At 40.6% G+C, this 144,179-nt stretch overlaps 2 protein-coding genes across 3 annotated transcripts; one reads left to right on the forward strand and one right to left on the reverse strand.

Annotated features, from left to right (window-relative positions):
- The first annotated feature begins 687 nt into the window (after nt 1–687).
- Nucleotides 688–116,459, forward strand: RALGPS2 (Ral GEF with PH domain and SH3 binding motif 2). Of its 2 annotated transcripts, XM_084866962.1 has the most exons (20): nt 688–904; nt 34,758–34,905; nt 38,885–38,989; nt 39,848–39,898; nt 51,177–51,260; nt 52,204–52,293; nt 55,376–55,468; nt 57,295–57,421; nt 88,816–88,953; nt 89,971–90,061; nt 93,280–93,347; nt 95,822–95,951; nt 96,695–96,846; nt 97,425–97,479; nt 100,275–100,352; nt 101,885–101,990; nt 103,608–103,700; nt 104,856–104,961; nt 106,742–106,833; nt 110,831–116,459. In XM_084866962.1, exons 2-20 carry the CDS (start codon nt 34,849–34,851, stop codon nt 110,858–110,860), a joined length of 1,746 nt encoding a protein of 581 aa, XP_084723088.1. In that variant the 5' UTR covers nt 688–904; nt 34,758–34,848; the 3' UTR covers nt 110,861–116,459. The 2 variants fall into 2 exon arrangements, with proteins under 2 accessions (XP_084723088.1, XP_084723089.1); XM_084866963.1 differs by lacking the exon at nt 100,275–100,352 and having other exon boundaries at nt 689–904.
- On the reverse strand, nt 68,442–85,606 carry ANGPTL1 (angiopoietin like 1). Its single transcript, XM_084866965.1, has 5 exons — nt 85,040–85,606; nt 79,786–80,631; nt 71,440–71,633; nt 70,399–70,669; nt 68,442–69,229 (listed from the first exon to the last, which is right to left on the reverse strand). Exons 2-5 carry the CDS (start codon nt 80,603–80,605, stop codon nt 69,042–69,044), a joined length of 1,473 nt encoding a protein of 490 aa, XP_084723091.1. The 5' UTR covers nt 80,606–80,631; nt 85,040–85,606; the 3' UTR covers nt 68,442–69,041.
- Nucleotides 116,460–144,179: the final 27,720 nt, after the last annotated feature.

Below are 144,179 nucleotides of genomic sequence, written 5' to 3' on the forward strand. Positions count from 1 at the left end.
TATTTACTGTTTCAGAATCTCCGTGCATTGACGTGTGAAAATACCGTTCACCTGCAACTCATCCATCTGAGACCCAGGGGGTGGGGGGGATGCCAAATGTCTGTCATTTGCTCATTAAGCCAAGGGCAGCAGCCTGCACCACACTTACAGGAAGGCTGCTTCTAACACTTTCCGAACCTCAATGTGAGAGTATCGGCCACCATAATTGAGGACCCTAAGGCCCTGGGGTGGCTCCTCGCTTTCAGAGCCCCCCCCCCCCCCCACACACACACACCAGTCTGCAGCGAATTCTAAAAAAACACTGCGGGCGCGGGCAGGATACGCGATCTGGGGGCCCAGGGCTTCCAGACTTTGTTCTCCGGCCTTGGAGGTGAGGTGCCTGTGCTGAAGCCGGCAGACAGCACCGTGGATGGATTTCTCCGCGGAGGGCCGGTGCGGGGAGGGGGGGGGCCCACCTGCCGGCCTGCCCTCCGCGCCCCCAAGTTTGGCGGGTAGCGGCCCCTCCCTCCCTCCGTCCTTCCCGGGAGCGCGCCGAGGCCCCGGCGGGCGCCGGGCGGCAGTTGGGCTCGGCGGGCGGGGGCGCGCAGGGAGACCCCACCGGCCGCGGCGCGCGCAGGGCCGGCGCGAGCGCGCTCGGTTGGTGCGCGAGCGCGACTCCGCCCCGCCCGCCCGGCGCGCGTCCCCGCGTCCCCGCCAGGCGGCCCTCCTCCCCCAGCCCCGGCGGACGGGGTGGATCCCGCCCGCTCCCCTCCCCCGAGTGCCGCGGCGGCGGCGGCGGGCGCTCAATGAGAGACGCCGAGTGGTCGGGTCGCCGAGCGCTCGCCTAGGCGGCGGCGGCGGTGGCGGCGGAGCGTGAGGCCAGCGGGTCTCCCCATCCCGCGAGGCGGCGGCCGCGGCTGCACAGGTCGGTGCTCCGGCCGCGGGCGGGCTGCGGAGCCGGGGCGGGCGGTGCGGGCGGTGCGGGGGAGGGAGAGGGGTGCGCGGTGCCCCCCGGGCGGCGCGGAGCCGCGGCGGCGGCGGCGCGGGGAATGGCGGCGGCGGCGGCGGCGTGAGCGCCCTCCCGGCTGCCGGCCCGCGCTGCTCGGCCTCGGCGCGGGGAAGGGGCGGTGGAGCCCGGGCGGAGGGAGGAGGGCGCCGGGGCCCGGGGCGCACCTCCCCCGGCGGCTCGGGGTCCCCCCGCCCGGTCTCTGTCTGGGAGCCGGGGGCGAGTAGACCCTCCCCGAGCTCGTCTCGCCGGGTTTCCCTCCGCGGTGGCTGCAGCCCCTGCCTCCGCCCGCGCTGCCCGGCGGCGCCGCAGCCTCCCGCCAGGTGAGCGGCGCGGGCACCGCCGGGCGAGCCACACCCCCTCCCCGGCCCGGCCGCGGCGCCCCCGGAGCCCGATCGCCGTCAGGGTGACCTGTTGCGGAGCGGGCCGCGGCCCCCGTGGCCCAGCAGCCTCGGACCCGGGGCGGCCGGGGCTGCGCTGGCCTCTGGCCCGGCGCGGTGCGCGGTGCGCGGTGCGGGGCCCGGGGCGCTGCCAGCGGTCGGGCGGCTGCACCGCTCGGAGCGGGCGGGTGGAAAGGAGATTTTCCGGACCGCTCAGATCAAACACTTGCAAAGCCCGGCTATCTGTCTGCAAATATCCGGAATTCCACTGCAGTATCGGATTAGCAGGGCTCATAAACACCGCGCCGGGGAGGTGACTTGGGAGCAACCGAGCCCCCCCCCCCCCGAGCGTGCGTGGAGCTCCTCTCTGGGAAAGAGCCGCAAACCTGTGCGGGGCCGCGCGGTCCCCCCCTGCAGCCCCCCGCCACTCCTTCCCTGTGGCCGGGTGTGTGGTGTAGACGCAGGCGAGTTTCAGGGTACGTGGGCGTGTTTGGGAAGAAGCTGCGAGCTGATAGGAGGCACCTTGTGCAAATGTTAATTTGTTTGAACTGGGAGGGGTGAGGGCGGAGGAAGAGAGGGCACCGGTGTTCGCCGTGGAGGAGGGGCAGTGGAAACACTTAAGAATTTCTTGTTTAGGAGAGCGCTACAAAGAAATATATCTTCATACCCAGTGTTTCAGACCACGAAGTGGTTCATTGAGCTTTATCTCCCATAGGCCCTGGGTTTTTTTAAGATGCAACGCGGCAGCTGCTGTAGAGAGAGCCCTTGTTCTCGTACCAGCGTTGATGGGTTGACTTGGGTGTTCTTTTGTGTTCACCCTCAGATTGACTCTTGTTTTCAAGTCTTTTTGAAGAGGACCATCAGAATTTGAAAAAACTTTTTTTGATCCCGTGCACGCATAGTATTGCAGTCACAGATCCTACCTTGTTGTTCATAAAAGCCTGTTGAACCCAGATGATTATGCTCTTTATACAAGTGCTGTAGAATCATACATACAATGTTTATTATAACGTTGTTGCTGACTGTTTTACTGTAGACTTTAGCGTTATGAAGGAGCTTATCCAAAACTATTATTTTAATAAAAATAACCTCTAACTCACTCTTTGCAAGCATAAAGTTTACTAGCTTATAGCTAAAATATAAGGACAGTAAATGTTTTTTTGAATAAATAACTTCGTTGTAATTGCAGCAGTTTATTTTCTCTTTTTAAAAATTCAATATAATAATTTTGAAATGGCAAGATCTTCCTTTTTTCCATTTTATTCCAATTTTCTTTCAATTAGGAATTTGACTTTTAATAAAAATACATTGGTGAGACTCCGGAAATATTGTTCACTTGCCTAAATAATTCAATATTGCAACAGGACTTTAAAGATAGTGCTTGCATTATCAGGATTGCAACATACCTTAATATCAGAAAGAACACCAAAATTTTTTGAGAGAAAATACAACTGAAAAACTGGATTTGTGAATCTTTCATGTACTTCTGTTACACATGTGAGTAGTGTATTTGTGTGTGTTTAAATATCTAGTACATGTCGTCTGATACCTGAGAGAGTAGTTGTTTGTAGTGAATGATGGCTATGGAGGTGAAATTGCTCTGTTGCAACTTCAAACATTGAAGCTTTTGTCCAGATCCTTCATTCCCTCATTCATTCATTCATTCAACACATATTTATTGAGTACTTGCTTCGTACCTAAATGTTGGGGATACAAAGAAAAAGATAGGTCTGTGTCCTGATAGAGCTTAAAGGGTAAGAGGGCAAATAGTCTACTGCTTCATTGTCAAAAAACAGTGTTTAATGTTAGTTTAAGTAAGAACTCTGATGAGTTGTTTTTTTTTTAATTAAGGATATTATTTGTGTGTTTTTTTCCTTCTAAGAATAGTGGGAATTAATACTGAGTGAACAAAAGCAGTAAGACAGTTGTTTTAAAAATATACTAATGTTTATATACATTGGGTGTCTGGATCCCAGCTATACCAAAAATAAACATCCTACCTGAAATTAGATGACACAGAGTTTACATGTGGCTAAACAGCTTCATTCTTTTGGCTTATTTAAATAAAATGTTTGCTAAAAATATTCCCTCTTGGTGCTTGTTTATAATAGGAGAGTCTAATTCTTTTTCAAGTCTAAATTAAAAAGAAAAATCATCTGGCTGGCTGTGTGTGTGTGTGTGTGTGTGTGTGTGTGGATGGACCAATGTCATACTTTTCTTCCATAGAATCTATAACCATTAATAGCTGAAATCAGAAAAGTTTGAAAGTGATTGGTTCCCTTTTTGATTGAAATATGACAACTATTGGTGTCATTCTTTACAGATTTACAAAGTTTTTCTCTATATTGGTACTTTGATACTTCTCATTGACAGGACCCTATGTAGGCATTATCACCTCCATTTTAGATGAGGAAACGGGTTTGGAGATGGTAAGCATACAGGGAAAGCAGAGAATCCCAACCCCCAGGGCTATACTGTGTTGTTCCATCCTGGAGTGTAGAAAGCTGTGGAAAGAGCATCCGCATCTCTTGCTACTACAGTTCAGCATAGAGTATAGCTCCTGGGCTGCTCGTCCAGAAGCCTCTAAACTTTAAACTCAACTAGTTACTGAAATGTAGTTAACTGAATTTTTCTTTTTGTGAGTTAAACTTCCAAACCTATTTATATCTAAAAGTATTGCTTATTTTCCTATCTAAGTGAGATAATTTGGTTTTATTTCTCATGATATAAATATTTATAGAATAAGTTGTGTTAAAATCAACTCTATTTTTTGATTATGTGGTTTTTCTTGTGTAATGGAAGAAAATATGGAGTGAAATTGTTGCTTCAATCTGAACATTTTTTTTTAATTACTCAATTTTCAATGAAAAGATAATTCCAATATCTTGAAACTCTACATCAGCCTGAGTGAGGGTCCTTGGAGAGTAAAGTGAATGATTGCATTATCCCATAAATTGTTTCTTTAAATGTGTGTTATTCCCATCGGTTTAGTGTTTCTTTTTTGTGAGAGAATGAAGATTATATGTGATAAATTTTGGTAACTTGAAATTAATCTGTAATCTTTCTTGATCAATATCTTCAGCCTTTGATTTAGGAATAAAACACTGGAATTTGAAATGGTTGATACCCACCTAATCTATGGGAAGAAACGACTTTGTGTATATAAATGTACCCCATCACATTAATAAGCAGTGGCTGAGGCTGAGGTGCCTGGCAATCTGTAAATTCCACTGCGGAGACCCTTCGGTACTGGCTCTTCAGTGAGCTGTTGCTTTGGAATGTGAGAAGCTTAAAACGTCTATCCTACCTTGAACTTAATTTCATACACTTCTGTTATTTCACTTACATGACCTTTTCTCAAAACAGATTCTCCTTTTTAGGTTGATTTTTCCTTTTGGCTGTGTCTTGGAGAGCCCTTTTCTATTCATTGATTCATTTTATGTATTTTTCCCCCCAAGATTTTTAATTGATTTTTAGAGAAAGGAAGGGAGTGGGGGGGCGGGGGAGGAGAGAATGAATCATTGATTGGCTGTCTCCTATCAGGGAGAGCCCGCAATTGGGATGCTCTGACCAGGAATCAAACCCACAACCTTTGCTGCATGGACAACACCCAATTAACTGAGCCACACTGACCAGGGCCTGAGAGCCCTTTTCTGAAAACTGTACCTAAATAACACCCCTATCACACTTTACCCTTACCTTTATTTTTCTTCACAACATTAATTTATCTGATATTCTAGCATATGTTAATTTCTTTATATTATTGTCTGCTTTCCTCTGGATGTAAGCTTCATGAAGGCAAGGGCTTGTGTTGTATTCACTGTTGTATTCCTAGCATCCAGAAAAGTGCCTGGCACCATAGTCAATCCCAGGTATTATGTGTGGAGTGACTGAATTAATAGGTATTAAGGGTTACAAAAACCATTAATTTTGTTTGTTTTAACTTTTTTTTATGAACTGCCTCATTACATTCAAACACATCAAGTAATAGTTCAAAAAAATTTTTTTAAATATATTTTATTGATTTTTTTACAGAGAGGAAGGGAGAGAGAGAGAGAGCTAGAAACATTGATGAGAGAGAATCATCGACCAGCCGCCTCCTGCACACCCCCCACCGGGGATGTGCCCGAAACCAAGGTACATGCCCCTGACCAGAATCGAACCTGGGACCCTTCAGTCCGCAGATCAACGCTCTACCACTGAGCCAAACCGGTTTCGGCCAAAATTTTTTTTTAATTGGGCAAGTCCAGGGACTCTTACCCTTCTGCTGACATTTGCACTGTGGCTCATTCCTGCAACACATTAGTTTGTGATTGCCCTTCACATAGATTCTGACAATTCTCCCTGCCTTTTCCCTGTGTTGAGCCTGTGATCTCTGGACCCCTGCCTTCCTCTTTCTCAATTTACACCTTTGTTTTGGTAAAATGCCTCCCTCGGTAACTTTCAAGAAAGAAAGTATGAGAAGGTAAAACTTTTGAAATGTTTGTATTGCTTAAAATATCTTCTATCATGACACTTGGGTGATTATTTGGCTGGTCTGAGTATAGAATGCCAAGGAAATATTTTTCCCTCAAAATTCAAGGGCTCCCATTATAATTATCTAGCTTCAGGTGGTTGTTGAAAAGTCTTATGCCTCCCAATCTTCATAGTGCCCTGTTAAGGTCTTTTCTTTGTCTTCAGTATATCTGATATGTCTCTGAAGTTGTACATGTCTTGTGTGGATCGTACTCATTTCTTGTGCATGGCACTCAGTGGGCCCTGTCAATGAACAGTGCCTGTTATATACCTGAGAGGAGAGGTGACCTAGCGTAGAGGTCAGCACATTTTCTCTTTAAATGGCTAGATAGTAGGATATAGTCTCTATGGGCAATACACTACATACAGTTCAGCTTTGCTTCTGTAGCATGAAAGCAGCCTTCGACAGCGTGGGCTGTGGTTTGCTGAGCCCTGATCTGTGCACAGGTGGAGGATAGAGGTAGGGAGAGAAGACAAAATACTATGTTGACAGATGATGGTGATTTGAGGAAGCTCCCATCTGAGGTTTTCTGTTTACCTTAGTGAATGGGGAGCAAGGTCATTGGCCGAGAGAGGAAATAAAGGGAGTGTGTATTTGAGGTTTGAGAAGAGGGAAAAATATATGACATAATCACCTATCCAAGAGTGGAAAAGGGAATAAAATAGAGAAACATAGTGTGATTGCCAGGCAACATTAAGGGCTCACTTGAGATAGATGGTTTAAGTTCCATATTTCTTACTTTAATAGGAATACTGCTAAAATCTCATCATTAAGAAGATCTCACCAGCCGAAGCCGGTTTGGCTCAGTGGTAGAGCGTCGGTCTGGGGACTGAAAGGTCCCGGGTTCGATTCCGGTCAAAGGGCAATGTACATTGGTTGCGGGCACATCCCCGGTAGGGGGTGTGCAAGAGGCAGCTGGTCGATGTTTCTCTCTCATCGATGTTTCTAGCTCTCTATCTCTCTCCCTTCCTCTCTATAAAACATCAATAAAATATATTAAAAAAAAAAAAAAGAATATCTCACCATATTGTATGCATATAAGCCCAACCAGTAGTCACGGACAACAGGGAAGTGAGGAGGGGTTTGGGATGGGAATGGGGGGATGAGGACAAATATGTGATACCTTAATCAATAAAGAAATTTTTTAAAAAATCTCACACATAGGTTATTTACTTAAATTAGGTAGGGTTATTTTTTTAATCTTAGAAATATTTTCATAAGTAATAAACATAAATGTATGTGTATTTTTACATGTACACATTTAGTCTCTATAACTGCTTATTTATACAAGAATGTTAAAAGAAAGTACTATAATTTTTTCTCAAATGTAAATTTTGACTTGGAAATCATTCATTTATTTATTCATTAAAAAACAAACACACTACATCATATAGCACTTTCTATGTGCTAGGAATAGTTCTTGATGCTGGGAATATACCAATAAACAAAAAGACAAAAATACTTGCCTTTATGTACATTTACATTTTAACAGTAAATGATATACACATATACATTAGTAAGAAAGTAACATTGCAGAGAAAAGAGGGAACATAATGTTATTACATTTATTTTTTCAGCTTTATCTACATTAATTTAAAAATGTGTAAGATATTTGAAGTGTTCAGTGAAGTTGAGCTATGTATACACATATTTACCCTTTGTGTGTGTGAGATAACATTTAAGTTCTTTCTTAGCAAATTTCAGTTATATAATAATGTGTTATCCACCGTAATTACCATGTTATACATGAGATCCTCAGACCTTACTTATCTCATAATTGAAAATTTGTACCTTTTTACAAATCTCTCCCCATTTTCCTCAATTTACTATACATTTTTGATAACTAAAAGATTAAGGAATACTTTCTAGTCTTAGTCTTAGCTTTTTAAAAAAATATATGAATAAGTATTGAATTTTATTAAGCGCTTTTCTTATATCGGCAAAGTTGATCATAGGTATTTCCTCCATTAATCTGTTAATAAAATGTATTACATTCTTAGAATATCTCCTGTTTGTATTATTGGATCCTACTTAGCTGTGTTGCATTTGTTTTTTCCCTCTACACTGCTGAACTTATTTACCATTATTTTACAATTTTTTAAAATCCACAATTATCAGTAAATAAATCTTATCAAAGCTTTATGTATGTATTGTAGCTTCAGAAGCCTGCTGGCTATATAAAATGGGTTGTGAAGCTCCCCTTTTTTTCCTGTTTTCTGAAATAGTTAGGTAACACAGGAATTATATGCTTCTGCAGGGAAGTATGGATATAACATGGAAGGTGAAAATTAAAGTTTCTAGAAGAAAACAGAAAAATATCCGCATGATCCTTGGTAGGCAAGGTTTGTTTTCAACAGCACACAAAAATTCTTAACCAGAAAAGATTGATAAGTTGTCCTTCATTATGTTCACCAAAGGATACTCTTTAGGATAGTGAAAAGTCAGTAACACGCTAGAAAAAATGCCTGCAATACTTAAATCTTACAGAGGACTTGTAACCATACCAGGTAAAAATATGTATGTTTCCCTAGCCGGATCCATCAGTTGGTTGGAGCCTCATCCCTCGCACCCAAGAGTTGCGGGTTCTATACCTGGGTTTCAGGCTCCATTCCCTTCGGGTGCCAGGGTGGGTAAGGGAGGCAATGATCAGTGTTGCTCTCTCACTTCATGTTCCCCTTTCCTTCCCTCCCTCTCCTCTCTCTAAACATATCCTTGGATGAGGACACACACACACACACACACACACACAAACACACACAGCCCATTTCAAAACAATTGGGCAAAAGACAGGAATAGCCATTTACCTATATTTATTTACTTCTAGTATTATGGCTTAAAAGTTTTGCATCTTAACTCATCCTATTTTAGTAAGTTCTAATTTTTTATCTTTTTATTCAAATTGTTAGCTAAGTATCAAAGTTAACGGTGTTTTGAACAAGGAGTGGCAGACTCAAATGTGCATGTTTGAGAAACATTAATTTTGGTTTCATCTAGTCTAAAAATTATCAGTTGCATTTTCTATCAAATGTATAAATCCTGTAGTTTAATATATATTGAAAGGAATGTTGCCTTAAATTTCTAAATACATAAAGTTTCTAGAAGAAAACAAAAATATTCACATGACCCTATGGTAGGCAAAGGTGTGTGTTTGTTTTCAACAGTACACAAAAAGTTTAAACCAGAAAAGAGAAGACAGTTAACTAACCATTTGAATAAAAAGATGAAAAATTAGAGTGTTTTTGGAATCCATCGAATTGTTTGCTAAGTTAAATTGCAAGTCAGTTTTTGTGTGTGATATAGAGAGTGGTTTCTCTTAAGCCTGTGCTTAAGATTTGAATGAATCTAGGCAAATTACTTAATTTCTTTATTATTCGGCCTCCCTCGTTTGTAAAGTGGGTGTAAGAGTGTCTTTTCCCAGGATCATTGTAAAGATTAAATGAGAAAGTGTAATAAGCAGAGTGTTCATTTGAACTAGCTCTTCCCTCTTCCTCTTTCAGGACCACGAAGAGCAGGTGTAATCACAGCCTGGCTTATATGTGGGGTTACTCCAGCTCTCTTGGATTACCGGAGCAATTATTCTTTAGACCACTTCCCATCCTGACTTAAATTCACAGGATTTGACAGAATGTCCCTGGCCTTCTGGCATTAGCTTCTATGACAAATTTGTATGTTTTCTTTTGCTGTTTTTAAGCTGCTCTTCTGAATGTCCTGGAATCTTTCTAGATCTTCATACATTTCAGGGTGTTGTAGGTTGGTGGATTAATGGGTATTTTAAGTTTGATATAGTTTTTTATTCTGTAGGTTGTTGCTAAGAAAACCTCTGTTGCTGTTCTTTTAGTTTTGATTTGCAGATATTCTTTTTATAGGCTTGTGTGGTTTAAATCCTACCCCTTAAAGCCGGGGGACAGGAGTAAGTCTACTAAAAGAGAAGCATTTTGAGGGTATCTTATGGATAAGAAACTTCGCTTTCGACTTGCTTCTTTTTGACAGCGGTATTTTTTAATGTTTTCTGTGAGCATAATACTTGTAAATGTTACCATAGAAGTATGATACTTTACATGCATTTACATCTTGGGGAGACACGAAATTTTCTACATAAAATCACAGTAAGTAACGTAAGACCATATGTAGTTATGTGTCACACTGCAGTGCAGTTCACAGGAGAGGCTCAGAGAGAGCACACTGGTCCTCAGGGGACATTTCATTCAGGTGGAAAGTACATGTAGTATTGGAATAAGCATGACTGGAAATGCAGCCACAAGAATTCTGGAATGCTCTGATTGAAGGGTTTATTTGGGATGGGGTGCAAAATACAGTTACATTTGATAAGGTGGGACCAGCTTACTCAGCCCTTAGAAATTAAGCAGGTTAGAATTAAAATGATAGTACTTATTATTACTAACTTTTAGCTTCTCAATATTTCCTTTCTTTTTAAAATTTGTAAATGAAGATTGGAAGAAAAATCCAGTTTAGAACCTGCCTTTTTCTTTTTTAACTTTTTGTGTATTAGGTAATCTTCCCAATAAAAGGGCTTAAAATAACATTGATAGGGAAGTTTTATTAATAAGTATTATGTTTACTTTATCCTTTCTGCCCTTAGCTAATTATGTAGCAGAAAGTTGTAAATTTAAAGCCTTTCTCTGCCATTAAGGAAACCAAAGGTGTAGGATAGAACCCACCTGCAGAAAGGTTTTTAAAGATCCCACTTGGAGGTTTGAACTTCAGGGAACTGGAGGTACTGTTGAAGCCTTTGTGCTGCGGCTGTCTATCTAAACAGTGTGGGAGCTGTGACTGGGCTGTAGAGAAGACAATTGTTAATACATCCAGCTCCCCACCTGCTTCAGGCCAGTGTGGCCCGGCAGATACAGCTGTAGGAGTGGATAGGATCAGTGATGTTTACTGCTTGCTTCTTTCTGAGCAGAATGGAGTGTGATAGGTGACAGTGGGTTTTCCTTCTCTCAGTGGTTATACTGTTGTCATAGTATGGCAGGCAGCCTTTGATTTAACAATAGCTGCACCAATGACTCATGTCATACTTTAGTGACACTGTAAATTTTGTGATCTCCTTAATAACAACCAAAATTCATATTTATAACTGCATAATTATCATAACTAAATAAATGAGTAATGCTGACAAGACTTTGAGCCTCAGATGCGAGCTGACTTAGCTGACTCACTGTCCTAGACATATGTTTTATAATTCTGGTCTGCCCACAGTTCTTTGGAGGAAAATACTTTTTTCTATAGCACATTGCAGAGGAACCCTCAATAAATAGCTCTGGGGCTGTTTTGGGTTTTGTTTTTTACCTTGTAGTACTACAAGTCCTAGTATATTGCAACTGCTTGGCCCAGGAGTGGGCATGTAACTTAAGGGCTACCAATTTGGAAGCCAGTTAACAATCTAGGCTTGTTCTAGTGGGGGAAATTGTAGCCATAATTGGGAGGCATGGAGCTACTTTGCAATTGAGCCATGGGAGCTGAAGCTTGAAGAATGCATTAGTGTACAAGCCTGTAAAACCAAAGTTTAAGAGATTGGAAAGGAAGTACAGTATAAGCAGAAGCTGTGAGTTAAAGAAATGACACCGGAGATGAAGAAGCCAATTAGTAACTAGAAAAGAATAGGGCATCTGTGCCAAGGGAAGCACAAACTTCTAAGAGCAAACTCCTGTGGTGAGAGAGAGACAGGCACAGGGTATGAGAGGGACGGTTCTGGTTTCTGACCTGTAGGTACTCTCCTCTCATTACTCTGGTCTTCTGTGGCTCCTGCTCTTCTGGAGCTCATTTCAGTTTTTTCTCAGGAAAGAGCCAGACTTTTGGCAATGGAATTCTGGCTCTATCTTTTACTAGTTATACCTGTGTAACCATGGGCAGGTTGTTTAACTCTCTGTAACCATTCTTCATCTGTAAAATGAACATCATAATACTTGCCTTCCTCATAGGGTTGACGTGAAGATTAAACAAGATGACACATGCAAATCTTTTAGAACAATTCTGAGCACATAATAAATGCTCAGTAAATCGTATCATATATAATGCTATTTGGGATCATTTGCATTTCTTGCAATTAAAAGTGAATTTCTTGCAAGCTAAGGAGTTAATTTGCTTGCAGATTCTATTAGAGCAGTGCAAACCAATATGTGGGCTGGGTAAGCAAGATTACTTTAAGTAGTGCATAGAGAAATTATTAAAAATACTGTCTTATTCAATGTGAACAATAGGAGTTGCTATTTATAAATAGCATTTAATAGATGCTTGGTTCTATTCTAATAATTTTACCTGTATTAACTCATTGGATAGTCATGATATCCTGGTGAAGTAGGTACTATTGTTATTTTCATCTTAAAGAGGTAAAAACTGAGAAACAGGGAAGCTAATCATCTTGCTTAAGATTAAGCCGAAACTGGTTTGGCTCAGTGGATAGAGCGTCGGCTTGAGGACTGAAAGGTCCCAGGTTCGATTCTGGTCAGGGGCATGTACCTTGGTTGTGGGCACATCCCCAGTAGGGGGTGTGCAAGAGGCAGCTGATTGATTATTCTTTCTCATTGATGTTTCTAACTCTATCCCTTTCTCTTCCTCTCTGTAAAAAATCAATAAAATATATATATTTTTTAAAAAGATTATACAATACATTCATAAAGTGGTATAATGTTATTTGAAGGTAGACCATGGTAAGTTAAAAGGTACATATAATAAATTCTAAAGCAATTATATTTTTTAAAAGGTTACAAGTAATAAACCAACAAAAGAGATAAAATGGATTATACTTATGTAATTCAAAAGAAAGCATAATAAGAAGGAAACAAATAACAAGGTTACAAACTTAAACATAAACAAATCAATAATCATGTCAAATATAAGTGGCCTAAACATACCAGCTAGAAGACAGAGATTGTGAGATTGTATAAAAAAGCAAGACCCAACTATATACTTGCCTATAAGAAACATTCTTTAAAGATACAAATAAGTTAAAAGTAAAGGATGGAAAACACCATATTTATAGTTGTCAGATGACATGGCTATATTAATATCAAAGTGAACTTCATTCATAGCCAAGAATATTTCCAAGGACAAAGGATGTCATAATGATAAAGAGGTTGGTTCATCAAGAGGACAAACAGTTCTAAACATTTGTGCTCTCTTAATAACAGAATTTTAAAAATACATGAAATAAAAACTGATGGATTTCCAAGGAGAAACAGTCAAGTCCTCAGTTTTTGTTGGAGATTTCAGTACTCTTCTTTGAGTATTGAAAACTACAGAGGTATAGTGGACTTGAACAATACTGTCAACCAATTTGACCTACCTAATGTTTATAGAATAATCCACTTACCAGCAGAGAATATTCTTTTTAAGTTCAAAATTTGGACATAAAACATGTCTCAGCAATTTAAAAGGATTTAGATTTCATGTTACCTGATCACGATGGAATTAAATGAAGAATTAACAGAAAATTGGAAATTTTTCTAATAATTGGAAAATAAGTAATACAATTCTAAATAACCTATTGATCAAAGAAAAGATCAAAAGGAAATTAGTAAATATACTGTACTGAATAAAAATGAAAACAATATATCAGACTTTGTAAGATGCCAGTAAAGCAGTACTTCAGGGTCGGTTTATAGTACCAAATACCTATATTAGAAATGAAAAAAGATCTCAAATTAATGACCTCTATTCCACCTTAAAAATGAGGAAAAAAAGGTAAAATAAAGTAATTAGAAGAAGGGAAATGGTAAAGATCAATGTGTAGAAAACAAACACCATAGACAAAATCAAGGAAACCAGAAACTGGTTCTTTGGAAACATCAGTAAAATTGATAACGCTCTAACCAAACTGGTTAGCATCAGAAATGACAGGTGACATAACTACAGATTCTACAGATAATAAAAAATAATAATACTATGAACAACTTTATGCCTGTACATTTTACAACAGAGCTACAATGGACAAAGTCTTCAGAAGGTACACACTTCCAAACTTCACTCAAGAATAGACAACCTGAAGAGTTCTGAATCTATTATAATTAAAATAGTCTCACCAAAGAAAAAAATACTCTAGGCCCAGGTGACTTCACAAGTGAATTCTAAATTTTAAAGATGAGTTGTACTGGTTTTACACAAGCACTTTCAGAAAATTGCAGAGGTTGGACTACTTATTAGCTTTATGAGGCTGGTATTAACCCTTACGTTCAAACTAGACAAAGGCATTATGAAAAAAGAAGACTAGCCAAAACCAGTTTGGCTCAATGGATAGAGCGTCGGCTTGGGGACGGAAAGGTCCCGGGTTCGATTCCGGTCAAGGGCATGTATCTTGGCTGCGGGCATATCCCCAGTAGGGGGTATGCAAGAGGCAGCTGATCAATGACTCTCTCATCGATGTTTCTAACTCTGTATCTCTCTCCCTTCCTCTCTGTACAAAAATCAATAAAATATATATTTTTTAAAAAAAAAAGGAAAGAAAAAAGAGGACTATACAGAAATATTCCACATGAGCATACATACAAAAATTCTACACAAAAGTATAGCAAATTGAATGCAGCAATTTATTTTAAATAATAATACATCATGACCAAGTGGGGTTTATTTTAGGAATGCAAGGCTAGTTTAACATGTACATTCCATGTAATTCACTCTGCCAGCCAACCACATAATCATCTCAATAAATGCAAAAAGAAATAAGTATTTTACAACCTTGCCTTCATTTCAGATAATAACTAAGCAAATTAGGATTGTGAAGGAACATCAACCCAATAAAGCACAAAAAAAAAAAAACAAAAAAAACTACAGATAATGTAGTTTTCATAAAGCATCAAATACTTTTTCCTAAGATCAGGAATAAGACAAGGTCGTCTACTCTCATCACTTCTGTTTCAAAGTTTACTGGAGATTTTAGCCAGTGCAGCCAAGTGAGAAAAAGAAATAAAAGGCATCTAGAATGGAAAGGAAGAAGCAACTTTTAAAGAAGAAAAGTTTTTATTGATTTCAGAGAAAAGAAGGGAGAGAGAGAGAGAGGTAGAAATATCGATGAGAAAGAATCACTGATCGGCTGCCTCCTGCACACCCCACTATGGGGATTGAGTCTGCCTCTCCGGGCGTGTGCCCTGACTGGGAATTGATGTGTGATCTCCTGGTTCATGGGTCAACATTCAGTTACTGAGCCACACCAGTTGGGTAAAAGTACCTTTTTCTGAAAATGACATGACTGTATAGAAAATCTGATGGAACCTATGAAACTACTAGAAGTAATAAGTTATGTGATACATGATCAATATATAAATATCAGTGTATGAACACTCAGAAATTGAAATTTAATAAAACCAGTGCTATTGATAATAGCAACAAGTATGAAATACTAAAAACCACACAGCATTGCTGAACATGATTTAAAGAAGACTTAGATAAATGGAGAGGTATTCCTTAGTCGTGGGTTGGAAGACTCATTGTTGCTAAGATGACAGTTCTTCCAAGATCTGTTGGTTCATTGCAGTCCTAATAAAAAGTTTGACAGGCTTTTTTGAAGAAATTGACAAGCTGATTGTAGAATTCATGTAGAAATTAAAAGGACCTAGAATGGCAAAAACAACTTTGAAAAAGAACAACAGGCCGAAACCGGTTTGGCTCAATGGATAGAGTGTCGGCTTGGGGACTGAAGGGTCCCGGGTTCGATTCCGGTCAAGGGCATGTACCTTAGTTGTGGGCATATCCCCAGTAGGGGGTGTGCAGGAGGCAGCTAGTCGATGTTTCTCTCTCATCGATGTTTCTAACTCTCTATCTCTCTCCCTTCCTATCTGTACAAAATCAATAAAATATATATATATAAAAAGAACAACAGAATTAGAGAGCTAATACTACCTGATACTACAGATTATTATAAAACTTCTCAAAGCAGTGATAGAGAAACAGAGTCCCCAAAATAAGTCAATACATGCCATGCATGGACAGTTGAGTTTTAACAAAGTGCAGAGGCAATTTCAGTGAAGAAAGGTTATTTGTTTAGGATTCTGGCACAGTTGGCTATATACAAGTGTATGAACTTCAATCTATATCTTGCACTGTATACAAAAATCAAAATGAATCATAGACCTAAATGTAAAATCTAAAATTATCAAACTTATTTAGATAAAAACAGAATAAATTTTTGTGATCTTGAGTTAGGCAGATATTTTTTTTAGGAACTAGTATACCACTAAAAGTATGATCCATAAAATAACATGTTAATAAAATGAACTTCATCAAATTAAAAATGTTTGCTCTTTGAAAGATATTAAGAGAATGAAAAGACAAGCTGAAAAAATTTGTCAATCAAATATCTATCTGGTTAAGGATATATATATATATATCCTTAACAATCTAGTTTTTGAGAGTGCCATTTATATATATTGTTTATATAATATTGAATGGCTAAAATAAAAAAGATGGCCTTACCAGCTGTTGGCAAGGGTGTGGAAGAACTGGAACTCGATACAGTACTTTGTAGTTAAGACTGTAAAATAGTTCTTAGGAAATAGTTTGGTGTTTCTTAACATGTTAAATATAGACCTACCAGCTATTCTACACCTAGATATTTATTGGAAAGATTTGTATAGTAATATTCACAGCAGCTTTATTTGTAATAACCACTAAAACCCAAAGGCCCATCAGTAGATGAATGGATAAACAAATTATGATATATCTATACTACTTGGCAATAAAAAAGGCATGAACTATTGATACACACAACTCAATGAATTTCAAAATAAATATGCTGATTGAAAGAAGCCAGGCACTTGGGAGTGACAGGATATGCTCATTATCTATCTTGATGGTGGAGATTTTTTCACGGATATGTACTATATACTTTGAACCTCTGCAGTCCGTTGCATGCCACCTATATGTAAATAAAGCCATTTACAAAAGTGATGTAGTGAAGATCCTAATATAGATAAGATATTGATAAAATATTTATGGAAAACTGTTTATATAACATGTATTACTGCACCTTTCACATAGTTATTTAAATATACACAAAGCTGCCCTGGCTGCTGTGGTTCAGTTGGTTGGGTGTCATCCCTTGCTCCAAGGAGTTGCTGGTTGGATTCCTGATTGGGGTGCATGCCCTAGTTGTGGCTCTATCCTTGGTGAGGAGGGTGCGGGAGGCAGGCTGTTGATGTTTCACTCTCGAATCAATCTCGATGTTTCCCTTTCTCTACTTCCTTCTCCCTTCTCTCTCTGAAGATAGATAGAAAAATATACATATACTAGAGGCCCGGTGTATGAAAATCATGCACTGGAAAGGGGGGGAGCTGTCCCTCAGCCCGTCCTGCACCCTCTCCAATCTGGGACCCCTTGTGGGATGTCTGACTGTTGGTCATCCCTCTCACAATCCAGGACTGCTGGCTCCTAATGGCTCACCTGCCTGCCTGCCTGATTGTCCCTAACTGCTTTGGTCTACCAGCCTGATAGCCCCCAACTGCCCTCCCCTCCTGACCTGATCACTTCCAACTGCACTTCCCTGCTGGCCTGATCTCCCCCAACTGCCTTACCCTGAAGGCCTGATCACCCTCAACTGCCCCTCCTGCTGGCCTGGTCACCCCCAACTGCCCTCCTCTGCAGAATTGATCTCACCCCAACTGTCCTCTTCTGACAGCCTGGTGCCTCCCAACTGCCCTCCCCTGCAGGCCTGGTTGCCCCCAGCTGCCCTCCCCTGCAGGCCTGGTCATCCCCAACTGCCCTCTGTAGAATTGATCTCACCCCCATTTGCCCTCCTCTGCCAGCCTGGTGCCCCCCAACTGCCCTCCCCTGCTGGCCTGATCACCCACAACTGCCCTCCCCTGCCAGCCATCTTGTGGTGAACAACTTGTGGCAGCCATCTTGGGATGATGTCGCATGATACCACCCAGGCTTTTATTATGTAGGATGCACAGAGAAAAGTCTATTGAAATCTTTTTCTTAGAGATACCCAGGCTTTTATTATGTAGGATGCACAGAGAAAAGTCTATTGAAATCTTTTTCTTAGAGATCATTAAGAAATTTAGTTAATTTGGAGCAGCAGTTCTCAATGAGGGGGATTTTGCCCTCCGAGGGATATTTGGCAGCATCCGGAGACTTCTGATTGCCAAACTGTTGATGGCATCTGATGGCTAGAGGCCACAGATACTACCAAACAGCCTGTCATGCACAGCAGTCCTTCTCAACAAAGAATTGTCTGGTCCCAAATAACAATGGTGCCATAGTAGAGAAGCCCTGCTTTCGAGTGTCGAAAGTCGGTTTAGCTCTTACTATTTGAATCCTGTGTTGAACATATTGACAAAAACCTTTGGAGAAAATTGTCTTGGATTTGGGACTGTCTGGATGACGTGTATATGAGACCTTCACTTTTGAAGTAATTATTTTTGTATAGCCACCTGGGGTCAATCTATTTGCAGTATTTGTTTTCATATCATTTGGGGAAAAAACTTAAAATATCACCACCAGTGATGCGTAATTATAATCAATGGATTAAAATTTAGTTTTTATTTGCTTTTGAAATAATTAGTGCTATCTGAAACCGGAAATTCTGGGTTAAGATTCAGTAATTTAAAAGGCCTATTTAGCTGCCTTTTTGCCAGTGTTCCACAAACAGGCCAGGACACTGGTTCTCAGAGCCGATACCTCATTTGGTTTTTCATTTAAAAAGTGGAAGAATGAGGAAAAGGACAAGGATTTGAATTGGGTTGAGAACTTTGTCCCTTAGTATGTTGCTTATGAGGAGCCATGTTTTTTCCAGATAGGATAATACTTTTGTACTGTATTCGATTTGATTAGGAGTAGTTTGCTGCTCCTCAGGCACTGATGTTCCATGGCGAAATCTGGTCCTCATACAGCCTTCCCTGCATATGACTCCCAAATCTTGTCCTTAACACATTAAGCGCCCAGTCAGTCACCGGTGACTGCCACTATACTTTCCGTTTGGAAGTATTTTCTGGGGTATAACCTGCTCTTGTTTTTGTTCTAGACCAGAAGTTGGCAAATTTTGTGGAAAGGCCCAGATAGTAAATACTTGAGTTGTTTTTATTTTTTTCCTCCCCAATCCCTAAAGCCTCTGTGCACCTATACAGGTCTGCCTCTGTGTTGTGAAGATAACCATAAACAATGTAAATGCATGAGTGCATGTCAGTTCACAAAAACAGGGCAGGATTCAGCATAGGGGCCATACTTTGCCACCCCTGTTCTAGACCATCAGCATTCGCTCTGTGAGGCATTTGGCATTTTCTGGTTAGTTTCCCCCTGGTGGCTGTTTGCACGTGGGAGAAAGGGGTTCTCTTCCACCAGGCGTTGCTCCGCTGTATTAACGGCTTTTGCTGATGATGGTGTGGAATAAGTGTATGGCATGAACTTTAAATGGGAAGGAGAATGATAAGGCATGCTTAGTTCCTCTCTTGCTCACAACCCACATGCAGATGGGCAGTACATTATAGCAAGTTTACCTTTGAAAAGTCTCTGGAATCACGTTTTTAAAAATGCACTTATAACCCGGAACCAGCAGGGCACATTCCCGCCAGGGCACATGCCTGGGTTGTGGGCTCCATCTTCAGTGGCAGAGGCACATAGAAGGCAGCCAATCAATGATTCTCTTTCTTCATTGATGTTTTTCTCTCTTTTTCTCTCCCCTTCTCTCCTTCCCTCTTTCCTCCCCTCCCTCCCTCCTTCTCTCTGAAATCAATTAAAGCATATTTTTAAAAATTAAAAGAATGCTTCTTTAAAAAAGTACTTATAATCTTTTGGATAGTATAGGGCAGTGGTCGGCAAACTCATTAGTCAACAGAGCCAAATATCCATGGTACAACGATTGAAATTTCTTTTGAGAGCCAAATTTTTTAAACTTAAACTTCCTCTAACACCACTTCTCCAAAATAGACTTACCCAGGCTTTGGTATTTTGTGGAAGAGCCACACTCAAGGGGCCAAAGAGCCGCATGTGGCTCACGAGCCGCAGTTTGCCGGCCACTGGAATAGGGCAATAACCCTTTTTATTGTTGTATTTGATTTTAAGGTTCCCTTTCTAACTACCAACTGCCATAGGTGTTGCCAGTGATTTTTCTAAAAAGTATTATGGCACATATCCTTGCCTGTAATTAAACTGTGACTCGTAGTCATTCAGAACAGTGGTCCTTAAACATTTTTATTCCTGAGTCCCTTTGAAAATCACTTGATAGTTGTGAATCTAGAAAATTTACTTTTTAAAGAGTTTGTTTGTTGATTTGAGAAAGAGGAAAAAAACATCAACTTGTTGTTTCACTTATTTATGTATTTATTGGTTGATTCCTCTATGTGCCCTGACCAGAGATCAGACTGCAGTCTTGGCATTTTGGGATGATGTGCTAACTGAGCTACCTGGCCAGGACTACAGTCAGTCTTTGTAGTTGATTGTTCTTGTTCACACACACACACACACACACTCACTCACACTTGTGCTTTCTCTACAAAGAATTAACTAACATTCTCCTGTCATAACAATCAATTTCTTCTATTCTTATGTCTTTGTAATTACTATTTCTTCTTCTTGCCAGATATGTCCTTACTATTTCCTCTTCATCTGCCCAGTTTCTACTCATTAAGATGCATCTCAATATGATCTCTCTGAAGATTTTCCCGACATTTCCTCTTTGGCACATAAGTAAATAGGAAGGAATTGTAGCAAATGCAACATGTAGGGAAACCTTCTTTTTGGGGGGTTGGGTGGGGAAGTAGGATGAAGGAGAAAACTTCCGGAAAGATTTTTTTGCTCTTAAGAGATATCCCTCTTCTCAACCTCTTTGGGCCTCATTTTTTAAGTTGCATGTAACAACTTTTATCTTAGGGGGCTGCTAAAATAAAGGAGGAACAGTGTTGTAGCCTCCATAACACTCCAATATTTACACAGGAAATTCTCTTCATCGGGTCATTGGGTAGCCCCAGGACCTGTGGGAGTCAACATCGACACCCGGTACTCTCGGCTCTTACTAAAATGTTACAGTGGAAAGTTAGGTTGTAAATTTACTAAAACACATTATCTCCCCCTGTCCCCCAATCTTAACTGAGGACATGCCCATTGACTTGCGGGGCAGGGAAAGGGGGCGGGGAGAGAGATTGAACTAGGGATCAAACCCACAGCTTAGGTATGTGCCCTGAGTGGGAATCGAACCTGAAACCTTTTGTTTTTCAGAACAACATTCCAACCAATTGAGCCACACCAGCCAGAGCTAAAACAAGATATCTTGAAATCCTTCTGCCGAAATTTGTAAGCTATAAGCTGCTGTGCAAATATTTTTGTTGTTATAGGCATTGTCACTTTTAAAAGACTGCTGGACTCTTTACTATCAGAGTATATGATGCTTTTTTGACTAGTCATTTGCTCTGTGTTTCACAAATTAACACTGTAGTTTTCATTATTCCATGAGTGATTGGGAGGGTTATGACATGTAATAGTTTGTCAGTTTGCTGAGCACACATAGATTTGATCCTAATTCACTACCCAATAGACACACCTCAGTGCAATTCATTATTCTCTGCTGCTTTTTTCCGTACAGTAATTTTATTTATTCCAGCACTCTATGCTACTGGAGCCAACTCCTAGTGCTGGTGACCACTGAATAAGTCTAGGAAAAGGAATTCTGGATAAATTAAGACTCTGTGGTGGCTTAAATTCATTGTGTAAGTCAGTCTGTTCTGCAATTATTATGATAATTAAATATTAAAAATTATTTCAGTATTGATAGAATCATTAAAAAATCTGTAGGCCGAAACTGGTTTGGCTCAGTGGATAGAGCATCGGCCTGTGGACTGAGGGGTCCTGGGTTCGATTCCAGTTAAGGGCATGTACCTTGGTTGCGGGCACATCCCCAGTTGGGGGTATGCAGGAGGCAGCTGATCATTGTTTCTCTCTCATTGATGTTTCTGACTCTCTATCCCTCTCTCTTCCTCTCTGTGAAAAAAAAAATCAATAAAATATATATTTTTAAAAAGTCTGTAGGAGTAAAAAAAAATAGTTATGCTTTAATGTGTTATATGCCATAGTAATATTCTTTAATTTGAGGATTTTTCAAAATGTTTTGGGACAAATCAGTAATCAACATCGAAGGTCGTAGTTGAAGTTATCACGTTTCTTGAGACTTGAATTCAATAGGAATGAATAATACAGTCTCAGTATGTGTGTGTATCTCCTCCTGAATGAAACTTATAAGATCGCATAATTTACTAGTACATTTATAAGGGCTCTGCCTCTTCATTGCCACAGGATAAAGTCCAGCCTCTTTTTACTGGGACAAACATCGTCCTTTCTTTAAACCTACTCCTCCAGACGCAGTTCCTGATGCTTCCTGTCTCATTTACATTTTGCCCTCTAATTATACCATATTTAACTATCGGCGCTTCCCTGAATGCCAGGGACAAAAGATTTTGACTATTCCTAGCCTTTGTACATGTTCTTTCCTTTGTCATATTGTTCACCTAAGGAATTTTATTAGATGTTAAGAGGGAAACTAGATATGTCATCCCAGCCACCTTCACATTTCCACAGTACTTAAACGTTTAATTAGGGTTGGTAGGGAGAGGGTAATTTGGCTTTGTAGAAAGTGCTGAGGTCAGCAAACCAAAGACTGGTTGAAGTCCCACCTCTGCCATTAACATTATGTGAGCCTGGCCTCCCACTGGAGTGTTGTCTTTGTAAAATCAGGGGATTGGAATAAAGCAGTAGATAAACTTACTGCCCCACCCCTTTTCTTTTTCTTTACTTGCTTTTTTTTCTTCCCCCTTCTTTCATTCTTGGGCATATATGAAGGATACTTCCCCATCTCTTTATAGTAAACTATTACAACCACAATTCTCCTTCAGGAGTGGGAGTGTAAGGTATGCCCTGGTATATTGGGGGCAAATATTAAAATAAGGGAAGACTTGGGGATTTGAAATGTACCCCAACCTGAGATTTCCGAAGTACCTTCCACCTCTTAAGTACCGTAATGTTCATCTGTATTATTCTTTGTATTAGCTATTAGCGTGAGGCACAGTATTTCTGGATCTATATAGCTCAGTTCCAAAGGCTGCTCACCAAGCAGGCTCTGAAGGCCAAAGTAACACTAAACCAGCGACCACTGAGGCCATCTGTTGGTGGGAAGAGTTGTCCTCTGGAGTGGATGTAGAGCTTTCTTAGTTCCTGTGAAATTTTGCAAGTTGTGGGTTTTTAAGTTGAGGAGCTTCTGTATAATTCAAGGATAATTTATAGAATTCCCCTTCTGCTTTTTATTTTGAAATAATTTCAAGCTAACAGAAAAGTTCTAAGAGTAGTAAAGAGAATAAGATAGTTCACCCTTTATACAAATTCACCGATTGTTAATGTTTTATCCCATTTGCTTTCTCATCACTTATTTCTCTCACATACATATACATACTCTTTTCCTGAAGTATTTGAGATTAGTTTGCATACCTCATACTCCTTTAACTTACAGTACTTCATCTATGATTCTTAAGAGCAAAAATTATTCTTTTGTGTAACCACAGTGCAGTTATCAATTCAGGAAACTGATACAGTACTTTTATCCACAGTCTGTAGTCCAGTTGTGTGAGTTGTCCCAATAAGATCTTGTGTAGCATTTACTGCCCTTTAATTTAGGACCTTTAGTTGACAGGTCTCTTTTTCTGTGTAATACCTTTCTTCATGCTTCCTGACATTTAAAAAGAATGCACTTAGGGGAGGTTCCTTGAGGTACGTTTGTTTCTTTCCTGGAAATTAGATAAGGAAGGTTCCTGGGGCTATATTTGTCCATTTCCTCAAGATTAGATTCGGGGTTGCAGTCCCGAATCTTGTGGACGTGATCTAAGTGCTGTTTACTTCCATGTGTCACGTGAGAGGCACGTGGAGTCCGTGCTCCTCATTGGTGGCGGTAACTTTGATCTACACAGTGTAGTTCCTTATTTTCTCTCTTGCAACTAGTAAGCAGTCTGTGTGAAAACACTATTTTTTACTCTTTTCTAATTAAATTATCTTTGTAGAAAATTTAAAAAGTCTGTAGTTAAGCCAAAAGTTAGGGGAAAATTAACTTGTAAACTTGGAGATAGTCACATTTCAGTGTATGCTGGTTATATGCTATTAGAGGCCTGGTGCATGAAATTCGTGCACTGGGGGGGGGGGGGGGAAGAGGGGTCGGTCACTCAGGCTGGCCTGCACCCTCTTGCAGTCCGTGAGCTCTCGAGGGATGTCTGTCTGATGGTTTAGGTCTGCCCCCTGGTGGTCAGTGCACATCATAGTGACCAGTCCTTCTGCCATTCAGTCTATTTGCATATTAGCCTTTAATTATATAGGATAATATGCTGTGCTATAATATATCTATACTAGTGATAATGACAACCAACGAGTATCATAGCTTTCATACTGTTTGAAAAATTGCCTTATTCATTTAGTGTACATTGTGATTGTTTTCCCTTGCATCACTGAGTTTTCTTCTGTGATCTTCCAATGGTTGCCTAGTGTTATATTGTGTATAATCCTTTGCCTGTAGATGATTCTGTAATGTACCATTTAGATTCACCTCTTAGATGCTGGGCTATTTCATTGTCATTCTCTCTAGGCTCCTTCCTCTTGCAGCTTTAAGGGAGGTACTGCTGTGCTGTTACCTCACCTGAAATGTTGGCTCCAGTCTTGAAGTCCTGACATCTGTCTTGCCCCTATTAGCATTGTTTTTCTGTTCCACTGTCCTATACAATAAAAGACTAATGTGCAAATAGACCGGTTGCTATGATGCACACTGACCATCAGGGGAAAGACACTCAACGCAGGAGCTGCCCCCTGGTGGTCAGTGCGCTCCTACAGGGGAAGCGCCACTCAGCCAGAAGCTGGGCTCAAGGCTGGCAAGCACCGTGGCAGCAGCGCTAAGGAGCAGCAAGCAGGCAGGCGGACATCCCCGAGGGCTCGGGACCCCAGCCTGCACGAATGTTGTGTGCCAGGCCTCTAGTTTGATATTAACAGGCTGAGTTCCTTTCTCGGACCATTCCTGGGCCTTCAGTGGCACGCTTTTGCTAATTATATAAATCTCTTTCTGATTCAGTGGGATAGTTTTCATGTTTTAATTGCTACTGTCATTCAGTATGTTCAGAATTTGGTTTCTGTTGTTTTATTTCAAATATATAGGATTATAAGTTAAACACCCTTATGGGCTAGTGTTCTGAATGGAGCACCTGGCCATATGTGCACGCACACGCATGTGTGTGCACACACATAGACAAAATAAACAAATGTTTAGAGCACAGTTTATCTTTTTGCTTGGAACTTCCTGTTATCTGGTTAACCTACATTTCTATTTTGGGCCAGGTCACACAGGAGATCTCGAGCTCCTGTGTATTAGAACCACCTGTCAAATTATCTTCAGCAAACTTCTATGCTGGAGATGGCATATAACCTTCAAAGACATCATTTAATAGATTTCCCCCTGTTTAATATTTAGTAATTTGAAAGTCTCTCTTCCACTGTAAGTATTTATGTAGGCCATTAGGTACATGGAAATATAAACATCAATCTGTGTAGATGTGAGCCAGTTTATAAATGGATCACCCCATTGCTTCTACAATTTAATACAAATGCAACAAAACTGTATCTGAAAGACTTGTGTATAGAGTCTCTATTGATTAAGGTAATACAGTTTTAATCCAAGTGAATTTTTTAAAAGTAGCTTCACTATTTTAAAGTTTTTGTCTACTTTCAGAAATAATGTCTGCTATTTTTATAGATGGAGAGGTTTTTAAATGGACCAGTTTCTTTTCATTGGCCTTTACTATATGCATTCTACTTCAGGTGGTGTTATTAAGGTGGCATGTGATGTGAAAAATTCCTGCTATTCTTACCTTTTTTCTTCTGATTTAAGGTCTTAGCTTATTTTGTTTTGAAAATCATCTTTCACACACACCTTGAATATGTCACTAAAATATTTAGAAATAAAATATGTCTGAAAACTACATATTAGATATTAACTTTAAACTACAATTTGTTAAGTGATCTAGTAAGCAGTCTTGCTGGAATATAATTTATTTAGTTCTTTTGACATGAGACTTCTAAATATGTAGATTAACTTAGACATTATCAATTTTTTTTCTTCTTTTGCAACCTGAAATTGCTAAAACTTGTCATTGTGGTTGGCTTATAGTGTTGAAGTTTCTCAGACCTTGTCTTTTTAGTTTCAGATTGTAAATTGCTGTTGTTTGAAAAATGTTTGCTATCCTTTGGTTAAGAATTAAGTGAAGTTTAGAATTTTTTATTCACTTAAATACATACTAAGGTATGTGGAATATTTTCAAGATGTGTACTTTGAGTAAATTCATAAAATAATATAACATGTATGTTTAATCTATACTTAGTGTAGGAAGCAGCTATAGGGTCAAGCTTAGTTGTGCTAGGAGGCCTCTGCCCTCCAAGCTGGGACTTGTATGTGGCTCTGCCACAGGTCAGTCTGAGGTTTGACCCTATAGCCGCTCCCTACACTTTCCCCACACTTAGAAAATAGTTAATATGCAAGATGGTATCTCACCTAAGGGACCTCTCATCATTAAATCCAATGACTTAGTATTGCAAACTCTTTGTAGATTTATCTCCTTGTCCTGAGAGATATGATTATTATCAGTTAACATGTTTGCTTATTTAGGACTTCTTTTTAAAAAATGAATACTTTTTAAATTAAGAACGTTTTTGGATTATTTAGTAAATTTTCAGTATACCTGTATTTTAAAATATGCGTTCAAAATGCTTAATTTAGAGGAATAGTTTAGTTGCCTTTTTAATCCATTAATTGATATTGGAATTTTCACATGCTTCTGGAATTTAGAAGTAGAAGAGATCTGCCTTCTCTTTTCCATTTGCTTTTCTTTTTAAATCACATCACTGATAGATGGACTTCAATATCAGCAAAGTTCCTTGCCCCAGGCCTTATAGTTAGCTGGTAGTGTTTACGCTAGGATTTGAACCCAGAATTTCTGACTCCAAAATTTGTGTTCTTTCCATTATAGTATATCATTTCTAGAAGTATTGATTTTGTCTTTCTATATGATTCATTTCTCTCAAACTGTCTCTGAGGTACATTTTATCATCTCTTACCTATAAATGAATAAACCAAAGTCCAGAGATTAAATAATTTACCCAACATAACACACCTGTTTAAAGTCCTAAACGGAGTATTTCCTGTCTCCTGCTTTTCCCACTGGCTTACTTCCTGTGCCCTTTGGCCGAAGTTTGGATGGGGGAGGGGATGGTGGGATCATGGGGGTGCTATTCATGAATTCTGACTTGTTTTTGTTTTCATTAAAGTATTATGTAGGTGAAATTGCCATTTTTACAGAATTAGGGAATCTGCATTGGAAACTGGTGGTGGTAACATGATCTGATTGGAGTTAGGAGACAGAATGTGACCATGGGAAGCTTTGTACCACTATAGACTAGAAGAGGGTTCTGGAGAGCAGAGATTGGAGAAGCTTGGGTGGAAAGGGGCTGCACACCACTTCGGATACTTTGTTGTTTTAAAAGCCCAGGGGCATGCCCCTGGCACATTAAACCTGGAAAAACTGGTTTTCATTTCCTAAGGCCATTGCCCTACTCAGGAACCTTTAATGATTCCTAGTGCCAGATCTCTTCAGTCTGTATTCCGCCCTTTGACCCTCTCAGAAAGGTCCTCCAGAGCTCCATACTGCACCTCCTTGGGACTATCTTTACTTTAAATGTGTGCGCTTGTTTATAGTGTTTTTACTTCTCCTTTCTTCTTGACATTCAGCTTGCCTTTCTTTATAAACCTAAACATCATTTCCTCCTGCAGAAATCATGTGACTCTTGAAGCTGAATCACAGTGTAAAGGATTGTAGTATTCTGTGTTCTTTTTTTTTCTTCTCATTTCCTGCTCTTTCCTCCTCTAGCTATATACCATGTTTCCCCGAAATAAGACATCCTCCAAAAATAAGACCTACTTACAGGTTTCCTTCTGAGTGAAATATAAGGCATCCCCCCGAAAATAAGATCCCCCTAGGCTAAACTTGAGAGATTTGGTCCACTGATTCTGAAAGAAATGGAGTCACAAGAAATTCACCAGGAAATTCAGGAATTGGATTGTTATGATGATGTTCCAGAAGGTAATGACATGATTGTCATTGAATAAATGAGTAAATTCTTGATACTGTAGGACTCACAGTTTGTCTGGTTTGTGTTGACAGCTACCGTACTACCATACCATATACAGGTAATACATTTCCTTTATTTTCATTTAACAATAAATGTGTACCGTATTCTTCTTCATGGAAAAATAAGACTTCCCCTGAAAATAAGACCTAACGCATCTTTGGGAGCAAAAATTAATATAAGACACTGTCTTATTTTCAGGGAAACAGGGTAATAAACTTGAACTGAGTAGGAACAACCATTTCTGTTTCCCTCCTTTTTTCATTTCCCCCTCCTTCCCTTTCCCCTTTCTCTTTCCTTCTCTTCCCTTCCCCACTCCCCTTTTTGTCCTGTGTATTTTTTTTTTCTTATCTGTTTATTCATCTGTCCTGTCATGTTTTTCTCTTCATCTGTCTTCTTTTATTCTCCCTTCCAGCTGCTTATCACTTTGAACTAATTTTGTGGTAAATTCTTTCTTTGTTTAAAATATCTTTATTTTATTTTCTCTTGAATGAGAATTTAGCTGGGTATGGAATTCTAGGTTAACAGTTATTTTCTCTTAGCACTTTGAAGATATTTTATTTTCTTCTCTGTCTTTTGGTACTGTAGAAGCTTTCCATTTAATTTTATTCCTCTGTAAGTAAAGTGACTTATTTTTTTGCTTTTTAAACAGTTTAAAGTGATATATATATATATATATATATATATATATATATATATGAAAACCCATGTTCTGTAAAGACTGACTGAAGGCTCAGTTGAACACTGGAAGTTAGTCCTGCAGTCAGTGTTGCTGCGGGTGCGGGCGCAGCGACCCAGCACTGACTGCCGAAGGGGCTGCTGATCAGGCCTGGAGAAAGGCCTGAAGAGAGAGGCAGGGTCTGATCTGCAACCTCCATGGCAGCTGTTGATCAGCTGTTGCATCTCTCTTTCTCTCTGGGCTTCTTCAGCACCTCTGTTTCTCTCTGGGCCTCCACAGGGGCTGCTGATTAGTTCCACCTCTCTGATATGCCTGGAGATGCTGACTGGCATAGAAACCAACCAATCAGAACCAAATCTGGGTGAACTGTGAGGAGCCAATAGCTGCCTAGGAGGTGGAGCATTTGACCCTGACTGGCATAGAAACCGACCAATCAGAACCACGTTGGCCAGCAGTAGAGGGCAATTGGGGGACGAGATCAGGCCTGCAGAGGAGGGCAGTTAGGGCGATCAGGCAGGCAGGTAGGCAGAGAGGTTAGGAGCCAGATTGCGAAAGGGATGTCCCACAGGGATCAGGCCTAAACTGGCAGTTGGGCATCCCCCAGGGTTCTGGATTGGAGAAGGTGCAGACTGGGCTGAGGGAACCTCCCCCTCTGTGCACTCATTTCGTGCACCGGGCCCCACTAGTGTGTGTGTGTGTGTGTGTGTGTGTGTGTGTGTGTGTGTATTATATATATATATATATATATATATATATATATATATATATATATATGGCTTTTAAGATTTTATTATCCTGCTCAAGGCTTGTGATTCCTAAATAGGAAGGTATATGTCTTCCTCATGTTCTGGAAACTTCTCAGCCTTTATTTCTTTAAAGAATTCCTTTCAGTATCTCTCTTTCTCAGGAACTGCTTTTAAGCTGTTACATCTTATTATTCTTTATTTGTTTGTTTATTTAGTTAGTTTCATAGTTTTCCATTTCATTAACTCTTTGTGCAGAATTTTTGCATAATTTTTTATACTAGAGACCTGGTGCACAACATTCATGCACTAGTGGGGGGAGTCCCTCAGCCCCACCTGCACCCTCTTGCAGTCTGGGACCCCTCAGGGGATGTCCGGCTGGGTAGCATTCCCCTTGTGGAAGTGTACTGATCAGCAAGGGGCAGCTCCTGCATTAAGCATCTGCCCTCTGGTGGTCAGTGCTCATCATAGCAATTAGTTATTCCGCTGTTCAGTCAATTTGCATACTAGGGTTTTATTATATAAGATTCTTCTTCACAAATTCTCTCTTTAATTCTTTAATCTGATGCTTACTTCTCCAATGACTTTTTTTTTCTTTTAAAAAAATACTTGGTTTTCTTATAAATGTTTGTCTTTTTCAGTTTCTCCTTTAAGGCTGCAGGTTTTAATCTTCCTCTTTGATAGCCTTGTATCTAATAGTTTCACATCTAAAGCTCTCAAGTGATAACCTAATAATAGTTGTGTTTTCTGCTTTTACTTGTAGTGGGGTTGTTTGTTTATAGATCTGGTAAATTTTTATTCCTACCTCGCCACTGGGGCTTTATCTATGAAAATCCCACATTGCCTGGTTTAAAAGAATGTCCCTCCCCCATATTTTTGTTGCTTTCATCTGCCTTGGGTTCCCACTGCCTTATGAACATATTAAATGTGAATTTCTTGAATTGATGGTCTTGGACCATGCTGGTAGTATAAATTCAAATTCCATGTCTAGATTACCCATTTATAGACAAATTTGTAGTTGTCCTTCTCCAGCCTCTGTGTGAAGCCTAAGCCAAGACATGTAAGTTCCTTATCTTCCTGTACCAGTATCCATTTTTTCAGAATAGACTATCATATCAGTGATAGAGGTAGACTATCAGTCTCTGGCTTTATTCTAGGTAAAGATGTGGGAATGGGGTGGGATGGAGAATGTATGGGTCTCAATTCCATTATCTTATCTTGGTTTTTCTTTGCTATCCTCCTGTCACCAAAATTCAATCCCCCATTCTGAATTTCTTTATTTTTATTGATTTTGAGAGGGAGAGGGAGGGGAAGAGGGAGGGGAAAGGAGGGAAAGAAGGAAGAAGGGAGGGAGGAAGGCGGGGGGGGGGGGGGGGGGAGGGGCAAGGGGGGGAGAGAGAGAGAAAGAGAGAGAGAAACATCCATCGGCTGCCTCCTGCATATTCCCTACTAGGGATAGAGCGAGCAACTCAGGAATTGAACCAGTGACCTCTCAGTGCACAGGACAACACCCAACCAACTGAGCCACACCAGCCAAGATTTCTTGTATTGTTTTGTCAGCCATGTTGCTGGAAATTGAAATCTTCATAATATTCTTTTAAATATGCATAGTATTGTGTGTACTGGTTATTTTATTGCCATTTTTTTCTGTATTGTTGTTAATCAAACGTTCATATAATGACTTAGTTGTTCAGTCATTTACTCATTCTTTCAACAGGTATTTATTAAATTTGAGGTTAAGAATTGCGTTTATGTGCCTGAATAAAAAGCACTTGTTTTTCCCCATGTGTTTTGTTATAAATATGAGTTTTTTAAGGAGATAAATCAGTGCAAAAACTATAGCAGTGCAAAAAATATAGCAGTAGAATTTTGAAAAGAACATCAAAAGCACAAAAAATGGCAAGAGATTAATGTCCTTAGTCTCTGTGGGAGACACTGGGCAACTCCGTACCCTTGGTGTACATCAGGACCCCTTTCTTTTTCCTTTGTAATGACTTACACTTTTTAAGGGGAGGCAAATAAGAAAGATAATCTTGCTTAGTACTATACCAGAAATGGTTTTAAGAGGCAACCATATTTTTTAATTAAACTTTAGTCAGAATAGCTCAATATCAATTATGTTGAAAACACAATCTTTGTTACTCATCAGCATTTTGATAGCTATAATTGTTGGAAATAAAGTACTAGGAAATTTTGGACTAATCTACCATTTTTGTAAGTCAACAGTATTAAGGAGGCCATTCAAGTTTAGCTGTCACGTGTGTTGAAGTGAGCGAGTCTTTATGCTCTGATATATATAGACCATTTAAATCTTTGGGCCTTCTATGACTGTCATATAAAATATGTCTTTAATGTGAAATTAATAATAAATTTTAAAGTAAAGCAAGCTTTGAAATAACTTTTATGTAGCTATTTTTAATCTTACCTATGCCATTTTCCCCCCACAAAACTTATAAAAATATAACAAGAAGTTTTAGTTTCTGCTGGACCTGTCACTCCTGTTTTCATGTTTCTTTATAATTGTCCACTTGAATTTTTTTTTTTAATCCTCATCCAGGAAAGTTTTAAAGCATATAATAAAAAAAATAAACTGTCTTTCAGGAATTACAATGTTTTTATGGTATCATATGAGGCTTTGTTGTCCTTAAACAGTATTAAATATTGTTGGCATGTAGTGCATTTGTAAATAGTTATGAATAGGATATTCTTTGAGGTATGCTTTGCTGTATACTATTTTTTTTTTACTAAAAGCATAATTTATTTTAATATGATTTTAATTCTTGAGGAATAATTTGAATGACATTTTATTTAAAAGCAGGTCAAGAAAACTTGAATCTTGATATAGATTATCAATTTCTCTGGCCTTACTGATATATTGTAGTTCACCAAAGTATTAATGTTTGTTCTTGGTCTGTATTACCTATTTTTTAGTAAGTAGTGGCAACAAAATGTATATATTTGATATAAAGTAGACTAAGAATACATTCCCTAATTAATTAAAATATTTTTCTTAACACTAGGGGGCACTGTTGACATATTAATTCATACCTAAATTAATCTTTATTCATAGAATGTAGAATGAAGTAAAATTATTTGAAAACATTTCATTACAAATTGAGTTTTGCCTTCAGAGAGAATTTGGATTTTTAAGAATAGTGAAGCTTATAAAATGAAATACTGTGGATTGAAGAAAGTTAAAGTATTTCTGTGAGCTATTCATTTTTACATTGATTTTCTAAATGAATTCTAAATGGTTTTAGGCCATTATTTTTTTAAAATATGTATTTTATTGATTTCAGAGAGGGATATATAGGTAGAAACATCAATAACAAGAAAGAATTGTTGATCAGCTGCCTTCTGCATGTCCCATGCTGGAGATCAAGGCTACATACCCAGGCATGTGCCCTGACCAGGAATCAGACCATGACCTCCTAGTTCCTAGGTTGATGCTCTACCACTGAGCCATGCTGGCTGGGCTAAAAACCATCATTTCTAATACACTTTGATTTAAAAAATTCTAGTACAATGTTTTGCTCTTAGCTGGTTCTGAGACTATATCTAAAGAAATGAAGATTAACTTAAGATGTGACTAAGGGTACTACCATTACTAATAATTTTTAAGCATTCAGGTGTCTGCAGTTAGGATTTTGGTGATGCCCACCAACAGATATTTTGCTGGAGGTATATTTCTAAGGTTTTTGTCTTCTTTAATTAGAAGGCTCCACTAAATGTTAGCATTATGTAGCCTAAGGAGGTAGTAGACAAAATATGCATCATTATAATATCGCACTTAACCCTGTGTCAGCACTGTTTTATTAATTCATTTCTCCTCAACACAACTCTGAAGTAAGTACTCATTGTCAGCTCTGTTTTGTACGTGAGGAAAGTGAGCGTGAAGTCCAACAGTGTACAAACTTAGGCAGTCTGTTCTAGTCTGTGCTTCTGAATCACTGTCACGTAATGCACTCCAGAGAGAGGAAACTTAGCATCAAAAGAATTATTATTGCTATTTCACGCTTTTTAAAGTGGATATAGTTTAAAGTACCTAATTTATAGACATTTAGCATTTCTCTTATGAAAAACATCAGAGAACTGAATGAGAGGGCTTGGTCTGTGTGGTTCAGTGGTTAGAGTGTTGGCCTGAGCGGGTTTAGTTCCCAGTCAAGGGTACATATTTGGGTTGCAGGATCAATCTCCATCCTTGGTTGGGTGCGTGTGGGAGGCTATGATTTATGTGTCTCTCTCACAGCACTCTCTCTCCTTCTCTCCCTCCCTTCCTTTTGTATTCCCTCTTCCTCTCCCTCCATCTTTATCCCCCTCCCTCCCTTCTACTATCTCAAAAAAATCAATGGAGAAAATACCCTTTATAAAGTATGTGATTGTCTCACCACTATGTTGTACACCTGAAACAATACATAATATTATAATACTAGATGTATATGGTAATTGAAAAATAAAATAAAATAAAGAACAAAAATGATCATAGAAATTTATAGTTGGAAAGGGGCCCTAAAGCCCATTTATTCCTTTAATTTTCAGAGAGGAAGAAATTCTGCCCTAGATAGGTGAAGCTATTTGTGGAAAGGGATTAGAACCTCAGGTAAATATTCTGACTTCTAGTAAAGTGGAAAGAAATACGGGGTTGTAGAGAGAATATTTGACCAGAATTTTAGATAGCTTGAATTTTATTCTTGGCTGCTCATGTACCATCCTCTGTTCTCAGAGGCTGTTTCTTTGTGTTATATGAGTAAAATATCTTCCTTAATTAGTCTTATTGATAGTTGTGAAGATAAGTGAGACAGTGGATTGAAGATATTCAATAAACTTTAAAACCCTATACAAATAAATACATATTGTGGTATTTTTATTACACATTCCATAATACTTTATTTATTTGTAATGTCTTTGTAAACTAAAATAATCAGCCATGGTAAACTTACTCATTGTTGAATAAAGGATGTCATTTAGATCTCTAAATATTTATTGTTAGGCCATGTGTTTTTTAATACTTTATTTACTTAAAACTAAAAAAAAATTTTTTTTTTTTTAATTTTTCTCACAATAAGTAAAAAGTTGCACTTCTGCTTTGATGATGAAGAACCATAACAGTATTGAACATTGTCCGTTTGGTGTTTCTGATCATGTGAAATAGCATTTGGGTTGTCCTCAAACTGGCTTTCGTGATTTAACTGAAATAAGAGAGTTCGGTAAAGTTGAAAAAATGTGTTTCTTAACATGGTCATACGCCTGGATTTGGTTTCTTAAACTTCCAATAATAATTAAACACACATTTAAAATTGTTTCTTTTTTACAGGAATAATAATGTATTTGTGGCCTTCGACGTGAAACAGTCAGTCAGTCTTCTGTGCTGTTGACATAGCAGCAGGACTGATGTTGTGGGAAGCATGGACCTACTGAACGGGCAGGCAAGCAGTGTTAATGTTGCTGCTACCGCTTCGGAGGTAAGACATTGAAGAAGTTGCCTTCAAAAGGTTCTTTCCTGGCATTCTAACTTTTCAAGCATTATCGTGCTCACAGATTTAAATCAGAACTTAAAAAAAGGCTAAAATTTTTTTAGTTCAAAAACCAAGCGTTTTAATTGTGCCATATAGATGTTCACTGTGCATCTTAGAAACAGCTAATCTTTATCTACTTAAAATGCTTTACAGATAATGATTACTTAAAATCCTTTCTTGGGTTTAGTTCTAAAGGACACCTAGAATTTCTTTTATGGGTATTTTTCATGATATGAACCTTGAGGGCAATAGTAAAGAGAAACAGAAAGATTCTTTTATTTGGAATTGTATGTATAATTTTGGTCACTGTCTAGAACCCGTGATTCCAAGCCAATTGAAAGAGATTAAAGAGCCACGGGGCTGGATTAGGAAGGGGTACCCTGGTGATGTAGCTTAGAGTGTTAAGGATGGAGATGAAGATGGAACTGGTGCTCACCTCTCTAGTTAATATCTCATTTATTTATTTTTGCCTCACCTTTTTTCCCCCTCTTTTGTTTTGTCTATAAATCTAGGGTACTTGCCTGCTTTCCTTAATTTAGCATCCAGCTTCTCTGCTCTTCCTTTATTTTACTCTTATTGTATAGTTTGAGAATAATGGCCCTTTAACACCTTGACCTCAAATTTCTTTAATAACTTCAACTTCATTTTGCCCCGAACAATTATTTGGGCCTTGCTATTTTTGAAATTATTCTAAGCCTATAGTTTTTATTATTTGTCTTATAAAAATAATTTCCAGATTTTAATCTCTAGCTCTGGCTTCCCTCATAAATTTTATTAAGCATTTCTGAAGGACCAGACATTTTAATTACAAAATGAACAGAATCAAATTACTGCTGTACAACCTGTAAAGAAAATAGTCCATCCCCTCTCTCTGACTTCTGTTAATAGCATCTCCATCTCTTTAGCCATCTAAGTTTAAAATTTAAAAAACATATATTTTGTTGTGTTTTGTTTTTTTTTTTTTACAGAGAGAAAGGGAGAGGGATAGAGAGTTAGAAACATCAATGAGAGAGAAACATTGATCAGCTGCCTCCTGCATACTCTCCAAGTTTAAATTTTTAGATTTCTCATTCAGTTACTTCCCCTTTGCCCATCACAATTAACTGCAAAACTGAAATTAACTGTCTTCTGTGATGTAGTCCTAGAACTGCCATCCTGTCGTCTCTGCTTATTCTATTGGTTAGAAACACGTCATAGGCCTTGCTCCCACTCAAGTCGAAAAGATTACACAAGGGTGTGACCACAGAGAGAGAGAGAGAGAGAGATCCTTGGAAGCTGCCTTAGACAGAGCCTGTCCCCCACAGTTCATCTCTAGGGTCCTGTGCTTTCCTCCTTATTTCTGCTAGCTCTGTCTTCATTTGATCATTTATTATTTCTTGTCTGAATTATTATAACAGCTTTTTAGTTTGATCTTATACTTCTACTAAGCTGGGTTGGGTCCATTTGACTGCAGTTCAATTTTAGTATTCTTCAAATATAGCTGTTAAACTTTATTGTACCCCCAAACTATTTGTGGTTCCTCATTGCCTAATTAAATACAAATGACCCTCAACCTTGCATTCAAGACTTTTCTCAAAATGGCCCTAAATTTGTTCTCTAATGGATTTAACTGCTGCTAATCCTCTATAAAATGAAATTTATAGTCTCATGAAAGAATATATATAAACCTTATTTTACCTGGAATTTCTTTTCTCCTTTTCATGTGTCCCTCCTTCTCACTGCACAAAAAATACATGTTGTCTGTCTTTCAAAACCTGTTTCAAATGCTATATTCTTAGGAAAGTCTTTTCCTGATCCCTTAAACAGATGGGAGCTTTTCTATTTTTGAAACTATCACTTAAAAAAATATACTTTTTAATAATTTTTTCACAAATTTATAGATAGCTTTTCTTCCTCAGGGATTATATTATATGTTTATGTATGTTTGTATTATATGTATGTTTACTTGATATATTTATAACCATATTACTTTCATATGTTAACTATATGTGTATGTGGATAGCATATTAATAACTATATGTCCTGAAACATTTGTCTAGTATTACATGAAGCAGTACACAATTATTAGTTAAATAAAATGGATCATTTCACTTCTATACAAAATTTTGTTGACTTCCCTAAAAGTGAATGAATAACATTAGGCTTCAGATATAAAATAGTTTTCGTCTTCTCTTAAAGTCTAGATCTATTAATATATTAAAACAAAGATTTCTCATAAATGTGATAAGCTTACAGAATGAACAAGATTCTTTCTCTGGGTGATTGACTTCTTCTTTCTCAGTATCTCTACTCTTATTTAAAAAATTTATCTTTATTGTTGAAAGTATTACATACCTTTATTCTTAACCTGAGCTCTCAAAGCTTCCAATATCAGTAGAGTTACAGTAAACTTTGCTTCAGACTTTTAGAAATGTGTACTGTGTTTAGTATTGTGTTGAATAGAGAGTTACTAACTGTTCTCTTAGGGTACATTATGCTTAAGTACTGCTTAGCTTCTTATCATCACTGTTGTGTTTACTGGTATTGGGAAAGCAGATAGAAGACATCCCTTGTAATTGTAAGGACAAAAGGAAAGTGATTACTCATTTTCATGACCAGGAAGACTACCATTGTGATTTGCTGGCTTGTCTTAAAGCAGTTAAAAACTTGGAAAAAATTACAACTATATTTAATTACCAGATTACTACCTGACTGGGTGGTTACTGGATTAGTGGATACTGCTAAATTGAATTCTGTTTGAATACTTAACATTATGAATAAATTTCTATATTAGTCTTAGGACATAAAATAATGTTGTTGACATACTGTAAGCTTGTCATAGTTACAGAGATTATAAACACATCAAATAAAACTATAGAAAAGCCATTTATGGAATGAAAAAGTAGACCTCTATCCAACCACTGTGGTACAGTGACAGAGTTGTAGCATAGCGGGACTGCCAGAGGAGAAGGGGGAGCAGAAGAAATATTTGAAGTAATTATGGTTGAGAGCTTTCCAGAATTAATGATGGATCCCTTCCTTTGTAACGATTTTAGTAATTATAATAGCTGCTCCTGAAAGAGAGGGGAAAAGTAAAAATGAGGCATAAGGACAAGTGCTCAAAATTGGTGTCTATCAGCTGATAGGCTGACATATTATACCTTGGTAATTGAAACTTTGGTGAAATTTTTTTGCCATGAACTGTGCCTGATTTCTTGCTACCTTTTAGTAGAGCATAATGTAAATATTGCTACAGTGATGAAGCTCTGATTTCAGCCAAAAGATGCAGAGTACATTTTTATCATGTGGTCAAAGGAGATGGAAACTGACCAGAAATAAGATATTCAGAGCCCAAAGCCACCTTTTGGTCTAATGTAATAATAGCAAATTCAAACATAAAATAGTAACCTTACAGTAGAAAATTTGTAATATAATAGGAAGAATAGTATCAATTGCAGTATCACAGACATTCACGTCACAAATAGTACTGGATTACTTAATTAATAGAATTTTGAATATTTTCTTGTGGTTTATGTTAAGAAAATAACCTTTCCTTTTCTTAGTAAAAATTAGTCTAAAAATTACTAGTATAAATAGGGTATATCCTTCTCTTTAAACTTCCCTTTTAACCCATTTGAAAATCATTGAACTTATTAAAATATTGTATTTGTATAGAAATAATAGGGTTGTCAGGGTGAGGAAACTGACAGACAACAAAATGTCTTACTAAGGAACCTAAACACCCCAAGTTGAGATTAGGCCTCAAGTTGCCTGACCTTTTATCTTGTGCCTTTTATCCAGATAAGGAACATATTCTGCCCAACTTTCCTGCAGCATCTGTTAACCCACTCTACTCGGTTTTCTCAGTTTTTAATGCCAATCTCGCTTCTGTGATGTTGACTATGAGATAGTATTAAAATGGCTGCATTTTCTTTTACTTTAACAGAAAAGTAGCAGTTCTGAATCATTAAGTGACAAAGGTTCTGAATTGAAGAAAAGCTTTGATGCCGTGGTATTTGATATTCTTAAGGTTACACCAGAAGAATATGCGGTAAGCCTTCCCCCTCCTTCCTCCAGTTTTTGCACATAGTTTACCTGTTGTTATTGAGCTAGAATTTTAGGATCAACAGAGGACCTGGTGAAAATAAACAAAGCTGGGGGTGGGAATTAAAAGGGAGAGTAACCCAAGGATGGAGCAAGCAGAGGGATGAAATGGGAAAGGGAAGAAGAGCTGTAGATATTTTTAGAGCAGCTTTATAAACTTCTATTTCAGCTTGGTAAGTAATTGTAAGTATTTACCTTCATGGTAATTGCTTTCATAGTCCCTACTTGTACCACCTCCCCAAGCCAACTGGACTTTATTGACATGTTGGGGTATTTTTACTTTTTGTAAATTAAAAAATTGAGAAATGAAAGGTGAAGGCATTATTACAATATCATGAAAGTTACCCAGAAAAACTTTTATTTCTTAAATGACATAAATGTTTATTTATATTCTCTTTCTCCTTTAACTTATTAACAGAATATATTGATTTCCTGATACTGAACACAGCTCCATGAACCAGTAGATCTGATTTTTGGTTTTGATTTCATGTATAACTGCGTTCAAATTTTCAAAATTATTTTTATTTTTTAACTTTACCTCATTTATCTCATAAGAAAATAGGAGTAGGTATAAAATAATGTGAAATACTTATATTGATTTAATGCCACTAGGACTCAATTTTCATTTTTTTTAGTCTTTATAAATTGACATTTTTCTGGTAAAGACTTAGTTATTCAATATATATATTTTAGTACAGAATATCACTTTAATATGTTATTATACAATATATATATGTCATTATCATGGAATTCCAAAGAGGAAATTGTCTTTTGTTTTTGTTTTTGTTTTTACTTTTTATTTCAGGGTCAAATAACGCTAATGGATGTCCCAGTATTTAAAGCCATTCAACCAGATGTGAGTACTTCTAAAGAACTTTTCTGTTGAATATACAAAATAGGCAATTATAGTATCCCAAATTAAGAAGTTTTAGAATTGTCAAATTATGCTTCCTAAATTATAAACGTTTAAAGCTCTTGATATAACTTGTCTGTATATTATTCAGGCCTCAAAAACTCAAGTGGTGTTCATAGCTATATATCACTCAGTCACATGTAGGACTATAGGAGTCATTTTGTCAATTTGGCTTCATGACTTTAGTGAAGGAAGAAATAGACTTCAAGAGGTTGAATGATTTACCCAATGCTTTGAAGCTTTTTAATGGGAGAATGAGAATAAGACATTGTTTCCCAACTTACTCCAGTTGTCTTTTCCCTAATACCTTTATTTTATGACTTTATATTATGACATTATGTTGACATTTTGGTGAGAAGAGATAGAATCAATAAAAGGCATTTTCGTTTTAAAGAGGGAGACTAACATTTATTATGCATTTACCCACTGTAAGCCACTTATGATGTTTATATAGGGGAACTATTGCTGAAGTGAGTTGTGAAACCCAGGGCAATGGCAGGTGAGCTACAGTGAGTTTATAGTGGACATACAGCAGAAGGTGAGCGGTCGAGGGAGGGCTAGATGGTATGCCACCTCGAAAACCATTACCCATAATCACCAAGATTACATGACAACTGGACTTTGTCATCTGGCAGAAAAAATGTTTTCTAGTTTATCATGAAATATTTAACATAAGACATAAAGAAGAACTCCTGTGTACCTACCCAACTCGTACTGTTGAAGCTGCTCTGCGTTCTCCTACATTCACCTCCTCTCTTTCCTCCTCCCACCAAGGCCGCCACTCTCCATTGCGGATCTGTGTCATTCCTGTGCACTTAGTATATTTTTTCTGCAAGTACATATGTCCCTTAGCAATATGTGCTATTGCGGTTTTATGTTCTGTATGTAAATGGAATCCTGTTTTTTGGTCTTCGTTAGCATGCTTCTTATGTTCGGTGTTGCGGAGAAGCATCCATGTTGATATCTGTACTCCCAGTACATTAGTTACTGAGTTGTAGAGCATAAGCATCTTCAAATTGTTTTCCAAATTGTTTGTCCAGATACTGGTTATTTTATCAAGATTATTGCTACGGAATAATTGGACAAACCATTGTTTAAGCTATGATGTCAGCCAGTCTAATGAGTTCTTCTTACTTTATAGCATGTACTTAGAGTATTAGCTTCATTAAAGTATGAAGGAATTCTTTTAAAAATGAAGGAATTATTTTTGTTAAAATTTAACAAAATACTATGAAAAGATAGTAGTTATCGCTGAATCTAGTAAGTTTATCTTTGTTTTTGTCCAATATACCAATGTTCAAGTTTCAGTACATGCAAAAAACTTTAAAAGCTGTGTTTTTGTGTTGTGTGTGTGTGTGTGTGTGTGTGTGTACTTTATGAAACTGTAAAACCTGTAGTTACACCAGAACTATTTAAACTAAAGCTCATTATTATGTTTTTATATTCATATGTACCTTTATTGCAGGTGATAATTTATTCACATTTTTCTGAAATTAAGTGTACTAAATTTGAATTTTGAAGATGAGAGTCTGAATCCTATATGGCTTAGTAATTTTACTGGCAGGCTGGTGATTGAACTACACAGGTCTCAGTTATCTATACTAGAGACCATTTCTGTTTATTAAAATAGATATCTCCTATTGCTAATTCAGTGCCCTACGTAGGACCCTGTAATTCCCATCAGTTTGTGGAATTCCTGTCTGTATTCCCGAGGCTTTCATGTCAAGCAGAATTTTGCTAAATGTTCCACCTAAACTTGTTGTTGACCTGTAGGAAGTAAGGAACAGCTACAAGAAGTGCAGTCGCTTTCTGGTGAAGCTGCTTATTGATCACGTCTGATGGGCCTTAGACTTCAGAATTGCTCGCGGGGGAGAAAAGTCTCAAACCTTTTATTTCACTGTAGGAACTAACTGCCTTATCTTTGAAGTGTGAAAAGTAATTTTTTATTACCTAGGGTCTGTCTTTACTCATTGAAAATATACAGAATCAAAATCATGTCTTTAAGAGCAGATCTGAATCACACATAATGTTAATCTGGTTTCTCGCCAGCTCTATCACTCTTGAAATTAACACAGATTGAAAGAAGACAAAAGAACAGATTTTTGTTGTTGTTGATCCTCACCTGAAGATATTTTTTTTCCATTGATTTTTTTTCTTTTTTTTTGAGAGAGAGTGGAAGTGAGAGAGACAGAGGGAAAGAAACATCGGATTCGAGAGAGACACATGGATTGGTTGCCTTGCAACTGAAGTACATGCCCTTGACCAGAATCAAATCTATGACCTTTCATTCTGGGGACAGACACTCTTAACTGCTGAAACTGGCTAGGGCAAAGGAACAGATTTTGATACTTGGCTTCTTGTGGTTTTTTTGTTTGTTTGTTTGTTTTATGGTAGGGAAAAAATATGTTTACCAATAAAAGAATTTAATATTAAAGGAAAGTTCACCGGTAATTTCAAAAATATTATATAAATAGGAATATAATTACAAAGTGTTTGCTTTGGTATTATTTATTAAGGTTCCCTTTCTGAGAGATTTGTACCATCTTCCCATTTTTCATTCCAATAAAAACCTCCCAAGTCATTCTTCCTCCTCCCTTTATCCTCTTTTTCCTCTTCTCTAATATTGCCAATTGATTTTACCTCCTAAATAATTTTCCCCTTCTACTTCCCTATCAAGTCTGAAGGACATTTATTAAGAGTACAATGTTTTTGCAAGGCTGCAACTCAGTGTCTCTGGAAATTTGAGCATCCCTCAGTGTCTGCATGCTGTTAGGCCTGGGACAGCTCAGTGGATCCCTCTCCATCTGAACACTTGGCCCTGTTGATCCCATAGCTTGTGCTACAGAAATCCTAAGAATCTTCACTCGCCCACTAGCCCCAGCAGCATGGCCAACTTTGGAAGCTTCTACGCATGGTCATCCCCCTTACACAAAACCTTTCCAGTTTCTGTTCTCCCTGTAAGTGGCCATCTCTCAGTGATGGGGAGGACACTCAGTAATATTCTGTGGAAACGGGAGGGGTTTTTCTTCTGCCCACAATTCAGAACATTTCCAGGCTCTTCCCTAGTCTAAGGTATTCAAGACTTCGTAAGGCAAAAGTTTAGCTTAATGGTTCTGGACATTGGTTAATTTGTAGTATAAATTCTGGGGTATTTAGTTGAAGCTCGGCTGTTGTTCCACTTTCCCCACATTGCTTATAGGTGTAGATTTTCCCAGTGTGATTACTGTTTTGATCCTGCAGGCTTGTTTTCTTGCAGAAAGCTCTTACACCTTTAGAGGGCTTTCCTCCTGAGGAAGCAGTGACTGTATACTGAAGGTTTTCCCATGTTTATTGCATTCATAGGGTTGTTTTGGTTTTTTTGGTTTTTGGTTTTTTTTGGTCAATTATGACCTCTGCAGCTCTATAAAGCTTGTGTTTCTTCCAAAGAAATTATGTCATTATGTCAGGATGTGCATTATGACAGGATGTGCATTATGTCATTCATCACAGGATGAGTGATGACAGGAACCTGCTTGCAGTGAGGTTTCCTCTTCAGGAGCATTTCTGTGGTGCTTTTATAAGTCTTAAGAAAGGAAGGAACAGTGTGTCCGTCATTACATTAGATAATGTCTGCCTCTCTGAGGTTCTCAAGGGTTCCTAAAGTGTCAGGCTCTGGTTGGAAGTCCTCTGACTTGTATTCCATTAAAAGAAAGAGCTCACATTTTTATTTGTTCTGGAGGTCCATACAATAAGGCATATAGATTCTCAGCAAACAGACATTAAATACAAAGGATTGATAGGCCCCTCCTATAAAACTGGGGTGCACTAGAGATTGAGGAAGAATGCTGGTTAAAATGAGGGTAAGTACATAATAGGAAATTCTGATTCTTAAGCCATTTTTTAAAAACTTTCAATTGAGTTATTCCTGACAGCATGTAGAAAGAGCTTTCCCTCTGCAGAGTTTCTAGTGTATGCAAGGAGACTGTCATCATGGTAACATCCAAAGTTCCAGCATCAGGAATATCTTGTTCAGTGAAGATTATCACTTACATAGAATTAAAATGTAAACAGTTCATGAATGCAGTGAGAAATTTGAAGAAAGCAAAAGACATGCTGACTTGAAGGTTTTCCTGTGGACTGAAGTAGACTGATTGTTCTGTCAGAGGCAGGGGCAGTTGTTTTATCTTTTCACACCATTGCTGTTTATCACCATGAACTTCCTTTAACTCTGGATCTCATGATGGAGGCAGCTTTAACCAGTTAACTGCCGTGATATTTTTAATTTAATTTAAAAAGGTCCACTGCTTGCATCTATAGACACTTATGGCATACAAATGGTTAAGATAATGGGAGGAGGGGAAGAGAGAATGGGTATATCAGAAAAAGTTATTTTTTTAAATTGATTTGAGAGAGAGAGAGAGAAACATTGATGTGAGAGATCAATCATCTGCTTCCCCATATGCATCCCAACCATGGATCAAACCTGGTACCTGGGTATGTGCCCTGACTGAGAATTGAACCCATCACCTTTTGGTGTATGGGACAACATTCCAACCAACTAAGTCACACTGATTTTAGAGAGGAAGGGAGAGGGAGAGAGATAGAAACATGAGTGATGAGAGAGAATTATTGATTGGCTGATTCCTGCACACCCCACACTGGGGATTGAGCCCACAACCCGGGCAATGTGCCCTTGACCATGATCAAACCGTGACCTTCTGGTCCATAGGTATATGATCAACCACTGGGCAGAGTGATATTTTTTATTTCACATATTACATTGGAGTTATATAATTTGAGGAAGAATGCTAATTTCAAAGCTTATTCTGTTGAATAAAAACGCAGGAATCATAGTGAGGATTTCATCTGTGGCTGAGACATCTTTCCAAATAGCCATGTTGGCTGACTGCTAATGGATGTACTCTACCCCTTTAAAGCTTCCCACTTTTGAGCCAGTGTACCTCGGCAGGTATTATCATCTTGTGAGGATGCCCGGGCCCCTGCAGTCTTTACAAATTCCATCGCCTTTCCTGTTCTTCCTCAGTCTCTGTCTACATGCTGGTCTATATCGGCCTTTTCTCTTCTTCTATCTTTAGGTATCCCTACAACATCACCCTTAGAGCAGTCCTTTTAAGAGTGTTGGAACCTACAGGATGAAAGTTAGATCAAGAATTTGACTTTACAGAACAAACCTACAAGACATAAGAGAAGCTGTGGCTCCTGTGAAATTCAGTAATTCTTTCACAGGGTAGGTGGTCCTCAGTTGTGTTTGCCTTCCCACATGCTTCCAAAGTAAACGCAGTTGGAAATCGGGCTTAACATTTCATGGCTCAAAATGATACTTGAAAGGAACAGATGAGTCCATGAATACTCTTTTAATTACACTTTTAATGACCATTAAGAAATTGCCTTTCTATATGAGAGTTAGAGGATTTCTCATCACTGCCTGATTTAAAAATTATTAAGTTAAATGCTATAGTTTCTTGAGCCTTTACCATAGTATAGTTGAGTTAAATCAGTTCTATTCTTAAGTCAGAAACATCCTTTGAGTCACTAATTACTTCAACTTTTTTTTGGTGTTCATGAGAGATATTTAATATACAATAACTCAACCAGGGTACAAGGTGACTCTGGTAGAATTTATTTCTTAGATTATATTGTCACGTCACTTGAAAGAAGACCCTAGAGTCTGAGACAAAAAGAGGTAGAGACAAAGGAAAAGGCAATTTCTTTTTCTCGCAGAGAAATTTAGTGACTGTTGAGAGCTGGAGGTGGGGCAGGACAAAATACCTTGCAGGCCAGGTGCATGTCGGGGTTTCGGAAGGAAGTAGTGGGGTCCATGCATTTTCAACTTCATAATCCATTACATGGGTCTTTGTTGTTTTTGAACTTCTTATTTTGAGGTAATTATAGATTCATAGGAAGTTGCAAAAAACAGTGCAGAGAAGTCCCATTTACCCTTCACATAGTTTCCCCTAGAGTTAAATCTTACAGACATATAGTTCAATGCATGTCTGTGACATTTTATAATCCTACCAATAAAGAGGGAATATGCTAATTGACCCTCACACCATCACAAAAATGGCAGCGTCCACATCAATAAGGCAGGAATATGCTAATTGCTGCCCCACCCTCAAAGATGGTGGCGCCCACAGTCACAAGATGGCAATGCCAAGTTCCTTCAGCCCAGCCAAGGCGCCTGCCTCCCGAGTCCCCAGTGCCCTCAGACCCCCAGCCACCCAGGGCCAGCCTGAGGCGCAGGCAAGACTCAGATGGCAGCTGCCCAGCCACCCAAGGCTGCCTGACGCTCAGGTAACCAGGGCCAGCCGAGGCTTGTGCTGCCGGCAGTGGCAGCAGCAGAAGTGTGATGGGGCGTTGCCTTCCCTTGATCGCTGGGTCGCCTTTGCCCCTGAGGGCTCCCGGACTGTAAGAGGGGGCAGGCTGAGCTGAGGGATGCCCCCTCCAGTGCATGACTTTCCATGCACCGGGCCTCTAGTATGTGTATATTTGTCTAACCACCCCCTCAGTAGAGATACAGAACAATTCTATTGAAAAGATCTCTCCCTTGTGCTACTTTCCCCGTTAGGTCATACCCATCTCACTTCTACCCCAACCCCAGCATCCTTAACTCCTGGCAACTGCCAGTCTATTCTCCATCTCTGGAGTTCTTGTGCTTTATTGTTTTAGATGGACTAGTAATGTGACATTGTCTCAAAGGGAAATATTTTCTGTAATAGAAACTACCATCTTAAGTAATTTTTTAAAAAACCTTCATATTTTCTAATTATACATTTATTTTTAATGGAGGTCTCCAATTGAATTTTAATCCATTTGCTCCCCAAGTAATATGACAACAGATTCATTCATCGCCCTCTACCCATCTTCCAACAAAATCTTCTTAAAGGGGCAACATATTTTTCCATTAAGTTAATGATGTGGAAATGTTCCAAGAATTAAATTTTTTAAAACCTCTTGGCATTTTTCATTTGAGGAAAAATGTAAAACATAAAGCCATAAGTCACCAGTACTTTTGTCTAAGGTCCTTACCTATCTATAATAATAAAAGGGTAATATGCTGATTAGACCGGACCACCTTCCTGATGGAAGCCGGGGCTGCAAGGGAAGCCGGTGCAGGCAGCAGGCGGGAAGGAAGGCCTAATCTGGCATGAATTTCATGCATCGGGCCTCTATTCATAACATAAAGGTGAAGGTAGGATCGCATGAGTTGGTATGTATAGTGGCTCACACATAGTCATCTTTAAATTGGTGTTAACTATTATTTTTATTGCTGCCGTTAAGATATCTGTTTTCAGGATGAGAAGAACTTTTAAAGCAAAAAGTCTCAGATTAAATCACACAGAAAATGTCAGGTGTAATGGCTGTTTTAAAGAAATAAAATTCCAGGTCCCATAAGCACATCACGAAGGTTGGGAAGATGTGTATTATAGAGGTTTTTTTTGGGTGGTGGGTTCATAGGTGATTCACAGAGCCCCACTCCCTATTTTCTCTCTATTTAACAAACATAACTAGTCTTTATTTTATTTTTAGTTCTTTATTATTAAAAGTATTACATGTCTTCTTCCCTCCCCCCCTCCCCAATAACCTCTCCCTGCCCTCTTATGCCTCCAGCACAGGCCCTCACCCCACTACTCTCTGTTTCCATTAGTTATGCTTATATGCATGCATACAAATCCTTTGGTTGATCTCTTACCTCCCCTGCCTTCCCTCTAAGAAAAATTAAGAATTTTTTCTTGATTTATAGTTAAATATACCCAGTTTTGGTATGACTGTTGTGTAGTGCTAATATAAATAATTCAGTATTTCAGGGTGGCAATTACATGTCAGAGCCTTGAAAACGTTCATACTCTTTGACCTACTGATTTTACTCACAGTACTATATTTTTAGGAGATGATCACAAATGTAGGAAAAGACACAAGGATATTCATTATTTATAGCATAACCTTTTAGCAGGAAAATGAAATTTGCCTTATGTGAAAAGCTCTATAATTTAGTTTGTACTTTTTGTCAAATGGCTGCATTGAATGGATTAGTAAGTTTAACAGCAATTTTATAGAGATACTTTGATCATAGCATTAGTATAAATTTGGAAATTGTATTAATTGGTTAAAAATTTTGGTATTTATGGATTTAATCCAGGAATTTTGTCTGAAACTATGGCATTTTTATATAGTTGTATAAGACTGATTTTTAGGAGGAATAATGATTTCAAGAGGTGGATGTTTTCTAATACAATTATATAATGTTATTTTTATGTTAATGTACTATCTACCACTGAATATTTTTGGCTGTACTAGAATATAATGTGAAATGAGCAAATATCTAGGCTGAGTACCAAGCAATTTTTTTATTATAGAGTTGCTTCATTTTATTTTTTCCTTCAGTAATATCAAATTTGATAGTTATAATTTAATTTTAGGTTTTAAAAATGTTAATAATTTATATCTTCAGAGTACTTACTGCTTATCAGCAGTGTTGAAGCAATGTCATCATGCCCGTCTCAGTTGCTCTAGTCGGAAACTTGAAAATCTTAGTACTTCTGTATACCTCATCCTTGGCTTACACTGACTGTATTTGAGTCCAAATTTTTACCAAGTCCTATTTGCCTCCACAATAACTTGAATATACCACTTTTTTCAATATCCACTGATCCATCCTAGTCGAGGGAACTACATTTTTCTTGGGAGTATTGTAGTATCTTATTTCCTCAAACTTTCCCTGACTCAGTCCATTCCTTTGTGTTAGTTTCTATTTCATTTTAAATTTTATTGAAGACATGTATTCATCATGTTTAAGAATTTAAATATTATTTCCAGAAGAGAACATAAATAGCAATACGCAAGTCCAGTTGCTCCCACCCTTCCAGCCTCCACCCTTGAGCCCCACACCAAAGTCTCTTAGCTCTTCCTCCTTGGAGGAGTTTATGTCCAGTTTTCAAAATCTAAATGCCTGTTATTTGTGATTTTTTTAAATTTTGGATATGACTTATTGACTCTCTATTATAGAAGATGATTTCACTCTCGTATATTCTTTTCCCCTCACATTTACACAATTCACTTCCTCTTTTTCCCATATAGTTGTGTCACGTGAATCAGTAAACCATGGCTTAGTTGTAAGGCACAAGTTATTCTTGGCTTAATTATTCTTTACAGTTGAGCCATGATTTCTTAAATTCTGTTTTCCTTAAGCTAATAACTTCTGTTCGTTTTTCTGTACTTTCACTAATTTTTCTGCCAGAAGTAAATGTATTGAGTGTGTCCACTCGGTTTGTTTAAACACTTCAGATATCTTTCCTCTCTCAGAGACTCAAGTCTCTTAGAATCGCTGTCCTCCTGGTACTTACTGTCTGGACTGTTGTTCTTTAAGGTCTGTTCAACGCTTTGTTCAGGATCTCCCTTTACTGTTAACCTGGGGATTTCAAATATTTTCTTTCTCTGTTGGCTTCTGGTTTCCTGGATCCCATCTCTTTTCTGTTTAATTTGCTAGTTTGTTTTAATGGAACACATCCTACCAGTTCTCTGAGAATAGGTGCATAGAAGGAAAATTCTGAGACTTGAATGTCTGAGAATGTCTGTAGTATACTTTCATACTTAATGTATATTTTTTTGGATTTAGAATTCTAGGAATTTGATAGCATTGTCTCAGTGGTCTTTTAGCTTCCAGTGTTGCTATTGAGATATCTGATAACCACCTGATTCCTGTTTTTCTGTATGTGATATATTTTTGTTTTATTTTTTAATTTGACAGATTTTATGATTTTGTGTCTAGTATATTATAATTTTTTTTTGATGCTAGGCCTCCGTTTGAGGCTTTTTCCCCCCTCTTAATTCGTTGTAATAGGTCCTAGACACATCTTTTCTTGTCCTTCAAGATCTAGAGCATTTTCATGAGTTTTCTTGTATAAGTTTCCATTTTCTCTGTTCTCTCTTAAAATCATTTTTCTTATTCAGATGTTGACTCTTATGGACTCTTTTAATTACATTTTTGTTCCTACTTTTACTGTTTAAAAGATTTTATCACTTTATCTCACAATTCTGTGTTTATGTGTGTGTGTGTGTGTATATATATATGTATATATGTATATATATATATACATATGTGTGTGTGTGTGTTTCAAATTTTATTTTTCATTTCTAAAAGCTCTATTTTTTTCTCTGGTTATTTTTTTTTTTTAATCCTCCTGGTTTTTCTAATGGGAGCAAGTGTTTATTCTTATCTATCTGAGAATAATAATTACATGGTTTTGTCTTTTTCTTTTCTCAGTTTTCTTTTGTTCCCTGCCCTAACTCAGTTTCCTGAGTTCTTTTTTTCTTCCTATAGATTCCGGGTTTCTTTCTGGTGGTCTTTCGTGTTCCAGCAGGGCTCTTATTTTGAATGTTGGACCCCTTCAGACAAGCCTGTGGAACTAAACGCTTTTTTATTTTCTTTCATTCATTCATTCATTCATTCATTCATTCATTCATTCATGTTTATCCTCACCCAAGGATATGTTTATTGATTTTAGAAAGAGAGGAAGGCAGAGATAGAGAAACATTGCTTGGTTGCTTCCCCATTGTGCCCCAACCAGAGATTAAACCCAAAACGCAGGAATGTTCCCAGACCAGGAATCAAACCCGAGACCTTTTGGTGTATGGGACGATGCTCCAACCAACTGAGATGCTCAGCCAGGGCTGAACACTTTTTTAAGTGAAAGGAAATAAATTCTACCAAAATACACCTATCAAAATATTTTTTAACAGTTATACTTTGGGCTGTGGGATGCTCGGCTTTCACGATCTGTGGATCTTTCCTCTGGAGAATCAAGCCTCTTCAGAGGAGGATCCATCAACCTACCTATAGAGCAGAACTCAAGTCATCTGTGTTCACCCTTGTCTCGTCTGCTAATAGCATTTGCTTTTGTGATTTTACTGAATGGTGATAATGTTTGTTACATCCGTTCTTACTAAATAAGACAGCTCTGGGAAGGGATGCAACTGTCTTTAACATTTTACAAACATCAATCAGCTGCCTCTTGCACCCCCCCCCCCCCAATGGGGATGTGCACGCAACCAAGGTACATGCCCTTGACAGGAATCGAACCTGGGACCCTTCAGTCCACAGGCCGATGCTCTATTCCCTGAGCCAAACCAGTCAGGGCTGTCTTTAACATTTTGAAAGCCTTAATATGACAGGAAAACCCGGCTATTTCTTGAGTTTATGTTTAATTTCCAACTTAATTTTCAGGAGCTTTCAAGTTGTGGATGGAATAAAAAAGAAAAATATAGTTCTGCACCAAATGCAGTTGCTTTCACAAGAAGATTTAATCATGTGAGTTGCTTATAAAGTTTTGATGTTTAGTTCCTGAAATATAATTCCTCAATATGTAATTTTTTTATAAAGAAATAGTTTAACTTTACATCTGTTCTGGGACATTTTCAGGGCATCTCTCTTCAAATTCCTATTAGAAATTTGTTAGAATTTATCACTTTTTCCTGCTTGTCTTAACCTTCTATATGTTGTTTCCTCTCCCTTGTGCTCATTCTGTGTGATTTTTCTCAGACCTATAATTTAGTTCACTCATTCTCTTCAGAAGTGTCATATCTGTTTTAAATCTGTGGTTTCCCCCTCGTGTCATTTTTTCTTATTTTTTAAGTCCTTAAATTATTTTCAACATTTTATTGTATTATTTTTTGTTAATCCTCACCCAAGGATATTTTCCTATTGATTTATAGAGAAAGTGAGAGGGAGAGACAGAGACATCTACGTGAGAGAGATACATTGATTGGTTGCCTTCTGCATGCACCCCGACCAGGGCCTCCTATAACTACAGTTACCGCCCTTGGCTCTATCCACTAAGCCAAACCAGCTAGCACAATGTTTTATTTTATAATTTGTGTGTTATTATCCAAAGAGGTTACCCGATTCTGCCAAAGTTTTTCAAAATACAGCAAAAAACATTTGTATTTGTTCACGTTGTATTACGCTGGCTTTATTGCACTCTTTCAGCTCTTTTCCTTCAAAATTTATATTAACTTTACAAATTAAAAATAGTAGTGGAGTTTTTATGTGTGGGCACACATATACACATATGTGTATCTATATTTGTCTATATATGTGACGTGTATGCAATATTTGAAGATTAGTTATGTCCTGGTGGTGAGTCAAGGGAAACAGAAAGCTCTAGCTGGGTCTTCATGTAGCTCTTGTCATTACTGTGATCCTAGTGAGTAAAGAATTTTGCCATTCACCTATTTTTAATTTTTATTTACAGGTAAGCTTTTGGGTTGTTAGAGAGATTCTTCATGCTCAAACATTAAAAATTAGGGCAGAAGTTTTGAGCCACTATATTAAAACTGCAAAGGTAAGAAAAACTTGTGTTTCTATTTTTTTAGTTCAACCACTCAGCAATGTTTGTGAATATTTGCCTGTGATACTTTATTTACTATTTACTGATCCTGGAAAGTAAGACCTGTTGATTCATACAAGTCAATTTTTTAAACTAGATGTTTGTTTTTTTCACTTGTTTCTTTATTTCTCTATCTTTTATATCTTTCATACCTTTTTCTCCCTCTATTAGAATAGCTGAATGACATGATTTATTTGACTGAATAAGTAGACAGGTCAGATGATGGTGAAGTCCTGTATTTACTAGTAAATACTGCAAGTGATTAAGAAAGCCTTGTAGAATTAAATAGGAGAATGCATGGCAGTTAGTTGTTTTTGAAATAGATCATTCTGCTAAGGATGTGGGGAATAATAGGACTTTATTTTTAAAAAGAATAGTATAAATGAGTGTGTTAACCAAATATGTTAATTGCGTAGTTATTGGGAGGCATATGTAATAAATGCAGCAAGAGAAATTAAACATATATTTAAAGGACAGACAGAATTTAGAGAGGAAGATGGAACAAACATTCCATAAGACGATCCCAAGATTTTATTAAAACTTGTAACAACTCCATGTCCTGGCCAGGTGGCTGTTGGCTGGAGCATCATTCCATAGAAGATAGCGGTTCTATTCCTGGTCAGGGCACTTGCCCAGGTTACAGGTTCAATCCCAAGTCGGTGCATAAACCGGAGGCAACCAATCATTGTTTCTCCCCCACCCGCACCCCTGCCCTCTCCTCTCTGAAAAAAAAAAATCTAAAAACTTGTAACAACTCTAAATGTATGTTAAGTTCACTAAAAAGTGGTGCACTTGTAGCCACATCATTCTTCTTGTAATAATTATATAACTTAGCTCACCTGTTAATGAATGAAGATGTAATTAAATAAGTATACCATTTTAATAGTTTTAAGTTTTGTAATTACTGTAAAATTACAATTATTGTAAGTCATACCTCTTGTTTATTTTTCTTGAGCTCATGGAACAATTGATTCTAACATTTTGTGGCACTAGATGGCAGAACTAGCCTTCTAAACTTCGATATTCTGCACAAGTGTCATAAAAAATTTTTAAACGTTCATAGTGGTATGTTAGGTAAATATTGGGTTTTAGCTTATAAAAATTCATGACTTTTCTCCATAGATTATGAATTTGCATTATTGTTTTCTCATAATTTTGTTAGTTTTTTAATGTGCTTGTGTATTCTACTTAAAATCACCAACTTTTGCCCATTAAACCTGCCATTATCCTGCTCATCAAGTAGGCATTTAGTTCCAGTTTAGACTCTTAGACTTTGAGTTATGTTTGACGGCGCTTGCTTTTATTTATCACAAGCCCTAAATTTATAACTATCTGTCTCATCCGTGTCTCTTAAATCTGTTCTGACTCTCTGCCTTTTACATTAAGTTTGTTACAAAGCTGGCAGGTCTTCTCTTCTTTCAGTAGGTTGTCTCAGTTCGGGTTCTCGGGAGGCAGTGAAATATGTATAAATATGTATAAATACGTAATGTGTAAATGACTTAAAGAATGACTCCTGGGGTTGGGGGCGGGGCTGGCGTTTGACAGCTGTAGGGCCGGTAGACAGCCCTGAACCTGAGGCCGGAGTTGAGGCTTCAGCCTGGAGGCAGAATTTCTTCTCCAGGAAACCTCAGTTTTTTCTCTTAAGGTGTTTCCATATATGTAATATGAATAAGTTACGTATTCCAGTTGATAATTTTCCATGAATAATAATTCCAGCAGCATTCTTAAAAATCCTTCTTTCTTAAAGCTCTCTTTATTTTGCCTGACAGCACCTTTTTGTCACACTTGTTCTTGAAAAAATGCTATTTCAGACTTACAGGTTATTGTTCTTTTAATGTATTTACTCTGTTTGGGATTCCTTGAGTTCCTGGCCTTAGGAATGACTGTCGTTTAGTAATTTGGGAAAATAATCTGCCATTATCTCACAAATACTGTTTCTATCCCATTATTTTTTACTATCTCCTAACAAATAAGATAAATGTTGGCTTTTTTGCTGTACCTTTCATGTCCCTTAACTTTAAGAATTTTTAAAACTCATTGGCTTTTATTTTGCATTCTGGACAGGGCCTTCACATTTAATCTTATTTTATTTGAAGGCCATACCTGATGTTGTTCTCCATTTGTGAGTTCTTATTTCCTTGTGTGTTTTCCTTTTTTTTTTTTACTTGTGTTTATATTTCTTGAGACTTTATGGGAATTCTTTGGGACCTGAGTTAAGGTGGCATACTGGCTGAATTCTCCAGAGAAACAGGACCCTTCTCTTCTCTTTGTTCTAATGTTCAGAACATGCTTTTTGTCTTGGAGTCGCTTGATAGGGCGCAGGACCATTTTAATGACTGATTTTTATATAAGGCTCTTGGGATGTAAACATCTCACAGTATGAAGAAGTCTGGGAATAATCACAGTGTGGAGCAGATGTCTTGGCAAACGGATGGAAGCTATTATTAGGTACAAGTTGTCTGCAAGGAGACTGTAAGGTAAAAAGTAAAAGCAAGTTCTGATCCTGGGAAGCAGGTGGATGTCCAAGCATGAACAAGGAAGCCTGGATCTGGGGATTCGGGCAGGAGGAGGCAGGGAAGTGAGGAGGACTGTCAAAAGCAGGTTTGAGCTCTAACCCTGAATAATGGGGGTATTGAGTAGGAAACCAAATCAGGATCCTTTTCTTGAAACTTGGATCTTAGGACAGAGGCTTAGTAATATTTTAGCGTTAAGAAGGAGACTGCTTGCTGGGAACCAGAGTGCAGGATCGTACCAGGTGAAGTTGATATGAGCCATATCTTTGTTTTTGTTATTATATTACCTAAGAAAAAGAAAATTGGTTCCCAGAGCTTGGGGGCAATCCCGGGTTAGAACACAGAATTTCTATTGAGGGCCAAAAGCAACTTAGGGGTAAAATAGGAGTGTTCTATAAGACAGATCTCAACAGTGAGGGTGCAAAGTATTGACACTACCAATTACCTAGATTTTACTTGTTCATCTAAAGATTTTTTTGTATTAATGCTCTTTGTCACCTCTTCCCTTTTTCTTAAATCTTCAGAAACTGTACGAGCTAAACAACCTCCATGCACTCATGGCAGTGGTTTCTGGCTTACAGAGCGCCCCGATTTTTAGGTTGACCAAAACATGGGCGGTGAGTAATCCTCCTTAAGTTGATGAAAGGTTGGATTTCCTATTGGAAGTAAAGATGTATTCGTTTCTTTTGTAGTGCTTAGTAAGGTTAATGTTATGATAATAGATAAGGATCTTTAAATCACTTTGTCTTCTGTTCTTTGAAACCTACATTTTTATGTCTCAAGTGTTTCAGGAGGCTTATCTGATAATTTTGGGATAAATTACAACTTGGTGCTTGTCTTTAATAAGCATCTAGACAGTACAGACTTTCATGTTTACTGATGGGAAGTGTAAATACATTTAATCATGTAAAAACTATGCTTTTGAAAAGTTTAAGGAAAATCTAAATTATAAGTTTCAAAAAGTATACTTAGTTGCCATTAATTTTTAGTCAACTTTTGGGGGGTTTCATTTAAATAAGTGTGTTCATGTTTAATACTGTTCTTCAATGTTAAAGGGATTAGCCTAGTGTCACTTTCACTTTTCATAGTGTCTGCAGACAGATGTTACTCGTGAAATCCAGGGTAGATTTCTATATTGGAAAAACATTAGTGTGGAAGAACTTACACCCCTCTTTATATTTCAGAAACACCTGAGTGAAGGGTTTTCCTCCTTTAAAATTTATTTTAAAATTATGATGTCCTAATTCTCTTTTCTTAATTTGAATTTCATGGAGGAATGGAAATGATTATAAATATACAGTTATGAATTCCATCTTTGAAGTTTTTAGGGAAAAGAATTACACTCTGATTTATATTGTGGTTAAGAAATGAGCTACATTTTCCTCAAGTTAATTTTCATTTTCCTTGAAGATATTTTTATTTTCTCCTTCATGTATTTGCATGGGAAAGATTTTTTAAAATTTTTGGTGTTTATATTAAATTTTAAAATATTCCATACTGTACCAGGCACTGTGTAATTTGTTTAACATAAAACAGTAAGTGATATAGATAGCCCCATTCTCACATAACTAATCGTCTACTGGGAAAAGATAAACTGTAAATAAATAAATGATGTATCATAGTGATGAACTCTCTGAAGAAAAACAAAGTAGAGTAAATGAGACAGAAGGGGAAGCAGGGAAGTATTTCATATAATATGTTGTAAGAGACTCTGATAAGTGAGAGTTGGGGAGAGACCTGGAGGAATTGAGAGAGCCATTCTCATGGATATCTGGGAGGAGAGAATTCCAAGCACAGGTGGTAGTCAGTACAAAGGCCCCAATAATGTTCAAAGGATAGCAGGGTGGTCAGTGTTGACAGTGGAGTAAGCTAGGGAGTGGTTGATGGTAGGAGATGAGTCCAGAGAGATGGCATCGATTCAGATATTGGAGAAACTATTTGCTGATATTCAGGGCAGCGTAGATATTATTTGGGTGACTGACATTGCTTTTCTTTTATTCTCCTTGATTATCTTCATGTTTTTCAAAGGGCATGCACAACAAATCTACCCTCAAGCCTCTTAAAACAGTTTCAGTTGATTATTCAACTGTGTGGATACAGCTAGTGGTCAAAGGGATTAAAAAAAAAAAAATGTCAAAATCCAAAAATGTAAACCAGTTTACAAATATTGTGGCCATAGTTAAATTTATCAAGAAAAACTTGTCAACAAAAATTGCTTAACCATTTAAAATAGCAAAGATGAAAATAATGTATTATAATTTACTAACTTAATGATTTTATGTACATGTCTGATTTTATTATTTATGCATTACCAAAATATAATTAAAGAACGTATAACTTTGAAATTAAATTCAAATTTACAGTAAATACAACACAACTTCAAGTCTTTGCTATAATAAAATGGGATTTGGAAATAACTTAGGCTTTTCTGTTTGTTTTTTAGTTACTAAGTCGAAAAGACAAAACTACCTTTGAAAAATTAGAATATGTAATGAGTAAAGAAGATAACTACAAAAGGCTCAGAGACTATATAAGTAGCTTAAAGATGACACCCTGCATTCCCTATTTAGGTGAGTTGACATCACCGTGTGTTCATTATGCCTGGTTGTTGCTCTGCCTAATCAGTAATTATATAAAATTCAAGATAGTGTAAAAGTGTTTGTAACCTTTAAAGAAATTTCTGGGATTATTAGGCTGAAGAGATTGACTAAAGGAATGTATTTTTATATTAAATTAGCCTTTGCCCTGAAGATTTTTCATTGACTATCATTTTCTCTTAAAAATAGACTATTTGGTAAAACAATACATTTGAGCAATTTTGTAATATTTTTAAAGAATGAAACAGTAGTTTGCAATGGAACTTTAATGCTGTAACAATATTTAGCATTAACTAAAGAAACTGACCAAGAAATTTATTGAATTTTTTAGTATCATAAGTTCATGTTTTATACAGTTGGCAGATACTTTAGGGTGTGTTTTGAAAAGTAATCTTAATAATGTTGGTGTGTTGCCGAAACCGGTTTGGCTCAGTGGATAGAGCATCGATCTTCGGAATGAAAGGTCTCAGGTTCGATTCCGGTCAAGGGCATGCATGTACATTGGTTGTGGGCACATTCCTGGTGGCGGGTGTGCAGGAGGAAGCTGGTCAATGTTTCTCTCTCATTGATGTTTCTAGCTTTCTGTCCCTCTCTGTCTCTTTGTGAAAAATCAATAAAATATCTTTTTTTTTTTTTTTAAAGAAAAAAAATGTTGGTGTTATTGTTTTTCTGGATGAAATGAGCTGTTTGGCTGGGGGAATTGAGTTTTAGTGCTAAGAAAATTAATCTGTATTTGATATATCACCTGACTAAAGATTTACCTCTTTACTATATATTTTATAATGTTTATAAATGCCAAGAATTATTTAAACAATAACATTATAAGATTATTTTCAACAAAATATGAATAATTTTTAGATGTTTAAATAAAAAGTTTCAAACTGTCCTTCAAAAAAATAAGTTGGTTTGATCCTGTATGGAGAATAATGAAATGATAAACATTTCTTTCTTTCTAATATCCTTCTTTCTCCCATCTCCACTCTGTCTTTTATGTAACTACTCATACGGATTTTTCGATATCTATTTTTGAAAGTAAATCGAAAAGCCTGTTAAGTGTTCAGGAGCTGCTGCAGTGCCATCTTTGATGCCCTTACAGAACTGTGACGTGGAAGACAAAACAGAGCCGTGATGGGGCATCAGGCTTAGTTTGTCCCAGAAGAACTAGGGGCCTCCCAGGATTCCAGTGGAATCGGGAATCTTGTGCACCCGATGTCGAAGGCAGAATACCCCTAGACACAGTGTAGATAATGGCACCACATACCAGCATGGTGTGTCCTGTTTCTTTGGTAAATGACTCGGGGCCATCGTGAGCATGACTGTACCAGAGAGCCTCTAAGCTGGATACTAGGAGAGACATTCTGCATGTGTCCCCTTTTTGCTGTAGCCTTGGCTGTGCCAGTCTTGAAAATGTGATTTTGGGGAGAGAAGGAATAGAGCATTTAAAAAATATCAGTGTATTCAAACTTTATAAGAACTTAAATTTTTCATAGCATAAAGAACATTTAACTGAAAATCGACAACCCTCAGTTCCAAAACGGCACCACCATACCAGCTCTTCACATCATTGAATTGTCTTCTTTGAGCCCTGCTCTCTTTCCCTAGAAATACACACAGGACCAGAATCATGATCTTTTTAAGGCTGGATGGGACCACAGTGATCCCTTTACGTTTTAGAAAACAAAGGTCCAGAAGGTGGCTGACCTGACTCATAGTCCTAAAACCTAGTTACTACAAACCCTCAATCTGAAGGTGTGATCTAGCATCTTTTCAATTATACCTGCTAAGCTCTTGTTCTACAATTTGCTTGTTCTGTGATTGTTTTTTTCTCATTGAAATGTTTTTCTCAAATTCCATAATTTGTATTTTAAAAATGGAAGTCAGTATTGTTTTCTATTGAAAAGGAGAAAACAGCAAAATAATAATTCTGGTGCTCATATGTCTAGTTTAGAGTCCTTGTTTTATATTTTCTGCAATGGAGACTACAGGCAGGATTTGAAGTTGTCTCTGTGTGTGCATATACGTGTACTCTGATGCGTATACAGAGAGAGAAGCATGGTTGGAGTTTAGTGGAATCTGGAAAGGTTTTCCATTAAAGAATATACCTGCTTTCTCCAAATGCTGGTCCCTGAAACAGACACCGTAATTATTTCTGTGGGTTAAAGCCAAGGAAGAAAATATTGAGATGCACAAGTTAATTTGGATAAAACATTAAAACCACTATCTTTCCTATATCTTCAGTTTGGTGTACATTGACTTCTTCTCTTCAGTTTTCTTTAGTCTTGTATGTTCTCCTGGCTCAGAATCTTCCCTTTCACTATCACCATGTAATTCTCCTTCACACCTACGCCAGTAAAAAAGTCACCCTATTCCTCCTTGCTGCTTTCATGTCGCCACTGACTTCCAAGGTGAAGTATTTAATAAGTATTTCTCAAGCCTCATCTTAAATTTGTGAGGTTGATACTAGTTATTTCTGCTTCTTGAAATTCTCCACTTGTAGCACCTGTCTCTCTTGGTTTACCTTCTGTATTCTGACTTTTGTTTTATTGGCTCCTCTTTCTCTGCCTTTATCTTAAATCTGTTCTTCTAGAAGTATCTCAGTTTACATTTTCTCTTATTCTTTATATTCGTTTGGAGTGGTCTCATTCAGACTTTTTCCACATATCACCTGATGACTCTCAGATCTAGACTAGACATTTATGTCTCGCTGCCTATGTAATTCCTGAGGCCTGATAGCATCTTAGGTATTCAGATATTGATTGCATGAGATAACTGTAATAACTCTAAGTCAGCATCTTTCTCCTTCCTCCAAACCAGATCCCCAACTTATCTCCCAGCCTCATGTACCAGTGATCATGGTGTAGTTTATACTGCTCCCCGACACTAGAAACCTGGGGGTTTTACCGAATTTCTCCTCCTCATCTACTCATTCTCTGTTGGATTGAGATGCATCTTTCTGAGGGCTATCCAAAATTTAAAATCAAAAGGGGGGAAATGGCAAAGAGCTTAGAGAACATACATTTTAATATCTATATAATTTTATGTATTGGAAGTCTTCATATATAATTCAACACTTTACTAGTTTGAGAAGCACCTGAGGCTGTGATGTGATTGTACAACACTTGGCATTTGGTAGACTTGCGAAAGGAAAATGAAACATTTCTCAGATAAATCATTGTGACTCAGTTTAGCTTATTTCCAGCATGAAAATATTTTTAATATAGTGATGATTTTGTTTTATTTTATACCAAATCTTGAAATTAAATGTATTCTACCTATCAAAACACATATGCTTTTCTTAAGGAAATGTGAAGCATTTTCAACTTACACAGCCGTGACTACTTGATTTATTTACATCATAGACAGCTGGTTCTTTTTTTATTCCTGATCTTCAGTACCAAAGTGTTTTTGAAGAATGAAGATTTAACAATAATTTATATTCTGCCAATATTTACAAAATATTTCTTATTTTGTTCTAATTTAAAATGAATTAGGGTTGTGATTTTTTAATTTAACTTGTCTTGTTTACCCCTCATAAGAAACAGTTGCCAAAAATGTCAACATTTACAAGATGCTGTATGGTTGATAGGACAGAATTTGCTCTGAAGACATTTGAAAGATAACATTCATTATGGAAATTGGTAGTTTCTGTTTCTCTGCCCTCTTCAAGCACACTGAATTTGCATAATGTTACCCTTTATCCCTTATGTCTGTAAAGGTTCATTTGCAAACATGTATCAACCGGAACAATCTGTTGTGCCTAGAGAGAAGGTAAAGACTCATGGCATGTTTCTTCACATGAGAGATGTGATCCAAACTAATGGTGTTTGCCCCTAAAAATTATGATCAATACTGACCATTCTTTGTGAAACATAAAAAAGGAGGTGGAGTTTTATATGCTGACAAACTCTTTACTTTGATACTGCCAGATTTATCTATAATTCAATGTGGATTCAATTCTACAAAGTAGAAAATGTTTTCCTGGCTTTCAGTTCATCTCTTGAAAAGTTGTCTCTTCTGTTGGTTCTCATTCAAAGTAAAAATTAGCCTGGACAGACGATCCAGTAAATAATTCTTAGAGCAAGGATACAATTTTTTTTGGAGAGGAAAAGTTTGGCAAATCTCAAGGAAAAAATTGTTTTATATGAGAATTATTGCTTACAATCTGAAAATCATTAACAGCACTCATTTGTTCTTGTCATTGAAGAACAATCTTAAGGGGCTTATGGAAGAATTTGGCATAGAAAGTATTGCTTGCTGGAGAGGAAGAAAAGCAGAACATTGTGCAAAAATAATTTAGTTGTATGAAACTTGATATTCTTTCATGTGCATTTTCTAGTCTCATTTCTATTTTACGTAATTTTGGGAAGATGCAGTAGCCCAACTGGCTTAATGTTTTCTGGGAAATAAAGTATACAGGGTGAGTCAAAGTTGGTTTACAGTTATTCATATGGAAAATCATACAATCCTATCTAATAAAGAGGGAATATGCTAATTTACCATCACACCCTCATAAGATGGTGGCACCCACAACCAATAAAGAGAGGATATACAAATTGACTGCAACGCCCTCACAAGATGGCAGTGCCCACAGCCACAAGATGGTAGTGCCCAGTCCCCTCAGGCCCACTTCATCCAGCCAGAGTTTCCCAGGCCCCTCAGCCCTGCCTCATCCAGCTGGAGTCCCCCAGTCCCCTCAGCCCCACAGGGGAAGGCAGTTGGGGGTGATCAGGCCAGCAGAGGAGGGCAGTTGGAGGCGATTGGGCCAGTAGGGGAGGACAATGGGGATGATCATGCCAGCAAGGGAGCAGTTTAAGCGTCAATCAGGCTAGCAGGGGAGCAGTTAGGGGATATCAGGCTGGCAGGGAGAGTGGTTAGGGGCAATCAGGCAGGCAGGCAGGCAGGCAAGTGGTTAGGAGCCAGCAGTCCTGGATTATGAGAGGGATGTCCGAGTGTTCCCCCGAGGGGTCCCAGATTGGAGAGGTGCAGGCTTGGCTGAGGGATAACCCCCCCCCCCCCACCTCCAACCCCCTGTGCCTGAATTTCATGCACCAGGCCTCTAGTAATAAGTAATAATACAAGAATAAAAGTTGAGTTTCACGTACTCACAACAATAAACCTACTTTTGCCCACCCTGTATTTCTAAAATTCTGCCAATAAGTAAATTGTTGCAGTTGTATATATTGCTTTCTATTCAGTAGAAGCCCAGTTTTTGTTAAGCTTCTCCTCTTGTGAAACACAAATACCTTGTTTTGGTGTACCTAGGTATGACTCCTTGCTCTTATAGGGAGAGCTCCCTCTCCCATGCACTTAATTTCTTATTTAATATGCTAGGTTTCATAATAGCCCTCCTCTTTATTTTTTGAGAAAAGAAAAGCTGTTTTTAAAATAGCCCTCTGTAATACAGTGCCCTCTCCATCTCCTGTTCTCTGAAAAGCACAGTTTTATTTTCGTTATGATGTTTGCATTAATCTCTATCCCCGTCAGCCGTTTGTAAGCCTTTTTTTTTTTTAATCCTCACTTGAGGATATTTTTCCACTGATTTTTAGAGAGAAGGAAAGACAGAGAGAAATACAATGAGAAACACATCTATTGGTTTCCTCCTGCACAGGCCTGGGCCAGGGAGGAGCATGCAACTGAGGTACATACTCTTGGCCTCTTGACAGGAATCAAACCCAGGACTCTTCAGTCCGAAGGCCAGTGTTCCATCCACTGAGCCAAACCGGTGGGGCTGTAAGACCTTCTTTGTCTTGGTTCAAGGCTTTGTCCTTGGCATCTAGAACAAAAATAGGCACTTAGTAATATTTGTTGGTTGTATTAACTAATTAAATGATCCTTTTCTGGTTCTTCCCATTGGTCCTATAATTTTATTTGTGTGGCATTTTTGTATACATTAACTCCTACCCACCCCAGTTTTATTTTGGAGCATCAGCTGGCTAATCAGTATTTGCTTAGCAGTAGGCTTGGTGCTACCGTGTTTCCCCAAAAATAAGACATCCTCCGAAAATAAGACCTAGCGCATGGAAAGATAAGACATCCCCTGAAAATAAGACCTAGCGCAACTTTCGGAGAAAAAAAATTAATATAAGACACTGTCTTATTTTCGGGGAAACAGGGTAGACACATAGCATGAATGAAATGGGCTTCATTGCTGCCTTTATGGAACATCACAGCTCTTTAAAGCCATGGCTGAGGTTGCTGCTTTAGCCTTGTGAATCTTCTCTCTCCCGTTTTGTGGAAGTGGCACGTGCATGTCACTGCAGGCCTTGTTTGAGGTGTCCTCATCTTAGCCAATGGAATGTTTAAAGCATGCCTAAATTTACAAGGATCTTCAGGCTTTATCGGACCCTTTATTTTTCAGTAGTTTCTTCCTATCTTGATCTCTTAGTAAAATATGGTTCTTTAGTTTTACAAACTTCTGTTAACTGGTGCACAAATATTTTCAAAAATAATAGCTTTGCATTCATATTTTTATTCAGATCATTTCAACAAAGTCCAGAGCTTTTTGTGGCTCCGTGGGTATTGAGGTGTGTTGTTTTTTTCCTTCCCCAGTGGTAGAATTGTACTTGGTTAAATGTATAAAAGGCTCCAAACTGATCTCAAAAATGCCTAATGGTTAAAAAATGTCACTCGCATTCCGTATTTAAAGAGTGTTATTCCATTTCCCTTCTTTGATTTGGTTTGTAGGTAATGTACACCATGGATTGCTTTACCTTACTCTTCTCAGTAGATTATATATTGTATTCTAGGACATAGCAGTCAAGCATGTTCAGGCATTTTTTTCTTTGAATCCTGAGAATGAGCTCTAACCAAGTGGCAGCTAGCCTAGCTTTTTCTTTGGCCAGAATTACATCCCCATTTTCCATTACCTCATTTATATCCTTTTTTTTATCCTTATTCTTTTTATATATTTAAAATTCCGCTAACATTCTTTAATGGTATACGTAGTTTCTGAAGTTTATTTTAGATCACTCATTAGCTTATGATATAAAAAGGCTGGGGAGGGGTTGCATTAATTTCTTTCCCGTGTTCATCGTTTTTCTTTAAGAGCCTATCTCTTTAAAAAAAATAATAATAATAATGCATAGCAACTATATAGTACTGCATCTCAGTCATAAATATAATCTAATTCTCAAGTTCCAGCAGCTTTGCCAGTGGTACTTCTAACTGTTGATGTTTCAATAATTAGTAATTTTTTAAGAAAAAAATTAGCCGAAGCCGGTTTGGCTCAGTGGTAGAGCATCAGTCTGTGGACTGAAAGGTCCCAGGTTCGATTCCGGTCAAGGGCATGTACATTGGTTGCGGGCACATCCCCAGTAGGGGGTGTGCAAGAGGCAGCTGGTCGATGTTTCTCTCTCTTCGACGTTTCTAGCTCTCTATCTCTCTCCCTTCCTCTCTGTAAAAAGATCAATAAAATATATATTTTTTTAAAAGAAAAAAATTAAAGATTAATAATAAAAATCCTTTTCTTTAAGATATTTTATTGATTTCGCAGAGTAAGGGAGAAGGAGAGAGAGATAGAAACCTCAATACTGAGAGAGAACCATTGATCGGCTATCTCCTACACACCCCCTTCTGGGAATTGAGCCCACAACCCCGTCATGTGCCCTAACTGGGAATCAAACCGTGACCTCCTGGTTCATAGTTTGATTGTCAACCACTGAGACACATCAAGTGGGAAATAATAAAAATCTTAATAATTAACATTTATTCAGTACTTAATACTATATGCCTGATGTGCTGTATACTTATATAAATTAATTATTAACAATTTATAAGGTAAGGGATATTATTCATATTTTGTAAGTGGAGAAACTTAGATAAGGGAGGTTAATTGACTTATAAAGATATGCATTTTAAGTAATTCACTTATAGTTCAAGAAAAACAATATGAAGTTGTATTAATATTTAGGGAATTTGTATGTAGATTGAAACTTAGTTCAATCTTTTAATCTTTCTTATAATTATCTATAGAACTACAACATATAATAACTGTTAACCCCACTGATAAAAATTGAAAAGTGAGCTTATTTTTAGGTGGCTTTTTTGGAGGTAGGGGGTGGGATTGTCCTTTCTTACTTGGTTATCTTTCATAGACCCTAAAATAAAAAACTAAAAACTTGTTAGGCTGTAATAATCTTTAACTTACTATTAAGTATATAAAAATAGTATTACATTACATTTACAAGTAATTTAAAACATTTTCATGATTGTAGAAGTTTTTACAGGCTTTTTATATTATTACCAGGAGGAGACCTAAGAACAATAATGCTAGAAGAATTAGCATTCTCACATGATAACTCTCAAGTGAACATTAGACAGAAAATTTGGTCTTTATACTCCACCAGGCTTGAAGCGTACGGATATGTTTATTTATAGATATCAACTAAATTTCAAGGTGGTGTCTAATATTGGCATTGTCCAAAATCTCAAGTTTTAAAAGTAGACTGCAGAGATGCCAAGTTTCCTAGGCATTGATGGCCTCCCACTGAGAGCGGCAGAGTCTAAATCTTTTTTAGGATAAGCTCCATTTCATTTATTAAGAATAACTGACATGAATCTTTCGGTAAGCCAGTTCCAAAGTTATAGTCAATCTTATTGAAGGTACGGCAACCACGGTTTTATTCTAGGTAAACTGCATAGTAGCTAGCTACTAGGCCTTTCCTACCACATAGGCAACCTGTCGACTCTCTCATAAGATCCTCAGTAAGCCCTCGCTGGTATATCTCAGTGGTTAGAGCATCAACCTTTGGATGGAAGGCTCATGAGTTCGATTCCTCATCAAAGGCATTTCACCTCGGTTGCAGGTTAAATCCCCAAGTCATTGCACTTACAGAAGGCAACCATGATGTTTCTCTCTCTCTATTCCTCTCCCTTCTTCTCTCTCTCTTGAGTCAATGAAAAACATATCCTTGGATGAGAATTTTTAAAAATAATAACAAAAGAGCCCCATTAGGCTGAAATTCCTAATATGGCTATTCTTGCCTTAATTTTTATTTTTTTATGGTCCACTCTCTTTCCTATCTGCCGTAATAGCTGACATAGATCTATTAGGTTATAATGAAGATCATAGGCCAGTGTAATTTTATGCCTGAAAACTTTGATATTATTTCTTTTAACACATTTATTGATCATTTACTCCATGCAAGGCACTGTAATAAGTATTTCAGAAAGTACGTAGATGAGTGGTAACCTGATAGCTACCGTCCACTGTGTCAGGCATTCTAAATGTTTTGCCACATGTATTACCTACCTTATTTGATTTTCACACTAATCATGTGAGCTAGGCAAAGTACTGTTATTATCCCCATTTTATAGATAAGAAACTGAGGCAAGATATATAAATTGCCCAGAGTAGCACAGCTGGTAGATGGTAGAGTTGGGCCACAGATACATGCACCTTGGGCTTTAGAACCTACCCTCAATCATTACATAATACTGCTTCTTATTCCCTCCTCTCGAGGAGTTCACTTGCATAAGTTATCCTTAAGCTCTCCAGACACTCCCAAACAGAGCTGTATCAGCTCCCTGAAGGAGAGTAGAAGGCCCAGCAGCCAAGGCAGTTTAACATTCAGCCCAGTTTTGTTTGTTGACTTGCACATCATTCTAGTGTTACTAATATTCCTCTCCTGTGAAAATTCTATAAGATTTGTCTTTGATTGAGTTTGGATGTTCACATGATATGCTACAGTTGTGTCAATAAATGAAATGCCCTAGTAAAGTTTTACTTAACTAAGATTTTATATAACAATTAGATATCTAATTCCTCCCAAAAATCTTAGAGCAGATTTTTCAGGGATGGGGGGAGTTCTGGGGATGGTGAGGAGGGCCTTGAAAACCATTCTAAGAGGAAGAGGTAAAATAAAGAATAAAACACAATAAGGTTTTAGTGTTCTCTTACCTTCTCTCCAGAAGTTTTATTTTGAGATGTGTCAGAGAAAAAACATTCGTCAAGTGGACTTGAGTTGTTCAAATAAATGATAGTCTTCAGTTCCAATTGGATTTTCTTTTTGTTTGAGCAGAAGTCTGAAGAGATTTCTCTAAAATTTTACTACTAGTTCACAAAGTAATTAAGGGAAGGTCAGCTCTAAGCAATGAACATGTTTCTGGAAGGAAGTTGTTTCAGAAGGTTGGTAACAAAGATGAGTTAAAGATATACACATTATAAAATGGAGTTAACATTTGAACTAGCCAAACCCCTTTGGATGTGGTTGGCAAACTCATTAGTCAACAGAACAGCAAACCGCAGCTCGCGAGCCACATGTGGCTCGTGAGCCACAGTTTGCCAACCACTGCCCTATGGATTCTGCTCTGAAGCAGTTGAATCTCAGAATCTCCCTATTGGGGGAATACCTAAAGTTCTTACAGTTGTTTTAGTCTTACCTGTAAGTATGCAGTAATGTTACAAAGCTGTCCAAGCTTTCTGAATTGAATAGCACGATTTTTCCAAATAGTAAGAATCAGTAAGTTAGAGAGGGAAAGTATCCTCCTATATAACAAAAGCCTAATATGCAAATTGACCCAATGGCTGGTCACTATGACGCCCCCTAGCCACCAGGGGGCAGATGCTCAACACCGACAGCGGCGGCAGTGGGGAGTGGGGTTGGGGTTGGCAAGCAGGCAGTGCCAGGCCAGCCAAGGCAGATATCAGTGGGGGCTCCCACATCATTCTGCCAGTGGCCTCGTAGATCAGTCCTCATCGCCGGCAAGGCCTACAGACCCTCCCCATGGAAAAATTTCGTGCACCGGGCCTCTAGTTTATAAATAAGCTTAGAGTTATAATTTATATCTTTGTTAGACCATTGGCTTATTAAATAGTCTGCATTTGTATAATATTAATATCTTACTAATATAACAACATAAAATGCACTTCAGAAGATTTTGTCTAGCAAATCATATGAAGATAATACAAAAAAATGTATTTGTATATTTCTGTTTTTGTAAATTGACCATTTAAATATTGTCTACATTTATTTTTTTTTTTTTGTTTTAAAAATAACATTTTAATACTGTGGGTCACTTAATTCTTTTGGGAAATTGGCATAACATAATATTGTTATGAATTTAGATTTAATTATTTCATGTGAAAGGCACAGATTCCATTTGAAATAACTTTTATTTAATGCAAAACATATTTTTATTGGCAAAACTAGAGTTTTCTCTAATTTCCTGTCTTTTTTATAAATAAAATGTATGACTTGACTGAAATCTTTAAAAATAATTTTTCATAGGAAGAAAAATCTCAAAGTTTTTAAATAAATTGGTAAAGATGTCGAACATGTATTCAATTTTGATTTAAAGTAAAGCTGATGTTTGTTTTACTTTGTGGCAAATATTTACATTGTAAAAACCAAGCTTTGCCCATATTTAGTCATTGTAATTTTTAAAGTAACTAAGATTATGGCAACTAATAATATTCTGCTGTATATTGAGGAAAAATGAAACCATATTCATAAATTCTCTTTTATAGGTACATTAAAATTTGTTTAAAAAATTATATCTGTAGAAATGGATTGTGCAAAATCATATACATGTAAAATTTACATTTTCAGGGACTGAAAAATACAGTTCTATTTAAGTTGTAGACGGTCTCCCTTTAGTCAATAGGCTTGATCATCATCTGAACTGCTCTCAAGGAGTATGACCCGCCTCGGTATTCGGCCCAGAAGATTCCATCTTGGTACTTGCTTCTGTAGTGGCCTCCTCGGTACCACACTCCGTTCAGGTTAGAATGCGCACAGGCGTTGTACCACCAGCCTCCTTTATGAAAGTGCGCACAGTTCCCTGTGAGGGAAAAACAGAGTTATCAGAGTAAGTTTCTTCTAAGTGTGGTACTCTGCACACCACCCAAACCTAACTCTATCTGAGGAACAGTACGTGTTCCTTACTGATTTCCGTTAGCCTTTATCTTCATAAATTTGTTTCTTCATTTACTCTGTCACTGTTGCTTAAATATTAAGAACATGGAAGATCACTGGAACTTTCTTATCTTGCCTTTTGCTTGCTTAGGATTTGTTCTGTTGATGTTGTTGTTGTTGTTTTTTAAGTGATTTAATTTAATTTTTTCAAGTAGCAGTGTAAATAAAATGCAAGTATTATTTGCATGTAAGAGAGAGATTGGAAGGGAAGATATACCCAAGTGGCTCCTTCCTTCACTATCTATAGCTCTTTATTCAGAAAATGCCTTCTCACAGAAAAATGCACCCACCCCAGCCCTGCTGCCCATCCCCCTGTTCCCTTACTGAGCTTCCTTTTTCTTAGAGGCATTTGTCTCCCTCTAGAACAAGCTCCAGAGGGCAGGAACTTCATTCACGGCTGTGTCCTCAGCACCAGCCCGCACATGGGAGGTGTCCAGTTAGTGTTTGTTATGAATTTTAGGCAGTTGACAGTTTTATTTCAAGATCCGTGCCTTTTTGTTTTGTTTTCCATTTCCCCTCCCTCCAACTTAGACCACTAAAAAACCTTCTTCACAGAGGTCATGCATTGAGATTGCCTTACAGCAGCGATTTTCAACTGGTTGTCGCAAGAATTTAAAACAAAAACAAAAACGCAGTACCTGATTCTTTAGTCAGGCACTGACATCTTTTCCCTTAGATTGTCAAATAACAAAATGACAACAGCCAATACAACAATAGCTGTCTGGTGTGAATGAATGAAAATCATCCACATTTTTTTTGTCTGATCCGCAAAAAGTATATGTTTTTTGGTGTGCCATAGAATTTTAGTAATTCATTTATGTGTGCCTTGAGAAGAAAAAGGTTGGAAATCACTGCCTTACAGTTGTAGAAGAGATCCTAAAGCTATTCCTTTCCAGATTATTTTCCTTTTGACTGAGTCCGAAATGACCTTTCTAGAAAGATTTTTAATGGTATACACTTTAGTAACAGGTTCTATTTCATGCAAAGAGAGTGGTGATTCTACAAAGAAAGCACATCAGCTTTTTTCCTACCCACCTGCATACATATCCTTATCTCTGTCCAGTGTGGTGAATTGTTTGCCATTGTGCCACATCATAGAGTCCCCTGCATTTCCCTGGTAAGTCCCCAGGCGCAGTCTGTAGAATTCACTTTCAGGTTCCAGGCGAAAGCTGCTGTATTCTGCATAGACTTTTTTATCACTCCAGTCTTCTAATTCAATCAGCAACTTGTAATTATCTTGGTTGCTAAGCATATAAATATTTTCCAATCCAAGCCAGTATTCTCCGTCAATGTTTCCAAACCCTTTCTGTGAATTAAAAAAAAAAAAAAGCATGAGTACATAAATAACTGTAGTGATAGTACATGTTTTAATAGATAGGTTTTAAATGTTTTAGCATAATGACATTGGCCATTTAAGTAGTAATGTGAAATTCCATTTTAGTAGTCACCCCATCTTTATGAGCCCCCTCATAGTCACTTAGTTTTATTTTGCTTTCTCTTAACTTGTTACCAAGAGTGAATAATCACATGTTATTTCACAGTTTTGACTGAATTATTAACCATCTAGATCTAGAAAATATAGTTTCTACCATCTGCCATGCTTAAATGGAAAATATATACCACTCATTAAAAACAAAACATTAACATGGTTATCAGAGGTAATTAGTCCTAGAAGGGGTAATTTTTTTAAAAGTCCTATATTTTATATTATTGTTTAAATATACTTAAGAAAATAAATTAAATAAATAAATATAAATAAATAAATATACTTGATGGGTATAGATGTGGTTGTAAACAAGCAGTTATTGCCTTAGAAAATGGAATTAGGAGAAGTCTTTGCAAAGAACTACTTACATGTATGAGTCATCCAGATGGAAAGGGGTCATTTTAAAATGCATCTTCGGTTTCCTTTTTATATTTTAATTTTTACTTTAAAACTAGAGATGAGAACCGTATTTTTTTTTATTTATTTATTTTTACAAATGTCACTAACAAAAAACATGGATAGTTATTTTCTTACCTGTGTGTCTAATTTATAGAATGTGTACTGTTCTCTTGTCTGATTCACTAACTTACCTTATAATTGTCCCAGTTTCTGAAGAAGTTGACAGAGCCATCTGTCCTCTTCTGAATAACAGTCCAGCCCCCAGGGTCCAAACTGTTCTCACACCATAACTGCACTGGTCCATTGCTGTTTTCAGGTTTAATCATATAAATTCCACTGACTGAGTAGCCAGCCTCTTTTGCATGCTGGCAATCTTTGAATGGTCCTGTAATTGAAATATTGATTGGCTGGAAACTTAATACGAAAACAGCCATATTAAAATAGTTTTTAATCAGGAGCCTTACCTTTGTATCTTTCTTTACAGAAACCACTTTTTGTCTATTGTGTACACAATGCTATAAAAGTTAAAGGCTCAATAAAAGGATTAGCACAGCCCCACTGTGACTTGTGTCATTTTCCACTGTTCTTGCAAGTCTTTGTACCCATACACACGTTTTTATACTGTTATCATCATAGCACATATAGAAAGTTGGATTCCGTCTTTTTATTTTAACAAGCATTTCCATAGTCTGCATTCTAGCACTTACGATGTTGACATATTATTTATTTCGCTGACATTGGACATTGGACATTGAGGCTTTATCTGATTTTTGCGGATAAAAATGACACTAAACAAAGTGTCTTCTTAGGTTTCATTTTTTCATATTTTCTTACAAAAATTTTGTGGGATTGATCTGGATCAGGAGAGTGTGAAACTTTTACAGTTCTCCAGAGTTCCCAATTTACCGTTTTTAAAATTTGATTTCAGTGGAGTACACTAGTTCTTTGAAATATTAAAAACATCATGCCATGATGAGTTTTAGAATTGCTGAATGTTCTATTAGCATTTTGGAAACTCAGACTGTACATTCACATCTTAAAGACTGAAAAGCCCTGAAATAAACCATGGTTTCCCAAACTTGTAAAATCTTCTAACTTTCCCCCCTGTGCAACAAATAGTCCATGAGAATCCATTTCAGGAATGTTGGCAGTGTGCCTTTCTAAAGACTTGTATCAATTTTATGACTAATAGTAATTTTTAAATTGAATCTACACGATCACCCTGTGATAGTTTGCAGATGTTCTATAGATGAGACAGTTAACTGTAGACTGAGGTCCCATATCAAATAAAGTAGTAAACCCTGGACTTAAAACTATTTCTTTCTAAACCCAGAGACCAGGCTCTGACCTGCTGTTACATTTTAGAGTTTTATGGAGTCTCTAATTTTTTTTAACTCACTGATAATTTCTTCCTGTCTCAGATGACAAAGCATTTTGTAAAATCATTTGTTGAGTGTCTAACTCGTGAACTTGTGATAGCCACATTTTTGGATCTAACCACTGAGAAAAACTGGCCAGGGCTGTTCACAGCCTTTTGATGCAACACTTAATGTAGTCATTGTCAGTAACTGTTAGTTCTCTCCCTTTTTCCTTTTTAACCTTCACACAAAGTCATAGCTTATTTAATAATCTGAGTATTTAATAATTTAATAAATATATGCTTATTTCGTTTATAGATTTAAGGTGGCTGTTCAAAGATGAACACACGGTCATTTCTACTGTAGAAGAATATCGTATTTCGAAAAACCCATGTTCTGCAAAATCATGCACTGAACATAACAGCCAGTGTTAGCTGTTAGCATACTTTGTAATCTGTTCAGTTAACTTGTGGCATAAAACTGAGGAAATGCTTGGGAAAATCCCATGTGAACCGAAATGACCCCTTTGTTTTACTGATGATATTCTCCCTCTTTTGCTAGTCACATGTGAGCTCCTTCCCATTACAGAATCATGCATTGTAGTCCAGTCAGAGAAAGGCAGAGAAGTTGTGTTTCAAACAGTATAAACTTTAGAGAATTTAAATGTCATATGTGGGAATGAAATGGAAGGAAAAGTGAAGTATGATTTCCAAGTCTATTCTTAGATTATTCTGTGTAATGCATGGCAATATATTCACTTATATATTCATGGAACTTCCCATGAGCAAGAACTGTGTCTTTTGGTTGTGTATCGGCAGTTTAAACCCACTTGGGCACTCAAGTATTTGTTGAACTAAATGAAAAAAAGCCACAGTGGTTTCCTCAGTTCTGTGTTTTTCCAGAAATGTCTTTGCTGCTTCTGCTATAGGCTAGTCACTGTTTTAGGCTCAAGTGGTAAAGAAACAGCCATAGAGTAAAGTGGGGAAGTGGCAAGAGAGAATTTCGCTACAGCATGGCAGGTGCTTTGATGGAGTCATACATCCAGGTTGTGCACATGGGAACACTGGCTAAGAAATAGCTAACCCAGATTTTTAGGAAAGAGATCAGTCCACCAGTATCAGAGCCGACTTTCAAAGATGGGTTAGTAGTTAGGCTGGCGGAGCTAGCAAGTCTGATCAAGGCCACACCAGTCATGCGCTGAGGCAGAGGCGGAGGAGGGCTCTGTTCCAGAGGAGTTAGAGTTCAGCGGGCCTCAGTGTGAGTGACTGAGGGTGCCACTGAGAGCTCGCGAGGTAGATGCTGGAGCTGAAACTGGTTTCCTCGGTTTAAAAGTAGTCATCAGAGTTATTTCCAAAGTTAGCTAGAGTCTTCTAAGTTGTCACTTTCAGAGTAGTCAGAATATCTTGTTTTAAAACCTATTGGTGCTGTAATCAATGTAAGCATGAAGTGATTTTGCAATACAGATAACTCATTTCAGAAATTTGCTTAATCTCTGTCATCTCTGTATTGTTTAGTTCATGAATATAATCTTTGTAAATATTTACTCTGCACACATTGGAGTATAGCTTGGACAGTTTATATTTAAGTATATATTCATGAGTTGGACTTTCATGAGGTTATTTAAAATGCTGTAAAATATTTATTTTATTGTTTCTTATTGTTAATCCTCTCCCAAGGACATTTTCCCATTGATTTTCAGAGAAGTGGAAGGGAGGGGGAGAAATAGAGAGAGAAACAGTGATGTGAGAAAGAGACATCGTTTGGTTGCTTCCTGCATAAGACCCGACCAGGGCGGGGATCAAGCCTGCAACCAAGGTGCATACCCTTGACCGGAATTGAACCTAAGACCCTTCAGTCCACAGGCCAATGCTCTGTTCACTGAGCCAAAGCAGCTAGGGCAGTGCTATAAAATATTTAGAAACACGAAGGTTTTAAACGTTGACAGAATATTTATAAAATACCTTTTTCTTTCTGCTGCTCAATATGCCCTTGGATGTTTAAACACATGAAAGAATTCTGGGTTCAATTTATGCAAATTTAAAATGATCTTCAACTTTAATTTTCAACCCACATGTTTTTTAGAGGGCTTCATATTTACAAGGTGGGTGCCTGTTAGACTTAGTTGATATAAAGGCTCAGGAAAATTTAGTTGAAATTCTCCTTCAGTACATGTGGATAAAATTAATAAAAGTAGTGCTTATTGTTACCTTTTTTCTCATCAGTAAAGATAGTAAATATAAGAATGGCAGAAATATTTTCTCATTACTTACATATCTCATTTACTTTCTGCTCTAGGACAAATCATTCTTATAATATATGTTTTACTACTTTCTCTGTACTGTAAAAAAAATTGCTTAGTGGGAATTCTTAAATGACTGGTAGAAAAGGACCAGTTTTCTTTTTGAGAGATCAAATATAACTTGTTGATTTGAATGTTATCAGAAATTAATTGACATATTATTTAGGAATTTGTTCATAGTGGTTCAATGGATATAGAAGTACCTTTGCTTTAAAATAGGAATTTTATTAACCCATTTCTTACATTGGATAATCTTGTGATATTCTTCGTCTCCTTGACACACACCTTGATTCTTCTCTAGGCAAGAAACTAGAATTCTGTGCATGGAATTTGAAGGACCAATCTCTTTCTGGCTCAGTTTTTTTGATGATTAAATTTTGTACAGGGCTAACGAATTCCAGTTAATAGATCTGATTCATAGAAAGAAAAATATTGACCTGTAATTTTCCAGCGGGTATAGAGCATAAAGAACCCATATTTTGAACAAAGCAGTGAATTAAACAAAAGATTTCAGCCCTGGCTGGTGGGTCAGTGGGTTGGTGCATCATCCCGTACACTGAAAGGTCTCTGGTTCCATCTCCGGACTGGGTGTGTACGGGAAGCAGCTGACTGATGTTTCCTCTCCCTTCCTCTCCTTCTAAAATGAGTGGAAACATTCTCAGGTAAAGATTAAAAAAAAAGATGCCATACTTTGAATAACACTTGTGCTAGGAATCATCTTTAACATACCTGCCCTTTTTCTACAAACTAATTACCTAAGCAAAAAGGAGAATCTTGCCTTTTTTATTTTTAAATTTCTCATTTATTTTCTTACTTTGTCCAAATACTATTCTCTTTGTGATAGGAGAAGCAGAACATAAAAACCCAACACCCACCAATTTAGAGCTTTCAGATAATTAGTCAGCAAGTAAAATCTTTTGAAAGGTAAACTCTCTAATTGGGTTTGAGTTAAGTATAAGGTACATGTATTTGACAGCATTTCTGGAATGAGAAGTGTGAGGCAGATACTTTCTAAAGTGAAAATAGATTCTGTCTTGTAATAATATGAATTACTTTATTAATCTTTAAATTCAAAGTGCAGTTACCAACCTGAGCTTTTATTTTTGAAATTATTAAAGAACTTACCTATTGTTTTTCATAATTAGTTAATGGAATTATATTCTAATGGGTCCTTTGCTTATCCACCAGTCTTCTTTATTTTTTGTTTGGTTGTTTTAACTGTTAATATAAGTATTCCACTAAAACCAATTGCATCTTTAAAATTTATAAATAGGAAATGTTTTAAATCATTGAAAATTATCTTATTGTGCACTTAACAGCATATTTTTAGTTTCTAATGATTTTTTTCAAGTTTAACTTTAAATTCACTTTTATGACCTTTTACATATGAAAGCAAAGCACATTCAGAGAAGTGCACCCACAAAAGTTATCATCAGTGATGGTCAGGCCACACACAAATCACTTTTTTCATGATTCACCTCATTTAATCATCACAACAATATCTTTTACAAAAGAGGCAGCCCGGTCTCAGAAAAGCCTTGCCCGAATCCAAGGTTCCTGGCATTGAGGTCTATGCTCTAACACACCGCAGGGAAGCTCACAATGCCCTTTACCTGTAAGGGATAAACTTATTTTTTATAATGGTACCATTTGTGAAAGAGTGGTGTTTTCTTCTGTAAAAGACTGACCTAAAGTGCAGCCACCGAATAACATTGACTGCTAAGCGTTTTATTGATGGCAGTTTGCCAGAGTGTAGCCATTCCCAAACATTTTGTTTTTACGGTGGAGGGAAGGCAGTGTGCCTGGAGATAAGTTATGTTGAACTAACAATATTATGCCATTACTTGCTATAAGTTCATAATAAGTTTGTTATTTTTTAAAGACCATTTTGAAAGAAAATATAAAACTGTCATTAAAACACCTTTTAAAAAAATGATGGTAAGATATAGATAACATGACATTTACCAACTTAACCATTAGTAAGTGTGCAGCTCAGTGGCATTAGTACATTCTCATTACTGTGCAACCAGTCTCCAGACACGCTTTAGCTTGCAAAACTGAAAATACTATACCTCATTCTACAATTCCCATTCCCTCCCTCACCCCAGCTCCTGGCAACCCCCATTCTTCCTTCTGTCCTTAGCAATTTGCCTCTTGTAAGTACCTCAAAAAAATGAAATTGTACGTATTTGACTTTTGTGACTAAGACACATTTTAGAGAATACATAAAAATGATGTATTTAAAGACTTTAGAATGATAATGTACAACCTACATGTAGAGACCAGTAATCTGAGCTGCTTGGTGTTCGAAGCATATGTAAATACAACAATAGCCCCCATCTTCGCAGTCTTTGTGCAAACAGCTTAGACATATGTTCCAGTCCATGGGATATTAGGAGAGTTTAGCACATTATTAAGAAAAGAAAATAACTAGTTTATTGTTTCTTGTAATAAGTTATAGTTGATAAGAATCACAGAATATTAGATCTAAGAAGGGTATTAGAATCATCCAGTCCAACCAATGCTCATTGTACAAATGAGAACACAGAGGCAGGCAAAGTGACTTACCCAAGGTCAATAACAAAGAAAACACATTTTCTCAATTCTGTGCACTTTCTTATATATTCATTAGTGTACTATTGAACATTCTTATAGTGTAATTAATATATCCTTGGATTTCAGAGACAGACATTTCTAGAATAAAAAAACTAAAAACTTAATGTCTGCTTATAACAACAAATAATAACAGAAAAAAGTTATACCTGTTCTTAACTTTTACATTAAATATTGATTTAGTAGGGATATATACCATTGTTTCATTAAAGCAAAAAGTCTTGTCTAATGGGACTTTTGATATGCTGAATCCCTAGCATGGAATGTAATTCCTTAATATTAGATTTTTCTTGGACTGTAGCTCAATGTATAATAAAACCTAGAACTGATATCTCATTTCAGATAAGTATTGTTTAGTGTGTCGGCATATGAATCTGTGAGTATTCATTTCTTCTAGAATGAATGGTGATACCATCCACTTAACATTCAGCATCCACAGAAAGTACTCCATGACGGTTGTCTCCATGTGTACATAACTGTACACCCACCAGCTTATTAAAATCCACATGCTTCAATTATGTTTATTCATAAATCATATGTATAAACTACTATACTGATTTTGTGTACATTAAAAGCTTATAAAAATATATACATTTTTAAAAGAATATACAAAATAAATATATTTTTCTTTCTATACCCCGTGAATCATTTTGTACATATCTTTCCTTTGGAAAACAAAGGTGGTGGAGATATTAATAATGATCAGCATTTACACAATTTAATGGTGCTCTAGCCCAGCGTTTTTCAACCACTGTGCCGCGAGATGTTGCCTGGTGTGCCGCAGGTACAGACAAGACAAGAATTTTATAATTTTTCACTATTTTGTTTACTTAATATTTCATAATAAAGTAATTATAAAATACTTTCTTTGTGTTTATTTGATTCCTATTCAAGAGAATTACTTTATATATAGTCAATATAGGCACAGAGTTAAATTTTTTAACATTTTCTAATGGTGGTGTGCCTCGTGATTTTTTTCATGAAACAAGTGTGCCTTTGCCCAAAAAAGGTTGAAAAACACTGCTCTAGCCTATTGTTACTGAATGAACCCAGTATATAGAATGCATAAAGTACTTTCTTGAAGGTTTTTGAAATGACACAATTTGAAGAAGCTGTATAAAAATGGAATATTAAGTCAGTCAGCATCTATTTAGCATCTGCAAATGAGACACAGTACCCATCTATCAAGAAGGAGCTTATAGTAGGAGGGCATCTTTTTATACGTGTATAGGTCCTGTGTGTATATATAAAGATAACTGATAATTCAAGAGCTAATATGAGAAATGTTTTAGAGAGAGAAGAGACGTTCATGGGGGGAGGCAATCACTTCAAGCCTATGGGAGTCATAGGGGCTTCAAGGAGGAGCAGCTACTTTTATTTTATTTTCCTTCTTTTAGTCTGGGCCTTATGATTTGAATCGTTAGAAGACAGTGACTTGATCCATTTTATTGAAGCGGGTAAAGGAAATCAATAGAAGGAAAGCTAAAGAAGTAGGATGGATCTTTTGAGGATATTAGTCTTACCCGGCTAAACAAATTGGACTTTTTCAGTTTGCAGTCGGGGAGCATGTAAGCAGAAGTGTGATGTGATCAAAGTGGTGGTTAAAGAAGATGGATTTTTTTGGCATGTAGAATATATTCTCATGGAGAGATAAAGTGGAGTTATGGAGGCTAGTTGACAGGCTATTATAACATCTGAGTTCCAGGCACTGTTATCTCCATTTTAAAGATGAAGAAACTGAGGTATAGAGCAATTCTCCGCCCACGGCCACACAGCCAGTAATTGAGGAAGTTCCTATCCTTACTCCCATAAATAGTTTGGATCAAAACTAGAGTTCTGACTCTGAACACAAATGAATTAGCAATGAGCTTACTAAACTGCAACAAAGATGGCTTATTTTTGCACCTAGATCGGTGACTGTTACTGAGTGAAGGAAAGAATGAAATTAAGGACGAGAGGTAGAGATCTTAGGATGAATTCTAGGTTTGGAGTTTAGGGTTTGGGGTTTTTTGTGTTTTTTTTTTTTTTTTTTTGTGTGTGTGTGTGTGTGTGTGTGTGTGTTTTGTTTTGTTTTGTTTTGCTAGTGAAAACATTTATACTTATTTATAGACTTAGAGCTGAGAGACCTATTTTTCAATTCTTAGTAGAAAACAAAAATGGGAATTTTAATATTATGTATAGTTACTTCACCAAGATGAGGATTGTTTCCTCAACTATAAAACATACGAACCCCGTACTTCCATTTTTAACAGTAAGTGGTAACTCACCTTCGTTGATGAAAGTTACTGGTGGTACCTTGAAAGGGCTTTTGGTGGGAGAAGTCGGCAGATCAGGGGGTGGCATTAGATCTCGGGGATCGCCCGGATCCCGCTGTATCTCGTTACCTGCCAGCAGCCCAGGCGTGTACTGGTGACTGCTGGGAATGTGCCGCGGCACCACCTGGACGAGAGGGGGAGACCCATGGGGCTCCTGTCGGGAAAAGATCCGCAGGCACTGCTCTTCCAACAGAGTGATCGTCACAGACTGGTTATTGACGAGGTCAGTCAAGGAAGCATATTTCACCTCCAGCTCCCGGTACCTTGTGGCCATCCTCAGCATTTCCGTGGTGATGTTGAGGATTTTGTTTTCCAGCTGGGAAAGTTCGAGCGAGTTGTCCCTCTTGCGGATGATCTCGTGCAGCAGCTGCATGTAGAGTTGGGTGACCCGCGAGTTCATGTTCCGGCTCTCCTTCCTCAGCAGCTTGACCTCGTTCACGATGTTTCCGTCCACGTCCACCACCAGCTGCAGCACATCTATCTCCCGCTTCTGCTTGGACAGCACGTCCTTCAGGTTCTCCAGGTCCATCCTGGTGATCATGTCTTTAATGGCGCCGGCGTCCTGCCCTTTGGTGTTGACACAGATCGGCCCTGTGATTTTCTGCTCAGGGACCAGGAACGTGTACGCACACTTCTTGACCTCCTCTTTACTGTCTGTGGCCCGGGGGTACCTCCTCTGGGTTATCTTTTTTATTTTGAATTCTCCTCTGCAGTGTTCAGTGCCCATCAACAGGAAGAGGAGCACACTTAGGGTCCAGATAAAAGCCTTCATTTTGAAATGAGCTCGGGTAACGTCTTCTAAAAAACAAACCAGCCAAGGGAAGAAGGAAGAGGAATGAGTAGTAATCTACTTTTAAAGTCAGTGATGTAAAGAAGTAACCAAGGGGAAGACTGAACATCCATTAACAAATTGGACCGGAATTGAAGTTATTAATTTCTCAAGTTCATATCACAGCACCTTCGCATTTGTTTAAAAATTAGGGTTCAGAGGCTACCTTTCCAAGTGCCTCCTTCCTGCTTTCTGTGCCCAGCTCAGTGCGTGCCCACTGTGGGCAGAGGCACCTACGCAGAGACTTTTCTAGCTTTTAAAAAGCTCACTCACTACCTGGAAACTCTTAAAACGTCATATGTTGTCTGTAAGGCGTTAATTAAAACAGTGTTCCCTAACTAGTGTTACAGTTACTAGGTGACTACTAGTCAGTGTTTTCTATTTATCCTGTGCACTTTCGATCGAATTAGCCCTCTGGATGAATACCTTTATAAACTACCAGATTCAAGAAACATTTTTAGGTAAATCTAAAATGGAAAAGGTTTAGCATCGGTGTTCCGTTGTTGTTGTTTTATAGCATGTCCTTTTGGGATCGGGGACAAGTTTAAGAATAATAGCATGCGTACAGTCATTATTGCGGGTAATCATGTTTCTCAACCATAATATTATATACGCTCTAAGCTAATACATAATTCAGCAGGTTCATTCTGCCTAACTGTATTTTAATAAAATGTTACCTTTCTATGACCATTACCAAGGAAAGGAACTACCTGTGATGAGTGTGGTGGTTAAAGTTGGGAAGTGCCTCGGAGACCAGTCAAGAACCTCTTTGGGCCTGAGTGCCCGGTGAGGGCCTGGGCCACACCAGCAGGTGCTGTTGGAGCCAGGTCAAGAATACAGGTTCCCTGGCTCTCCAGTGAGTGTTTATGGCAGTGGTGCACACACTAGACGTGTGCTTGCGTGGGGTGTGTCGATTTTCCCGTGGCAGATGAGAGATACTTGTCCTCTGTGCTGTAGTTTCTGTGGGAACTTTCATTAGAACCAGTTCAGTTCCAAGAACCGAAGCCTCTCCCTTTCTCGGCAGCTACCTCCCTAAAGAGGAGCAGCAGAGAGAACGTGTCCCTCCCTCAGGTTCCTCATCACCTGCTGGGTGTAACCCACCTTCTCCTGAACACTGCATTCCTGTCTGCTCTTGTGGAAGGATGGCAGTGGAGACACTAAAACAGAGCTTTTCTGCTTGTTTTCCACCAGGCGTCACTTATTGGAGAAGCTAGGGCCCAGGTTGTTTGTGCCCGTTAGTGCTAATTACAACGCCATCCCACTTACTGCATGCCTGCTAAATGCCAGGCGTGGCTTAAAGCCCTCCGCATGGATTAAACCATCTGCTTCTCATTACAATCCTCGAAGGTAGATTGTCATGATCTTCGTTTTCAGATGAAGAAACTGGCAGCCAGAGTTCCGTGCTTCCCCCAGAGTCACGCAGCTCCCGAGAGATGGAGCCACCGTTTGAACCCAGGCAGAAACTCCAGGGTCCACGTTTTCCATTAACCACTACATCACATGGCAACACGTTCTCTCCTTTTTCTACCAGCAGCACTACAACAACCCCCTGTGTTTATATTTACTTGGCACATTCCATTTTGCAAAGGAATAAAGTCATGGAGAAGCTAAAACACTCACGTGGGATTCAGATCTCCTTGTGACTTCTCTAGACCTGTGGTTTTTATCCTGGTCATTCATAACAACAGAGTGTCTCTTTTCTCCAAATAGGGGGAGAAGGGTAATGAAAATACAGAATGGATGGAGTGTGGGGAATTATTGTCCTTTTATAAGATAGTTTAGATAGTAAGGGTGAGCATAATAATATTTCATATGTATATTAAAGGCCTTCTGTTGCTGACTGCTCATCAAAAGCATACGTCCATGAATACTTTTAGTTTTTTATCTTCGTACTTTGCCTTCTGACATTTTAGAATTTAAGAGTCTTCTATTTTATTTTTAAAAGGGCTTTACTACATGGAGTTACCCACACAGAAAACCAATACAAGATTTCTTGTTATATTTATGGATTTATGAAATTCAGATGTGGTTTAATTTAAAAACTGAGGGCAAAAATAAATAAAACACAAACTAAGGGCAGTAAAATAGAAGCCCTCAGCCTCCTGGGTAGATGCACAGATTTCTCCTATAGTTACTCACCTCGTGCTCAGGTCCCCTCATTTCTTGGCTCATGAAATCATTTTAATAATCTATGAAATAAGCTACCAAAAACAAGGAAAATTTAGAAAGTAGTATGAATCTTCAAAACAAGTAGAATTTTATGAACAGTATTTCTGTTTGAAAAGCTTGAGTTCCTACCAGACACAGATTTTTATAGAACAACTAAGCATATAATCCAAGACTGTTGGGACTTTACATCAGTTTTTCACAGAAGAACAAAGATAAATTAAAATAGCCATAGCTTCCTTTAAATGTATTCTCTCTGCCTTAGCTGTGTATGGGCTCCTGTTCATTAAATCATGACCGAAGTCACTGTCTACCTTAAGAGAATCTGACCTAAATTTGTATTTAGAGGATTAAAAAAATAAATACAACTCCCTTATCCTTACAAAAGTGTACTGACTTTGTTGTCATCTAAAACAGAGTAAGGAGCCAAATTTTTAAGTAGCAGACTGAGCTACGTCATGGGTAAAGAACTGCTTTTAAAAATACAGTTACTGTTACATTTTCTGAAACATTCTCTTATTTAATATTTTCCCACATATGTTCAGTTTTAAAAGTGAAAGATCCATAAATCTGTGTTACCTCATAAAACCTTTCTGTGTATGGTAAAAATTTTCCTAGATCCCAAGAGAATGTTATAAATTAGTTACAGTATGCTTAGGTTTAAATCTGTCTCTGCTCGGTTTTTTTTTGGGGGGGGGAAGGTCTTCCATGCTTTGTGTTAACTTTATTGGTACTTTTTCCCTCTTCATAGTGGCTACAGGGTCAGCTAGTGGAGAGAAGAAATTGACTTCCTTTCGGCTGGTAAACATATAGAGGCACCTCACTGCCTGTGCCAGGCCCTGAAAACAGCATAAGGCAGCGAACTTGAATTTAGGAAGCATTGGAGATACCTTAGATAAAGAATTTCCATTTGTGTTTTTGTGTTCTAGGAAGAGACTAGCTGTCTGTGTGCTTTGGGTTTTAGATTAAGTGCTGTCCTCGGGCTTCAGTACGAATTGAGATCTAATGAGATCCTGCACTTTGCATAGCAAACGATGAAAAGATGGCAAGTATTTCACATCCAGTGTTGCTTGGAAATTTTATCAGAATCTCTTGTGAAACACATTTCACAGAGACCTTCCCAGTGGTTAGAGTTAAGAATGTTTAAGGAAAGGACCTGAAAGTTGGAGAAATCTTAGCTTTATTGTTATTTGCTTATTGACGATACTTAAAATTAGTATCTTAAATATTTAAAAGGACAGAGGATCCCCAAATCATAACAAGTATTTTTCATGTTAAAGCTTACTAATTAGTAACCAGGCATTAATAATTCTCACAATACAATTAAAGCCCCAGATGAAATATTGGAAGAACACTCTTGCTTATGGTTACCAAAATTATTTCTGTATAAAGTAAATATGTTTTCTGTCTTTTAATCATATATTTAAGTAACTGTATCTTTGGGGTTTTACTTTCTGTTGTCAATGCTGACTTACCTAATGCTTTTATCACATTTTCCTTTTCTCCCTAATCCTAATCTGTAAGGTTTTATCGATGTTTATATATCAATAACTTTGCTATTTTAATTAATTCGATTATAATAGTTTTTATTCCTGTTACCCAAGTTAAATTACTGTTACATGTAAACCTGGGAAGATATTTAAGATTTTGAGTTTTAGCACGAAATATCATTACAAGGATTTTTGCTGACATTTAGTTATACCATAATGAGGTTTGTTGCAAAGCCTTTCAGTTAATTTTATATCTTCTGTATTTTTTAGCTGTAGTTTAAGATATCTAACAGCATATAAATCTTCACACCCTGTATATATGTGAAGACTAATGTTTATAACTTTTAAGTTTGTATTCCTTTATTTTTAATCTCTATGCTATAAATACAGACCTTATACATAAATCTTTAAGTTAACATTTCTATCTAGTGTCACTATAGCACTTGTTTTCTGAAACCCAGCTTACATGCATTAATCTAAAAGCATGTCACTAAATATCATTAAGTTGAAAAATAACGCATTAATCACCATATAAAGTACGTAATGACCAGGTTTTACATAAAGTTGAAAAACAAAACCTTTTCCAGATTAAATAAATGTTAGTGTATTCCAAAATTCTTTGTTTAATACGAGATTTTGAAATTTCTATGACAGATATAAAATAATTATGCATTTTGACATATGTTAGAATTTTTAAGTAAAAACAAAAGCATTAAAATACCTTTTGCATCTGTTGGTAAAGCACAGCCAGAAACTTGCCGCTCTTATTCTTGCTTTTAAAAATCAGTGTAGGAGTTTGTTCATCTGTGACTTTAATGGCAACTGCATCTTTGTTTTGGGCCGCTGAGTCCAGGCTGTAATAAGGAGCTTCTTTTTCTTCTGACCACACTAATCAATTGAGTTTGACAAGCCACCTATGTCATTTTAAGTAGTGGAGTGGAAGTTCTGGTCTGCGGGCTGTCCTTAATCCAGCAGAGAAAGCGTGTGGCTTTGCTCTGTCTGCCACATGGAGAAGCGCTGTAACCAGCTGCAGCTGACCAGACTGCATGCACAGTGCCCTCGAATAGTGATTCCCTCTTTCTCAGCAGACTCAAGTTCAGCCCACCTCTTACGTCACCAAAAAATTGCTGGAGACTGGGGGCGTGGGGAAGTCTCCTCCCCAGGATTTCCTCTCTGTGGCCTTAAAACGGGGGTGCGGGGAGTGGGACCAGCGGGAGAGGAATAGCTCCGAACAAGGAGAGACTGTGCAGGTTGAAGGAAGGGCACCATCTGGAAACAAACTATCCTCGTTCAGCGGGCAGTCGTAAAACAAACATTGTAGTCTGCTGGCCAGAGATCTTTTAAGCTAAATACTGAAACAGCACAGTACTCGACTTCACTTAGAAGTAGCTGCAGGCTGATGAGTTTGTCTTTTGTTACAAAGAACAAGTCGCACTGGGTCAGGAGGCAGCCACCTAAAGATTGTAATGGTCTTTATAGCCTAGAAGGTTTAAACATTTCACTGAATTGCCATTTTAGAAGATTTTAAACGTTATCAGAAACCTAATGTTGTTGTAATATGTTTATCATTACCAAAAATAAGTGGAAACCTATGTGTAAAATTATTTCAGAAATTTAACATTTTTAAACCTAAGCTCTGATGCTACATGTCACTTCCTTCTGTTCTTTCTAACAACATAGCACCTCTTGTCTGAATAAGGTTATCCTTATGGTTGACAGGATATAAATGCAAACATAATTCTGACCTGAGGGGTGGGGGTTCTCTCTCTCTCTCTCACACACACACACACACACACACACACACACACACACAGAGGCATGTATACACACACACACACACACACACATGCATACATATGCACACATACACATATGCACGCACTCACTGTAAACTTAGACAAGTCACTTTTACCAACCTATGGCCCAGTTCTTCTGCTATGAAATTAGGGTGGTGCTGGAGAGAGAACTTGTTGAGTACTATAACTATGCTAACAAATTTCATTAAATCAGGAAATGCGATTCAGTAACTCAGTAGCTGGGGAAACACAAATTTAGGCATCTTAATTGATTTGGCTTAGTACTTCAACACTAAGTGGTAGACTGGGCGATTAAACCCTAACTCCGAAGCATTATGCCACACTCTCCCTGGAGTGTATAGTTGCTGGTTGCTGCTGCAACTTCCTATACACACCATGTGCTTTCCCCTCCATGTTGATGTACTTTATCTTTCTGATACTCTACATTCAACTGTTGATCCATATATACTTATTTTAAATCAGTAAGTTTCTGCCTCTTTTGCAGAATTGTTTCTTTAAATTCTTGTGACATACATAGATACCAGGGGTTGCAAGCTCAAGGGCCTATAAAGACAAATGCTCACCACAAGAATGCAGCAGAGCCCTGGCTGGTGTGCCTTGGTTGGTAGGAGCATTGTCCTGTACAGGTTCAATCCCCAGACAGGGCACATACTCAGGTTGCAGGTTTGATCCCTAGTTAAGGCGTGTGTGGGAGGCAACCGACCAATGTGTCTCTCTCTCCTTCTCCCCCTCTCTTTTTCCCTTCCTCTCTCTACAAATCAATTTAAAAAAAAAACAAAAAAAAACAAGAATGAAGTAGGTGATGTAATAAGCAAAGTAAATCAGACCATAACAGGAAAATGAGAGTTATGACAAACTATTGTGGGTATTGCACCCTTTTCTGCTATACCTCGTTGCAGATCTCCCCATTTTTTAGGAAAAGAAAGTTATTGAGGTATTTCCTGTGATACTTCCTGATTTTACAAACACTGGCACAGATGGACTACCAGCTTCTGGCCTCTGATTTATATTATGTAACATTGCATGAGCATTCAGTGATCATGTTTTATTCACTAGTAGTTTAATCTGGGAAAATATGAGTAGTAAATTCCTCCTGAGTTTTTTCACTAGAGTGAGTTGAGCTTTCAGACTTTAGCAATTAATAATATCACTAAACACAGTAAGAAATTGGAATAGCAAATGTTTCGGAGCAAATAACGGTTAGTTTGGCATGAAAAGTGAGTCAGGAGATCAGGTCTATAGAGAGATTTGGGAAGTCATTGGCAACTAGGTGATAGTTGAAGCTACCGAAGTAAAATAATCCAGAAAAAGTACATGTAAAGTAGGAAGATTAATGAAAGAATCATGAGGAATACCAAGTTCCAGGAATATGAGGGGGGCAGGGGGAAGAACAGAGGTCGGTAGGAAGGTTCTTGCCAGTAAAGACCAAGGAACGCAGGGAATAGCAAAAAGACTACAGAGAGACAGGAAGAGACCAAGAGAGATGTTTAAAGATCTAATAACGAGGAGGCCATTTATCCCTTTGTCATTATAAGTTCCAGCAGAGAGAGATAAATATTGACTTCAGATTAGATAGTAGGTTAAAGAGTAACTGGATAAAATTGAACTGTTAAGGGGGTTCATTTCTACAATATATTAAGATCTTAGAAATCAATAAGAAAAAAACAACTCAGAGGGGAGGAATAGACAAAAGACATGTCAAAGAAATATAAACATTTAACTCATTATTAATCTAGGAAATGAAAATTAAAACTGATATTTTACACTCACAAGATTGGCAAAAATTAAGGAGCTGATAATATCAAGTGTAGATCAGTGGGAACTTACATACTGTCATGGAAGTATGAATTTATAAAGCTTTAAAAACCAAACCAGCGAGCCCTGCCCAGATGGTTCGGTTGGTTGGTTGCAGCAGCATTCCATGCACCAAAAGGTGGTCGGTTCTATTCCCAATTAGGGCACATACCTGGGTTTGGGGTTGGATCCCCAGTTGGGGCACATGCAGAAGACCACTGATTGATATTGCTAAAAAGCTTGCTTTCTCTCTCACTCAGCATGTCCTTGGGTGAGAATTTTTTTAAATCCATACTTTAAGATAGTATCAGAAGAAGACTTCTACAAAAAAAAAAAAAAATTACAGGGTGGAGCAAAAGTAGATTTATAGTTGTGAGTATGTGAAACACAGAGTTTACTCTTGTATTATTATTTGTTAATTATTGTATTATGAACAACTGTAAACCTACTTTTGTCCTACCCTGTATTTCCATGTTTGGCCCCAACACCATGGAAATGTAGACCTTGGTGGCCATGTTTTATAAAGCTGCAGTGTATTCATAATGCTACATTCTAAATATGGTATACTAGAGGCCCAGTGCACAAAATTCATGCATGGGTAGGGCCCTTAGGCCTGGCTGGTGATCAGGACTGATTGGGGCCTTCCAACTGCCAGCCAGGGCCTTCCTTCATTTCACGCCACCCCCTGGTGATCAGTGTATGTCATAGCAAACGATGGAACTGGTCTCCCAAGGGGACACTTTGCATATTAGCCATAGATAGATAGATAGATATAGATGATATAGATATAAACTGAAAAAGCTATAAGCTAGCTTTTTTCCCCTTCACTTTGCCATACTCTTCCAAGCTACAAGTAGGAAAACTCATTTATCTAATTTCATTTCAGGTATCTATTTGTCAGACTTAACTTACATTGATTCAGCATACCCGTCAACTGGCAGCATTCTAGAAAGTGAGCAGAGATCAAATTTGATGAATAACATTCTTCGAATAATTTCTGATTTACAGCAGTCTTGTGAATATGGTAAGTTTCTGAGGGATGATACTAAGCCATTATGTTGTGATTCTGCTGATTGATTCATTTACACACAGTGAAGGCCACTTTTCACGGAGCAGAAAACATCTTAACATAAAGGATGACAGTGACTGTTTCATTTCACTGTTTAATATTTAGCATCCAGTTTAAGATCTCGCTTTTAAGACATTGAAGTATTTCTAGTTAAAATTTTAAGTTTCTTGAGTCTGATATTGAGTAAATAACCAATTTTTTTCTAAGTTCTACTTTGTGGAAACACATGTATAGAAACAGCTTATGCAAGCCCAGATGATTACAAAAGGTGTGTGTTTTTTAATAGTTTTTAAATGTTAGGATTCTTTTCATTTGATAGGGAATTAGTTAAATATAGGCTACTGACATAATTTTCATGGTATTATAAAACAGTGAGTTTATACTATCTAATTACTTTAAAATAAATTTGTCTTAAAGCTAACATTACTATGTCTATACTTTTAAGAAAACCTCAAAAACTTCTTAAAAGTTGGAGTGTGGGGGTGAATCTTACTGAAAGTTAAATCGAACAATCTCTTGTCCTTTTCTCATTTTTTTTAAACATATCAAATTATAATGTGAAATTAATGTTTGAAATTTTTAACTAGGAGAGGAAAAACTACATTTACAAATGGGAGCCAGGCTTCTTTAAAAGAAAACAAAACTGCCTTGCATCTTGCCTTTAGATAAGATTTCAATATAAGTCACAATGAAGTCTGATTTTTTTTTTTTCTAAGAAATTTCTCAAATATGATGGACTTTGTAAATGGGGCTGTTTGGGTTTTGTCGTGTTTTTTTTTTTTTAATCTATTCAACTTACATTCTTATTTTAAATAAGATTTTCCTCAATAATGTCCTTCTATAATTAATTTAAATTTGGGGCCAGGTGGCCTTAATTCACCTTTAAATACTATCATTTTCTCAACTTAACTTTTAAAACTGTGCTTGAGATGTACTTTGTCAGATGTTTAATTACTTCCTCATTTTACCTAGATATCCCCATGTTGCCTCACGTCCAAAAATATCTGAACTCTGTTCAGTATATAGAAGAACTACAAAAGTTTGTGGAAGATGATAATTACAAGTAGGTTGGATCTTCAAAAGTGGTTTGTATAACTGTCCTCCTTCTGCTCATCCCAATGTATTTAAACATCTAAGTCTTCCATCATATCACGAAATGCCTAATCCAGCCATATATTTGCAGTGGTAAAGGTATTTACATGTATCTCTTTTAATCACTTTACATGATTGAGTCAGTGCACAAATATTTCATCTGTTTTTTTCTTTAAGATTTTTAATTGATTTTTAGAGAGAGAGAGAGAGAGAGGGGAACATCAATGTGAGAATGAAGCATCAATTGGCTGCCTCCTGCATACCCCCTACTAGAGATCAAACCTGCAACCTGGGCATGTGCCTTGACCTGGAATTGAACCTGCAACTTTTCAGTGCATGGGATGATGCCTACCCACTGAACCACACTGGCCAGGGCTCATTTATTCTTTTATTAAAAAGTATTTCATCTTTCTCAGATTGTTAATAGTTATGTTTGGTAATCCTAGTTTAAATGCCTTCTTTCTATATTTAAGCATTAAGAATCTTTATGGAAATTTACCTTTTAATAGATTGGAAAATTAATGAAACCATCTACAAATAGAAAAGTTACTCTTTTTTTAATGGTGATTTTTAGCACATCTTTGAACTTATTTGGAATTGTTTTTGTGGTTTGAGAAAACATTGAACATCTTGCCTTTGGTTTGGATATATAGTTATATATAGCACCATACTTACCCTTTATTTTAGAGCAAGTCCTTTATTAAAGATTTTAAAAGTCATTATTAAAATAGTGTTCATTTCCTTCTCATTATCATCTATAATACTGACCAAGGTATGAGGGAATTTGGAATTAGCCCTTGGTATTTCTCAGTGGTATGCTATACATCACAGCTGCCATGTTTTTTCTAAATATGAGAGAGTAAAGAACTTATTTCCCTTTAGAATTCTGTGCGGGGGTCTTTTGCTTCATTTGTTAATTTTAAAAAATGTTTGTGTTCAGCTTTATTATGCCAGTTGTTCCAAAGTTTAAAGTTAACTTTGTGTCTTCCTCCAATATTTTTTCCAATCAGAGGTCTTTAAAATTTTATCAAATTGAAAGAGTAGGTTACTTTTCAATATTAATGTATTACATAAAAATATTTTTATCTCATTTGATAGTAACGAACAACTTCCTTGTTTCTATAACTTCAATAATTTTTAAAGAATTTTTGCAGAATACAATTAATACCAGTAAAAGGCTGAAATTTCTGAAAAATGCTTAAGAGGCTCAGTCTAATGCAAAACACATTCACAAAATAGATGGTTACAAAACAGTTCCAACAGAATTGTAATAGAGATATACCCGGCATATTATGGGAGCATGTATAAGGGAGGACCTGACTCAGCTTTTTGTGGGACAAGGGAAGAGAACCCTGAACAGCTTTAGGAGACAGTGCCACATGAGGCTGAATTCGAGCAGGAATTAGCTCCGTGTTGAAGGGTAAGGAAAGGTGTTTAGGGAGTGAATGATCAAACACTGAGTTTGCTGCAGGATTCCAAGCCACTTGATGGTGTTGGGACATCAGATGGGAAACTAAAGAAGATAGATTGTTTTTCTAAAGCTGCAGTTGTATTGCATGAGCATACTAATTAAATATGTTGAAAATCAGAGCATTTTAAGATAGGAGCCATTAAAGTAATTGGGGGCAGGGGGGGGGGGGAGATGTATCTTTCTGATGAAAGAGATTTAAGTAAAAATGACATTTTATTTATTCAAATGTCTCTGTTTTGGGCAACTTCATCTATATAGGCAGTCAGGGTGGATATTACAAATTACATGCATAGGATTTAATCAGGATGAAATTCTATAGAAGTTCTTTCATTTTAATACTGAACATACTTTTTTTCATTGACTCAGCATCCCTGGTATCTCACGGTATTTTTGATGATGATAAAGGCCCTGACACTGGCCAGCCTTCACTGCTGCATTTTTCGATGCTCCACCTCCTGTGCTGCTGTCGGTGATGCGCTGCTGCCTCCGTAGCCCTGTGATTCACCCATAGCTTCCTTACTGTTTCTTCCCCTTTGCTCCGTGTCAGGAAATGTAGTTACTTTGTTTACTTCTTTGTCTTACACGTACTGGACGATGACCTTCAGGAGGGCAGGGCCACCGTGTATGCCCTGGCCTCTTATAATACTATACCCCACGAGGCCAAAGTGCCCAACACAAAGCAGGTGCTCGATAACTAAAATGAGTTGAGTATATCTGCAACCCAAGTGATTAAACTGCTCTGTTAAAAGAAAAACAGAGAGTTCTGGCTAATCATATTCAACACATGCATTTAATACTGTCCAATAATTGGAATATAATTGTATGTAATCCCCTCTTAGGTTACCAAAGAAGTGATGAGTTAAAGACCTATAATAGATTTATCATAATGAATGTCACTTGTATTATGTAATTTCATAAATCCGTTGACAGAATGCTAAAAATAAAATGGCTTCATTAATTTTCAGGCTAATGCTTAATAATAATAGGCTTTGCGGACTACACCAAAGAATTTTCCACAATAGCTTTAGTATCCTATTTCATGAAATAGTTTCCATTGATATGAATCATAATCTCTTTTTGCTGTGGAATTCAAAACTATGTCTGTGATCCTAAATGGAAGTTAAGTACCAACTAATAAACTGTGACTTAGGGCAGGGATTTACCAGGAATTTTGCAAGCAACCTTTTTTATTTGTATAGGCCTATCTTTTGATAAGTTGAGTTGGTTGGTTTTTTTGTATGGCGAGTTTTAAATAAGGTGTTTTTCAAACGTCCAGTGCTACAGAGGCCATTAGCCCATCTAGTAAAGATTCTAGGATGAATTTACATAATATGTTTAATAATATAAGTGAAAGTTCCTGAATTATTAGGTATCAATATAACTTCCTGTTTAAACCACCTTTTAGTCATTCATCAAATATCTCTAAAAATGATGAATTGTTTGGCAATGTTGGGGTAGTTTGGGGAGATTTTTTTTTCTGATTTTAAATGTGACTTTTTAATGTTTATCCCCCTTTCTAATATTTCCTAGAATTACCATAAAATGAGCTTAGTATGGAAGAGATAGGAGACTTAACTATTCAAGTTTGCATTCAAAGAAAATTATGTAGCTGAGATTCTTTCATTAAAATGTTTTAGTTCATTTGTAGGAAATACATGATTTTAATATTTTGTCAGATGTTAGTGATTTTATGTGCTCTGTTTCTTTTTGGAATTCAGGCTCTCGTTAAAGATAGAACCGGGGACCAGCACACCACGCTCGGCTGCCTCTAGGGAAGACTTAGTAGGTTAGTGCAGTTTTTTTCTCATTACCATAATTAATCGGGCACCCTAATGGCAAGGAAAATGCTGCAAAGTAAGTAAATACTTAGCACATTTTATACTGCATGCAACATTTACTTTTAGTATTAAAATATATGTTTTTTGCTGCTTGGGCTTTTTTGGTTTTTAATCAAAAAGTTGTTACTTGTAGTTTGTCAGTAATGTAAAAAAAGATATTCTGTCATATTAACCAATGTTACCCCAATAAATTTAATTTAAAAAAGGGAAAAAAGATATTCTAATTAAGGAAGATAGATACCACAGACAGAAAATAACAGGTAAATGTTTATAAATATTCCTTTTTTTTTTTTTTTTTTTTTTAAGAATACATTGTGCTAGACTACATTAGAAATTTCTGTGGTCAAATGGAAAATTCTGTCTCAAATAATTAAAGAAGTCAATTTTATTGAGCTAATTTTTTTTAAGTTTTACTTTAATACTGGGTCAAGTATTGGGTCGGCAGCTAAGTAATTGCGGATTTTTAAAAAAATCAAAGACAATTTTTTCATGGAACTAAATAACTTTATTCTGTAATGTATTGCCCATTTTGATCAATGACCTTTTGCCATCTTTCAGGCAGCATCATAATCCCACGTTCAAAAAACTTCTGGTTTTTATTAGCAAAAAACTGAATCAGGTACGATTTGACATCATCATCATTATTGAAATTTTTACCATTCAAGGAGTTTTGTAAAGATCGAAACAAAAAGTAATCAGATGGTGCAAGGTCAGGACTATATGGTGGATGTGGCAAAACATCCCAACCAAGCTCCATTAATTTTTGCCGAGTGACCAAAGATGTGTGTGGCCTTGCATTGTCATGATGGAATACAACACCTTTTCGATTTGTCAATTCGGGCCGCTTTTCTTCAACTGCATTGTTTAATTTCGTTAGTTGTTCAATGTAGACATCAGAATTGATCGTTCGGTTGGGTGGTAAGAGTTCAAAGTAGACAATTCCTTTGTAATCCCACCAAACTGATAACAAAACCTTCTTTTGATGAATATCAGCTTTTGATGTTGTTTGAGTTGGTTCACCTGGCCTGCTCCATGATCTTTTCCACTTGATATTGTTGTAAACAACCCATTTTTCATTGCCAGTTATCAGTCGTTTTAAAAATGGATCATTTTCATTACGTTTCTTTAGCAAATCGCAGCTGCTAATGCATTGCGTTAACTGTGATTCTTTCAGTTCGTGAGGAACCCATGTATCGAGTTTTTGAACATAGCCAAGTTGTTTTAAGTGATTTTCAATGCATGTATGTGATACATGAAGCTTCTCTGCAATCTCACGTGTTGTACTGTGACAGTCCGAATTGATTATTGCTTTGATTAGGGCGTCATCAACTTCAACTGGACGACCAGAGCGTCTTTCATCTTTGAGTGAAAAATCACCAGAACGAAATTTGGCAAACCAATTTTGACACTGCCGTTCTTTTAAGGCTTCGTCACCATAAACAGCACATAACTTTTTATGAGCTTGCGATGCGTTTTTCCCTTTGCGGAAATAAAAAAGCAAAATATGACGAAAATGTTCCTTTTGATTTTCCATTTTTCAACGAACGCCAAACAAAAACTACAAAACAGATCAAAAAACTTTTTTTACTGATTAACAGCTGAATAGCCAACTATCAAATACAAAATGTGTTTTACATTTGTACTACGTCTGCAAACCTAAAAATTCAACTGAAGCCATATATATGTGTGAAACCCGCAATTACTTAGTTGCCGACCCAATAGTATTAAAATATTTTAAAATATAGTCCTTAATTTACCTATTGCATTATAATGAAGGTATTACATATATACCACACATATTAAAAAATATATAAAATTGAAGACTACTCATTATTTAACAAATAATTGATAAGTGCCTTTTTAAAATTTCCAAACGCAGACCTTGGTAATAACCTTCATATTACCGTATGTTGTAAAAAACATTTGAAGAGCCATCTAATAATGTATGAAGGAAGCGAGAGAACAAGCCATGGCTGTATTCAGTGGGGAGAGGATTCCTGGCAAAGGAAAACATTTCTATCTAAATCTCTTAAGTTTGCTTTTCTTACAGTCATTCTTTGCAAATCTGTGTACTTTGGAGTTCGATTTTTTATCTTCCTAAAAGGAAGCTGGGAGTAAGAGAACAGAAGCTGCCTGTAACACTGAACAGCAGAGCTGGGAGCTGGGGCTGGGAGACCCGGGTGCTCGGTCCAGGCGTCATCTGTGGTGGGAGACCCCGAGCCCAGCCCTTTCAAGTCTGCTTCTGCCTCTGTAACGAGGAAATAGTTATACTGCCTACCTAGTGCACATTAGAGAGCTGGGAATCAGTGGGTTTTGTGTCTTAAGACTTAGAAAAGACTGTTTTTCACGTTCGGTTAGTTAAGTGGAATTAACATACCTTAAAAGTTAAACCGCATTTTATATTTTTACGTTGACCCCGTAGGTCCTGAAGTGGGATCCCCACAGAGCGGGAGAAGCGTGGCAGCTGAAGGAGCCCTGTTACCACACACACTGCCATCCCCTCGGAACCTGATTCCTCACGGACACAGGAAGTGCCATAGCCTGGGCTATAAGTCAGCATTTCTCATTTTCTCTTTCCAATTTTTAAATCATTTTCAGTTGACTTACTTTCTGTTTATTTTGAAAATAGTGTCCTAATAATTTTTTGTATACTTTTGACTAAAAGCATTTTTTCTTCCTTTACCTTAATTTGGAAATGAACTTTTCCCAACAGTGCCTTCACATTTTGGGGAGATAAATGAGTATCAGAGAGCATCATCATAAATGAAATCAGGAAAGCACTATACTGTTTTACTTTTAAATTGTAATCTTTCTTTGTATCGAGACAATTAATGCTTATCACCATAAATTAGGATTTATATAAATTGTTCTTTTCATTCCTAAATATAAACAGTGGGAAATGATTTTGTGTTTAATTTCTTGAGCTTTGCAAGATCGTTTTTTGTTTTTGTTTTTGTTTTTCAAAATGGGGCCTATGGCTCACCTTTGCCATGATTTTTGTGAAAATATAATAGCTATTTTTCAAAAGTGAGCGTGAAAACAATTTTTTAATACACTGAAGACTTAAAGCATTCTCTATTCCATAAGTAGATATGGCCTTGTTTCCTAAATACTTAACTGTACTCCTAGTTTGAGACCTTCAAATAAATAAAATCTGTGTGTTCATTAGTTATGAGAGTTCAGAAGTTCAGGATAGTGGGTAAATCTTTTACTAGTATTTCCTAGATCTCTCTATAGGAGTATCTTCTATATCCTGAATTAGTAATAGTAACGAAATATTTTTCTTTCTTCCCAGTTTCATTCATAAAATGAACACAGCAGAGTTTAAGAGCGCGACATTCCCCAATGCAGGGCCAACGCATCTGTTAGACGATAGTGTCATGGAGCCCCACGCACCATCTCGAGGCCAAGCCGAAAGCTCTACTCTGTCTAGTGGAATATCAATAGGTGAGAAATATTTCTCCGGAGGGTTCCAGCTTACTTTTAAAATGTGGTGTTTAACCAAACTCAGCTGGGAAAATGCCATTATCTCTACTCCAAATACAGAAAATTGGATGAAAGCAAAGTAGTAATTAGACCTAGACTCACCTTACTAGTAGTATTGAAGTTAACAATTCGTGGTGATGCCCTGGCTAGTGGGGCTCAGTTGGTTAAGCGGCGTCCCATGCACCGGGAGGTCATCATAATTATATTGGTCTTAAATTATGGCAGAGCTAGTAAGGAAAAATATACTTATATGCATTTTCTGATCATACAAGAAATTTGTTTACTAACAATGAATTTGAGCTATAAGTAGACATGCAAAAATGTTTTATGTTCATTTATTTTCTTGTCAACTGTATTCCAATACATTGTAAAATAAATTTAGCAGCAATGATATTAGAATGAAGAATGAATATGTGGATGTTTACCCACAAATAACATGATTCTCATTTTATAAGCACAGCTATAGGAACGATTTCTAAAATTAAAAAACACAAACTGAAATTCTGATGTTTAAAAAATAGAATAACTTGTAATTTTAGGTAGCAGTGATGGTTCTGAACTAAGTGAAGAGACCTCATGGCCTGCTTTTGAAAGGTAAGAAAATTGTCCATTTGAGCTGTTCTGAGGTTTGGTTTTTGGTCTGTCTGAAAGTATATGAATAATATAATTCACCTATGACTGTATGATACTTAAGAGGTAATATTTATTACATAGCTCTAAGGGACTGTTTGAACTTCCTGCTGGTGGCAGAAATTAGAAGTTGATATTCAAGTCTGGAATTGAGTCTTACCTAGTAAATACATTTTTATTTGGTGGCTTAACACATGTATATAAATTTTAGCACATTTAAAAATACAATTTAAAAAATTAATCATGGTCAATGTATCTACTTATGTGTTGAAAAGTAAAATTATTTCCTAAAATCCTGATTGATTTAAGTAATTTAAACATTAAGTAGAATGATCAACTTCCTTCTCTGCTGCTTTGTCAAGGGCAAAATGACTTAGTAAATTTTAAATTATACTGTAAACAAAGCAGTCTAAAGTTTGAATTTAAATTGTCACTTAGTTTGCACAGAGGCCACAGATTTATACTGAAACCAGAAGCCTAGTGCACGGATTCCTGCACGGGTGGGGTCCCTCAGCTTGGCCTCCACCCTCTTGCAATCCGGGATCCCTCAGGGGATGTCCTATTGGCGGTTTTGGGATTGGGCCGAAACCGTCAGTCAAGGGAGATAGGAGATAGCAGTGCTGAAGCGGCAGGCAGCCAGAGAGGCTCCCCCTGTGGAAGCACACTGACCACCAGGGGGCAGCTCCTGCGTTGAGAATGCGCGTCATAGTCATAGCAACTGGTCAACCAGTCATAACGGTCGTAAAGGTCACCTAGGCTTTTATATGTGTAGTAGTAGATACTGTGCATGCATTCTCCTTTCCTTTTGCTTTAAACTATAAAAGCTGCCATTGGCCTGCAGCAAATGTCATGTTATATTGAACTTCCAAATAAGATGGCCTTAAAAATGTAGCCGAACAGTGCAAATACATGTTTATACTAAGTGTTCATTGGAGCTTTTATGTTGTCTCTATTTCATTTCTGCCATTTTCATACTTATACGACACTTGACTCTTGACCAAAGTAGTTGTTCTTTATTGTATATACTAAGCAAGCTATGTTTCTAAGCAGAAGTGTCATTTAAATTGAATTTTGAATGTCATGTTAAAATTGTTGGAATTGAAATATTTAGTTATCTAACTTCATGTCAGTCACTTTTAATAGAAAACAATTATACTAAATTCCTCCTTAAAATTAAACTACACTACATTTCAATTTTGTTGTGTTTAATTGGAAAATTATAACCTCATTCTCAATGACACTTTACAAAGAATTCTCACCATTATGTGATTAAAATTTTACTTGGAAACCCAATATTTTAAAGTATTCCTAAGCCTTTCTAAACTATCAGTATTCCCAAGTTTTGTTCTTTTTGTTTTGGGGGGATTCTTAGCAATTTGTTTTTGCATATTATTTTTTTTTTCCAACTTTTACTTTCAATTTCTTTATTTGGGTTTGCCTGAAATGGGAAAAACACAAGAGTTGCCTCCAGCACATGATGTCTATACAAATTGTCTTAGTTCTTTCCCTCTTGAAAGAGCATAATACCATCCTATTGGTTATAGAGTGTGTTGTAATCTTTAGATAAAAAATATTGATGAACAAAATTGTTTCTCAGATTGCTTGAGATATCTGTGAATAACCAGAGTGGTGTGGATAACCTGTTCTCATCCCTGCGAGTTATTTTCAAAGACAGCATTTAATGGTGTTACCTTCACATCTCAATTCTTTTTTTATGACAAATGCTTTGCTTTGCAGACATTTGCAGCTTAAAAAAAAAAAAAAAAAAAAAAAATCTATAATAATGCCAAGTTTAAATCAGTGGCTCTTGAAACATTTTGAGAGCAAATTAAAGCTGCCTAGCAAGACTCAGACATGAAATAATAATAAAGAAATAAAGAACTAAGATTTAAAATACTACCTATAGATAATGAACTAAAAGTAGTACTCTGAATATAAAACATGCCATTTTCTGTTCTTACTTCCTAGACAGACATCAAATAGGTTGTTGCTCCAGTTGCTAAAATAATGCTTTTTGTTTTAAATATCATTTATCAACTTTTGGCTTTTCCCAGGCAAAGAAGTGTCAGTGTCTATGTGTGTGTTTATTTTATTTTGTTAAGCATTACACGTCATTTTGGGTAAATATTAATTCGTACCATTGTTATCTCTTACTGGCTTTGTCATTTGTTTAAGTTGACATGGAAGGAAAACAATGCCTTTATTTATTACTCAGTGTATGTCTCTTAGGTTTTCTTGGATTTCTTAGTTTTCTTGGATTTAATAAAAAGGGTAGGAAGGAAAATAAGGTGTTTGGGCAGCATTAATTTTTTAAGTTTACTGGCCACATTGCGTTTAGGTGTCTTCATAGGGACATATAATAAAAATGAATTATTTATATGAACCCAGGTGTCATATTTAAACTTGAATCCAAGCGCTAAAATAGAAACAAAAGTATTTTTGAAGTATTTTTCAGGTTTTGATAGTACCTGGTTATAAATTGCTCTTTTAATTATTTTAGCAGATTTGTGAAAGTGAATGTATATATGAATGTATGATGTTTTCTAAGCAGCTATATTCTAGCATCAATAGTAAAAAAAACAAGTTTTTTAAATCTATGCTGCATGCTTTTAAAAGGATCAGAAACGATCACAGACTAACCTTTTGTAAGATGTAGAAAGCTTTATTACACAAAAATTATTATGCTGTTCTAGGTACTGATGATGTTTGTGTGAATTAAAGTGTATGTAATATATACAATTTATAATGGAATCCAACAGGAACAGATTGTACCATTCTCTCGGCCCGGTGACACGAGGGGCACGAAATGGCTATCGAAGCCACATGAAGGCCAGCAGGTACACTTCCCCTGCACTCAGGGGCCACAGAACTCCCTCTGGTGTTGGTGATTGGCTTACATGGGCGTGGTCTCACATCATTTCTGTTCTTTCTCAACTAACTGATTCAAAGACTGAAAAAAATGCCTAGGAAACTTTCCAAGATTTAATCTAGATATTAATTTGAATTATTCTTTCTGATCCACAGTTAATTGCTAAAACTTGCATCTCTGTGTCACATTTTTAAAATAATTCCAAGTTGGTAGCTTTTTAAGTGCACAGGTCTTTCTCATGCTGTTAAGTTATTGGATGCACAATACAAAAATCAACTTGCAGCCTATTCAAAGGCTAGAATCAAAGAATTTACTTTGCTGATCAGATTTGCCTTGTGAAAGAACTTGTTTTTTATAAACTGCAATTTAGACCAGTCTGTCTCATTAAATAATACTTGTGTATTTAAATGCATGTTCATTCCATTGTTCATCAAGTTAAACTGAGACCTCTTTCTGCCCTGTATTAGCTGCAGAAGAAAGTAAGAGTAATGCACATTGATTCGGGTTTATAGGTTAGTGCTAATCAACAAATTGATAATACAACAAAATAGCCAACTTTAGAAGTGAACCTGTGTCATTTTGATGGTGTCTAATCTCCTCTTGTATATCTCCTTGAATATAAATAGCTCTAGCCTGAAATTTCTGATGGTTTTAGGGTTTAAGTCACTTTGAAGACACCTAAATAATCATAAAGGGATAAATTGGCAAACTTTAGTTTTCATCACTGTTACAGGAATTATGCCACTCAAATCAGCTCTCAGGGGATGACAGATTTTTGCTATGGAAATTACTCTTGTTTTAAATACTATAGGAACTTAAGCCAGTTGGGGAGGCATACTTAAATGTGTGGTTATTTTTAATGGTTTTCTTAAGATATATGGAAAGGAAATCTTGGGTTTGGGAGTAGGTTATAATCAAATACTTATGCATTGGAAACATTTAAATGTAATTAAAATTGATTGCAGAAAGCCAATTTAAAAACATGTTCCTGTTGCTTTTTACTACTTTTAACTATTTAGAATTAAATGTGTGTGTGTGTTTTCCTTTTTTTTTTTTTTGAGCTTTTATTATTTTTGAGTTTTACATGCTTAAATACTTTCAGCAAATAGAATCCTCATCTTTCCTACCAGGACTTTAGGTTTCTAAGGGGGAAAGTTTACAGCAGTGATGCAGTGTGTTATGTTAAGAAGAAGCAAAGTCTTAAATGTATTTAATCGTTACTAAATTAAATTACCCTATTCTTTCTAAATTATACTTGTTCAAATATGTAATAAAGTGTGTGTTTTTAACCATCTGCTGACTTGAGTAACTTCCAGATTAACTTATGTAATAGCTTATAAATTTCAGATCAATAAACTTTTATAATTGTCAGTGTCTTCTCATTCTGAATAAAGTAACAACATTTTGAAATAAAGAATAATTACTTTCATTTAAGTACCTATTTGATAACTACCATACATAAAAGCTCTTACCTGTTTTTTCTTTGTTTCAATATTATAGTTCTGCAGAATCAGAAGATTTGGCAGTACATTTATATCCAGGAGCTGTTACTATTCAAGGTGTTCTCAAGAGAAAAACTTTGTTAAAGGAAGGCAAAAAGCCTACAGTAAGACTTTATCATATTTTCACACTTCTAAAAATATATAAATGTACAGGACCCTAAGAAATATGAAGACAATTGAAATAAAATCACATATATAGTACACTTGAAGTGATATCAGGTACACATTTGCCTCTCCATGTTTTTTTTATTTATCTTTATCATTTAAAGTCTTACAGATGTCCCCTGCCTCCCCCCTGACCATCCCGATCTCACCCCACCCCCCATGTTTCTTAATTTAGATTTTAATTGGATCCTACATGTAGGGAGCTTAAAGCATGCCTGTACTTCTCTGCCCTCTAATATAGTTCTTGTTCAAAACTGTTTCTCAGAGAACCTTGAAGTACATACTGTACAGAAGTATTTTAGTAATAAGTTCAGGAAAATAGAAAAAAGAAAGTTAACCCTCAAATAGAATTCAATCATTTTTTTGTTGTTGTTGTTGCTGGTTCTAAGTTGTTGAAATCAATAATGCAGGTTTTTTCCCCACATGAAATAGAACCCAGATATTAAATGTCCTCCAAACCATAATTATGTTAAAAAAAAAAAAAAAAAGTTTGGTGAAACAAAGATTTTCACATGTAACTCAGAAGAAGTTTTTCCCCAACAGCAGCACAGTAGTTTGATGATAAAAGAAAGATTTATTTTCTTTTCTCAAATAATAGTATATCTAGTTTGGAATAAACTTTGATGTCTATCTGCACTGAAAGTTTTTGAAGATGAAGAGGGAGGGCTTCTTACACCTAAGGGATCTGATTTTTGCTGCTTATATTATAATCCAGAAGCTACACTAGACCAGCTAGCTAGCAAACTAAGAACAGCACAGCAACTGAGGTTCACCACACCTAACGTGTGCCAGATGCCAGGAATAGAGCAGTGAACAAGCGCCTGCCTCAGGGAGATGGCGTTCCACTGGGGAGAAATAGCCCTTAAAGTGAGGAGAGGAGACAGACAGTGATGACTTGTCACTAGAGGAGGCATTTGAACCGAGGTCTGACTGAGGAGGGTGAGTTAGCCACGTGAAGACCTCGCGTTGAGGAGACAAGGTGGCTTGTGGAGTTGAAGCGATGACTGGGCAGTTGGTGGAAGAGATGAAGTCAGAGCGGCTGGGGCTGCAAGTGGGGATGTCACTTTGGCTCTTCAAAAAGCACAATTCAGAAGGGGAGCAGAGGAGGTGATGGCCGGCGATGGAGATTTGGGAGTCTTTAGCATATGCATAGTATTTGAAGCATGGGCCTGGTGAGATGGGTGATGTATGAAGAAAGGATCGCTGGAGAAGAAAAGATGGTTAGATTAATTAGGGTCAGGGTTATGTCAGGAGCATGCAGCGAGATGGAAGAATTCGGAAGGGGATGGGTATAGTGCAGAACCGTGTAATACAGACAGAACATGAAGAAAGGAGAAGGGGGACATGAGATGGGGAGGCCGTGAAGATACTAGACAATATGAAAAAGCGATAGGATTCTTGATGAGATGGGTAATTATCTGAAGGCAAGTACTAGTGCAGTATAGTAAGTGGAAGTGAGAGGAGTGCTTGAGTTAACGATTTCAGGAGTTGTGCTCTAAGGTTAGGCTTGAGAGGGCTGAAGTGGCGTCGTGTGTTCATGTGTTTGTCCTCTCCAGGTAGCATCTTGGACAAAATATTGGGCAGCTTTGTGTGGGACACAACTTTTTTACTACACTGCCAAATCTCTAAAAGCTACAGAAAGAAAACATGTAAGTATTCCTTCTCTAAATTGTTAGCATTGTTTCACAGCCTTTTCATGAATGAGATTTATCCAATTTTCTGTCCTTTCATAACAGTTCTTTTTTTTTTTTTTGTTACTAAAGTGTAACTTTAAAAAAACTAGAACCCAGAAAAAAAAAAACTAGAAAAGTGCCCTATCCAGTTTGACTCAGTGGATAGAGTATCAGTCTGTGGACTGAAGGGTCCTGGTTCCATTCCAGTCAAAGGCACATGCCTGGGTTGTATCCCTAGTAGGGGGCGTGCAGGAGGTAGCCGATCAATGATTCTCTCTCATCATTGATGTTTCTATCTCTCTTTCCCTCTCCTTTCCTCTCTGAAATAAATAAATAAATAAAAACTAGAAAAGTAACAAGCATGCTAAGAATATTTTTTGTATATATACTGTATATAGATATAGATATAAAGAAGTGTCTGATAACACTTGGTTTAAGAGAATACCCCTATTACATTGTACTAATACCCCTATTACATTGTACATCTTTTTTTTAATATATTTTTATTGATGTTAGAGAGGAAGGGAGAAGAAGAGAGAGAGAAAGAAATATCAGTGATGAGAGAGAATCATTGGTTTGCTGCTTCCTGCATGCCCCACACTGGGGACTGAGCCCGAAACCTGGGCATGTGCCCTTGACTGGAATCAAACCAGGGACCCTTCAGTCCGCGGCTGATACTCTCTCCACTGAGCCAAACTGGCCAGGGCTACGTTGTACATCTTAAACTTACACAATGTTGTAAGTCAAGTATATCTCAAGAAATTGGAGGAAAGATAACATCTGTATTAAACTGCAGATGTGTTTCTATAAGAAAGGGGTGAAGAGGGAGCACAGTAACAGACGAAACAACTTAGATGAACTTACCGTTCCACTAACAGTCCTGCTCTTTGGGATTGGACAGTGGGACAGTTAGGTGTTGACAGAGAGTTGACGCTGAGAAAGATCTGGAAGGCAGGAGAGTGTCTCCATGGGGGCCGAATTTAGTCGTAAAAGGCCCTGAGCACACCTGACCAGCACAAAGTCACAGGTCTCATGTCTCCCTGGGAGAAACGGAAGACATTCCCCCTGACACGTCAGCTTTGCTGAGGATGAGCCACCAAGGTGACCACTAGTTGTCTTTCTGTCTCTCAGTTCAAATCCACATCAAATAAGAATGTGTCTGTGGTAGGATGGATGGTGATGATGGCTGATGACCCAGAACATCCTGACCTCTTCCTACTGACTGACTCTGAGAAAGGTGAGTCTTTAGAGAAACCAGGGCTTATCGGGAACTTTGTAGTATGCCAAAGCCTAGTTTCACAGGGTTTATACTTGACTGGGGGAAGATTTGTGTAATTTTATTTCTTGAGAAATATTTTTGTCACATAATGTATAGTAATGAGGTTAATATTTGTAATTATCAGTATTTATTAAATGCTTATTTAATAAGCTTATGGAGGGAGCGAATTTGAGAATCTATGGCTCACTGTTGCTTTAAAATCTCAGTGGTTTGCCATATATGTAATACGCCTTCATTTGTACCTGGAATTAAATTGTTATTCTTAAGTTCTAAATGTGGCAGAGGTTTTCCTTTAAATGATCTTGATTCCATTACTTTCAATCAAATTAATTGCTTATTTGACTCAAAGCACTTTCCAAAGAAGTATAATTTTAATTATAATACTTTGCTCATAAAATATAATAGAGATGTTGGAGGGTGGCTGTAGAATCATATGCCAGCTGGGCCTGCCTCGGGTGGCAGGCAGAACAGTCCCAACATGACCGCGGCTCCTCCTCAGAAGCCTCTGGCGTGGATAAGCACCGCAGGAAGCCAGCCGGGAAGCGCCTTCTCTCTGCCCATGGCTCACAGCGGGAATGCAGCAGTACCTTTATGGGCTGTGCAATTATATTTTGACCAATGTTATTCAGAATGTATTTCATATCAACAGATAGTGTGCTTTTAGGGTATTATGAAGTGTTTTAAGTGAAAATGTAAGCAAAATATGTTGAACACAGAAAAAATAATAATTGTGGCAAACTTCATTGTAGAAATGCTTTCTATTTAGATTGGTCTGGTGTCTGCATCTCAGTTCAGCCAGCAAAACAGTATTTTAATTTGAATAATTACATATGTGGCGAAGGCAAACAATTGCTTCTGAAAGTGAAAAACTTCTTTGAATGTTAAAATCTCAAAGAAAAGTTGTATAATGTCTAATTATAGATTAGGCTCCTGGACCATTGACTGTAGTTATAAAGGAAAGTAGAAGCTGGTAAGAATTGTGGAATAAAAAGAACTTAGGTCAATGAAAAAAAAGGGAGTAAAGCTCAACTTAAGGCAGTCTGTATAATACATGAACTCATTCTTTCCTCAGTTTATTACCGTAATACAGAGAACCATATAAAAATCCTTATGTGCCAGTCTTAAAATAAGGTTTACTTAATATACACAATACAGATGAATTTCTAATTTTCTAAGAGAAAAAGGTGCCTTCTTATATTTTCCCTGAGAGCCCTCAATAGACTGGAAAGCTATAATAATTTTTAACAGATGTAACTAAAAACTAAAAAGGTAGCTGATGTTGATGTTAGCCAATTAATCCTTATTCACATTAAATAGTCGGTGTCTGAGTATTAGACACTAGATGTTGAAGCTGTGACCTGTCAAAACCTCACGTTAACATTGCTAATACATAATCTAAGCAGTGTTGAGAACTGGCATTCTGCACTCTCATCCACACGTACAAATCTAAAGAAGCCAAACAAATTTATTTAGGTGTGGTTTACACTAATGAACAGTTAGGGAGATGCATTTACTTCTCTTCCAATTCACAAACAGCAAAACCACGACTTTCTCCGAAAGGGACGTCACATGAATGTAGCAGAGAGAACCGTTTTTGTTAGAAAATCAGGTGTTGGAGAAATAGACTTCTGAAATGGAGAACTCTAGTCTTATTTTATTTGCTTTGGTAGCTGGCAGAATTATTATATGTCAGAGTCCTTAAGCTTTTATTATTTCCCTTTGTTTTTTATGATTTTAGGAAATTCATACAAGTTTCAAGCTGGCAATAGGATGAATGCAATGCTGTGGTTTAAGCATTTGAGTGCTGCCTGCCAAAGTAACAAACAACAGGTGAGCATTTCTCTTAATCCCCAAATAGTCTCTAACGGGCATGTATTTAAGAGTTCCAAAGAGAAGTAGACTAATTTTTTGAATGGAGTGGGGAAATATGTTTTTATTCTTATTCTTTTTCTTGTTGACATCAGTCAACAAGGCATGAAATTCACATTTTAGAGAGATGGGCAATAAACAAATAACGAACTTTCAAATAGTGAAAACTATACAAGCAAACAAAATAGAATTATGTGATGCAGAGTGATGGGGATAGAGACAACTTTACATAAATAGGAGAGAGCAGCAAACCTCTCCCTGAGGAGATGACATTGGCATGAATGACAAGAAGGAACCGCCACGTGAAAATTAGGGGGAACAGCGGGTGCAAAGACCTTGACGCTGCAATGAGCTTCAGTTGTTCAGAATAAGAATATGTAGCCCGGACTGGTAGACTATAGTGAGAAGCAAGGGAATGTAGTTCTAGAGGGGCTAAAAAGAGGGGGCACTTCAAATTAATAAAATTCATTCTTATTCATCTTTATTTGTTCTACTAACAGGCTGATGTGGGTTTCTGTGGTTGCAGTGAAACCCAAAACCATTTGGATATTTTTGTTTTCATTTTACTGAAACAAAGGCTTTCAGCTGCAAAGGCGAATAAATTCACAGTGTTGTTTTCTCCAATCCCTATTACAGGTTTAAGTTGAGACACAGTCTCGCTGGTTTGATAGAGTACATTAGCCTGCGAACTGAAGGGTCCCAGGTTTGATCCCCAGTAGGAGGCATGCGGGAGACAACCAGTCAGTGATTCTCACTCATCACTGATGTTTCTATCTCCCTTTCCCTTCTCTGAAATCAATAATATATACTTTAATAAATAAAGTTGAGCCACAAATTGGTTGAAAAGATATAAACATAATATTGATGTTTCACTCTTACATATAAAGATCAATAAAATAAAAAAAACCTTTAAAAAAAACATACTTTAAGGGCGTCACATATATGTGACAGAATGCAATATACAGATGATGTACACTGAATTGCCAGATTATTATGAACTCTGAATGCATAATCTGGCCACTCTGTGTGTGTGTGTGTGTGTGTGTGTGTGTGTGCACGCACGCGTGTATTAGAGGCATGAATTCGTGCATGGGTGGGGTCTGGCCAGCCTGGCCAGGGGGAGGGGACATGGGCAGTTGGCCAGCCTGCCTGCTGGTCGAACTCCTGGTTGAGGGGACAATTTGCATAGTAGCCTTTTATTATGTAGGGTACATGTGTCAAACACAAGGCCCGCGGGCCAAATCCAGCCCGCCAGGCCTTGCAATGTGGCCCGCACCGCGCTGTCATCACTGCACTCCGCTGTCAGTTTATGACATTGTCAGTTTATGACTGTTCAGTAAACCATTCGGCCCGCGATTTAGGCTGGATTTTAGATTTTGGCCCCTTCTCTGATTGAGTTCGACACCCCTAATGTAGGGTATACACTGAGTGGCCAGATTATTATGCATTCAGAGATCATAATATTGGGTCCGGTAATAATTAATGTCGTTTTTAAACATTCGTTTAAAATCTTGCTTGGCGTTGACTTGTATTGACATAACCTTCAAACACGTGGTATCTACAGAACGTGTGAAGTGCAATTAACAAGTTTTGCTTGAAAAAGTTTGTGTTTGGTTTGAGTTTTGTTGCAGAACTAGGGCTAAGAAGATGGCGGATGAAGAGCATATTCAGCACTGCATGCTTTACGAGTTCCAATTAGGAAGAAAAGCAAGTGAGGCTGCAAAAAACATCTGTAGTGCTCTTGGTCAAGATGCAGTTAGCGCCAGAAAATGCCAGCGTTGGTTTGAGAAATTTCGCGAGGGAAATTTTTCGTTAGATGACAAGAGTGGTCGAGGCCGTGTGTCCAATTTTGATCAAGAAGCTCTTCAAGCTCTTTTGGTGCAAAATCCTCAAATTACCCAACAAGAGCTTGCGACAACTTTAAATTGTTCACAAAAAACAATTTCCAATCAATTGCGTCCACTTGGCAAAGTCCAAAAGTTTGGAAAATGGGTTCCTCATGAGTTGACCTACAACACCCGTAATCAAAGAGTCACAATTTGCAGTTCGCTCCTCTCTAGTCAAAACCGTTTGCCGTTTTTAGAGCAAATTGTTACCGGAGATGAAGAATGGGTGCTGTATGTTAATTTGAAAAGGCGGCCTCAATGGTTGGACAAAAATGAGGCTCCGCAGCCCACGCCAAAACCTGACTTGCATGTGAAAAAAGTGATGTTGTGTGTTTGGTGGAATTAAAGGAATTCTTCATTATGAACTTTTACCATCTAACCAAACCATTACAAGTGCAGTGTATAGTGCCCAATTGGAAAGGTTAGCCCAAGCTTTAAGAGAAAAAGAACCCGCGCTGATTAATCGGAAGGGCGTAATTCTTCACCACGATAACGCACGACCGCATACTGCAAGAATCACTGCTGAAAAACTGCGCCAGTTGGAATGGGAAGTTCTCCCTCAACCTGCATATTCTCCTGATATTGCCCCTTCCGATTACCATTTGTTTCGTTCTTTGCAAAACTTTCTTCTTGGAAAAAAATTTAATAATGAAGAATGCCTCAAAAATGCAATGACCGAATTTTTTGCATCAAAATCACAAGAATTTTACAACAGAGGGATTAAAATGCTTCCTGAGCGTTGGGCACAAGTAGTAGAAAACAACGGCAACTATATTGTTGATTAAATTTTGTTGTATTGTTTAAATAAATTCGATTTAAAAAAGTATTAGAAAACGACATTAATTATTACTAGACCTAATAATCTGGCCACTCAGTGTATATAGAATTGTACACTTGAAACCTATATAGGTTTATTAACCACTGTCACCCCAATATATTTAATTTTTTCAAAAAGATACTTTAGGTCAGAAAGATTTTAACATTTGGGCTCACTTAAAAGAAATAGTACTTTGAAAGACAACTTTTAAATGCTACCACTTTGTGAATGGACCTACAGGGTAAGGCAAATACCATAATTTCACTTATATGTGGAATCTAAAAACAAAAGAACAGATAAAACAAATAGACTCATAGGTAGGGAGAACAGACTGACATGTGCCAGCTGGGTGAAAACAGTTGAAGAGATTAAGAAGTACAAATTGGTAGTTGCAAAATAGTCATAGGGATGTAAAATACCTCATAGGGAATATAGCCAGTAATACTCTAGTAAGTATGGACAGTACCAGGTGAGTACTGGAAATATTGGGGGATCACTTCATAAGTTACATAAATGTCTCATCATAGGGGTGTACACCTGACACCAATATAATATTGAACATCAATTGTAATTGAAAAATCTATCCAGGGGTCTTCAAACTATGGCCCGCGGGCCACATGCAGCCCCCAGGGGAGTCTGATCCTGCCCGCCAGTTTTTTTGGGCAGTGAGCGCAGCCAAGGTGTTACAGTAGGAATTAGTAGTTCATATAGTCCGGCCCTCCAGCTCTCTGAGGGACCGTGATCTGGCCCCCACTTTAAAAAGTTTGAGGACCCCTGAAATAAAAGGCTAATATGTTAGACTGGATAGACCGAACATCCTTCCAAACAAAGCCACAGCGGCTGCAAGGACTGCATAATAATCTGGCCATTCGGTGTATATCGTGCATAATAAAAGGCTACTTTGGGTGTCCGCGAGGGCCAGCAGTGGCAGCGGCAGCAGCAGTGGGGTGATGGGGTGGTGCCTTCCCCTGATTGGCCCAGTTGGCCTCCTGCAGAGGGAGGCCAGAGGCAGCAGCGGCGGGTGATGGAGGTGGCACCCTCCCCTGATTGGCTCGGTCACCTCCCACAGAGGGAGGCCAGATTGTGACTTTTTTTAATCACAGGCCCTCAGTAGGACATCCCGAGGGCTCCCAGACTGTGAGAGAAGGCAGGCCGGGCTGAGGGACCCCCTCCTAGGCACAAATTTTCATGCGCCAGGACTCGAGTATTTTAATCAAAATAAATAATGTTGTTTTGTAATGCTCGTATTTTTTAGGTTCCTACAAACTTGATGACTTTTGAGTAAAAGCCTAAGAAAGAAGAGAGGTGAATTGTTGCTCCACAGAGGGAGCGAGGCCTGGTGGACCAGCGCCAGCAAAAACCAGTCCTGTGCCAGGGGAGCCGAGCTTCCCTTTTGCCTCCGGATTCTGAACCAAAAAAGCACTAATTCTAGGGAATGAAGTGAGACATTCCCAGAGAACCAATTGCAGTTGCAAAACAAACTGCCATGGACCACGCTTCTTATCTCTGAACTGACCTGTGGAAACCACTGCCTTAAAAGAACGCAAGGAAAACCAACATCAAACACCAAATAGTGTGTGTGATCGATCTCCTGGCGGTGCTGTGCTTGGAATAGATCGTAGCTCATCTGCATTTCTTTTAACTTTGTGTTAATTTTGGAGGGGGGAATCGCCTTTTTCAGATAGACTTTAAAAAGGAAAAGCGTCATTCTCATGGGTTACATGAGGAGCTGGTTTTGAACCGGAGTGTACAGGTCTGACAAGCAGCATTCTGCCAGCAGCCTCCCAGAACGTGCGTGCGTTTGTCCTCCGTTCGCCTGCGGCCTCATGCTCTCAGGCACGAGTGGAGGGACTAGAAATATTGTACTGTGAGTTGTTGGGACTTTGTTTGGGGCTTAGGGAGGGATTTTGTTTGGTTTTAGATGAGGAAAGGTATTTTTAAACACTAAACCTCGGAGATTTAGTACTGTACGGGGAACACGACTTCCTGCAGGGGCATAAAGGCCGAGTGTTCACCTGCCAGACACTTTTCACAGGGGCTCCAGAAGACATGGTTGTTTCTAACTGTGTTTAAGGTTAGACTCTATATGAATTCATTGCTGGGCCACAGATCTTCGTAGTGGGGATTGCATCCCAACCTAAATTTCCTTCAGATTTTATAGTCATTACTTTTCCACTTTAGTTGATTTCCCTCTTCTACCAGTCACAGGTGGTTTTTATCACCAAGGAGATAAACTGATGTTTTCCTTTACCTTGTTTATTGTGCACAATGCCAGTTGTTGTTTTTATTATTATTATTCATTTTCATTATTTTTGCTCAATATGAGATTCAGGGTCACATTTGTTTAAAAGAGATTCCATATATGTATGTATTCATTTCATTCTAAGGCAGACAAAGTAATTTTAAAGGATAAAAAGTAAAAGGTTGAGATTCTGAGAATTTAAAGTATCAGAACTCTCCTTATACAACTTTTCTTTATTGCAAAACATTTTCCTGAAAACTTACTATTATGTATAGGTCCCTGCCATGAAATCAGTAGTTGACCAAGTAGTTTTATGAGGGCTCTTCTATGCTGTAATGCATTTAATTCCAAAATAAATGTTGACTCACTAAAAAAAAAAAAAATAAATAAGAAGATTGAAGATATGATGCCTTAGAGTTTTAACAAAAATTGGCGTTTGAACAAAGGCTACGTTGGATGTTATAAACTCATGAGGCATCATAGGTTTCAGCACTGGCCCAGAGTAAGAACGCCTCTGTCTGATACCTTCTACCAGGCTTCAGGCCTCACGTAAAATCACTTGCATTTGTATTCTTAGAAAACATTGTACTTTTTTTTTTTATCATAAGTATTTCATTCTTGAATCTATAAAACTTCAGTAGAAAATATTGTCCACAGACTAATTAGCTAAAAGTCCATTCAAAGGGAAGTGGAAGAGCTTTCTCTGAGCACGGAGTTTTTTCCATTTAGATCTGTTTCCAGAGGACATGCAGAGTGCAGATACTTCTCTCAAACAGCACAGTTAGAAATGCCTTGGTTTCTGGCTTTGTGGGGAGCGATGACACGGGCTGGAGAGGACAGTGCTGCCTGTGCTGAGTGATGTTTAAATCACCGGCTCCTGCGCTTGGCCCATGCTGGGTGCACGAGGGACCCCTCCTGCGGAGCCAGCAGTATTACTGTGTAGACCTTGCACATCTCACTTTTGTTTTGCTTTTTTTTTATTTTTATTTCTTTGTTTATTCAGAAAGAAATGTTTTTAATAGTATGTGCTTTTTAAAAAATGCTATGGATGAGAACCCTGTGGATTTTTTTTTATTATTATTGCTTTGTTTGTTTGTCGTAAATAAGCTACAGTAGATATGTCATAGAGGAACCACGTCTGTGGAGGTGGGCACCTGGAAGTCAGAGCCTGATGTTTTGCCAAAGAGGGGAGCTAGACTGGAAGATGTGTTTGATGTTTTCAGCTCTAAACATGAATGGATGCCTGCACAGACGAAGAATAGCTTTCAATTTGGTAAACAGCCCTTTTGTCTGAAACTCTTAACATAAGCGTGCATAGAAGTTGCCATTGTTTTTTTTTTGTTTTGTTTTGTTTTTTTTGTTTTTTGTCTTCAAATTTACTCATTCAAAAGATTAGTCATTGCTTTTTGAGATTATTATAGCATTTGAAGCAAATGGAAACCAGTGAGAAAAGTGGATTAAACTGCTGTTAAGTGAATCTTTTATCTGTTATTCACCAAATGATATCTGATGATTATTTCATGCAAAGAAAGTTTGTCACCAGAATGTTTATTAGTGGGATGATAAATTCATTTCTCTCTGATTAGGCCTGCCCTTTATAAATTAGTAAATTGGTGACTCATAAGCTTGAAATTTCCATCAATATTAAGGTCATCTGATTCTGTCCTAGCCTAAAAGAGCTCATAGAAACAAAAGTTTAAATTTAAGCTGGTTTATGTTAAGATTAATGGTTGGTGTGTTATATGGCCCAGGATAGTAGAATATAATATTGTCCAGAATACAGTTCAGACACAACTCATGTAACAGTTTATTTGAACAGAAGTTTATTTTTCATATGGAAGTAACATACCAGTTTTTAAAATATAACTATAAAAATAACTGCATAATGAGCACTATTTTTGGTTTATGCCCCCTGTGTGTTTGGGCTCTGCTTATTTTTTCAGAGTTATTTTTTTACTGTAACCTCCAAAATGTAAGAATTGAAAGAGAACTGATCAAAGACACCTTCCTATTTCATTTTCTTTGCTGTGTAAATGTCATTTGTGTAAACATTACCAAAAGGGATGGAAACAGTTTGAGTCTGAATGCTTTTTCTCCCTAGGCCTGTGCTTCGATGACAAATGTCTTTCCTGTGTGGGAAATGCCATAGACCATTGCACCACCGTCTGTGTGGACTGTTCTGGCATTCGGTCTTTCTGTACATCAAGAGTTACCATGTTTATAGCTGCAAAGTTTTTATAAGTGGCTTTACTCCTCTTCTAGAAGGTTTATAAAAGAGACCAAGGAGCACCATAGTTATGGAAGGAAAAAATGTTTACAGTGTATAGTGTACACTCTCTGTAGATTAATTGGAGCAGGAGCCCTCTCAGGGCAGGCCGGTCTGTTGATCTGTTGGGATTACTAAAATTTACCTGGCAAATGACTTGAGCAGAGGTCTTTTTTCCTCCCCACTCCACCCCCCTTTTTTTAGGTTAAATCTGTAAGCTCTTATGTCTTTGCTACTGAAAACGAAACTGTAAGGCATCATATTAATTCTGGAAATCAAAACAGATTTAATCCATCCACTTCTGTAAAGATGATATCCACAGTTGACATGCTTCCTGTTTTTTGAGGCACATTCCTTCACAACCAGTTTTCAAACTGCCACGTTATCTTCTGCAAACAAGGGGCGCCAGTGTTGCTTAGCAGAAGAGAATCTTTCATAACAGAAATCTTCTGCTTCAAAGGCTTTCAAAATAATTGGATCCCTTTTTGGGAAGGAAGATGCATTCGCCCGTGTCCCGGTGGAACAGTATTAGCGCTGCTGATGCATGAACAAATGGTGAGGTTTGCCTGACTTTGTGATCTTTACGGATTTGCTTTTATTTTCTCTGTTTTTGTAGTTTTTTCTTTCAAAGGTTTTACAACCAGAGTGATACTTTGTTTTTGTTTTTCCTAAGCTTTCAGAGACAAACATTGTTATTTAATCACATAGATGATAATTATTTTTCATGTGAAGTCAGCCTTTTCAAAATGCTTCCCAAAAATGGCTTGTGTCTAAAGTGACTTTTTTTTTTCTCTCTTTAGAGAATTCTAATGAAAGAGATCTCTGTGTTCAAACTCTTAAGCTTATTGAAAGCAGTTTCATTTCACCGTATCTCAAGTTGTAGTATGGGGAAAATTTGGTCAGTGCCTTATCAATTTGAAGACCAACTATAGGCATTGAGTATGACAGTAATCATTGGCCCTCTTCCTCCTTTGTTTCAGGAGTGTGTGCCCCTCTCTCCACCAGCTCACTCTCTCTCACATCCCGTCCAAGAATGTCTGTGTAGATATTCCTAGGTAATTGTTGCAGTCCTTGGTTTTGAGTCTTTTTAGACAAACTTCCTTCCTGCTCCTCTCCTTCCAGGCAGGAGATTAAAAATAAATCCACCCAAATTGCCCTTTGGATGAGCGCTCTTAAGAACAACTTGGAAGAGCACCCATCACGGAGTTTGTTTATTTTGTGTTGATGTTTTCGGTTGTTGTTGTTGTTGTTGTTGTCATCTTGAGCATACACTTAATTATAAGGCCTTTCAGGAAATCTCTAAAAGAATATGATGCAGCCAGGAAGATGTGTTTGGGTTTTATGGAAGCTATTGAAGTCTTGTGATAAGAATCCTTTTGGTCAGAAATGAGGTTTCGTTTGGTTCATTCTTATATTTAAATAAGGCTCAGAACAAACAAGCAGTCACTTAACCTACCAGTTATTGTTCACCTGAAAACATTATGATGGGAAAGTGAAAGCAGCTCCAGTATACAAATTAAAGGGAAGTTAAAAGACTAAACGAAATTTCCCAGGAAAAGCGAAGCTTGGAAACACTTTGCTCCTCTATGATTACTACTGTTGTCCAACTGAGTCCGGATGCTGTTTTCACAAATATGAAAGGGTTCGTCTGTTCCAGAGTAGGCAAGTAGACATGGTCTTTAAAGCCACATGAAGGGTTAACTCGCTGGTCCTTGAGGGTTAATAATTAGCAGAATTTAAATTTTGATCTGGTCATTTAGACTGCAAAGTAGTGATGAGATTCGAAGAATGCATAATTAGAGTGCTTTGAGATTAAAATGTTTTGTTTTTTTTTAATAGAAAACTTCATAAATATTAGCCATGCTTTAGATACTAGATCAGAAATACTACGTTTCCCCTCAAGATACCGCCTATTAGAACTATTCACAAAGATAGTCTGGTAACTATTGACTTAGGTCTGACAGCATAGCTCTTAAGAAGTCACCAGGTTCTCAATAGTTTCTCCACTTTTGTTGTTGACAAATTCATTGTTGTACAGGCTACTGAAGTGTGTTTGGGGGTTGAGGGACCATCCACAGTGTAATCTAGAGGAGGTCAACATCTGTGGGGATAAGTGCCCAGTGACGATTATATGCAGGACAACACAAGCCATTTTTACCCTTCACCCCAGTGAGCTTGCATACTCATGACAAAGCACTTGGCTGCACTATGACCTCCCTGAGTGACGTGCAGCTCGGTTCCTCTCTCACTTTTTGTTTCTGTTCAATATGCAAATGTGAGTGTGAGATCTTCAGTGTGTTTGCATACGCTAACTTAAAAACGAATTTAAGTACAGTTTTCTGAAATATTTCTATTGAAATAAATTGCTTAAAAATATAGGTTGTGTGGGGATAATTTATTATCATACTTACATTTTTATCCTTCACTTTTTTTTTCTTTTTTTCTTTTTTTTCTTTTTTTTATTGATTTCAGAGAGAGGAAGGGGGAGAGAAAAACATCCATGAGAGATCGGCTGCCTCCTGCACACCCCCTACTGGGGATTGAGCCCACAATCCAACATGTTCCCTGTCCGGGAATCAAACCCTGACCTCCTGGTTCATAGGTAGATGCTTAACCACTAAGCCATGCTGGCCAGGCCCCCAATGGAGCTTTCATTGGAAGAAGTACAAAAATACCTGTATTGAGTCTCCTAGAAGTCATCGGCTAGGGTGTTGGTTATGTCCTTGCCTCTAAGAAGCTTGGGAAATCTCCAGACAGGACTGGATTTTCTTAAGTCTCTACTGGCCTCTGAAATTGTCCCCTCCCTATCCTGGAACCAAAAGAGAGTGACAGTTCTCTGATAGGGTTAGCCTGTCTTCCCTCACACAGTGCCACCTGTGCGATGCTTGCTGCTAAGGTTCCTTTTCCTGTCTCAGTAGTAGTTTGTCCTGAGCCAGTACCACGTTCATTACTGTACAGCTGTCTAGGCTTTGCTGTCTGGTGAGCTAATAACATTGTTCTTCCAATTTGCCTTACCTAGACTTCCTCTGGTCTTCCCTAGGATCAGCGTGTCAAGTTCAATGAAAACACTGTTGGTATTTTTATTAGAATTGCTTTGAATATGTGGATTAATTTGAGAATACAGTTTGGGTGAAAAGTTTGTCCCTCTCGTTTATGAACATGAAATATATATATATATCTCTGTTTGTTTAGGGTTGTAATGTCCCTCAGAGCTCTACAGTTTTCGCTCTACTGGTTTCACACAGCTTTTATTTACTTACTAGAGGCCCAGTGCACAAAAATGTGTGCACTTGGGGGCAGGGGTCCCTTAGCCCGACCTACACCCTCTCACAGTCTGGGACCCCTCGGGTAGGGTCCCTAGGCCTGGCCTGAGATCAGGGCCTATCGGGGCTTTCCTTCCCCAGGCTGCAGGCCGCTGCCACTGCTTGCCATCTGTGCGGTGCTGCCCCGCCTCCCCTGCCATTGGTGGCCTACCTCTACAGGTGACAGGCTGGGGTGCAATGGCTTGGCTAGCCTGGGCCTCCCTCTTTTCTTTGCTGGGGGACTGGGCCAGCCCTCTGAGGGACTGTCTGCTTACCTGATCACCCCTAACCACTGGCCTACTTACCTGATCACCCCTAACCGCTGGTCTGCCTACCTTAGGGGTGTCGAACTCAATCAGAGAAGGGGCCAAAATCTAAAATCCAGCCTAAATCGTGGGCCGAATGGTTTACTGAACAGTCATAAACTGACAATGTCATAAACTGACAGCGGAGTGCAGTGATGACAGCGCGGTGCGGGCCACATTGCAAGGCCTGGTGGGCTGGATTTGGCCCGCGGGCCTTGTGTTTGACACATGTGGCCTACCTGATCACCCCTAACCACTCTGCCTGCCTGCCTGCCTGCCTGATTGCCCCTAACTGCTTGCTTGGGGTCTGGGCCAGCACTGACTTCCGGTGGGTCAGCCTCCGATCGTGACTGGTTGTTATGACCCAGAGTTTTTATATATTAGAATTCCAGGTAAACTAGTTTTTGTTTTTACTATGAATATGACCTTTTTCCTGTTACATTTCCTAGTAATCCTTACATCCAGCAATCATTGAACTTTATCATAAACTTTTTAATCAAATAAGCCAGCTATATATTCATTTTAGACAAACTGGCAAGTTGAGAAAAACATGACGAAAAGCCACCTATAAAAGAACCCCCGTTTATTACTGTTGGTTATTAAGACCAGTATTTCACCGACTGGGGGTGCTTGTTTGAAGTGATGACTTCTGAACACCACCCCAGAATGGCTCGCTCAGAATCTGAGGGCAGTACCTGGTGGTGCACAATAAAATTGGAATTTGATTTGGGCTGAACTTGTCCACAACCCAAGCTCACCTGAAAGTAACAGTTGATGAAAAGCCAAGTTTTCCCATCCAGTTTAGGTTCAAAACTGTTAGCACCCATAGTAAGCTATTGTGGCAGAACAATAAGCAAGCTGCTGTTCGTATTGCTGGAGACTTCTGAGATTTTAAGGTAAAGCAGGACCCTTTGTTATTAGGTGTGGAAGAAGGGCCTGGAGCTTCGCCATGAGCTGCTTACACCTTACACAATTAATAGACAACCAGCGAGCCTCTGCCAACCACAGGGTTGATGGCCTTATCCGCCCTAAATGACACTTGGTTAGAATTCTACTTTGAGAGAGAGAAGCAATTATACTTTTTAAAATAAATGTTTTATTGATTTTTTACAGAGAGGAAGGGAGAGGTATAGAGAGTTAGAAACATCAGTCCGATGCCTCCTGCACACCTCCTACTGGGGATGTGCCCACAACCAAGGCACGTGCCCTTGACCGGAATTAAACCTGGGATCTTTCAGTCCATAGGCCAATGCTCTATCCATTGAGCCAAACAGGTTAGGGGTAAACAATTATACTCTTGAGTGTGGTTACGTCTCCCGGATCTTTGGGACAGACAACCTAAGAAAAAGCCCAGAGTATGGCCTGGTGCAATCTGAATTGAGGCCTCTGGTTCCACGATCCATCTAAGGAGGTCCTGTACTGCTCTTGGGTAACAAATGGTATGTGAGAGTCCTTCGTTTCCTAAATTAAAACGGATTCCCCTCCTAAAGGAAGACATATTCCCCGTTTCGTGTTTTTCCCTCGTTAAGTGGCTCGTGTTCCATTTTCACGTGGGCTGACACAGTCCAAGACGCCCTTTGTCCTGAGAGCCGGCTGGTGGCGGCCGGGCCTCGTGCATTAAGGGGGCGTTCGTGGGGCCCCCTCTCCTCCTGTGTGAGGGGAGGTGAGGCTCTCTGTTACCATTCGGGCTTGTCTTACCCACCCTCTCTCTCTGAACTCACAGGAAAGGGAAAAGGGCAGCTAAGGGAACAAATGCACCCGTGATTCATAACAGTGAACCCTGTGTTTTGAAGCAGTAAAGAGGACTTATTATTTTTTGTCCGTGTGTGTGTCTCAATTTTTTTTCATTTCTGTTTAATCATTTACAGTATAATTGTCTCCATCTTTATTTACATCAGTGGTTCTCAGTCTTGGCTGCAATTTAGCGTCGTCCAGAGAACTTTTAAAAATACCACAGTCCAGTTGCGTAAGGATTTGGTGGGGAGCCCTGGCCAGGTGGCTCAGTTGGTTGGAGCGTTGTCCCGTAGACCTAAAGGTTGCTGATTCGATTGTCCGTCAGGGCACACACCTAGGTTGTGGGTTGAAGAATTGGGGTGGGGGTGGGGGTGGGGATTGGATCCAGGCATTCATGGTTTTTTAAAGCTCCCCTTGACCGCTAAGCATGGCAGGGACTTCAGGACAGTGGTTTTCAGGGCACGTGAGTCCTGTGGAGACCGCAGTGTCCAGGTCCCACCCCCAGAGTTTCTGATCGGCAGGTCTGAGGTGGGGCCTAAACATGTCCATTTCTAAGAAAGCCCAGGTGACGGCACACTTTGCGGGGTTCACTTTGAGAGACACTGGAAACAACAGATTGGATTGAAGAAAGCATGGGAGGGTCTGTCCTGCACGGTGAGTGCAGCTTCCTCCCTGTGAGTGCCATGGGTGAGCCTCGGGAGCATGAGCCCAGGTGCTGGGCGATGGGAGGGCAGGAAAGGAGACAACGCCACCTCAGCTCTTCAGAAGCGGGGGGTCTTGAGGAGGTAAAGCTCGGGGCTGTGGACAGCAGGGAGGCTGGGGCAGAGAAGCCTTCACACTCACTTGTCCCGGGGCAGGTCACCTGTCCTCTGCAGCTCAGTGTGGAGCTGCAAGCTTGGAGCAGTGACTTTGAATGGCTTGTAACGGTCTATTTCTATTTTTGAAGCAATGGGGGTGGAGGGGTTGTTTTATATTTGAAGGCCCTAGGCAGGGGCAATCACTGTAATTCATGGTCCTCACTACTCCTTATAGTCTTGTGACTGGTTTTTCTCCACTAATTTTCTTTATCAAAGTAGGTGTTAAAATGTAATGCCTGGAACTGAGGCTCCATTTTACGACCAAGAGGGCACCTGGTCTGACTCCCGGAGCAGGAGGGAGAGGAAAGAGCCTGGGTCCTAAGAGGCTGGGTTAGCCCAGCCCCAGAGGAGCTCACTTCCACACTGCTTGTGTATCATCATCATCATCTCTTTTTCTTTTTTAAGAGAATAAAAAAAAAAAACAAGAGAAGATAAAGGAAATAGAGAACAGGGAGAGAAGAAAAGAGAAGGAGGAGAAAGGAGAAGAAACAAGAAGAAGGGGGGGAAGCTGGCCACCTGGGCAGGCGCTGGTAAGGAATGACATAGCGACAAAACATACTTGATGGAGAAATCTCAAGATTGCTGCTCAGGCCCCGGGTATATTAATTTTTGGAAGTACAACCAGGTAGTATTAACAGTCTCAAGAGAAACTCCAATTCCTTGTGTGTGTTTTTTATTAAAGAGGAATTGCAACCTCTGCAAGCCATAAAGATGCCATCTCCCCAAACCAGAGACGGGGGTACACTGGCAAGGCCGTGGCGCCCTGGCCCGGCTCTGCCCTGGCCATGGCCAGAGAGCCCAGGGCTGCCTCCACCCCAGAGCCCCCGTCAACTGCAGTTGTGCTTGAGGAACATTCTGTCCCTTTGTTTAGGTAAACAGAGCAGAACACAGGCCCCTGCTGATTGTTGAGGTAAACAGAACCCGGGAAACTGCCCAGCTGACAGCCACCCCTCCTCCTGGGGTCAGTTCAGGTCCCACAGCAGGCCCCCTGCCCCCAGGGCCCTGTTCTCGCTGTTAACAACCACCTTCTTCAGTGATGCTGGGTTCTCATAAACTGCCACAGCCAGATTGATTCCCTCCTTGCTTTTGTTTTGGAGTGTCTTAAAATATCTCGGCTTGCATTCTCAAACATTTGCATTCTCCCTGACTGGTGAACAGGCCTCTCTCCACACCACCCTGGGCAAGGCATGCTACTATGGTATCCGGTAAACAGCTGCCAAACAAAGCCAGAGCCTTGCTCGAGTCAAGCTCTCTGTACTTGCCGTTCTCCCGTCCGCCCTCAGCTGCAGAATTGCTGTCGGAAGTGCCCCTGCCCGTTGCAGCGCGTGAGCAAAGCAGCCCTGAGCCCGGGCCAGTGGCTTTCTTGCAGCATCCTCATTGTCTGTTGGTTGATTAGCGAGTCAGCCCAAGAAGAATCTCTCTCACTTTATTCCTGGAAAGCGGGCACTTGGGACTATCCAGTAAAGACCAGTCTGTGCTAAACGTCTGCTCTGTGCCAGGTCCTGGGGAAGGGCGGGCAGTCCCCAACCCAGATGCTCAGTCTCCCTGGAGTATGGCAGCAGAGAACAGCGAGTGCCCGGCGAGGGGTCGATCACCTGCGTGCAGCAGGCAGCGAGTCATCCAGCAATCAAGGTCAGCAAGAGAGGCCGCTGGGAAAAGGGCACATCTTCCTGATTGGGTGCAACGACCTCCCCATCACCCCGTCCCTGCACCCAGGGCCCAAACCCACCCTCAGCGAAGGTGACTCTGCAGCTAGTCTCCTGCCCTCCCTCCTCTGGTCCTATCCTGGGTCTCCTCCCTGTGTCCACACAGACACCATTGTAAGTTCCCCATGTACATCTCAAAAACGTAGCAGTCCGATTCATAGAATCGCTGGTGTTATGGTTACCACCTTACTCATTTTATAGCAAATATCTCATTGATCCCTATAACAACCCTAGAAGGTAGGGACAATTCTTCCCAAATTCCGACAGGAAAAGTCAGAGAGGTTTAGGAATTTGCCCAGTCACTCAGCGAGGGGCAGAGCCAGGATCCAAACACTTCTCCACCCTGGGTGGACCCTGGCTGTCAGATGTAACTTGGAATTTCGGTGTCCATTGCTAGCAGCACAAACGCTTGGCAGATAATGTTGTGATTTATTATGTGACTCAAAAGAAAGAACAACTCAACAGCTTCCTGTTTTAATTATTCCTGCTAATGACCGTTTCTAGCTGAAGAAATTTACATGCTGTCAACATAGAAATGGAATTTTTCTTTTCCAATGGCTGCGCCAGGCTAGAGCCTCGCTGTGGGCCTTGCCCTGGATCTGGCCCCCGGAGTTTTACAGACTTTCTACAAATACAAAACCCAGAGCAGTTAAAACAGACAGTCCCAATTACTTAAATGCCACCCGGGCCTGCTGGACCAGGAAAGTGTGTGGACAGGATTTGGGACCAGAGGAGAACTGAGAGCCAGAACTGAGGCTGGGAAGAGCTCACGTCATGAAGTGGCAGCATGCAAAACTGGAAACATGGGTTGGAGCCGAATTGCTCAGGACTCTGATGTTCTCTTTAGAGAAATATCTATTCAGGTCATCTGCCTATTTTTATAAACAGTTTGGGGGTTTTTTTGGTGTTAAGTTGTATGAGTTCCTTATATATTTTAGATAATTACCCCTTATCTGTTGTATCATTGACAAATATCTTCTCCCATTTAGTAGGTTGTCTCTTTATTTTGTTGATTGTTTCCTCCTCTGTGCAAAACTTTTTAGTTTGATAAATATCCCGTTTGTTTATTTTTCCTTTTGTTTCCCTTGTCTGGGGAGACATATCCAAAAAGATAGTGCTAAAAATCACAGGCAGCTAGCAGTCTTCTTGCTATGAGTTCACGTGGCAGAAAGAGAGAGAAAACTCTGGTCTCTTCCTCTTTTTAAAAGGGCACTAATCCCATTACAGGGGCCCCACCCTCATGACCTCTCCTAAACCTCATCTCCCACAGGCCGGGCTTCCAACTTGCCATCACATTGGGAGTTAGGTTTTTAGAATATGAACTGGAGGAGGACACAAACAGTCCATAGCAGATACTCACTAGGTTCTTTTGTATCAGATATTTCCTATTAAATGGGGAATGGGGGGTATGCTTCAGTACACATAAGCTCAAAAGAATAGTGGGCAAAGAGGTTTGTTTTCTAAGCAGCTTATTCAATGAGCTTCAAGTAAAGAGTAAAGGAAATGAATGTACCTAGATATTGGAACATGGTTTTGCTGAGGATCGTCTAGGTCTTTTAAGGCCACAATTAGAGACAAGACCAGAACTTTCCATTCCTCATCTGCTCTTCTGGACTTCAAAGTGCTGCCTTTCTCCAACAAGGAAAAAATTAAAAACACAAATCCTCAAGTGGTTTGATAGTAATTCATCCCAGCAAATTCTACTTTCCATTAAAAGTCACCAGCTGTCATGTGCTTAGCTTTTAATGGAAAGAACTTTCTCTCAAAGACCATTTTCAGCTGATGCTGCTTATGAGTTTTATTCTCTCCGAATGAAAAATGGGTTGGCACTCGTGTGACCTTGGTGACAGGAAACCCCTGGACGGAGGCCTCGCTTGGTGATCTGCCCCAGCCACAGGGTCAGCTAATCACTCCACCAGGAGCTCGGGGGATCCGCGCTGAGGTCAGGAGGGTTTCTGCGGGGAGCAGGGGGGAGGGGTGGCGGTAGGGCTGTGCCTATTCGCAGTGAGGGTCTCACTGCTTCTTCCCTTAAAAATAAAAATTTAAAAAAGATTATAATTAAAAGGTGCTGATGAGGTTTTGGAGAGAGGAGGGAATATTTGACGTGATTGATGGTTTGGGGGCAGCCCTTCTGTTCCACATGTGCTCAGAGCCGAGGCAGCCCTACCTGGGCTCCACCCAGCAGCACCTCCAGGGGGCACCACTGCCTGCAGGTGCGAGGCTCTCCTGTCCGTGACCCTGGAATACCCTCTCCGTGACTCAAGAACGAAACAAAGCAAAGACTCTCTAGACTGCAGCTTCCTGAGGCCTCATCGGTCCTGTGCGGCCCCCACGGTGGCCCCTGGTGGAAGGGCTTGGACCCTCAGGGGCCTCGCCGTGGGTCCTGGGACAGGCCGGGGGCACGGCAGGTAGGAGGCAGGAAGGTGATGGCCGCCCCCGGGACAGTCTGGTGGGGAGGGCAGAGCAGGCATTGCTGGTCCTTCCAACAGGGTCCTGACCTGCCGACAGCAAACGAGGTACCAGAGCCATGGAAACTAGTGAAACTAGGAAACAGAGAGGGGAGTCCCAGCAGCTCAAACACAGGGCAGGAGGCGCCCTGGGCTAGGTCCTCAGAAGGGGTGGGTGGGTGGGTGGGCCCCCCAACAATGTGCGCACACAGGCGGCACCCACCACCTCTGCGAGGACCCCCCGTGGAAATAGCAGCATTCAAGCCTGTGGCTGGTACCGGGGCCCTGCCAGCCGAGCCAGACTTCCCTGAGCCCCTCTCCCCTCGCTCACAGTGCGGGCTCAGATGTGTCCAAGAATTTCTGAATAATGTTCTTGACAGACACGTCCGCCCTCCCCTGTGCAGCGAGCGGCCCGGGCTGCCCCTGGGGAAGCCCCCTGGCAGCTCCCTCTGAGCGGCTGGGGCAGCTCCAGGAACGCTCAGTCCGCGCCCTCCAGCCAAGCCCGGTTACTTAGATCCCCCTCCTCCCCTCCCCCCCGGCTCCTCAGGCCGCGGCTGCCAACGTGTTCGTCATGTTTCCGAGCTACCCTGCTGCTTGATTTATGCACAGACAGGGCAGGAGCACGGGTCCTGGAGGGGTGAAGACACCGAGGGGCGGGGAGCGGAGGGTACTGATGGTGCCTGCACCCTGTGGGTAACAAGAGGGTCCCTTCTCTCTCTCTCTCTCCTCTCCCCCTCTCCCTCTTTCCCCCTCTCCCTCTCTCCTGGTGAGATATGGCCTTAAAAGGAGTGAAGCTTCATTCGCCCTTCCCCGGGCTTCGCCTAGAAGGGCTTCCAGAAGAATTCCCAGCCTTCTCCTTCGGGACATGGGATGCGGTCTCCTTGGCCAAAGAGAAAACGAGTAACAGATGAGGCCCCAGCGGATGGCGAGGCCAAAACCCAAATGTTAATCACCTCCGACTCCGCGCTGCTCCCTCCCGGGCCGCTGGCTCCTCGGGTTGGAGATTTCCCCTCGCGGAGGAGGGTTTGCTGCTGACGCTCGGGAATGCATCTGAGGGTCCAGCGTGCAAGGAGGCACATGTGGCCGCCCGTGCACTCCGCGTGCCCGTCGTGGGGCTTTGAGCGGGTGAAACGCGGACCGCTGCTCTTCGCTGAGCGAATCCTTCGTGAGGCACCCATAAAAGCTCAAGATGCTGTCATCCAAGATGAATAAAAGTGCCTCTCTCTATTCCACTGCATCTGAGAGCATGAGGTCACCGGGATATATTTAGAGAGAGATTTGGCAGCCTGCGCATGTTTACAATTCTTGGACTCAAAGCTCTGATGTGACTCGGAGGCGCCCTTTCCCCTTCGCCGAGAGCCACGGCCCGTTCCAGGTGGCAGTCCCTTTCCCCGCTGGCGCCGAGTCCGCCCGACCCGCGGCCACCGGCGTCCTCAGGCCTAATGCCCTGCCCCCGTCCCAGATGCTATTAATGTGAGCGCTGAGGCGGCTCCCCGCCATCCCTCCATCGCCCAGGCCTAGAGCAGAAGGCTAAAAGTGCCTTCTGGTCGGACGCTTGTTATTGCACAGATTCGGGGTTCTTTCTGGAGCTTTCAGGGGCAGCGTGGAGTCCAGGGTGTGGTTCTCCACACCGCCTGTGTGGCTGTGCGTCAGGATCAGAGAAGCTTTAAGAAACGCAGATCCCTGTCCCCAACCCCCAGCGGTTCTGTTGGTATTGATCTGGGGTACAGCTGAGCATCAGAAGTTTTAAAAACAGCACTACTATCCTCTGTTGTTTTTTAAAAATTATGCATCACAGAAAATAGATTTGGAAGTGCATTCCCTAATATGTTCACTGACTGACTCTGCGTAGCAGAGTTAAGAGGAATTTTTATTCACTTACATACTTTTCTATGTCCTGAATTTTTTAAGATATGTTTTTACTCATTTTAGAGGGGGAGAGAGAAAAACATTGACCTGCTGCCTCCTGCATGCCTCCTACTGGGGATCCAGCCAAGACCAGGAATTGAACCAGCGACCTCTTGGTGCATGGGATGATGCTCAACCAACTGAGCAATACGAGCCAGGGCCTGAATTTTATTTTTTATTTTTTTGGCAACAAAGCAAATTGCAATGAAATAAATTATTGGTGTAAAGAGGGAAAGCTATTTCTCACTTTAAAAAGAAGTGGCTCAGGATACCCCAAATGGAACTCATTTTCTCCGATTTCCTCCTGTACCAACTTCTCACCAGCTGTCTGTCCTCAGCCAGTGCTTGCCCATCCTCCTCCTACCTTCCCTAACTCCACTCCTCCAGTTACTCACTAAGTCTCTGCACCCAGCTTCCTCATACTTATTTAGTTTCTCTACTTTCATCCACACAAGCCCCTCCCTCTGCCACCTGATTTGGACCTCCCATTACCCTCCCTCTCTAATGATGGAGCTGGGCCCCCAGACACGGGGTCACAGCGCAGCCACGGCATTCTACCCTGCACCCCAAACCTGCTCCCGTCACTCACCTGCTCAGACCTTTCCGTGGCGGCCTCTTACCTCCAGAGCACAGTCCCAGATGCTCGCCTGGCTTACGAGGCCCTCCGTGGCCTGCCCTGCCCGCCTGCACAGCCCCTCTCCCTGCACCTCCCCACCCACAGGTACAGCAGGCAGAAGCCCCCAAGGTGCCTTGTCTCCCCGACTCAGAGCCTTGGCCTCCCCATCCTCGCCGTTTTCCAGTGGGAAATTCCTGCCACTCGGGGTTCTGCTGGGGGCGTGGAGGGGGCTCTTCACCAGCTCAGCACCCACGCTCTTTCACACTCTCCCACGAGCCTGCGTCTCTGTCGAGCGCTGGTTATTCTGCTTGTCTGTCTGTCACTATGGTCAGACCTCCTTGAAGATACGAACTCTTGCCTTTGCACCCATCACGTTGCCTAACGTCCAGGGGCTGAGTTAAGGAGTGAATGGGTGCATCATGCAGCTCTTTGCGATTGTCCCAAGCACCTTTGTATGTGTTTGGGGTTGGAGTTCATGCCCCAGATCAGTGGTCGGCAAACTCATTAGTCAACAGAGCCAAATATCAACAGTACCACGATTGACATTTCTTTTGAGAGCCAAATGTTTTAAACTTAAACTTCTTCTAACACCACTCCTTCAAAATAGACTCTCCCAGGCCGTGGTATTTTGTGAAAGAGCCACACTCAAGGGGCCAAGGAGCCGCATGTGGCTCGAGAGCCGCAGTTTGCCAACCACTGCCCCAGATTGTCTTCAAATGCTCCGGCCAGCCCCATTCTGATTTATCCTCCGGGCAAGGCTGGGCGAGGGGAGGGGTGCAGCTGGGACAGGGAAGGCCCAGGAGCCCAGACTCCCGGCCTGTGTTCTTCCCTGGCGCCTCATTTCACCGGGTGGTTGCCCACAAAGCAGTGGAGATTGTCCGCCCGTTAGTCCTGCCGCCTCCTTTGGTCCCGCTTACAGAAAGGGAGGCAGGGGGACCGGGAAGGGAGGCAGTGGAGCCGCAGCTCTGCTGAGGCTACATGAGCTCCTCAAGGGTCAGCAGTCTGCTGCAACCCACATTTTCCACAGAGAAAATGTGTTCAGTATGTGCGGATGTCACCTCTCTGGAGGACATGCAGCTTCGCTAATCCCTGCATGTGAGCCAGGCCCGGGAGGGACGGGCGGCCAGGGACCCTTTCCAGAGGCAATCAGTCTGGAAACGGCAGAGCCACCTGCCTTCTGACTCACTGGCCAGCTGACCACAACCTGGGCTGTGCACAAAGCAATGACCCGATCGTGGCTCACAGCTCTGCCCATCAAGCCAGACTGGGGAGACCTTTCTCTGGGGTAGAATGACATGACGGGAGTCTTGTCTCCGGCACATCCCGTGTCGTCCTCGCATGACCCTTGCACTCAGAGTGACTCAGAGGGTCTCCTGGGCCCCGCATCACTCAAGCAAGGCCAGAGGTTCATCTTCACACCTCACCCCCCCCACCCACCCAGGAGTGCACAGGTTGGTTGGGGGGGGGGGGGTCTTGACAGCCAGGAGTCGGAGGGGTGCTGGGAAGAGTACTGCCCCTCCCCACCACCACCTCTCAGAGTCCCCTAAAGCTAGTGTGGAGCCCTCAGACAGACACGTCCCTCCTAGGGCATAACTGAGCTCAGCACACATTCTTGTCAGGCACAAGAGTGCCAGAGCCTCTGCTGAGAGCCAGCCAGCCCGGGATGAATTAGGCATGGTCCCCCCACCATGAAGAAAGCATGTGCTCATGCAAACGGATCACCACAATGCCTGACAGCGGCAGCACGGCGTGCAAATAGGTTTGGAAGGACAGCTTCCAGATGGGAACCAGCAACGCCTTCTTGGAGGAGGGAGGGCGGCATTGTTCAAGCTGAACCTTGAAGAGAGGGTAGAGCTGGGTTGGGGGTTGGGGGTTGGGGAAGACGGAGCAATGAAGACGGAGAAGGCTTTCCAAGTTGCATTGTCTGTTATTCGGTTAAACGGCACGAACTCGCGGCTGTGTTACTGGTTTTGCCTACAACCGCATCGATTTCAGAGGATTCAACATAATACTATCCCGGTGAGAGGAGGTGGGGAAAAACAGCGATAGAAAGCAAGGCGGAAGAAATGCAGTAGCTGAAAACCTTTATACTGAGTGCAATTCACAAATGTAACACAGCAGATCCTCTTAAAATCTCTAACCATATTAAATAATGCAAAACATCGTGATCCCTGCGCCGTGTAACGGCGCTAATACTGCGGGCTTCGGTGGGTTTCTTACCCTGAACCCCACGCCTTCCAGGGGGTGCCAATTTTGACGCCTTCCTAGGATTTCAGTGAGTTCACCAAAGACTATTTTTACCTTCGTAGGGATCTTAACAACCTTCCCAGAGCAAGAGGAGGAGGAAAAGAGCCGCCTCAAAGCGCTGGAGTGGCAGAGCCCGGGCGGCAGAGCAGCTGGTTCTGGATCAGGACAGGAGGCCAAGAAAATCACCCCGGGCGACGCTTCCTGGTCACAATTAAACCTTAGCTATCCATTACTTCAACGGGTCTTTTTAAGTCCATGCCGCTGGGTCAGGTCTTGGGGTTTGCAGCATTGAATTCTCCCTGACAGGAGATAAATCCCCATCCTGCTGGCCAGGCCAGCGTGGCGCAATCTATTGTCCTGTCAGCATGATGTATTGACCTGATCAGTTAGCGTCATTGAAAACGTGAGGCTCCTGCTGGGGTTGTATTACAACTAACGGGGGCCAATCCCAAGCCCCACCCCTGCTGGGAGGAGACCCCCCCGTGGAGAAACGGGCTGACTCGGAGTTCCCTGTACGTCCTCCTCCCTGCCTTCGCAGACGGAAACCAGCACGCGTCTATCCTTGAAGACCGGAAAGAGAATTAGGAGAAGAATCAAAGGGCCGGTTTATATGAAATACCTTTTTCACTCCAGCCGATCAGATTAGCATCTCCCATTACATTCACCCTCCTGGGGGCCTACCAGCCACTTCTCGGCACGCTCTAGAATTTTGTCTTGTGTTTGAGTGTTGTCATGAGCCCACATTCCCTCTCCAGCTCAGCCTGTTCTAATGGATGCCCAAATGGTCAAGGCCGGGCCCGGGAGCCCCTTATTCTGGCCCCTTGTCGTTGCTGCATTGCCCCTGGCATTCTGAAAAGCGTTCCTGCTTTCTGGCAGCAGCAAGATGTCCCAGACCCCTCTGATTTCTTTCCTGCCTCAAGATATGGAATCAGCCGTCGTCCCCGGAGCCCCCAGAGTCCTCCCCGGGCCTGTGGGTGGAGAGTGCTGTTGGAGACCACAGGCAGGTGGAGCATGGGTGGGGACGGGGGCAGGAGCGCGGCCTTGGTGGTCACAGAGAGAGAAAACACTTATTTGTAAGGGAACGTATTCATCCTCCTCTTTCCAGCTTTGCACCGTGTGCCCTGCAGCTTCTGTCTATTCCGTCCCAGAAGCCCTCCGTGCCCCCAACAATGAGTCCTCAATCAGCTCTCACCTCCCCCCCCCCCCAGCCCTTCCTGCAAGGGGAAGGGAGAGACGGATTTATTTCCCACCGATGGAAACTCGGCTGCCCCCTCACCCTGAGAGGATGCCGCCCCCAACATGGGCCAGGGCCCGTGACCGCCCTGCATGCTGGGTGGACTCCGCTGGTGGCTGGGTCAAGGATGGATTTGAAAACGGGCAGGATCAAGGGAGGAAGATCACTGAGGAGTCTGTTTAGACAGTTCCGAGCAAGAGGCTCGAACCCGGGAAGCGGTGGGGAGCGGGATGGCTTGGTGTCTGATGGAAGAGTGCGTCCCACGCTGCAGGGGCCGTGGTACCAGCCACAGAGAGCGAGGACGGAGTGGGAACGCAGGCCTGGGAGGGGCCTGGGAGGGTTTGGCTCTGGCCCGCTGAGTCTGAAGTGTTGCCATTCAGATGGAAACGTCCAGCGCTGAGCTGGACGCGGGGCCCGGCGCTAACACGAGCCACAGGCGGAGGAGCCGCCGGGGGAAAGGCAGGTGGTTCGGGGCTCCTGCTGCCAAGGCGCGTCCTCCGGGGGCCGCGGCGGCCGGGCCGTTTGCTTACGCTGCTCCGGGGGCTCGGAGACGCTGCTGTTTTCCTGCTTCTCATTCCGTCTGAGTCCGTGCCCGGAATCCCTGATGTTTTTACTTACCACCAGCGCTCCGACCAGAATTAGCAAATAGCCCAGGAGGTGGGGGCCCCGCGGAGGGCTGGCCCCCGCGGCCCTCTGACAGCCCAGGAGAGCAGGTGCGGGTGGGGAGACCCAGGACCAGGCAACCGAGACTTTAGGGGCAAGCCCGGCCGCCCCGAAGGGTGGGTTCTGCCTTCCCATGTTTCCCTGGTAGATTCTGGGGGAACCAGAGAGATGAGACATAGGGATGGAGAGGGGGCGGGGGGAGGGGGTTTGTTCAGAGAACGGGCCTCCCCCCTCCCACTTCCCCAGCAGCCATCTGGCAGTGCTTATTGTGGGGAGCCCTGGCCCCAGCGTCACCTGCCCCCAGGACCCCGCCTCGGCCAAGGCAGCGGCTGGGCCCGCCCTGAGAAGACCCCGGCCCCTTTCCCGGGCCGTGTGCAGGGCTGTGCTCCTCCGTTCTGTCTGCATGGAGACAGCCAGGCAGCCTGTGCTCCTTCAGGGCTGGACGCTGATCTCTGTTGTTCATCTAATCTAGTGCTGGGTTATGTTTCCCCCTTTGCTGATTATAAGCAATGGCCAAGTGTAATCAACCCCCTCCTCATCCCTGTTCTCCTCTCTGAGCCAGAGGAAGGCAGACCTGGGAAAGGAAGTCTCCCCAGGCAGGGGGCTCGTTCGGGGGCCGGCCCTGCTTCCAGCCTGGTCTCTCACCTTTCCCGTCTCCTCGCTGTACTTCCCCCCACCCCCGCCCCACCCTGCCCCCTCCACCTGGAGCTTCTGGAGGAACCACAGAGGTTAGAACTGGGGGAGATGCTGCCGGTGGCCTGGGCTGTTTCCACCTTCCAGGCTGAGCTCCCACTTCCTGCCGGGGTGCCCTCCCATTTCTTTAAACCACCTGCGGTTCCCCCATCCTTTGAGAGTGAGCTCGGCCTTCATTGCTTGTAGCCTATCGATTCTCAAGATCAAAATAGAGTGTGGGCTCTAACAGGTGCTCAGTCTTTAGCGAGTTAACCCACACACAGAGGATCCCAGGTTTGATTCCTGAGGGCACGTACATAGGTTACAGGTTCGATCCTCACCCCCAACTCGGGTACCTGGATGAGGCAACCAATCAATGTGTGTCACATGGATTGATATCTCTCTCTCTCTCTCTCTCTCTCTCTCTCTCTCTCTCTCTCTCTCTCTTCCGCTCCCTCCTTTCCACTCTCTCTGAAAATGAATTGAAAACAAACCCCGGGTGAGGATTAACAAAAAATAGAGTGTGACCCAGGAGCTTTTGCCTCTTTCCTCATTGTCACCGCAGCCCACCCCAGTCCCCCTTCCTCTCAGGGTTGGGGTGTGGGCGAGAGCTAGCCCCAGAGTTCCAGCTGCTTCCTGAGGTTGCTGAGGAATGGCCCTGTCTGCTGTGCTCAGACTTCCTGCTCCCTGGAGTGGAGTGAGGTGAAGCTGGCATGCATGGGTGAGAATCCGGGGATTACCACCTGCTAGCACCTGGAGAGAGTGCGCCTCCTGAGCCTCAGGCCCTCCATCGACACCGACCTCACCGCGTGGGAGGACACACGGCCATCCACATGGAGCACTGAGTACTTAGAATAGATCCAAGCCAGCATCCCGGCCTTGGGTAGTACATCCCATCCCCACCCGACCCTCACACAGATGCACATCCTCAGCTCTAAGGAAGCAGAGTTCCTCGTGTTCACGTTTACAAAGGGAGCAGGGAAGAAGGCCGAGGATGCAGAGCCAGGGGGGCTGTAGGAATCGCTGAGGATGCCTTTGACTCAACCGTCTCTACCGTGGCCGCCAGGAAGATCCTTCGCGAGCTCGGCTGATGCAGACACAGTGGAGGCCAAAGGTGATCTTCCTCCACCCCCACCCCTTCCAGGCCCCTGCCACGCACCACAACCCTGGCTTCCTGTTCTCCAGAGCAAAGGTGTGGGTGCCTTATCAGGTGACCCCAACCCCCAACTACCTGGGAACAACTTACGGCACAAAATACACGCACTGGCCAGGACCGGTTTGGCTCAGTGGATAGAGCGTCGGCCTGCGGACTGGAAGGTCCCGGGTTCGATTCCGGTCAAGGGCATGTACCTTGGTTGCGGGCACATCCCCCAGTGGGGGGTGTGCAAGAGGCAGCTGGTCGGTGTTTCTCTCTCATCGACGTTTCTAACTCTCTGTCCCTCTCAATTCCTCTCTGTGTAAAACAATATAAAATATATTTTAAATAAATAAATGTAAGGTAACCTGTTAGGAAAATTTACACGGATTTTCTCAAGGAAAACCTCCATTTAAAAAAATAAAAAATAAAATAAAAAAATACACGGGCCAGATGACTACAGACATCTGAATGGATCCATGTGAAGATGACGGCATGGAAACATGTTGTAAGCTAGTCCTGTGTAAAACACACAGAACACAAACGTGTTTATAAAACACTGATTAGAGCTAAGTAGGAAATTGCATTTCTCTGACTAATGATTGGAAAGAGGCACAAACAAAAACAATTGTGGTGAGAAGAGTAGGGAGGATTGTGTCACCAGAGTGTTTTTCCCTCCAGATTTCACTGCGTTGTAAAGTGACATTAGTAATAAAAATGTCACACAGAATTAAAGTGCCAGTCCACTGTCCGTTCCAAGTGAGTTCATGTCAGGCTGATCATAGCAAGTGGTTCCCTTCCCCCCCCTGGGATTGGAGCTGAGAGAAATCTCTTGGAGAGGAGACTCCAGGAGGCGAGGTCTCTGCTGTCCTAACACCTGGTGTGTCTCCTCCTGGGGCTGGAGAATCAGGGCCCTGGTGGCCGCAGAGACCACCACACTTTCCAGCCCCCCCCCCCCCGGACCCTGCACCCAGGGGTCAGGAGGAAAATGAGAGATGGCCCCATGGAGAGGACAGGCAGGTTAGGGCCGCGTGGTGACAAGGGCAGAAAGCAAATCACTGAGGTCTCAGAAGGCGAGAATTTTGACCCAGGAAGAAGAGCTCAGAGCTAACTGATGTGCACCGGTGAGGCTCATGGTGGAGAGAAAGCACAGACTTCGCAACCTGGGTTTAGATCGCAGCTCCATCACTTTACTACCCAGGTGACCTGCTGCAGGCTGTTACCCTCCCCAGGCCTCAGCTTTCTCATCTGTGAAATGGGCACTTAACGATCCCAACCTGACTGTTAGGCCAAGGGCATGAACGCACAGGGCCTGCCCATGGCAGGCACTCGGTCAGTTTCCAGCACTCGTTGATGGGAGGGACAGAAAGAGTGATATGAAATGAAACAGCAAGAGGCATCGAAACCCCAGGCAGTCTGCAGGATGTGTGCGGCCCAAAAACCTCTCTGGGTCCATGGTTCATTCTAGATGGTTTCTGTGAGCCAGCCCACGTCCTACCATCGCCATCTGAGTCAGTCTCAGTGTCACAAAACCTCTAATGAAATGGAGTCAGTCTCTCGGGGCTTCGCCCTTTGGGTTTGTCAAAGGTCCGGGAAGGAGAATGTGCCCCGTGCAAACTTTCCGGTCAGAGTGAAGATGACCCCGCGACCCTCTTGGCCAATCTGAGGCCTCCGTTGTGAAATGGATGGCCAGAAGGCGTCTCCTTGGGTGCCGATTACCCTCGGTGACAGGAAGCGCATTGGGTCAGGTCCCAGGCTCCTGGAGCGGGATCCACATCCCGGTCCCACCCGGTGTCACAGGTCCTCAGGCAAGTAACCTCTGACCCCTCTGGGCTTGCAGGTTCCTCAGCGGCAAAGCCAGGGCTCTGGGCCTGCTCAGAGGTTTCCATCCCGCTCGCGCACAGTAGGACCACCTGGAGAGCTATCAGAAAAGTGGTCGGCAAACTGTGGCTCTTTGGCCCCTTGAGTGTGGCTCTTCCACAAAATACCACGTGTGGGCGCGCACCTACAGTGCGATTGAAGCTTCGCGGCCCATGCGCAGAAGCTGGTTGTTGGCTCTCAAAAGAAAGGTCAATCATTGTACTGTTGATATTTGGCTCTGTTGACGCATGAGTTTGCCGACCACTGTATCAGAAGCGAACCAACCGCGGGTCTGCGTCCCGCTGTCCGGCTTGATGCCGGGGCGTTGATCTCGTTCACGTTCCCTCCATCACTTCGCTTCAAACCTGGCTGCACCTGGAGCCACCTGGGACGGTACTGACCTCGGCCGCCCGTGCCCGCCCCCGCCCCGGGCTCTGACGTGGCCGCTGAGGGGAGCCTGCGCACTGCGGCTCTCACGGCTCCCAGGTGGCCCTCCCGTCCGCAAACACGGCCCACCTGGCGCGTCTGCTCAAGAGGCTGCTGCGCCCGCCGTGCTCGGGGCTGGGCCGGGCTCATCCTGCTCAGAGGCCGGGGGCTCGGAGACAGGTCCCTGCCATGGGAGGCAGCCCCGGCGAGGTGAGCGGCCTGGCTGGACGGGGCTGTGGGGGCCGTGTGTCTGCGGCTTCACCCCTCACAGGAGCGCGGGGGAGAGGGGGGCGGGAGAGAGGGGGGCAGGAGCTCCAAACGCAGCGGAAGCTGGAGACTCGGGTGTGGGCCTTGGTTTGAACACTGGGGGCTCCCGGGTGGGTGCCTCGTGCTCTCCACTTATTTTTCATACTTGTTTTCCACCGACATTATTGAAGCACTTTGCTGGGCCCTGGAAAGCAAAGATGAATTGGCGTGGGGCTCGGAGGAAAGGGTGAGGCGGGGACCGGTCGGCAGGGGAGAGATGGGGCAGAGGCTCGGGGCTGTGAATGGTGGGACCCCATGTTGCAGGGGAAAGACAAGGGGGCCGGTTACACCTCGTGGGCCACGCTAGGGAGCTCAGGCCTATCCTGGTGGCCCTGTGTGCCCCCCACCCACACACACACACACATGAGCCAAAGCAGTGCTGCTCTCTCTGCCTCCGCCTGCTATCGGGGGACCCCCTTCTAGGCACCAGAATTCTGGGAGTCCTCGGGGGTGTCTCGGTGGGGGCCACGCTAGCACTGAGCGCCACCCCTGTCCTGCGTGCCTGTCTCCCAGCCCCGGGAGGGGGCCTGGGTCACTGGGGGCCGTGTCTGCAGGCAGCACCTGATGGTGCGTGGCCTGCCCTTCCCGTCGGACCCAGCCCTTCGGGAAATCCCTCATCACCTCGAGTCTGCGGGCCTTCCTGCTAGGAAGCCGCCCCTCTCCCCGCAGGGCCACCCAAGCCGCCTTCTCCCCTCCTCCCCGTAGGACCAGCCCTCCCCGGGGCTGCACCCGCCCTCCTGGCGCCCAGAATCCGGGACCCTCCTGGCGCCCAGAATCCGGGACTCGCAGGTGCTGCTGGCAGCGGGGAGCGTCCAGGACGGGAAGGTAGGCCCGAACACGCATCGGCTTCCTTTGTGGGGAAAACCCAGGGGAGCCTGAAATGCTCCCTCCGGCTGTGGAGCATCAGGACTTGATTTGAGGTGCCTGCCCGGCCGCCAGCCCCCCCCCAGCTGTCAGTGCTTTGCAGTTGGCGAGTGCGTTCGTGGGCATCTTCTCAGGAGGCGCCCATCTAGGGTGTGAGGCGGGGGTCCGTCTTGTCTCCATTTCACAAAGGAGTAAACCGAGGCTCGGAGGCGAGGTGGCTCGCCCGGGGCTGCGCAGCTGGGACAAAGAATCACGCTTCGAGTGTCTTGGCTCCAAAAAAGCTGGCTCCATCAGACTGCTGACAGCATTTCTTAAACTATGAAGTGTTACACAATGTCAGGCACTAATAATTATCACTTCCACTCTGGGGAGCTTGGCGCGGGGCCCCAGAGCCGGCTGCATCCAGCCTGCCACCCGGCACGCGGCCCCTCCTCGCCCTGTCCCTCGCCGGCCCGGCGGAACGCCGCCACCAGGAGCGGGCAGAGTGATCGGGGACGCCTGGCCAGGCTCCATCCGGTTCCCATAAGGCCGTCCTGGCTGGCTGTCTTGTCTCCAGATGCAGAACGGGTACCGAGGTCCTGCAAGCGGCCGCCCCCATTCCCAATGGGATGCTCGGGGCTGGGACGCCCCGGAGAGCAGGCAGCCTGTCTGAGCGGGGAGGCCTGGAGGTGGCAGGCCCTGGGGGTGCCCCACAGGCACCTCAGTGGCTCGGAGCCATTCGGGCACCCCCCAAGGTTTGCTCTGGCTGGGACGGAATTGCTGTCTGTAAAGTGTTGGGGGGAGAGGGAGGGGGGGGGATGGGAAGACCGGGAAAGTGGAGGGAGCTCTGAGGTTTGGGGAAGCTGGATACTCCCTAGGAAACGTCGATGGATAAAAGCGGAGGGACATATGGATTGAGTTTTTCCAAAGAATACACAGGGATTGGAAAATTAAAGGGCAAGGAGAGGGGCTGGAGTTCATTTATATCATTGGGTGTTTCTCCCCCAAAGCATATGTGGGGGAGTTTTCCCGGCAGTTAAACCACCTAAAACCTCCTGAGATGGGAACCAGGCACGGAGTCAGCCAGTGACCTCTCACCCAGGAAGGCAGCTGAGCCCCCTGCCTGCCCCCCCTGGTTCCGAGCACAGGCTCCTGCCTCGGTCACCCCGAGACTGGTGTGAGGAAGTGATGGCCGGAGTTCCCGGGCCAGCTCCGAGTGCTGAGTGTGGCCTTAAGGGCTGCCTGCCTGGGCTCCTCCTCTGCGAGCTCCAGAATGTTCTCTACGAGTCACATGGAGACCAGTGGGTCTGGCCTTAACCTCTCTGGGCCTCAGGTTCCCCGTCTGGTCCATGGGAATCATACAGCTCTGAGCTCAGGAATGAATTCCCAAATGATTGAGAATTAAGAGGGTAAGCACATGTAAAATGCCCAGATCTCTGCCTTGTAATCTTGTGTTTGGCACTCAAAAAAAAAAAAAAAAAAAAATAGCTGTAATTCTTATTGCATGCGATGTGTAGATCAATGCCTGGAGTGGAGTTCTCTAACTCGGGACTTGATGAAGGCAACAGAAGGATTCGTTGATGATTCCTTTATTTATTCAACAAATATCTATTGAGGGCCGAGGTTGGGAGGTGACATTTGAGCGAAGAGTTGAAGGAGGTAAGGGAGGGAGGGAGGGAGCCACACAGATCCCTGGAGGAAGATGATGGGGGTGACGGGACAGCTGGTGCGGGCCTGGCGTGCTTTAGGAGGAAAAGGGAGGCACGCAGGGCCATGGGGGGGCGGTGGAGAGGGGGGTGAGGTGCCAGAGGAGGACAGTGGAGCTGTTTCTGGGCAGGTGTGTTTGTCAGACACGCCTGCAGGGCTCCAGCCGGGCCGCTGGAGCCACAGTCTTGGGCACTGGGCTCTGGCTGTGAGTCGGGGTGTCTTCCGTGCTGGTCTTGTGGGAAGAGGGTTCAGGACAGGGAGCGCTGTTAGTTTAAAGCATTTTGAAAAGAAGTGTTTCTTCTCTTATTTCCCACCTGGATTTAAATTAGACACAGCCCTACCTCCCGACAAAAAAGACATCTCTCCACTCCCGCCTAGCAACCCTACCCGCGCTGCCCTCAGTCAGAGCACAAGACCTACCTCCTCAGCCCACAGTGGCAGTTAGGACCGGCATCACAGTGGCCCAGGGAAGCAGTAGTGCCGTCTGACAGAGAGGCCCGGGGAGGTGAACAGCCGGCTGCAGGATGGCCTTGGAGAGGCGAGGGCACAGGGACCAGGTGCCCCAGCTCAGCAATGATTTCCATGCCCCACACGTGGCTTTGAAACAGATACTTCCAGGGGCCACTCTGAGTCTGGGCGAGGAGGGTGTCCGCCACAGCCATCATGACCTAGAGCTGTGTGACCTCGGGTATGTTCCTGAACCTCCCTGGGTCTCGGGTCCTTCATCTATCAATGGGGGCATTTATATTACTTGTCTCAGAATTGTTCTGAGGGTTAAATGAGTTCATAGACGTGTGTTTAAAACCGTGCCTTGCCATGGGGCTGTGCTACTGCTGCTGCTGCTATTGATGATGATAATGATGAAAAGGAGGAGGAGGAGGAGGAGGAGGAGGAGGAGGAGGAAGAGGAAGAGGAGGAAGAAGAGGAATTCGGGGGAAAGGAGGAGCCTTGGTGATCATTCACATTGCGTTTCCTGCCAAGGTGGTCGGATAGGAACGTGGAGTCGAGCTGATGTCACTTGGGAGCAGATGGAGGAGAGGTGACCTTTCTCGTCCGCTTGAATTGGGAAACCAAGATTCTTCTCTGCGACACCACCTCCCAGGCTGTAAATTCCTCTTCCATTGGTTCGCTTTCCCCTTGAAGGAGCGGACAGCATCTGAGTGAGCTCTGACATCCATGTACCGCCTTCCCCAAGCAGGGCGTCTGCCCCCGTCTTACCATCTTTCTTACTGACCTTCCAAACACCACAACAGATCGATCTGCGGTGGGCAGACGGCCCCCAGAGACGTTCCTGTCCTGATCCTCAGAATCTGTGAGCGTGTGCTGTTACATGTCAGCAAAGACATAGATGGAATTCGGGTGGTTAACCAGCTGCCCTGAAATAGGGAGGTGATTCCGTGTTGTCCACACGGCCCAGTGTCAGTACGAGAGTTCTTTCAGGGGGAGAGGCAGGCGGAAGAAGCCAGTGATGGGATAGGACGAGCAGGACCCCTCCCCCCCCTCCCCCGCCATTGCTGGCTTTGAAGGTGGAGGGAGGGGGCGTGAGGCAGTGAATGTGGCGCCCTCTGGGGGGGTGGGGGGAGGCAAGGAACGGATTCTCCCTGAATGCCCACAGAAAGACACCCTTAGGCCCCTTGATTCTAGTCCAGTGAGGCCCGGGTGAGACGTCTGATCTCATAAGATTACTAATTTGTGCTTTTTTTTTACACCACTAAATTTGTAATAGCAGTAATAGGAAACAGATAGACAAACAATGATAAACAAAAACCAATCAGACAAAGCTTTTTTTTTTTTTTTTTTTTGCAAAGCTCGGCTTTAGTCTGTTCAGAAAGCGTTCTCGACTTTCCCTCGCGTTCATGCCTGTTTCTCTGTCCCTCGTCCCAGAGCAGGTGTGCGTCCTTTAACAAAGAGCGCCCCGTTCCGTTTGTGCAGACGTGGGGTCTGTTGTTATTTCTCCTCATTCATTTCTAATTTTGTTCATTTGGGTCCTCTCTCTTTGCTTCTTGGTGAGCCTGGCTAGAGGTTCATCAATCTTATTGATCCTTTCAAAGAACCAGTCCTCTGCCACCAAGATACCCTGCCTATTTTGGGGTCTAAAACATGAAGTGGAATTGCTGGATGGTAGTCATTCTATTTTCAGTCGTTTGAGAAACTCCCATACTGTTGTCCGTAGCAGCTGCGCCTCTTTACAGCCCCACCCGCAGAAACAAGGGTTCCCGTCTCTCCGCGTCCTTCCCGACGCTTCCTAGCTCTGTTCTCTCGGTTTGGGTTCGTTGTTTGCCTTGAGAGGAGACATCTCAGTGGGCGTGAGGTGTTGTCTCCCGTTTGTAAATGGTTCTCGTGGAAGGCACCTGGCTCCGGGGTGGCTGGTTACACAGCAATGGCTAACCTAGACTCTGAGGTCCTGGTCCCGGAGCTCCCTGGCTGGCTGGTTGTCATGGTGGCTTATCGTTCTACGATGGCACGTGTACCTGCTCACTAGCTCTGCCATCTGTACTTCCCAGTTTTGTGTGTTTTGTTTTGTGTGTGTGTGTGTGTGTGTGTGTTTGGTCAGAATTAAGTCTAGAGAGGCTGCCCCCCAAAAAGGCCATTGGAAAAGCATGTTGAGAATTTTCCTATTTTCAGAAGGATTGGACACCCCTCCCTCCTCGGCGTAATGTAACCCTGTACACAATAAGCAATCACTTCCCGCCTGTCCCCCTTCCCCGGCCCCAGCCCACCATTAATCTGCTTTCTGTTTCTGTGGATTTACCTCATCTCATTTCACATCCATGAGACCATATAACATGGGAACGTTGGTTTCTGGCTTCCTTCACCTCGTATAGGTTCCTCATGGGGTAGCATGTGCCAGAACTCCATTCTCTGTCGCCGAGTGAGACCCCATTGTGTGGAGAGGTCACTGTCCATTCATCAGTTGAAGGACATTTGGGTATTTTTCCACACGTGGGCTGCTGTGAGTCCTGTTGCTATGAACTTCCGTGTACACATTTGTTTTGTTTGAGTGTCTGCTTTTGATTCTTTGGGGTATACATATCTAAGGGTGGGATTGCTGGGTCACGTGTAATTCCATGTTTAACTTTCTGACGAACCGCCAAACTGTTTCCGACAGCAGCTTACATCATACGTTCCCACCAGGGACGTAGGAGGGCTCCAATTTGTCCACATCCACATCAGCACTTGTTGTCTTTCATTTCCCTTACGGCCGTCCTGGTGGGAGTGGAGCGGTATCTCATGGCGGTTTTCGTTTTCATTTTCCCTCATGGCAGATGACACTGGGCTTCCTCCCACGTGCTTGTAGACTCTGTATGATTCCTTGGGAGAATCGTCTACTGAAGACCCATATATTTCATATCCCCCCGGCCTCGCAACTTCACTGAAGGGGGGGATCATCCATGTTTTTTGTTTGTTTGTTTTTGTTTTGTTTTTTGTAGAGGAAGAGACCAAGGCTAAAGAGAGGTTAGGCTGCTCCATATTTATTTGTTTGTTTTGTTATTTACTTTTATTTAAAAGAATTTGTTTCCCTATCACAAAAATTAGATAACTACACCATCAACAGCAGCAACGTCCACAGAGTTATTATACATTGATGGTGCAGAGTTCACTGGGCATTCCCAATGTCCCAAAGAGCATAAAGGAAGGCGGGGGGGGGGGCGGGGGGGGGGAGTAAAAGAAAAAAATACTCAAAACAAATTCAAAACCCATGATGATGTTGGGGGGATACTTGTCGTGACAGTCTCTATCTTCTTTCACCGTTGGCTGCAGATATACGTCAGCAGGACCAAGTACAGTTTCACTTGAGTAAACCTTTCACACCAACTCCAGCACCTTAATCGTACCCTGACTGTTAGCAGCAATCAGCACACTGGACTCCCAGCAGACATTAACAAGTGGCAAAGAGAACAGCACCTGGAGTACAGGTCCCTCAGCTTGTGTGGAGGGGAACGATCAGACTTAGCTGTGCTAAGCCAGAGACCTCCATGTTTATGTAGGATCACTGCTCCATGTTTATTGAATCCGTGATGGAAAGCAAGGTTAGCCTGACCCTGATATCCACACCCCATACACTTTGCAGATGCTGGTGCCCAATGAGAGCGGCAGTCAGAGGTCTAGGGGTGTGGAGGAGGGGTGAGCATGAAGAACTGGGGCCCCGTGGAGAGCTTCAGGCGGGATCAGGGAGCGGGTTCCACCTGCGTTGGCAGTGACAGACACACAGACTGGAAGAGTGCACGAATCTACCCTCTGAAGGGACTTGCACCGGCCAGGCCTGTGTCTGCAGCACAGAAAGGCGGGGTCGGCGAGTCCGGCTGGGGGATGCTCTGGGCTCCCTTGTCTCCAAGCTTGGCCACACGTGGCTCCCGAAGTGAATTCTGGGACGAGCTCAGACAGACACAGCCTCACCTGGGGACGCACAAATGGAGGCAGTAAATCAGTGCCCTGCTCAGGCAGCGCCTGCAGCTGCAGGAAACCTAGAGGAGTGAGAGGATACTTCTGCTAAACTCCCAGAAACTGGCTTCACATCCCGTGTGTGTGTGTGTGTGTGTGTGTGTGTGTGTGTGTGTGTATGCATGCGCACGCACACACATGTGGGCTCTAACATGGACCCTTTAAGAAGCCTACATCTACCTTTAAGTGAGATTCGGGGGGAGGAAGGGGGGTGATGAGGTGAAAGGGGTTCCGGGGACCCGAGGCTGAAGAGAAATAAGGACCAGAGCTGCAGCCCTCAGACATTGGCATGCAGCCTCCACTCTGGAAATGATGCTGAAATATTCAAGCCTCACTCCCCCATGGGCTTCCTGTTTCCTATTTGGCCTCTGGTTTCTAGGCAACCCATGAATACCCCCGGACTCCTGAAATGCACAGGTCTCCAAGTGTCCCTCCGACTCCGAGGCTCACGTCTGTTAATGAGTTTCCCATCTGCGGGGCCTCCCAGGGCCGCCCATCCACTCTGCCCTCCCCAGAGGACAGCGGGCATTGGGGAGAGGCCTTGTGGTTCGAGGTGTGTGTGTGTGTGTGTGTGTGTGTGTGTGTGTGTGTCCTTTCATGGGTTAGAGTCCTCCCGTTTTAATAAATCCCCCAAAGTCAGTTTGGCTGGATCTGGGGTGGGGGATGGGGCAGGAGATTGAGGGTTTACTGCTTTGATTCAGGAAAGAACCAAGTCTTGGCAGAGGCCCAGCAGCTGGGAGGGAGGGAGGTGGGGGGATTGGCGCAGAGCTCGACCCGCTGGTGTGCTGTCGGCTGGGTTTCTTTCTCTTACAAAGGAGCAGAGGGTGCTTTTGATTGGGGGAACTCTGCTGGGCTTCGGGGGGGACATGAAGCCTGTTCTCAGATTCATGGCTGCCTGGTTTCTGAGTGCAGAGGGCTTGTGGGGGCAGAGGTCTGGGGAATTGCCATTAATTTTTGCGTTGAGTGTAATAAAAGCAAAAGGAGATTTTCGAAGTTAAATGGTACTTCAAGGCTTTCTAACAAAAACCAAGAGCCATCTGCATCCCCTAGCCCCGGCCCCACGGGCAACCACTTGTACGTCCTTTAGCTGGTTTCAAATCTTCATCTCCATATTTAAAGGCTACTTATTCATTTCATTTCTTTTTCATTTCAGACATCCTTTATTAACTGCCACTATGAAAAATAAGGATTTATTTATCTTACCTGCCACACACACACACACACACACACACACGCTCTCCACCACCTCACAGCAATGGGTGGCAATGTTTGAAAATCAGTATTCGCGTCTTAGCCAGTTTGGCTCAGTAGATAGTTCATTGGCCTGTGGACTGAAGGGTCTCAGGTTTGACTCGGGTCAAGGGCACAAGCCCAGGTTGTAGGCTTGATCCTCAGTGGGGGGTACGCAGGAGGCAAGCTGATCGATGGTTCTCTCTCAACGGTGATGTTTCTATCTCTTTCTCCCTTCCTCTCTGAAATCAATACAAATATATATATATTTTTTAATCAGTATTGGCATTACTCCTGGGTAAATCCTGCACCCAGCTCAGTCTCCTCTTGCTGGGTTGCGTGGCTGCTTCCTTCTGCCCTCCCATGTTGAGAACTGCCCTTGTTGTCTGCTTTATCCTCGAGGTGCCTGTCACTAACCTCTCTCCAAAGTCCCCTCTCCCCGGGACCTGACCCTG

This window comes from Pipistrellus hanaki (assembly GCF_964339955.1).
Source record: "Pipistrellus hanaki genome assembly, chromosome: 18".
Taxonomy (NCBI): domain Eukaryota; kingdom Metazoa; phylum Chordata; class Mammalia; order Chiroptera; family Vespertilionidae; genus Pipistrellus; species Pipistrellus hanaki.

Excerpts from the sequence above, each read along its gene's own strand:
- RALGPS2 (XM_084866962.1), top strand. The coding sequence starts at position 34,849 with ATGGACCTACTGAACGGGCAGGCAAGCAGTGTTAATGTTGCTGCTACC. Across the intron at positions 90,062-93,279 it reads GTGGAAGATGATAATTACAA|GCTCTCGTTAAAGATAGAAC; the intron begins GTAGGTTGGATC and ends TTTGGAATTCAG. Across the intron at positions 97,480-100,274 it reads TCATGGCCTGCTTTTGAAAG|GAACAGATTGTACCATTCTC; the intron begins GTAAGAAAATTG and ends GGAATCCAACAG.
- ANGPTL1 (XM_084866965.1), bottom strand. The coding sequence starts at position 80,605 with ATGAAGGCTTTTATCTGGACCCTAAGTGTGCTCCTCTTCCTGTTGATG. Across the intron at positions 71,634-79,785 it reads AGTAACTTTCATCAACGAAG|GACCATTCAAAGATTGCCAG; the intron begins GTGAGTTACCAC and ends TTTCAATTACAG. Across the intron at positions 69,230-70,398 it reads AGATAAGGATATGTATGCAG|GGAACTGTGCGCACTTTCAT; the intron begins GTGGGTAGGAAA and ends TTTCCCTCACAG.